Source organism: Oryx dammah, unplaced genomic scaffold, assembly GCF_014754425.2.
Source record: "Oryx dammah isolate SB20612 unplaced genomic scaffold, SCBI_Odam_1.1 HiC_scaffold_1, whole genome shotgun sequence".
NCBI classification, from domain to species: domain Eukaryota; kingdom Metazoa; phylum Chordata; class Mammalia; order Artiodactyla; family Bovidae; genus Oryx; species Oryx dammah.
This window is the reverse complement of record NW_024070185.1, coordinates 75,616,548-75,721,321: the sequence shown is the minus strand read 5'-3', so window position 1 is coordinate 75,721,321 and position 104,774 is coordinate 75,616,548. Positions and strand designations below refer to the sequence as shown.

At 37.1% G+C, this 104,774-nt stretch overlaps 1 protein-coding gene and 1 non-coding gene across 6 annotated transcripts; both read left to right on the top strand.

Annotated features, from left to right (window-relative positions):
• The first annotated feature begins 5,499 nt into the window (after positions 1–5,499).
• On the top strand, positions 5,500–97,008 carry KIF27 (kinesin family member 27). 5 transcript variants are annotated; one of them, XM_040244513.1, is made up of 18 exons: positions 5,500–5,635; positions 12,223–12,607; positions 21,263–21,463; positions 24,851–25,794; positions 29,236–29,379; positions 38,295–38,501; positions 45,984–46,153; positions 46,617–46,720; positions 47,982–48,137; positions 51,431–51,636; positions 55,911–56,108; positions 64,653–64,763; positions 67,514–67,690; positions 74,234–74,449; positions 77,404–77,610; positions 79,210–79,408; positions 82,922–83,086; positions 94,806–97,008. In XM_040244513.1, the coding sequence occupies exons 2-18, from the start codon at positions 12,310–12,312 to the stop codon at positions 95,288–95,290; spliced, it is 4,188 nt and encodes a 1,395-aa protein (XP_040100447.1). In that variant the 5' UTR covers positions 5,500–5,635; positions 12,223–12,309; the 3' UTR covers positions 95,291–97,008. The 5 variants fall into 5 exon arrangements, with proteins under 5 accessions (XP_040100447.1, XP_040100457.1, XP_040100466.1 ...); XM_040244523.1 differs by having other exon boundaries at positions 5,519–5,639; XM_040244532.1 differs by lacking the exon at positions 5,500–5,635 and adding an exon at positions 5,841–6,145.
• TRNAS-GGA lies at positions 94,251–94,322 on the top strand. The gene has a single exon. It is a non-coding gene; the product is annotated as a tRNA-Ser (tRNA).
• Positions 97,009–104,774: the final 7,766 nt, after the last annotated feature.

Below are 104,774 nucleotides of genomic sequence, written 5' to 3'. Positions count from 1 at the left end.
TCAAATTCAGACTTAAATTGAAGAAAGTAGGGAAAACTTCTAGACCATTCAGGTATGACCCAAATCAAATCCCTTATGATTATACAGTGGAAGTGAGAAATAGATGTAAGGGCCTAGATCTGATAGATAGAGTCCCTGATGAACTATGGAATGAGGTTTGTGACATTGTACAGGAGATAGGGATCAAGACCATCCCCATGGAAAAGAAATGCAAAAAAGCAAAATGGCTGTCTGAGGAGGCCTTACAAATAGCTGTGAAAAGAAGAGAGGCGAAAAGCAAAGGAGAAAAGGAAAGATATAAGCATCTGAATGCAGAGTTCCAAAGAATAGCAAGAAGAGATAAGAAAGCCTTCTTCAGCGATCAGTGCAAAGAAATAGAGGAAAACAACAGAATGGGAAAGACTAGAGATCTCTTCAAGAAAATTAGAGATACCAAGGGAACATTTCATGCAAAGATGGGCTCGATCAAGGACAGAAATGGTATGGACCTAACAGAAGCAGAAGATATTAAGAAGAGGTGGCAAGAATACACGGAAGAACTGTACAAAAAAGATCTTCATGACCCAGATAATCATGATGATGTGATCACTCATCTAGAGCCAGATATCTTGGAATGTGAAGTCAAGTGGGCCTTAGAAAGGATCACTACGAACAAAGCTAGTGGAGGTGATGGAATTCCAGTTGAGCTGTTTCAAATCCTGAAAGATGATGCTGTGAAAGTGCTGCACTCAATATGCCAGCAAATTTGGAAAACTCAGCAGTGGCCACAGGACTGGAAAAGGTCCGTTTTCATTCCAATCCCAAAGAAAGGCAATGCCAAAGAATGCTCAAACTACTGCACAATTGCACTCATCTCACATGCTAGTAAAGTAATGCTCAAAATTCTCCAAGCCAGGCTTCAGCAATATGTGAACCGTGAACTCCCTGATGTTCAAGCTGGTTTTAGAAAAGGCAGAGGAACCAGAGATCAAATTGCCAACATCCGCTGGATCATGGAAAAAGCAAGAGAGTTCCAGAAAAACATCTATTTCTGCTTTATTGACTATGCCAAAGCCTTTGACTGTGTGGATCACAATAAACTGTGGAAAATTCTGAAAGAGATGGGAATACCAGACCACCTAACCTGCCTCTTGAGAAATCAGTATGCAGGTCAGGAAGCAACAGTTAGAACTGGACATGGAACAACAGACTGTTTCCAAATAGGAAAAGGAGTACGTCAAGGCTGTATATTGTCACCCTGCTTATTTAACTTCTATGCAGAGTACATCATGAGAAACGCTGGACTGGAAGAAACACAAGCTGGAATCAAGATTGCCAGGAGAAATCTCAATCACCTCAGATATGCAGATGACACCACCCTTACGGCAGAAAGTGAAGAGGAGCTAAAAAGCCTCTTGATGAAAGTGAAAGAGGAGAGCGAAAAAGTTGGCTTAAAGCTCAACATTCAGAAAACGAAGATCATGGCATCTGGTCCCATCACTTCATGGGAAATAAATGGGGAAACAGTAGAAACAGTGTCAGACTTTATTTTTTTGGGCTCCAAAATCACTGCAGATGGTGACTGCAGCCATGAAATTAAAAGACACTTACTCCTTGGAAGAAAAGTTATGACCAACCTAGAGAGCATATTCAAAAGCAGGGACATTATTTTGCCGACTAAGGTCCGTCTAGTCAAGGCTATGGTTTTTCCTGTGGTCATGTATGGATGTGAGAGTTGGACTGTGAAGAAAGCTGAGTGCTGAAGAATTGATGCTTTTGAACTGTGGTGTTGGAGAAGACTCTTGAGAGTCCCTTGTACTACAAGGAGATCCAACCAGTCCATTCTGAAGGAGATCAGCTCTGGGATTTCTTTGGAAGGAAAGATGCTAAAGCTGAAACTCCAGTACTTTGGCCTCGTCATGCGAAGAGTTGACTCATTGGAAAAGACTCTGATGCTGGGAGGGATTGGGGGCAGGAGGAGAAGGGGACAACAGAGGATGAGATGGCTGGATGGCATCACGGACTCGATGGCCTTGAGTCTGAGTGAACTCCGGGAGATGGTGATGGACAGGGAGGCCTGGCGTGCTGGGATTCATGGGGTCGCAAAGAGTCGGACATGACTGAGCAAATGAACTGAACTGAACTGATGCTTAACAATGATAAAATATAAATAAATGATAAAAATTAAAAAATAAATGACATAAAAATGAATGATATATAGTCTCTGCTGATGCTGGAGAATTAAAATGTGAGGCAAGAAATAGCAGGGGGACTTCCCTGGTGATCCAGTGGTTAAGAATCTACCTTCCAGTGAAAGAGATGCAGGTTTGATCCTTGATTGGGGAACTAAGATCGCACGTGCTGAGAAGGAAGTAAGTTTCTGTGCTGCAACTAGTGAAGCCTGAGTGCTGCAACAGGAGACCCAGTGCCACCAAAATTTTAAAAATAAAAATAAATAAGTTACTATATCTTCTTAAAAGAAATTTAGAAATAGCAGGGCATCTAGAAAGGTAAGAAAAAAAGTAGATTATGAAAGGCCTTGTATATCATGTCAAGAAGAGTGGACTTTATCATGAGAAGCATTTTATCTTTTCCATAAAGAGCCATTTATAAAAGTAAAGTTATAGGTTTTTAAATTTTATTTGCAATTCCGATTTAAAAAATCTCAATGGAACTTTCTTCTGGAAATTGTCAAACTGATTCAAAAGTTCTTCTGGAAGAGAAATGCTAAGAATAGTCAAAAAAAAGTTAGAATAATGAGGAACAGCTTACCCTATCAGTAAAGTATAGGGCAAAGCTATAGTAATTAAAGCAGTATGGTATTGATGCAGAAATAATAAATTAATGCCACAGAATAGAGGCCCTCATGAATATGTAAGAGTATGTTCTATTTTACCAATTCTAAGACTGATTTTTCATATTTCATTTCAAGTTATATGAACTGAAATATATTTTCTTAGTCAAAATATGACTTGGCATTGCCACTACTTGTGACATAAAGCATTTTAATGATACACTTTTCAATGAAGTCTTTTTTTTTTAATCTTAAGTATTCCAGAATTGGGTTTTGTTCATTGAATAAAGACCCTAGTTGATTAAGTTATAAAATGACCTTTAACTCAGTGTTAATGACGGTTATTTTGATGAACTTTGTTGAACATTTTAACTATTTCTTGCTTTTACATATATATATGTGTGTGTGTGTTTCTCCCCTGAATAAGTTTGAGAAAAATACCACCATCATTCTAGGTACCTAATAATTTTTGAGTCCTTGCTTTACAGTTAGTTCCACCTTTCAAACTACAACAACTCTATGAAGTAGGGATGACTTCTATTCCAATTCTTCAGATGAGAACACTAGATAGTATTTTATATGCTCAATTTGTAGGCATTTGCCTATACCAAATTCTTGTAAAATTGAATTTCAATATGTACATAACATTCTCTTTTATAAATGTACTATTGTTAATTTAGGGATACCTTTCATAGAACATACATGTAACTTCAAAGTTTTTGCTGTTACACATAATACCATAATGAATATCCTTCTACATGATTCTTTATTTATATTTTTATTTTCTTTGGAGAGATGACAAGAGGTGGGATTATGTATAAAAATCCATCTTGGGGACTTCCCTGGTGGTTCAGTAGTTAAGACTGGTCACTGCCAATCCAGGGGACATGGCTTTGATCCCTGGCGGGGAACTAAGATCACACATGTTGAGTGGGGCAGCCATGCGGCATCGTCAAAGGTTTAAAAAAAAGTCTGTCTCATTGAATGCTTGCCTGTTACATTATAAAAAGTTGTCACCAATTTTATAGGTAAAATGGTTTATTATTTTAATTTACATTGCTTTGGTTTATTAGTGAAGTAAAACATCATTGACATGTAAGCCAGATTTCAGCTTTCTTCTCTGCCTTCTAGGTTCATGTGGTTTTTGTCCAGCACCAGACTTGACTTAGAGGCTGGCAGATCTTCAAGTTGTTACAAACAATTTGTGTCACAAATACGTTGGTTAGTGATGTAGACTTTACTGAATATTTTGCCGGGGAGAGTGAGGAAGGGGTTATACAACCTAAAGATCGCCTTTAGCTAACATGTCTGTTCTCCCTGGAATTCCTTTATCAGCTAGCCTTTCCTTCCTCTCTGATTCATCCTCTCAGCCTCTTCCTGACACTTCAAGCTTCCTCTGTCTTTCTCATTCCTTCTCAAGAACAGTCAAATAATTCCTCTCTAGGTTCATATGAGCATCACCATCCTCTTCTCTGAAGCCTGAATACCTACCAAGTCACTCTCAGGAGGCTTAACTTCCACCTGGGTGTAGGCTAACAAAGCATCTTCTCAGCAAAATTGTGCCTCTTCATACATGGATTTCTCATTCCAGCTGCTAAGTAGTAATATTCTCCATAACATTGCAAAAACAGTATAGGCAAAAGGCAGATTTGTGGTCAGGTTTGTGTCCTGCATAGCAGATGTACAGGATGGATTTGTGAGGGCAAGATGGAAACCAGGAAAATCACAGGTTCTTACCCTAGCAGATGGTGGTAGTGTAGGCTGTTCCACTCCAGGGCCCTCCCTGTGCTGCCACTCAATTACTTTGTTTCAGGCTAGAGATACAGACAGCTTCCTCCTCCCCAACCAGAAGGCCGGTTTCCACTTGGTGCCATTTCCCTAGACTCTCTGGGTCACTCTTACAGCCTCTTGAGAGAGAAGGTCTTAAGAGGCCTCTTAAGACCTCACCTCTTATTGTGAGGTCTATACCTTAAAGAACTGAAAAAAAGACATTAAACAGATACCTGTATATCATGTTCATAGCAGAATCATTTATAGTATTCCTGAAGTGGAAATAAACCATGTCTCCATTAATTGATAAATGGATACATAAAATGTAGCATGTCCTCATGATGGGATATTATTCAGCCATAATAAGGAACTAAAGCCCTGTTTATTACAGGAGTAAATCTGGGAATTGTTTTTTTAGGAAGAAGAAAAAAAAAAAAAAAGCCAGCACAAGGCCACATATTGTATGATTCTATGACTATGAAATGCCCAAATCAGGTAAATCCTTAGAAGGGTAATTAGTGGTCTCCAGTGGCTGGGGGAGAGAAGAATAGGAGGAATGTTGCTAACCAGTATGGGGTTTTCCTTTTGGAATGATGAAAATGTTTTGGAAATAGAGGTGATGGTTGTACAATACTGTGAATGTCTAAAATGCCATTGAATTGTACACCTTAAAATTGTTCATTTTATGAACTTAATTAACTTCAATAAAAATGAATAGAATTGGTAGCTAAAATACTGAAAGCAATGTGAATCTTTCTCATAATCACTTTACAAACTCGTGGAGGGTTACTTCGGCTGAGCCCTATGAGAGCGTTCCCTGGGTTTTACTTTGGAGTGACTCTGGCGGCCGGTTCTTGGCTCCTCCCTCACGGGGCGGGTCCAGGAGCGGAGCTTGGCAGGCAGGGGTGGGGCCCGGGAGCCGCCGGACGCCCTGACGAGCGGGGGCACGTCAGCACGAGCTTCGCCGGTTGCCGGGAGAACCCATAACAACAAAAGGCGCGGGCGGCGGCGGTGGCTGCGGCGCGGCGGAGTGAAGTGAAGCCGAGAAGTCCTGCGCTGCGCTGGCCGCCTGAGACGGGCTTTCTCGAACCGGTCTGTGAGTGGCAGGCGGGCCGGCCGGGCCGGGCTGGAGGTCCGGGTCTGGTGCGGCGACAGCGCGTCCTCTGCGCCGGCGTCCTCGGCAGGCCGTTGGGAGGAGAGGGTGCGGGCCGGGGGACTGGGACCCGCCGAGCCTTGGCTGGCGGGGTGGGCGGTTGGGGCGTCAGCAGGATGGAGGAGGGCGCCCGAGGGGCCTGAGGTCGTTGCTGGGGTCCCCCGGCGAGTGGCCGGGAAGTTGGGTGCCCCGTGAGATAGAGGGGCTTGAGGAATAGGGACGCGCGGGAACCCCGGACCGAGCCGCACGAAGTCGGATCTTGTGTATCATCTTGTGTCCATACTTCCAGCTGTGGGATCTGAAGAGGGACGGGAAAGGCCCACCCTCCTTGGGGGTTTCGTTTTGTCCCAGGCCTCCTTTTTCCATTGCGGATGTTGGAACTTTGCTGCATTCTAAGCTCTGCAGAAGTCTGAAAGCCCTCTCCCTTACAGCAGGAGATAATTGAGAGAGTAAGGGTGCCCGAATTCTTTCTTTGAAACATTTTTTAAAATAAAACTTCGCCCCCTCCCAGTTTGAAAAGCTTCGTAGTTTCCCTATCTTTGCTTCCTGTCTTCTTCGTCTAGTTCTTTATGCATTTGGGGCTCACTACTCATTTGCCAGAAAGTTTCTTACGAAAATATTTATTACTTACGAACTACAATTTTTAGATAATCACTACTATTGAAAAGCCAGAGGCACAAGATGACTTCGGTTATTGGAACACTTTTCTAATCAGTAATGGCATCAGTAATCAAACATTTCTCCTTCCTTTGCTCAGATTTCAAACCTCCATTGAGTGGGCGTAAATATCACCAACCAAACATATTTTATTTTAAATTTACTTCAAATTTATTGGTGAGATAATATATATGCTTCTGATGGCTGTATTTGATCAGTATCTAAAGAAATATAAGTACTATGGATTAAAAAAAAAAAAAGAATAAATTCTTTTACACTGATTTTTTTTTTTGCCCTTATTGGTTTTTAGTGATTAGAGTAGGTGGATTTCTGTTGCCTTTGTATTCAGATTGTTTATTGATACTCCTATTTAAAAAATCAATAACGTGAAAACATCTCAATTACACTTGTACCTTTTGTTAGCAATTTTATTGGAAATAGATTTAGCTTAACATAGACTGTTTTGTTTTAATGTGATGGTATTAAAAAAACCTAATCTGTGTGATAGAAACTCCTAATATAGGTGTTCAGAGACGTTTGGAAGAACTAAATCATACTACATCCCTGTGGTTTCTTTGGAAAATTTCCAATACCAAATGTTGTATAGTCCTTTATTACCCAAGAAAAGATTCACCAAATTTATGAGTATTTGTTTTTTCAGTGCAGAATTTCACTAGAATGATTAAAACTGCCAAGGTTAAGTGCATCTCTTCGGCCATTAAAGATAGTTTGTTGACTCTGTTTTGGGATTTTACAGCCCAGGGGAGCTATTTTTTTAACTCTCACTGGGCTCTTAGTACAGTGACGTAAATGTTTTTTGTTACTGTGATCCTTTTCAGACTGTCCACTCCCCAAATTATAAATGCACAGTACTACTGCAGAGTTCTTTTTAAAGGCTAGTGAATACTAAATGTGTCTTAATTAACATTTTCATTGCATGTAGTGCTGAAAATATTATTTTAGTCCATTAGTCTGCTCGGTTACTAGAGAGCCCTTCTCCATAGGGCTCAGCCCCACCCCAAACTGATTACTTTTCATCTGCATTTACTTGTTACTGATTACTTGTTTGTTACTTCCTTTTTCTCTTAACTTTTATAGGAACAAGACTGTGAACATTCATTTACAACTTTTTATGTCAACATATATTTTTGTTTCTTTGGGAAATATACTTGAGAGTTGCATTGCTGGGTGAAGTGATAACTGTGTTTTTAACATTTTGAGGTACTGCCAGCCTGTTCCCAATGGAGGAGGGCATGGCAACTGGCTCCAGTATTCTTGCCTGGAGAATCTCATGGACAGAGGAGCCTGGCAGGCTACAGTCCATGGAGTCGAAAAGAGCCGAACACAACTGAAGCAACTTTGCACACACACACAGGCTGTTCCAAAGTGGCTGTATCATTGTATATTCCCATAAGGGTTCCATATTCTCTACCTTCTTGCCAACACTTACGTGATCTTTTTTATAGCTATGTCAGTGGGTATAAAGTAATATCTGATTGTGTTTATGTATATATAATTTTATATAAATAAAATTTATTTATTATGGGCTTCCCTGGTCACTGAGATGGTAAAGAATCTGCCCGCAAAACTGGAGACCCAGGTTTGATCCCTGGGTAGGGAAGATCCCCTGGAGAAGAAAACAGCAACCCACTCCGATATTCTTGCCAGGAAAACGCCATGGACGGAGGAGCCTGGTGGGCTACAGTCCTTGGGGTCACAAAGAGTCGGACACTACTGAGCAACTAACCACTACACTACATGATTTTATTTATTTATTATTTATTTTTTGCTTGGTCTTTGTTGATTTGCCCTGGCTTTTTCTAGTTGCAGTGAGCTGGGGCTGCTTACTCTTTGTTGTAGTGCAAGGGCTTCTCATTGCAGTGGCTTCTCTTGTTGTGGGCTCTAGGCCAAGGGCTCAGTAGTTGTGGCACACAGGCTTAGTTTCCCTGCAGCATGTGGGGTGTTCCTGGACCAGGGATTGAACCTGTGTACCTTGCATTCCAGGGCAGATTCTTAACCACTGGACCACCAGGGAAGCCCCCTGGGCATTTTTATATCATCGTTGAAACTCTATTTTCAGATCTTTGGCCCACTTAAAAAAATTTTTTTTTCCTTCTGAATTGTAATAGTTCTTTATGTATTCTAGACACAAATGGTTATTAGATATATGACTTGCAAGTATTTTCTCCTGTGGCTCAGCAGTATAGGATCTCCTGCCGATGCAGGAGATGCAGGTTCGACCCCTGGTTCAGGAAGATCCCTTGGATAAAGAAATGGCAACTCAATCCAGTATTCTTGCCTGGAGAATCCCAATTCATGGGGCCACAGAAGAGTCAGACATGACTGAGCGACTAAATAACAGTAGCATTCAGTGAATTGTCTTCTCACTTTTTTTCTGTTATCAATATTGTATTTTATTTTTTATATTCCTTTAAAAATTTTTTATTGGAGTATAGTTGATTTACAGTGTTACATTAATTTCTGCTATATAGCAAAGTGATTCAGATATATATATATATACACACACACACACACATTCTTTTCCATTATGATTTATCACAGGATATTGAATACGGTTCCAGTGCTATACAGTAGGACCTTGTTGTTTATCCATTCTATATATAATAGTTTGCATCTACTAACCCTAAACTCCCACTCTGTTCTTCCCTCATCCTTTCTCCACCTTGACAACTGCAGATCTGTTCTCTGTGTCTGTGAGTCTTTATCTGTTTTGTAGATGAGTTAATTTGTGTCATATTTTAGATTCCACATACAAGTGATACCATATGTACTTGTATTTGTCTAACTTCATTTTGTATGATAATCTCTATCTATGTTGCTGCAAATGGCATTATTTTCCTTTTTTATGGCTGAGTAGTATTCCATTGTCTATACATACCACATCTTCTTTATCCATTTATCTGTTGATGAACATTTGGGTTATTTCCATGTCTTGATTGTTGTGAATAGTGCCACTATCTTTTCATTTTCTTGGTAGTATCCTTTGCGGTACAAACTTTTAATTTGATGGAGTTCATTTTATCTACTTTTCCTTTTACTGCTTATTGCTTTTGCTTTTGGTGACATAAATGAGAAACCATTGCTAAATTCAATTCAACAATGAATTACCCTTGTGTTTTCCTTTAAGACTTTTGTAGTACATACTTGCTTTACAATGTTGTATTAGTTTCTGCTGTATAGCAAAATGAATCAGCTACTTTGTTGTTTAGTCGCTACATTGTGTCCAACCCTTTCCTGACCCAATGGACTGTAGCCTGCCAAACTCCTCTGCCTAAGGGATTTCCTAGGTGAGAATAGTGGAGTGGGTTGCCAATTCCTTCTCCAGGAGATCTTCTCAACTCAGGGATTGAACCCGCATCTCCTGCATTACAGGCAGATTTTTTTTTACCGCTGAGCCATTAAGGAAGCCATATATCCCCTCTTTTTTAGCTTTCCTTCCCATTTGGTCACCACAGATTATTGAGTAGCATTCCTTGTGCTGTACAGTAGGGTCTCATTAATTATCTATTTTATACATAGTTTCAGTAGTGTATATATGTCAATCACAATCTCAGTCTCCCAATTCATCCCACATACCCCTCTTCCCCCTGGTATCTATATGTTTGTTCTCTCTGTCTGTGTCTCTATTTCTGCTTTGTAAATAAGATTGTCTATACCAATTTTTTCAGATTCCACATATATGTATTAATATATGATATTTATTTTTCTGACTTGCTTCACTCTATAGGTCTCTAGGTCCATACATGTATAGAAATGTCCCAATTTTGTTCCTTTTTATGTCTGAGTAATATTCCATTGTATTTTGTATGTGCCATATCTTCTTTATCCATTCCTCTGTTGATGAACATTTAGATTGCTTCCATATCCTGGCTGTTGTAAATAGTGCTGCAATGAACATAGGGGTGCATATATCGTTTTGAATTATGGTTTTGTCCAAGTGTATGCCCAGGAGTGGGATTGCTGGATCACGTATGGTACTTCTGTTTTTAGTTTTTTAAGAAACCTCCATACTGTTCTCCATAGTGACCGTATCAATTTACATTCCCACCAACAGTGTAAGAGCATTCTCTTTTTCTTCACAGCCTCTCCAGCATTTATTGTTTGTAGATTTTTTGATGATGGCCATTTTGACAGTGTGAGGTGATACCTTGTTGTAGTTTTTGATTTGCACTTCCCTAATTAGTGATGTTTAGCATCCTTTATGTGTTTTTTAGCCATCTGTATATCTTCCTTGGAGAAATGTTTGTTTAGATCTTCTGCCCATTTTTTGGTTGGGTTGTGTGTTTTTTTTAAATTGAGCTGCAGAAACTGTTTGTATGCAGTTTTGGAGATTAATCCTTTGTCAGTTGCTTCACTTGCAGATACTTTCTCCCTTTCTGCGGGGTGTTTTTTTCTGTCTTGTTTATGGTTTCTTTTGCTGTGCAAAAGCTTTTAAGTTTAATTAGGTCTTATTTCTTTATTTTTGTTTTTATTTTCATTACTCTGGGAGGTGAGTCAGAAAAGATCTTATGTCATAGTGTTCTGCCTATGTTTTCCTTTAATAAGAGTTTCATTGTGTCCGACCTTACGTTTAGGTCTTTAATCCATTTTGAGTTTATTTTTGTGTATGGTGTTAGGGAGCGTTCTAATTTCATTCTTTTATATTAGATGTCCAGTTTTCCCCGCACCACTTATTGAAGAGTCTGTCTTTCTCCATTGTATGTTTTTGCCCTCTTTGTCATAGAAATTAGGTGACCATAGGTGGGTGAGTTTATCTCTGGGCAGTCTATCCAATTATTGATCTATATTTCTCTTTTTGTGCCTGTACCATACTGTCTTGATTACTGTTGCCTGGTTATGAAATTGGGGAAGTATATCCTCCAACTTTGTCCTTTTTCATTATTTTATTTGCTATTCTGTGTCCCTTGAATTTCCATGTGAATTTTAGAATCAGCTTTTCAATTTCTACAAAGAAGTCAACTGGGATTTTGATAGGCGTTCTGTTTAATCTTGAGAGCAGTTTGAGGAACATTGCCATTTTAAGCTTTCCAGTCCATGAACATGAGATGTTTTTCCATTTGTTTAGATCTTCTTTAGTTTCAACAATATTTTGTAGTTTTCAGAGTGTAAGTTTTACATGTCTTTTGTTAAATATATTCCTGAGCATTTGATTCTTTGTAATGTTATTGTAAATGGAATTGTTTTCTTATTTTTCAGGTTGTTCATTGTAAATATAGCTACCAATTTAGTGTATTAATCCCACCAGAGAATTTTTTTAAAAGTGCCACATAATTTATGAATGAAACCACTGTTTTTCTGTTAGTTTTGGTTATCTTTGAATAAAAAGTTTCATTTTAAATTTACATTGACTTATAGAAATCCTTTAAACTGTTTTCATGGATTAATTTCTAACATTTGTGACAAAGGGGAGATGTTATTTTTCAGTACATAGCTGTAAAGTCTAATATAAGGGTTTGCTTTGTACTACTTGTGTACATATGTACAATTACCAGTTATTTCCTTGCTGTATGTTTCTAACTCCCCAATTATTCAATATTTAAATAAATGAGCTGGGAAACATATTACTGTTATAGAAAGAATGGCATGATTGAATCCCATTCACTTATCACTTTGCTTTATCATTTACTAACTCATGGCTCCCACCCCCTAAATTATTTTGCTGCAAAGCTGGACATTGTATTGTTTCATCTATAAATTATATAGGTATACTTTTTCTAGACAGATTTACTCTTTGTAGCTATCTTATATTGGAATAAAGCCTGCTCTAATTGACTTCACTTTAGAAGATGGTTAGTTTATTAGGAAAGAAGAGTCAATAACTAAATTTTGTTTTTATTTTGATACACAGGGGTCCAGATCTTACATAAAATGGATGTGTCTCACACTAGATGATGGATATTAAGTAGAAAATCTATTTAGTAAAATCTAAGCTGCCATGGAAGAAATACCAGTTAAAGTTGCTATAAGAATTAGACCTCTGCTGTGCAAAGAAGTTCTTCATAATCATCAAGCTTGTGTGAGAGTTATTCCAAACACCCAACAAATTATCATTGGGAGAGATAGAATCTTTACTTTTGATTTTGTTTTTGGCAAAAATTCCACTCAAGATGAAGTTTATAATACCTGTATAAAGCCATTAGTGTTGTCACTCATTGAGGGCTATAATGCAACCGTTTTTGCCTATGGACAGACTGGATCTGGGAAGACATACACCATCGGAGGAGGCCATGTTGGTAAGATTCTCATACTCTGACTTTTATTTGAGATAATAGAAAGAAGTTGAAATACTACAGTGCCCGACACATAGTAGGTGCTTAGCATATTGATTGAATGAAATAATGAATAGGATAATTAGATGTGTTCATAAGATCATTTTTGAAAGATTTGTTTTTAAATATTGAAGTTTCATTAAACAGTTTAATTTATTATGATGTTTGCTTGAGAAAAGACCTTTAAGACAATATTCAGTGTTCAGCTCTTTGTCATTTTTTCACAGTTTGAGATATAATTGACTTGTAACATGGTGTTAGTCCCAAGTATATAGTGTAATGATTTGATATATCTATATATTGCAGAATGATATAGCTTAACGTTAGTCACCTCATGTAACTACATGTTTTTCTTGTGATGAGAACATTTAAATTCTACTGTCTTAACAGTTTTCAAATATACAATACATATTGTTAAGTATAGTCACCATGCTGTACATTACATCCCCAGAACTTAATTATCTCATAGCTGAAAGTTTTTACCTTTTGAGCACCTTCACCCATTTCGCCACCTCCCAACCCTGGCCTCTGGCAACACTTTCTCATTTTGAACAGAACTTAAAATAAGAGAGAAATGAGTTAACATGATCAGATTTTGCATCTTTTAGTATTATAAATGTTGAGAGCCCTGCAACTAAGACATAGAGGCAGTAGCAGAAACATATTATGTAAAGTGTTTTTAAACATTTTCTAGCCAGATTTCTATTTTATTTTTCTAGCTCTAATGAGGTGTAATTGACAAATACAGTTGTAAAATATTTAAAGTGTACAAGACTTAGAGGCAGTAGGAGAAAAGTATTATGTAAAGTGTTTTCTAAACATTTTCTAGCCAGATTTCTATTTTATTTTTCTAGCTTTATTGAGGTATAATTGACAAATACATTTGTAAAATATTTAAAGTGTATAGTGTCATTATTAGATAAACGTATACAGTATGAAAGGATTCCTCCCATCCAGTTAACATATCCATCACCTCATGTATAAGCAAATTTTTACTTTTAGAACTGAATATTTTTGGATAGAAATTCTCTTGTTTGTAATTCTAGTTGAGAAAGGCGGGATCATAGGATTTTCTTTAGAGGTGGAAGGAACCTTGAAAATAGTTTCTCTTCCTTTCTTTGGCTCTAGCCAAAGAGCAATGAAGGGCTTGTTCACTTAGGTGGCTTGTGATGGAGCTGAGATTGAGAGCTAGGTTCTCTGCTGAGATCGTTTACTGTATTGGGTTTTTTTTTTCCCCCACTAAAAACAAACTTTGAATGTTGTGCATATGTATCATGGTCTAAAATTATTGTTAATATTCTGTCTATGTGTAATGATTCTCAGTGTGTTTGCTTTGATGCTTCTCAAACGCTAAATACGTGACTCTCAGGAACATCTCTTTTTATAAGCAGGGATTGGTAGGGAGAGTTAGAGGGCAGCTGTGTTGTCTGATGAAGCTCTCATTCCAAGATTAACAAGTGCCCAATATCTCCTACCCCTTCCCGTTTTTTAGAATCACAGTGATACACAATTAAGAGATTAAAGATACTAGATTATTTTAGGGTCTCATGATAAATAGTTCAGTTTTTTTCTACTACAAGTTGTGGGTTTTCTTGAGCACTTAGCTTTGTTTTTTTGATTGGCAAATGTTTTATGTTCTTTAAGACTCAGTATATGCCTTATACTAATAAGAGTTATAAAATTTTCACAGCTTGGTGACATACAGCTAAATTGTTTTTTAAAAGGCCATGAATCCAATCTTAATTCCTTAAGGGAAAAAGTTATTAAAGTTATCTATTGTCCTAAAACATTTTAATTAGTCTAAAATTCTTTATTCCAAAAGAAATATCGCCATTAGGAACAATTTTTGATTCCTCCCTACCCAGTTAAAAAAATTAATGTGAATTGTAAAAAGAATTGCATATGATGCTTAAGAAATCGAATTGAACAAATGAAAGCATTTTTCATTCCTAGGAAATAACAGCTTGCTGTGTACATTACTGTCTAGAGTCCTCTAGACATTTTCTAGGCTTACTACAAGTATTGACACGTGTAGTTTTTGTTTTTTTGTTGTTATTTGTCTATTTAATGAGGTATTTTATACCTGTAATTCCGTAACTTTTTTTTTTATTTAACAGTATAAAATATCATTTCATTTCTTCCCATTTAGGTCATAGGATTTCACCTTTTTTTTTTTGACTGCACATATAATATTCCATAGTTTAAATGGATCATAGTTCATCCATTCCAGCATTAAGGGACAGTGTTAATGATTAGGTTTGATTTTTACTGTTATAAAAAGTTGCAAGGAGTTTCCTGGTGGTCTAGTGGTTATGATTTGGTGTTTTCACCACCATGGCCTAGGTTCAGTCCCTGATCAGGGAACTTGGATCCCACAAGCTTCGGAGTGCCCCCCAAAAAAGTTGCAGCGTGTATCTTGGTACATTTAACTTTGGATCCATGTGCTAGTATTTCTGTAAAATAGATTCCTAAAAGTAAATTTGTTGAGTAATGGGTGCATGCTAATTTGCTTCAGTCGTGTCCAATTCTGTGCGACCCTGTGGACTGCATACTGCCAGGCTCCTCTGTCCATGGGATTTTCCAGGCAGGAATACTAGAGTGGGTTGCCATGCCCTCTTCCAGGGGATCTTCCCAACCCAGGGATCGAACCTACCTCTCTTATGTCTCCTGCACTGGCAGGCTGATTCTTTACCACTAGTGCTACGTGTGTGCACATTTAAAATGTGAATAGATAGTGACAAATTATCCTCCAAAAACGGTGTACCTGTGTATATTTCCACTACCAATATATGAAAGCCAATTATTTGCTCTTATCCTTGCCAGTCACAGGAACTCATAAATTCAAAATATTTCTCTCACCATCTGGTAGGTGAAAAATTACACTTTGTTTGAAGTTGCATTTCTTGATGTATTTGTGAAAATAGCATTTTCAATTTCCCAGGCTACCTATAGAGCACCAATTCTAGGTCAGCCATCTACTGTTTGATTATTGACCATGCAAATAATGTATTTTTTCTCCAGTAAATGATTGCATTTGCAGTGGCTAGGGCTTCCCTGGTGGCTCAGATGGTATAGAATCCGCTTGCAATGTGGGACACCTGGATTCAGTCCCTGGGTTGGGAAGGTCCCCTGGAGGAGGGGATGGCAACCCACTCCAGTATTCTTGTCTGGAGAATCCCCATGGACAGAGGAGCCTGGAGGGCTATATAGTCCATGGGGTAGCAAAGAGTCAGACAAGACAAAGAGACTAAGCACAGCACAGGGTACCATGTTAGGCACTGGGGTAAAATGAAAAAAATTTTTTTTCAGTGTAATACTTATTGAAAGTCACACTCATTTTCCTGCTTTTCAGAACCTTGAATTTACCAACTTTTCCAAGCATAATGTCTAAAAACTTTCATTTGCATACTCTTTAAATAATGTATAAAAGCTAAATGATGGCTGTTGAAGTATAAAACTTTATAGTTTCTTTCTGAAATAGTCTGTTTCAGGAATATAAGTGTGACATTGAACATATGATCTGTTGGTTACCAGAATACATTTTGAAGCTTTAATTATAAATATTATTTGAAATTCAGCTTTTTGTTACATCTTTTGAATTGCTGTGCTTTGTTATCTGTTGAAATGGGAAATGAATGAGCTATTTCTGATCAGCCTCATATTCGGACTAAGCTAGAATGCATATATAATGCTGGAGTTTATAAACAGTGCTGTTGGCTAGTTCCTGGAAGCTCTCTAGAAGGAATTTTCACTTTGTTGTACTGGGAAAACCTGCAGCTTCCTTCACTTGCCACACGATGGTGATCTTGCATCTTTTTTGGGTTTTTTTGGTGGTGCCCTGGGCAGTGAAAGCGCAGTCCTAACCACTGAACCACCAGGGAGTTCCCCTGTCTTGCATCTTGAATTAAATGAATGACTGTCCAGGTTAATAAGGCTCAGGTTTTCAGAATGTCTGTTGCCTAAAATTTGAACATTGATAATCTTCAACTTGAAAGCAAGTTGTTTTTAAGGTTCATTTGTAAGCCATTTTTTTGTAGCTTGGAATGTATTTTCCATGAAAGTGAAGGTGTTAGTTCCTCAGTTGTGTCCAACTCTTTGCGACCCCATGGACTATAGCATGCCAGGTTCCTCTGTCCATGGAATTCTCCAGGCAAGAATACTGGAGTCGGTTGCCATTTTCCTGCTCCAGGGGATCTTCCCTACCCAGGGATCGAAGCCAGGTCTCCTGCATTGCAGGTGGATTCTGAACCACCAGGGGAAAAAAGCTCAAGCTTTTTTCAAAATGTGCTTTTTGGCTAGGTGTCAAGAAATATGACACCAATATATTTTTTTAAGGGTTCTTGCTAACATAAATGAGTTGCATTCCATTGATTTGGAATACAATAATAAATAGTCTACCTGCATTTTAATAAATAGCCTAAAAGATATTTTAGTGCATAGGACTGTGAGATAAGTTGACCTAACCTGGGCTCAGTTTGTGCTACCTCTGTCTGTTTTGAACTTCATTGGTACCAGTTATGCCTGTTGCATTCCTGGGGCTTTTAGTGTTTCTTTATAAATCTTTTATTTTTGCCTTAAACTGTTACATAAATATCATTTAGGTTTTTGTTGTTGTTGTCTTGTCATTTGATTGTCAGCATTTTTGTTTTGTGCTTTTTCCAATTCTATACAGCATATTTAGTTTATTTTTGTAATCTATATTTAAAACTTTTAGGCTATATATGTATTTCTATATATGTATTTCTGAAGGTAAAAATTCAAGTATTAGGACTATGAAAGTTTTCCTTTCTTTTCTCTCCCTGTCCTAACTCCCCAGAGGTAACCGTTTTTTGGTGAATTTTCAGAAGTACCCTTCACATAGATACATATGTATGTTTTCTTTTACCCAAGTGAGATTTGCTCTGCAGTTTCTTTTTTTACTTTATGGATCTTAGACATCTCTTTAAAAATAGATGCATGATATACCATTGTTAACCATTCTCCTACTAATGGATTTGTTAGTGTTTGGAATTTTTTCTCAATTACAAGACATCGTCCAGTTCAGTTCAGTTGCTCAGTTGTGTCCGACCTTTGTGACCCCATGAACTGCAGGCCTCCCTGTCCATCACCAACTCCCAGAGTTTACCCAAACTCATGTCCATTGAGTTGGTGATGCCATCCAACCATCTCATCCTCTGTCGTCCCCTTCTCCTCCTGCCCTCAGTCTTTCCCAGCATCAGGGTCTTTTCAGATGAGTCAGCTCTTTGCATCAGGTGGCCAAAGTATTGGAGTTACAGCTTCAACATCAATCCTTCCAATGAACACCCAGGACTGATCTCCTTTAGGATGGACTCTGTGGATCTCCTTGCAGTCCAAGGGACTCTCAAGAGTCTTCTCCAACACCACAGTTCAAAAGCATCCGTTCTTTGGCGCTCAGCTTTCTTTATAGTCCAACTCTCACATCCATACGTGACTACTGGAAAAACCATAGCCTTGACCAGATGGACCTTTGTTGGCAAAGTAATGTCTCTGCTTTTTAATATGCTCTCTGCTGCTGCTGCTGCTAAGTCGCTTCAGTCATGTCCGACTCAGTGCGACCCCATAGACGGCAGCCCACCAGGCTCCCCCGTCCCTGGGATTCTCCAGGCAAGAACACTGGAGTGGGTTACCATTTCCTCCAATGCATGAAAGTGAAAAGTGAAAGTGAAGTCGCTTAGTTGTGTATGACTCGTAGCGACCCCATGAACTGCAGCCTTCCAGGCTCCTTTGTCCCTGGGATTTGCCAGGCAAGAGTACTGGAGTGGGTTGCTATTGCCTTCTCCGAATATGCTGTCTAGGTTGGTCATAACTTTCCTTCCAAGGAATGTCTTTTAATTTCATGGCTGCAGTCACCATCTGCAGTGATTTTGGAGCCCCCCAAAATAAAGTCTGACACTGTTTCCACTGTTTCTCCATCTATTTCCCATGAAGTGATGGGACCGGATGACATGATCTTAGTTTTCTGAATGTTGGGCTTTAAGCCAACTTTTTCACTCTCCTCTTTCACTTTCATCAAGAGGCTTTTTAGTTCCTCTTCACTTTCTGCCATAAGGGTGGTGTCATCTGCATATCTGAGGTTATTGATATTTCTCCCGGCAGTCTTGATTCCAGCTTGTGTTTCTTCCAGTCCAGCGTTTCTCATGATGTACTCTGCATAGAAGTTAAATAAGCAGGGTGACAATATACAGCCTTGACGTACTCCTTTACCTATTTGGAACCAGTCTATTGTTCCATGTCCAGTTCTAACTGTTGCTTCCTGACCTGCATATAGGTTTCTCAAGAGGCAGGTCAGGTGGTCTGGTATTCCCATCTCTTTCAGAATTTTCCACAGTTTATTGTCATCCCTACATTCAAAGGCTTTGGCATAGTCAATAAAGCAGAAACAAGAAATCTTTGCTGATGCTTATATAACACATTTGGTTGTATGTGCATGTATTTCCGTAGAACTGTCTCTGAGTCAGAGAGTGATTATGGTTTCAGCTTTTGATACTATTGAAACTAATAGTTCTCCAAAAAAGCTGTCCGAGTTTACATTCTCATTGTGTTTTAGAGGACCAATTTGCTCACCTTGAGGAAATGGGACATAATCAATTTTAAAAATCTTTGCTCACATGGTATTTTAAACAGTGAATAATCATAGTGATCAGATCATTGTGAACACAGTCTTTAATCAGTTACAACAGTGTGATTTTAATAGTATTTTAGTGTTAATAATTGAGAGAATGCTGGTTAATTCAGTCTTTACTGTATCTTAAATAATTAATAGCATTGCCCACTTCCCCTCTTCTCTACCCACTCCACATGCCATCCACCATGCCACGTCTCTGCTCCTCTTTGTAGCAGAACTTTGAAAGTGTCATTCATCTGTGACTCATGGTGTCAGTTCTCTCCATCTGACACGGCAGTTGTCAAGATATCACAGACGACCTTTACTTTATTAAATTCGTTGGTCATTCCAGTCAAACTGGCCTTTCAGCAAACTTGGTACATGCTCTTCACTTGGATTTCAGGTCACCATATTCACAGTTTTCCTCCTACTCTCTTGCTAGTGGTTCCTCTTAAGTGAACCCACAAATGGTTAAATGCCCAGAGCTCACTCTTTGGTGCTCTTCTCTTCTGACTCTCAGCTTTTCCTCTTGATCTCATCCAGCCCCATGATATTAAATACCATCTGTATGTAGCTACCTGACTTCCAGTTTTTAACCTCCAGTCCAGACTACTGTCTTGAACTCTGATCTCGTATATCCAACCGCACCCTTCTTAGTTGTATCCTTAGTCGATATCTCACACTTAAGAAATCAAAAAATGAACTTCTGCCATTTTCTCCTCAAACTAACTCAACACACACTCTTCCCCTTCTCAGTTGATGACAGCTCCACTTGCTGAAGACAAAACCTTGGAGTTGTCGTTTTTCTCATCACTTTCCCTCACATTCTGCATCCAGTCTGTCAGGGCATCTTAATGGCTCTCCCTTCAATATAAATCTAGAATCTGATCACTTGTCATCTTTCTCTGCTGCCAACTTTGTGTCACCATTGTGTCCTCCTCTCCCTTGAACTCTCTAGATTCCTGGGTTGGTGCACTGGTCTCCTAAGTGGTCTCCCACTTCTACCCCTGCCCTTCTATGATCGATGTAAAACCCAAAAAATAGAGTCGTCTCTTTTAAATTCCAGCTTACTGCTCTGCTCCAGTGAGACTCAGGTCACTCAGAATATGACCTAAAGCCTACCGTGGTCTGCAGGCACCTGCTTGCTCTGATTTCTGTCGCCTCTCTGACCTTGCTCCCTCTGCTCCAGCTACACTGGCTTCCTTTGTTTCTGGATCACACTACTTTAGCACATTTGCCCTTGCTGTTCTGTCTGGGACACTCAGATATATACATGGCTCCTCTGCCACCTCATTCAAGTTTCTCCTCAAATGTCAGCTTTTCTGTGATGCCCACATTATGACTTTCCAATTTAAAGTTGCAATCGCCTTCCACCCAAATACCCTTACACTTGCAGTCCCCCTTACCTTGCCGTATTTTTTTCTCCAGGCATACCTAATGCCTTTTAATCTATGATATAATTCACTTATTCTGCTTTTGCTGTTGTCTGTCCCTCCTAGTACAGTTCTATAAGGGCAGGGATCTTTTCCCTGATTTGTTCACTGATGGTTCCTGGGGTCCTAGAATACTGCCTGGCACATAGTAGGTACTATATAAATATTTAATGAATGCATGAATGAAGTTTGAGTAAGCGCACGCATGTGAAAACTTTTGCTCCTGAATTTTATAGTTACGGTTTTTAAAAATTTATAATAGAAATTTGAGAAAGTAAATTTATTGATGGTAATTTTTTTTAATCTTTAAAAATTTATTTTGAATGGGAGGATAATTGCTTTACAGTGTTGTGTTGGTTTCTGCCATACAGCAGTGTGAATCAGCCATAAGTATTCATATGTCCCTTCCCTCTTGAATTTCCCTCCCACTCTCCCCACCCTATTCCCACCCCTCTAGGTTGTCACAGAGCTCTAGATTGAGCTCTCTGGTTGTAAATTTATTGCTTGTAGCTTTTCTTATATCTTAAGTTTCAGATGGGCTTTCCTTTTCTAAATTTTCAGCTTCAGTTGTGGAGGGTCAAAAAGGTATCATTCCTCGTGCTATCCAAGAAATATTTCAAAACATCTCTGGAAAGTCTAGCATTGACTTTAATATAAAAGTGTCTTATATAGAAGTATACAAGGAAGACCTAAGAGATCTTCTAGAATTGGAGACATCAGTAAAAGATCTTCACATCCGAGAAGATGAAAAGGGAAACACAGGTGAAGTAGCCTACTTAATTAATAGCCTTCATTAGCAAATGAATATGATCTAGTTCAGTTTCTGGACATTTTCCAAGGATTCTTTAAAAATAGACATAGAAACAAAATGAATTTGTTTTTACTTTTAAATGGAGTAACTTACTGATTACCAGTAGCAGCTAATTCACCTAGGTAAAAAGTAGAATTTCAGACCACTTGGTATGATGAAGTTATTAAGTTGTAATTCAAAATATAGCTGACCCTTGAACAATGTGGAGGGGGTTGGCAGTTAGGGGTGTTGACCTCCAATGCGGTCAGAAATCCAAGCATAACTTACAGTCGGCTTCTGTATCCATGGTACTGCATCAGTGGATTCAACCAATCTCAGATCGTGTAGTACTGTAGTATGTTACTATTGAAAAAAAAAAAAAAAAGCCATGTATAAGTAGACCTGCACAGTTCAAACCCATGTTGCTCAAGGATCAACTGTATTTATTTCCAATAATCTGCCCCCTTCCTGGTCTGACCTAGGCTAAATTAGTTTTGCATTCTTTTTTTTCTCGCAGAGTTACCCTGACATTGGGGATGGCTTCTCCCTTTTGTGTTCATCCAAGTTGATCCAGAACTGTCCTTTGTGCCTTTCTGATTTGGTCCCAGCACACCTGTTGCTTCCTCTTTTTTAAAAAAAAATTAATTTAGAGTTTTTGTGTTTGCTCCTTCATACCGACATTTAATATCTGTCCTTTGTTGTGCTTCTCAAGGTCTGACTTTCTGTACTGTCAACTTGTTATATCATTAAATGTCTGTTTTGAAATAGGAGAAGGTGAGAATGGGAAGGTCAAAGTACAAGTATTTTAAAGAATAACACTTTCCACTTTTTTGTTTGAAAAGGTAATGTGTTCAACATAAAACATTTAGAAAACATAGTAAAGTATAAGGAAGAAAGTTAAAGTTCAGAACTCAATTTTTTTCGTGTTTTCTTCCAGATTTCTTTCTCTATTTCTTTCTCTGATTTTAAAAAATTAGACTTGCAACTCCACATATCATATTATATCTTATATTTTTACTTAATATTTATATTGTAAGAATTTCTACATCATTAAATATTTTTCAAATTTATGACTTTATGTGGTAATTTTATCTTCTGAATATATAATCTATTTGACTAACAGTCCGTTGTTGGACCTTACATTTAGGTTTTGGATTTTCCCGATTATTAGTAACAGTGACTGTTATTGCATGTCTTCTGCTAGAAAACACATTTAGTAGAATCTTGCTGGAGATAAAGGATCCTGCCAGAGGAATGATCATGCCTGAGGCATTTCCTAGCGGTTAGGAAAATAAGATTGTTAGCTCCTTCATTGGCCTGCAGGGGGCAGTAAAGCTTGTCTCCTTGTAGGCCCTGTCTTTGCAGCCCTAGCATTCCTGAGTATTTGAAGGAATTGGGTTTTGGTTTTTTTTTTTTTAGAAAGAAAACATACATGGTACTCTGTGGCCTTATTAGATAATTTTGTATAGTTTATCTTTTCTAGACAAAATTCAGACTGATGTTTTGAGCTTCTGTATCTTATAAAATGTAATTATTGAATGTTTTCATCTTTTATTAAAAGTTACAAAAATAATACATTTGTTATAAAATAGAAAGTACAGGAGTGTACACTGTCACTCCTGATAAGCTTAATGATCAAAATACTTCATAACTGATAGCAATCCTGCAAAAATTTTAGTAGAATGTAAGTCTTAAGACAAATTGCTGCTTACCTTATCAAATGTCCCACTCACAGCCCACATGCGTTTGTTTGACACATGTATTGAGTTTCTCTGTGTCAAGTGGTAGCTGGTATCCAGCCTGGATGCTACACAATTAGCATCACCTTGGAAGTTTTCTTTTTTTTTAAGCATTTTTATTTTTTTGGACTGTGCTGGATCTTCGTTGCAGCATGCAATCTTCTCTAGTCATGGTACAAGGGTGACATGTGGGATCTAGTTCCCTGCCCAGGGATTGAACCCGGACCCCTTGCATTGGGAATGCAGTTTTAGCCACTAGACCACTAGGGAAGTCCCACCTTGGAAGTTTTTTAAGAAATATTGATTTCTGTGCCCCACTTTTCATAAATTCTGATGAAGGATAGGGCATGGGTGTTGGTACTTTCCCTTTTATAAAGGTCCCAGGTGATTTTCAGCTGGGTTTGAGGACCATAGTTAGTGCCAAGCTATAGCCTAGCATTAGAAAACTTTTTAAAAGTCATGCTATGATTGATGTTTACATTGTCATATTTTATAATCACCATAGTTTAGCACTCCCTGTTGTAGTACAGGTACTTTAGAAATTTAAATGAACTGGGCTGTTAAGAAGAGTTGTCATGTTGAAAACAAGGCAAAAAAGTGAATATTGTTTCAAGAAAGAGTGACATGTTAGGATATGATTAAAGAGGAAGCATGATGCTGTAACTTGAGCACAGATTTATTGCTGTGATTCAAATCCCAAATCTACCTACTCCTTTTTGAAATATTTTTGGATATAAACAGATAATGCATGTAGTAAGCTTCAGTTTTTTTGGGTTCTGTTCTGCCATTGAAATAGAAGCTTTTTTGCTTTTTTTGAGTTGCCTTGCACTCTGATGTTACATAGGGGAAACCTGTTTTTTGGAATGAATAACCAGCTTTATTTATACTGAAATATTCATTTATCACTGGGTATGTGGTAAAAAAAAACCTTATTAGGATGGCTTGAATGTTAAAGAAACTAAAGAGACTAATTTCTTTCAATTAATTTACTACTTATTAATTCTTTTGAGTTATATAGATAATTAATCTATAATCTTTTAATCAGTATGTTAGGCTCTACAAATCAAAATACTGGAATCAAGAATTTTTCTTTTATCAGCCATCTTAAAGAATTGAATGTGATTCCAAAAAACAAAAAAAACCCCAAATTGTTTAAAACATATCTGCATATATTACATCTTTTAGAATTTAAGCATCAAAATGAATGCCATCTATTGAAATAATCCTGTTAGAAGGTTATCTAAAATTATTTAATGATGTTGCTGATGTTACTTTTTTCTTTTAATGCTATTGATAGAAAAGCTCTGTATTGGAGTATAACTGATTAATAAACAATGTTGTGGTAGTTTTAGGTGAACAAGAAAGGAACTCAGCCATACACATACATGTATCTGTTCTCTCCCCTGGATCCCATCCAGGCTGCCATATAAATTGATCAGAGTTCCATCTGCTACAGTAGGTCCTTGTTGGTTATCCATTTTAAATACAGATACTGATTTTTTTTTCAGAGGGCCTGTCTTAGCTGGGCGGCTTAGCAAATGAAAATTGTTGTGTGGTTAACTTAACTCTACTGTATTTTGATTAAAACTTGTTTTACAAACTTGCTGTTGCTATTTTAAGTGATTGTTGGGGCCAAGGAATGCCAGGTGGAGAGTGCAGATGAAGTGATGAGTCTCCTGGAGATGGGGAATGCAGCCAGGCATACGGGTACGACCCAAATGAATGAGCACTCCAGTAGATCACACGCAATTTTCACCATCAGCCTTTGTCAAGTGGACAAAAATAGAAAGGCAGCTGAAGATGGATCATGGCATTCCCATCGGCATATTGTCTCAAAGTTCCACTTTGTGGATTTGGCTGGATCAGAAAGAGTAACCAAAACGGGGAATACTGGTGAACGTTTCAAAGAATCCATTCAGATCAACAGTGGGTTGCTGGCTTTAGGAAATGTAATAAGTGCTCTTGGAGACCCACGCAAGAAGAGTTCACATATTCCATACAGGGATGCTAAAATTACCCGGCTTCTGAAAGACTCCCTGGGAGGCAGTGCCAAGACCGTCATGATCACTTGTGTCAGCCCATCCTCCTCAGATTTTGACGAGTCCTTAAATTCTCTCAAATATGCCAACAGAGCACGCAACATTAGAAACAAACCCACCTTAAACTTTAGCCCTGAGTCAGACCGTATGGACGAAATGGAATTTGAGATTAAGTTGCTTCGAGAAGCTTTGCAAAGCCAGCAGGCTAGTAGCAGCCAAACTAGTCAGATCCATCAGGAGGGGACTCCTGATAAAAATAAGATCCATTCTCTTGAGGAGCAAGTCACTCAGCTACAAGGAGAATGTCTGGGTTACCAAAACTGTTTAGAGGAAGCCTTTACCTTCCTGGTGGATTTAAAAGATTCTGTGAGACTAAACGAAAAGCAGCAACACAAACTGCAGGAATGGTTTAACATGACCCAGGAGGTCACCTTGTTCAGAGGACACTGGGGCGTTGGAAACCTGGAAGAAGGACCACAGCATATTACAGTTCTCCAGCTGAAGCGAGAGCTTAAGAAATGCCAGGTACTTAGACACCACCTTAGTAGGTAACTTGTTTAAAGACTAAATTTATTTGGGCAAGTAAGAGTCATTTTGGGGTTTCAGAAGTTTTGGTCTTTTTTTTTTTAAAGAGTTATATGTAAAATCTCATTTGCCTTTACTCTGTTTTTTTCTCCCTTTTCTTTTCCTGTTACCCTGTTTTTTCTGTTTTCTTCTCCTCGTTTTCTTAGCTCCTCCTCTTTTCTCCTGATATTTTAATTTGTTGTATTTATTAAGTAGACTCTTGTGAACCTGGTTATTAATTTAGAGAATGAAAAGAAACAGTTTCAGAAACAATATTAAGTTAAACTTTATTGTTTTTATTCCCTCTTTAGGTCAGTGCTTTTTGAAAGAAAAATACTTCATCTCTTGAGTTTGGAGTTTTGATTCTTTAGAGAAATCATCATGTTTGATAATATTTAAGGAATGTAGCTATATACATGTATACATATTATATATATGTTAAACTAAGAATTACATTTCTCTACTTGTCATTCATAAAGACATTTATTATTTAAAGATCATGTGTCATTGGGGAAATAATGGAGAACACACATACCTATTTATGCTTATGTGGCATTTGCGTTCTGGTAGGCAAATGGATCGGAGAAGGCAATGGCACCCCACTCCAGTACTCTTGCCTGGAAAATCCCATGGACAGGAGTCTGGAAGGCTGCAGTCCACGGGGTCGCTGAGGGTTGGACACGACTGAGCGATTTCACGTTTCACTTTCATGCATTGGAGAAGGAAATGGCAACCCACTCCAGTGTTCTTGCCTGGAGAATCCCAGGAACGGGGGAGCCTGGTGGGCTGCCGTCAATGGGGTCGCACAGAGTAGGACACGACTGAAGCGACTTAGCAGCAGCAGCAGCAGGCAAATGGATATTCCACCATTTTTTTTAAACATAGGAAAACATATAGGTAATAAGATAGCTTTCTAGTTAGAAATCTTTCTTCAGTACCTTTTTAAATGTGTATTAGAAAGAAACCTCTATTACAGCAATTCTCAAACTTTTTTCTCACAAGGCTACTTTCTTCAAATTGAGGTCCCCTAAAGATCTTTTGTTGATGTAGTTTGTATCTATTCATATTTACAGTGTTAGAATTAAAACAGAAAATGTAAACTACTAGTTCACTCAGAACTAACAATAATAACCCGATTAATGTTAACATAAGGAGCATTTTTTCATGAAAAATAACTATTTTCCAAAACAAAAAATTTAGTAAGAGTGGAATTGTTTTATATTTTTGCGAATCTTTTCATGTCTGACTTAATAGAAGACAGGTAGATTCTCATATCTCTCAGCATTCAATTTGTTGCAATATATTTAGTTGAAGTATGTGAAGAAAATCCAGACTCATCTAGATTTGTAGTTGGAGGGAAAGAATATATTAGTAATTTTTTCAGGTAATTGTGAATATTCTTCGATATTACATCAAAACTCAATAAGTAGAAATTTCCTGAAGGTTACTTGTTGTGTGGGATTTGAAACCATTTTGTTACATTACAGTTTACTGATTTTTATCTTACATTTTGAATGGATCTTTTATCCACACGTGATTTTTGAGTCAGCATGCATTGGACACTTGAGAAATATTTGTTTACTAAGTTATGAAGATTTTTCAGTGTTAACATATTCACAATATAATCACATTTATTAATATCACCTCTGATCTCACCTCCTGCAAAATCTTTAAGTATTAGGAGCTGTCAAGTTTATAGTAGCAGAAATGTTTTCCAAAATTGTGATTTTTGTATGAAACTTGAATTTTATCATTTGCAGTAAATACTGTTAGTTGTTTTTCTTGAAATGATGTCACACACCCAAATGTGAATAGCTTATCTGTTGTTCTTTAGAGTAAAAATAGCACCCTATGAAAAATGTGGCTACTTTAGCTTGTAACTCAACAATTGCACAAGATTTTTTGCACCAGGTAACTCTCATCCTTCAGTATACAGAAGAACTACTTTATGCCTGCTCATTTTGACACATAGAATACTAAAAAAAAATTCTCATGTGCTGAGATTTAATAAAATCATTTTTATTGCTTCATCAGGATATTCTTAAGTGGTTCTCCATCCTCTCATAAATACCTCTTAAGGGACTTTGTTGCTTTTTTCCTCCATGATTTGAACACAGGAGCAGTATGTGAACATGAATATACTCTACAGATAAACACTTTTTAAAAGCACTTTTAAATAAAAAATAATAAAGCTGTAGTTTATAAAGTACATGTAACAGCACCATTTGCAGCACTGGGAGAACAATTACGTTGTAAGCTCTCAGACTGACAGTTAATTGCCCAGTGCAGAGGATATGGGCTAATGAATATTTTATTTTAAAAAGAGATAAGTCATAAAGGTCACGTAAACAGGGTTATAAGGACCATCAGGGTCATGCATCCTGTCCTATTTGGTCATTCAACATCCCAAGCAGAAAAAAGAAGGAACTCTCCCAAAGCCCCAAGGGAAGGCTGTGGCAAAATCAAGGCTGGCCTCAGTCCATGGGTTCCCAGTGGAGAGGCTTGTCCATCTCCATGCCACCACCTGAGGAGTCATGTGCATGCTGTGTTTTTGAGAATGCAATTTTGTTTGCAAATCAGCTACTCATTCTTCTCTTTTCCCGTGTCTTAGTGGAAAGAGCACAGGCTTTGCATCCAGACAGGCCGTGAGATTGACTGTCAGGAGTTTGGTTTATCCACTGTGTTGTCCTGGAATGGTGTGCACTCACTAAACTTTAGTTTCTTCATGAAAATGTTTAATTTCTTCAATGAGATGTTTTTAAAATCCCAAGTTACAATCTAGTATAAAGTAAGCCCTTGACCAATGTTGATTTTCTATTTATTTAGTTCAAAATTTAAAAGTATTATTTGCATATTCCAAGTTTATTTGGTTACAGGAATAATTCACCAGGAACTAAGAAAACTATATGTTTAACCATATTTCCAAACATCTTCAAAATATATCTCTTTGTAGTGAAAGGGTGCAAAGTTAGCAAATGTTCTTTTAAAATCCATTATAAATATAGAGCATTCTTATACTATATAGGTCAGTTGGGGAAATGTGACCTTTTTGATTTCTGAAGACCCACATTAAAAAACTCATGGCAGTTCTAGAAAACTTGTAAACACCTTATTGAATGTACTATAGACTTTGAATAACTGGCTTCAGTCTTAAAATACAAGAAATAAAAATAAGAACTGTCTTCCTATCTCTTTGGTAACTAATTCTTACATTATACCAGTGATAGGTCCTCTCAGCTGTTTCTGCCTTCCTTATAATAGAGAAACAAGAAAAAAAGGGTAAGAAGATTTTAAGAGTCATTGTCAGGCTGTCATTAAACCACAGTTTTTGTGGTATTAGGTGATTTCTCTTGAATATTTTCCATGGTGACTCTCTCTTGTGCTTTCTTTCCCCGCTCCCAGTGTGCTCTTGCTGCTGATGAAGTAGTATTTAATCAGAAGGACTTGGAGGTGAAGGAGCTAAAGAATCAAGTGCAAATGATGCTGCAGGAAAACAAAGGACATGTTGTTTCTTTGAAAGAAGCACAAAAAGTGAATAGATTACAGGTAGAGTTAATGTACCTTGCTCTGTGTGTTTCACTGGAACAGTACCTGACTAAATAGCATTCTAAATGATAAGTAGGAATGTTTGCAGAAATCAGTTTCAGTTGGAGGGTTCTGAACACAAGCACCTGAAAGAGTTATTACAGTTTTCCCCTAAATTGGTGTGAAGGGAAAACATTTTTATTGTTAGCTTGACTTATATTTCACAAATATAGAGCCTAATACCCAGGGATTTAATTTGCAAGTCATGTTGTAGTTATCCTTTCTTTATACTTTCCCTTCTGTTGTTTGCCAGAGTAACAGGCAATGGGATATTGTTAAGTGTTGGAAGGTAAACACATCATTTAAAATTTTGATTTGTTAGATTACTGTTTTATACTCCATCAATGATTTGCTCATTTGGTTTGGCCAAATCTTTCAAATTCTATATCTTAGGTTTTCTGTATTAACATGGATATGCCTTCAGTGTAACATGGTATATCCCTAAGTATTGGGTTGGCTAGAAATTTAGTTTGGATTTTTCCATAATATATTTTGAGCCAACCCAATATTATACACCCTGGCTGTGAACCCTCCCGTCTCCCATACAGTTCATTTCATTTAAAGCCTTTAGCTTCCTATCAGGGAGTAACTACTGTCCTGAATAATTATTTGATCCAGGAAAAATTAGACTTTGATTTTGACATTACTTTCTTTTTTTTTTTTTTTAACCATTCTATCTCTGTATTAATTTAAAAACATACCAAAAGGTAGTGTTAGTCATTCAGTTGTGTCTAACTGCAACCCATGTACTGGAGGCTGCCAGGCTCCTCTGTCCATGGGATTCTCCAGGTAAGGATACTGAAGTGGGTTGCCATTCACTTCTCCAGGGGATCTTCCCAACCCAGGGATCAAACCCAAGTGTCCTGCATTGAAGGCGGATTCTTTACTGTCTGAAAACATATATAAACTAAAATGTGTTGTTCAGTGAATTATCACAAAGAGAACTTCTACGTAACCACCACCAGCTCAAGAAACAGCTAACTGCTAGCCCCAGAAGCCCTTAGTCTCTCCTCGGAGAGAGCTGCTCTCCTAACTTTGATAGTGATAATTGCCTTGCTTTACTTTGTGGTTTTACTGTGTATCCTTGAACTCTGCAATTTAAGTTTTGGAATTTTTATAAATTTAATCATTCAATATACATTCTTTAGTATCTGGTTGCTTTTACTGAACATTTTGTCTATTCTGCTTCATCCATGTTTTTGTGTGAAGCTGTAGCTTGGTTAGTTTATAGCTGTATAGGATATCATTGTATGACTATTTCACAATTTATTTTTCTTTCTACTGTTCATAGATTTTTTTTTTTTCCTCTGAATTTTCTCATACATGTCCCCTGGTGCACACACACACATTTCTTTTGCATTTGTGCCTAGAAGTTGAATTGCTAGGTCATGCATAGGATAGGCAAATCTTCAACTTTAGTAAATAATACCAAACTTGTTTTCCAGTTTAAACTTGTACCAGCACTGTATGAGCATTCCTGCTATTCCACTTGCTTGCCAGCATTTGTTACTGTGAATTTTTTATATCTTAGGCAATCTGGTAGGTATGTAATGTTATTTTATTGTGTTTTAAAAAATGTATTTCTTGATTTAAAATTTTTATTTATTTATGTATGGCTGGGCTGGGTCTTTTTTGCTCTGTGCAGGCTTCTCTAGTTGTGGAGAATGGGGGCTACTCTCTAGTTGCAGTGTGTGGCCTTCTCATTTGCAGTAGCTTCTCTTTTTGCAGAGCCTGGGCTCTCGGGTGTGTGGGCTCACTAGTTGTGTATCGCAGGTATGTAATGTTATTTTATTGTGGTTTTAGTTTTCGTTTCCCTGATAGCTGGTGAAGTTGAGCACTTTTTCATGTTTTTTCTTTTTTTGGTCTTTGGGTACCTTCTTTTAAAATTATTTTTGGCCACACTGGGTCTTCGTTGCTGCACCTGGGCTTTCTCTAGTTGCGGCAGGAGCTACTCTTCATTGCAGTGAGGGCTTTTCTTTGTTGCAGTGAGCAGCCTTCTCGTTGCAGTGGCTTCCCTTGTTGCAGAGCATGGGCTCTAGGCACTTGGGCTTAGTAGTTATGGCACACGTTCTTAGTGTGAGATGTGGGATCTTCCCAGACCAGGGATCGAACCTGTATCCCCTGCATTATAAGGTGGATTCTTAAGCACTGGACCACCAGGGAAGTCCTTTGGTTCCTTCTTTTGTGAAATGCTCTTTCAAGTCTCCTGCTTGTTTTCCTATTGGACTAAGTCTTCGATTATTATGTTTGCCTTTCACATTTAAGCTCTGTAGTCCTGAAATTGATTTTTGTATGTGGGATAAAGTAAAGGTCAAATTTCAGTTTTTTTCCAGGTAGATATCCATTTGTTCCAGCATTATTTATTGAAAAGGCCATCTTTTCACCACTATTCTGAGTGCTGTTTGTCATAAATCAGGGTTCATTCATGTATGAATGTATTGTATATTTCTGGGACTTCTGTTGTACCTCATTGGCTTGCCTGTTTTTGGACCAGTGTCACATTTCTTATTTATTGTAGGTTTCTGATAAGTCTAGGTATATCACTAACCCATGAACTTGGTATATTCCTCCATTTACTCACATTTTCTTTGGTTTTTCTCAGTAATGACTTTTTTGGGTTTATGTTTATGTATTGAACATCTTTTGTTAGATTCATTCCCAGGTGTTTTATTTTTTTATGTGACTATGAATGGAATCTCTTCAGATTTCCATTTTCTTGTTTGTTGGTATGTGTAACTGTATGGGTTTGTGAATATTGATAGCTTATACCAAGCAACTTAATAAGATTCCTTTTTAAATTCTGATATTTTATGTAAATTCTTTTGGGTTTCGTTTATGATTGTGTTATCTGCAAATGATGACATTTTTATTCCTTCGTGATCTTTATGCCTTCTTTTTTTAAAAATCTTTCTTCATTGACTTTGATCTTCAATACAGTATTGAATACAAGTGGTGATAGGAAATGTTCTTGTCTTGTTTCCAACTATAAAGGAAAAGCTTTCACTGTTTCACTATTAAGTATCATGTTTGCTGTAGGTATTTTTTTATTTATTCTTTATCAAACCAAGGAAACATTCTTTGCTGAGAATTTTTTTATGAATGGATATTACATTTTATCAAATGATTTTTCTTTATCATTTTCCCACTTTATTCTATTAATGTGATGAATTGTACTGATTTTTCCAATTTTTACACCAATCTTATATTCCTGAAATAAACTTTTTTTTTTGGTCATGATGTATTGTTATGGTGGGGGGTCCCCTCAGGTTGGATGCTGTACCTGGAGGACTCAGCATACATTTGTACTCATCAGTTCAGTTCAGTCACTCAGTTGTGTCCAACTCTTTGTGACCCCATGAACTGCAGCACGCCAGGCCTCCCTGTCCATCACCAACTCCTGGAGTCCACCCAAACCCATGTCCATCGAGTCGGTGATGCCATCCAACCATCTCATCCTCTGTCGTCCCCTTCTTCTCCTGCCCCCAATCCCTCCCAGCATCAGGGTCTTTTCCAATGAATCAACTCTTTGCATGAGGTGGCCAAAGTATTGGAGTTACAGCTTCAGCATCAGTCCTTCCAATGAACACCCAGGACTGATCTTCTTTAGGATGGACTGGGTGGATCTCCTTGCAGTCCAAGGGACTCCCAAGAGTCTTCTCCAACACCACAGTTCAAAAGCATCAATTCTTCGGTGCTCAGCTTTCTTTATAGTCCAACTCTCACATCCATACATGACCACTGGAAAAACCATAGCCTTGACTAGACTTATTAGACATGGACCTAATAAAAGAAAGCAAAGGGAACAGGGACATAGAGTGAAGTCCAGAAGAAATCAGGCACAGGCTTCCAAGAACTGTTTCCCAGTGGAGTCACCCACATGTACTTAACTCCCCCAGCAAAGATTATGACAACTCACGTGAAGTGTTGTCTACCGAGGAGACTCAGGTTTTATTGAGAACTGGCCATGAAGACATTCTCTGACTACCATCTACCAGAATTCCAGACTAGCAGAAGGAAAGGAAAGCAGGTGTTCAACATAAACCACCTTGTCTGCACAAACACTTTGAGCACAGTGAGCCACTCTTAATTGACAGGGTATTGGGAACCCTCTTAGGATCCGAGTTCCCAGACACCAGCCAATGAACAACCTCGTATGCAGGTCCTTCAAAGGATAGCAGTCAAGTCTTCTGTCTTAATTTACTGTTTTCTACAAGTGTCCTTGATTTGGTTTGTAATTATTTTGTTTAGGATTTTAGCATGTCTATTCATGTGTATATTTTTCTTTTCTCAAAAGATTCTTGTCAGATACTGTAACAAATTAGGTTAACCTAATAATATAGTTTAGGTAACATTCCTTCTTTTTCTATACTTGGGAAGAGTGTATAAAGAATTGGTGTTATTTCTTCCTTAAATATTTGGTTGAATTCACTTGAAAAATATTTGGGCCTGGAAAATTTCTTTGTGGAATGTTTAATTATGAATTCAGTCACATTTGGTAAGGTCTGTTTTTCTAAGAATGTAACAGCTGTTTCATATTTCAATAAATATGTTGAAATGTTTATAATAGTCTCACCTCTTTAATGTTTTCAGACATGTAATGGTATCCCATTTTTCATTCCTGGTTTATCTGTACCTTCTCTCTCTCTTTTTTTTTCCCTTGATCAACTTCACCAGAGGTTTATCAATTTTTTTTAAGTCTCTTCAGAGACTAAATTCTTTTTTAAAAATTGTAATTTTATTTATTTACTTATTTGTGGCTGTGCTGGGTCTTTGTTGCTTTGCTCCAGCGTTTCAACCTAGTTGTGGCAAGTGGGGGTTGCTCTCTAGTGCACAGGCCTCTTGTTGCAGGGCTGCTTTTGTTTTCGAGCACAGAGACCACGTGGGCTTCAGTAGTTGCAGCACCTGGACTTAGTAGTTGCAGTTGCCGGGTCCTAGAGCACAGGCTCAGTAGTTACACTGCATGTGCTTAGTTGCTCCCCAGCATGTGGGATCTTCCCAGATCAGGGATCAAAGCTGTATCTCCTGCATTGGCTGGCAGATTCGTTACCATGGAGCTGCTGGGGAAGCCCACAGAGAGCCATTCTTGACTTTGATGATCTTCTCTGGTATATGTTTATTATTTAATTAATTTCTACCCATATCTTTATTATTTAATTTTTTTCTGCTTTTTTTAGGGGCATAGAATCCTATGCTATCTTTCTAAATTGTTTAGATGGGTGCTCAGTTCATTGATTTTTAGCCTTTCTATATATTTTTAACCATCTATAATATATGCATTTAAAATTATATGTTTCCTCCTAAGCTTATCTTTGTCTGCATTCCTCATTTGGCTCAAATTTTTCCTGATTTTTATTGTGAGTTTTTTCTTTGACCTGTTGGTTATATAGTTAGTTATTTTATTTCCAACACATGAAGGATTTCTTTTTATTAATTTTTAGCTTAATTGCATTGTTGTCCATATGACTTCAGTTCTTTGTGTTGAGACTTGCTTCATGGCTCAGCATAAGGCCAGTTTTTGTAGATATTACAGATATGCTTGAAAAGAATTTGTATTCTGTAATCATTGAGTTCTCCTAATTCTGTTAGTCCTCTTATTCAAATCTGTATTTTTACTCACTTTTTTGGTCTTTTTTTTTTTTTCGTCCTATCAGTATTTTAGAGGGATGTTAAGATCTCTTACTGGGAGAAAGCAATGGCACCCCACTCCAGTACTCTTGCCGGGAAAATCCCATGGATGGAGGAGCCTGGTGGGCTGCAGTCCGTGGGGTCACTAAGAGTCAGACACCACTGAGCGACTTCACTTTCACTTTTCACTTTGATGCATTGGAGGAGGAAATGGCAACCCACTCCAGTGTTCTTGCCTGGAGAATCCCAGGGACGGGCCCGGTGGGCTTCTGTTTATGGGGTCGCACAGAGTCGGACATGACTGAAGCGACTTAGCAGCAGCAGCAAGATCTCATACTATAATTTTTGGATTTGTATTGCAAATACAATTTTTGCATTTTATATATATTGAAGCTGGGTTATTAAGTACATAAAAATGTAGAATTGTTACAGCATCCTGGTGAATTGACCTTTTTGTTTAAAAATCTTTTTTAAACTTCATTTTATCTCCCAACAGTTCTTGCATTTAAGTCTATTTTATATTAACATAGCTATACCAGCTTTCTTTTGATTAATATTTACATGGTATCTCTTTTTCCATCTTCCCTTTAATCTTTCTTTATTGATTTTAGTTATGTTTCTTGCAATTAGCAGGTTAGATAATTTTATAGTTCTTTCTGGTAGTCTTTATCCTTTAATTGGATTGCAAATTCATTTCTGAATTTAATATAATTATTATTATATTCTGGTTATAATCCCACCATTGTGGTTTTTACTTATCCTCTCTGCTCTATATTCATTTTTCTCTCCTTCTTACGTTTTTTTGGATTTAATTGCTTTAAAAGTTGTACTTTCCCTGTTTTTAGTGGTTATACTAGAGAGTATATACCATGCACTCTTGACTTAAAACAGTCTAATATTAACTGGTATTTTTACCCTTTCCCTGGAGAATAAAAGGACTCCACTTAGTATCCCCCTTCAACTTATATGCTGTTGTTTTATATTTTAATTATCTGAATATGTAGTTTTTAAAATGAAGTTACATTTTATAGTTCAGCATTAACACAGTGAAACTTTAGGGTTTGCTTTTTTTCCCCCTATCTAAACATTATCAGTTCAGTTCAGTTGCTCAGTCGTGTCTGACTCTTTGCAACCCCATGAGTCACAGCACACCAGGCCTGCCTGTTCATCACCATCTCCTGGAGTTCACTCAGACTCATGTCCATCGAGTCCGTGATGCCATCCAGCCATCTCATCCTCAGTCGTCCCTTTCTCCTCCTGCCCCCAATCCCTCCCAGCATCAGAGTCTTTTCCAGTGAGTCAACTCTTCTCATGAGGTGGCCAAAATACTGGAGTTTCAGCTTCAGCATCATTCCTTCCAAAGAAATCCCAGGGTTGATCTCCTTCAGAATGGACTGGTTGGATCTCCTTGCAGTCCAAGGGACTCTCAAGAGTCTTCTCCAACACCACAATTCAAAAGCATCAATTCTTCAGCGCTCAGCCTTCTTCACAGTCCAACTCTCACATCCATACATGACTACTGGAAAAACCATAGCCTTGACTAGACGGACCTTAGTCGGCAAAGTAATGTCTCTGCTTTTGAATATGCTATCTAGGTTGGTCATAACTTTCCTTCCAAGGAGTAAGCGTCTTTTAATCTCATGGCTGCAGTCACCATCTGCAGTGATTTTGGAGCCCCCCAAAATAAAGTCTGACACTGTTGCCACTGTTTCCCCGTCTTTCCCATGAAGTGATGGGACCGGATGCCATGATCTTCGTTTTCTGAATGTTGAGCTTTAAGCCAACTTTTTCGCTGTCCTCTTTCACTGTCATCAAGAGGCTTTTTATCTCCTCTTCACTTTCTGCCATAAGGGTGGTGTCATCTGCATATCTGAGGTTATTGATATTTCTCCCTGCAGTCTTGATTCCAGCTTGTGCTTCCTCCAACCCAGCGTTTCTCATGATGTACTCTGCATAGAAGTTAAATAAGAAGGGGGACAATATAAAGCCTTGATGTACTCCTTTTCCTATTTGGAAACAGTCTGTTGTTCCATGTCCAGTTCTAACCGTTGCTTCCTCATCTGCATACAGATTTCTCAAGAGGCAGGTTAGGTGGTCTGGTATTCCCATCTCTTTCAGAATTCCCCACAGTTTATTGTGATCCACACAGTCAAAGGCTTTGGCATAGTCAATAAAGCAGAAATAGATGTTTTTCTGGAATTCTCTTGCTTTTTCCATGATCCAGCAGATGTTGGCAATTTGATCTCTGGTTCCTCTGCCTTTTCTAAAACCAGCTTGAACATCAGGGAGTTCACGGTTCATGTATTGCTGAAGCCTGGCTTGGAGAATTTTGAGCATTACTTTACTAGCATGTGAGATGAGTGCAATTGTGTGGTAGTTTCAGCAACATTATAGTACATGTGAAGTGTTTAAGATGAATGACCTTTCTTTTTTATATAATTTTGTGCTTATAAAACAAAGCTTATGTACTTCAGATTTTTTCTTTAGAGGATACACAAAAAGCTAAACCACACAGTGTCTCTCTCTCTCCCCCAAGCACCCATAAACAACACATTCTGCCTTTGATTTCCAAGTTCGTTCTCCCACTACTCTCAATTGCTTGTCTTCTTTCTCTGTTTGTGGCTTTCTTTTTCACTGAGTAAAGGCTTTCACTTCCCTGCACCTGTTACCACTTTCTGTCTCCTTTGCTGTCATCTTAGCTGTTTGCCGTTTTCTGTACTTTTCAACTTTCTAGTCTTTTGTTACTTCTTGGATTTCACTCTGAAAGTTCAGACTTTTATAAAGATCAGCTAATCATAGTGCTTCAGGTGGGCAAGCTAACCAATCACAGTGTATGGGGCAGTGTCTTGTACTAACTCATTAGCTGTATTTGTTCCTGCTTACTATTCAAAAGTTTTTAACACTCAGGACAATCCTAAATTCTTGTGAACAGCAGAAGGCTGGTCTTTGGGGTTTTTTTTTTGTTTGTTTGTTTGGTTTTTAGAGTTTTTTTTTTTTTTTGGCTGTACCTTACAGCATGTGGGATCTTAGTTTACCGACCGGGGATTGAACCCATGCCCTCTGCAGTGGAATTGTGGAATCTTAGCCACTGGACCACCAGGGAAGTCCCAGAAGGCTAGTCTCTGGATAAGTTAGGTTTTATTGTTTTGTTAAGGTAGTTGTGATTTTGTGATCAATGTACAATTTATTTTTAATCATTAACCCATACTGAGTCTCTCCATTTTTTAAATTCTTTTCTTTCTTCTATAAAGAATGAAAAAATAATAGAACAACAACTTCTTGTGGATCAACTGAGTGAAGAACTAACAAAACTTAACCTGTCAATGACTTCTTCAGTAAAGGAAACTTGTGGAGATGGGCCAGATACCAGGATACTTGAAAAGAGACCGTACACTGTACCATTTGATACTCGTTTGGGGCATTATATTTATAGTCCAGCAAGATTGGATTCCAGGAAGGTAAAGTCTAAGCATTAGTTTTTTTCTTTTGAGGTTGTATACAATATAATATCACAGTGTATTTATATAGTCTTAGCAGGCTTTTTTTTTTTTTCTGTTTGGTTTCATAGACTTTTGTGTATACTCTTTTTCTGTTATGTATACCCTCTTTAAAATCATGCTTCTTTTCAATAAAATTAATGATTAAGAGAACGTATAGTTGTATTTGAAAGGAAGAGTTGAAGATAATGCTTAGATTTATCAAGGAGAGAAAAAGCTACTCTTTGCCATCATATTAATATTTTCAGATATGACTAAGTCTGATATCTTCATAATTTTTTTTCTTTCTTTAATCACACCAAGTTGATGAGGTTGGAGGTATTTATTTTGACTTATTTGGTCTATTTTCAAAATGATATCCATGTGTTAGTCAATCTTGTCTGATATAATTGCTGCTGCTGCTGCTAAGTCGCTTCAGTTGTGTCCGACTCTATGCGACTCCATAGACGGCAGCCCACCAGGCTCCTCTGTCCCTGGGACTCTCCAGGCAAGAATACTGAAGTGGGTTGCCATTTCCTTCTCCCTCTGACAATTAATTAAGACTGTATAAAAATCAGTATGAAGTTTCATTTAATTTTTAAATTTTACTTTATAAATATTATTTATAAAATGTGTATATATATATGTGGATGCACAGATTTCTCTTGAAAAATCAAAATCAAGGAATCTCCACCATGGAAAAGACTAATTAACAGACTCATGAATTTTGGTTTCTATTTATTAATTTTAGGAAAGGAAATGATTTATTTGAGATATGTTGGATACAATCCAAGGGATAAGAAATGTGAGAGGTGTCATAGACTTTGCAGTCAGGCAAGCTTGGGTGTGAACACCAGCTCTATGATATAGGCCTGGAGGGATGACTAAACCTGTGTGAACCCCAGGCTCCTTATCTGTCACGGGGGGACCTGTGAGGGGTATAGGGAGGACTTACATGAGATGGTGACTCCAAAAGTGCCTGGCACACTGCGTCCTATAACATACATGTTTATGGGGTACCTCTCCTGTGTCCCAGGCTCTGTGCCTCAGAGTGAGTAAGACAGATGTTACTATTACTGTATAGTTTTCAGTTTTGACTGATTGGATTTAAAATTTAAACTTTTGCTGCTATTAATTTCAGTTGAACTTTCTAGAGTTATTGATATTTTCTTTTGGTTGAATGTATGGTAAATTTTCATACAACATTTAAGAAGAAAGATAAGTTCTTTATAGAATTGAAATTAGATATCTATTAATTCTACTTAATTTTTTTACTCTTGGTTAGTAATGTGAATTTCCGGTTTCTGTGCATTCTCTTATTTTATAAAAATAACATTTTTTCTGATTATAAAAGTTAGACATTTATTATCTCTTTCACTGTCTGTTTCTTTCTCTTTTTTACTAGACTTTCACACACACACACTCGCATACGCATTCTTTGAGGAGACAGCTCCACGGGGTATTGAGAAGGAGCTAGGCCCCTCTGTTCTTATCTCTAGTTGTTTGATTAGACCTGAAACAGCCATGATTGGAATAAAGATTTCCACAGTTATTGTTTCAAATTAACAAATTCTTTTTTTTAAATTTTAATTAATTTTATTACCCCTGTTCACTTTCAAGGTTTCTAGTTTGGAAAACATATTGTGTGATTACCATAGCTTAGAAGAGGGCAGATACACTATAAGACTTGTAGCACCTCTGTGGTTACAGGTGATCTCCAAGTTTGCTTGTGACCAAGTGGAATTAAAATGTAACAGGAAGAAAGAACCAATGAATTTTCCAAAAGATTGCTATCTCCTGACCAGAGATAGCCCCTTATGTTGACAAAGAGAAACACTTATTCCCAGTGCTGTTTCCTTCACTGTGGATGGACATATGTATTCAAATGAGCAAATTCTTAGTTTTGTTTTCAAAATTTAGTGGCTTCCAGCCATTAAAAGAAGGGGAAAAGGGAGAAAATGCAAAGGTAATATAACCAGCAGTTTTGAGAGTTCTCTTTCTCCTGTTGTGTGTCCAGGACTCTTGGCCCCTCTCTTGCTTAGACTGCTGCAGCAGACACAAAGGCTTGTATGGGAAGATGCAAAGCACACCAAGCCTTGTTCAAGTCTTGTTTCCTGTTACATTGTTCTAGAATGAGAGGAGGATTTCATATTAAATACCAAAACTAGCTAAATTAAGCCAAAGAAGACATCTGAAATACCATTTCAGTTTTTTCCCCCAGATTTCTGTCTCCTTGGTAGAAGTTGGGCTAATATTTTCCAGCTCTAATATTTTCTTTTGAAATTCAGCTCTAATATTTTCTTGAAGTAAAAACAATCTGACAAGGGAAATATTTCCTCAACTTAAAATTCTCTCAAAGAAAAAGGGGGACAATGGCTTAATCAGTTTTTAAAAAATATTTGGTTTTGGTTGTATTGGGTCTTCATTGTTGTACTTGCTGCTGCTGCTGCTGCTGCTGCTAAGTCGCTTTCTCTAATTGCGGTGAGCAGGGCTTCTCTTACTGCAGAGCATAGGTTCTTGGCACATGGTCTTCAATAGTTGCAGTGTGCAGGCTCAGTAGCTGTGGCTCGTGGGCTCCAGAGTGTGGGCTCAGTGGTTATAGTGCACAGGCTTAGTTGCTCCCTGGCATGTGGAATCTTCCCAGACCAGGGATTAAACCTATGTCCCCTGCATTAGCAGGTGGATTCTTATCCACTGTACCACCAGGGAAGTCCTTGAATAAGTTTTTAAATTGATTACAAAAAGAGTTTGATTTTATTTCCTATGGTTTAGTCCCTAAATTGCGTCCAACTCTTGGATCTCATGGACTGTAGCCCTCCAGGCTCTCCTGTGCATGGGATTCTCCAGGCAAGAATACTGGAGTGGGTTGCCATTTCCTTCTCCAGGGGATCTTTTCGACCCAGGAATCGAACCTGGGTCTACTGTGTTGCAGGGAGATTCTTTTCCAACTGAGCTGTGCTGTGCTGTGCTTAGGTGCTCAGTTGTGTCTGACTCTTTGCGACCCCATGGGATGTAGTTCGTCAGGCTCCTCTGTCCATGGGGATTCTCCAGGCAAGAATACTGGAGTGGATTACCATGCCTTCCTCCAGGGGATCTTCCCAACCCAGGGATCAAACCCAGTCTCCCTCGTTGGAGACAGATTCTTTACTGTCTAAGCTACCAGGGAAGCCTACCGACTGAGCTACAAGAGATATATTGGAGGGAAACAGTGAAAGGATCTTATTTATTTTAAAAGCATATTATTGAGACTTCCTTGTTGTTCCAGTGGCTAAGATTCTGAGCTCCCAATGCAGGGGGCCTGGGTTCTATCCCTGGTCATGGAACTAGATCCCACATGCAAATCTAAGACCCAATGCAACCAAATAAATAAATATTTCTTTAAAAAACATATTACTTATGTGTGTATGTATACATATATATGTACTTTTTACATTTATTTTTAATTGGAGGAAAATTGCTTTACAATGTTGTGTTGATTTCTGCCGTTCAACAATGCAAATCAGCCATAACTATACATATATCACCTCCTTCTTGAACCTCCCTCCACTCCCCTGATCCCACCCCTCTTAGGTCATCACAGAGCAACAAGCTGGGCTCTCTGTGTTACGTGGTAATTTCTCACCAGCTATCTATTTTACACATGGCAGTGTATATATGTTAATGCTATTATATATACATATATATACACACACACACACACACACACACGCACACATACATACACACACATTTTTTGTTTGTTAATACTAAATTGCTATTTAGATTCAGCTACTTCGGACACGTTTTAAAATTTATTTTTTAATTGAAGGATAATTGAATATATACTTTTATAGCTAGCTTTTCTTATCTAATGTATCACGAACACTTGACAATCATTAAATATTCTGGAATATATCATGATTTTGATGGGTAATAACATTCTAAGTGAATGTCATTTTGTACTTTTTCCTGTTGTCACACATTTGTTTTCAACTATCTCTTAATCTAAAAGGTTTAACACCAAAATTGAATTTTTAGATTTATCTACTTAAGTAGAAATCCTAAAGAAATTGCCCCTCACAACTAAATATAATAATATAACTTATCAATAGAAAAAAAGAGTAAGGGGCTCATTTGTTTTAACAGATACTGGAAACTCATCTAATGAAATGTAAAATTGACCTAGATTTAAACTTAAGGCAAAAATGTAACAGAGGTTTCTGTTTTCTTAATGTGATTAATATGATATAATTAAAGCCAAATGCCACTGTTATACACACCAAAATGGTACTTTGGAAGGAAAAAATTATGAAGCTGGTACCAGTCATTACGTAACTTTAAAATAATACCACATATGCTGATGATGCTACCATTTTTCATTGATAATAAGCCTCACATTTTTTTTCACATTTTATCAACTATGATGGTAGGATATGTTTTACAGTTGATGGTATTTCATAGATGATAGCTTTTCTTCTTTCTTGATGATATAAAGAAAGGGATGTGTCTTAGTTGATGACACTTTAGATTTAATAAAATATGGCATTATGAAAAGGAAATAAAAGCAGTAGGTAAATAATATCACTTTCAGTACTTGACATTATTGTATAGTAAGAAAACCAACTGGAATGTTCTTAAGGGATATATTTTTTAAACCTTATGGAATCTTCAAATTCACAAAAGTGGTAATACCTGTATAATCTTTTCTTTTTCTTGAATGAATTACATTTTTATTGAGTCACAAAATTCTTGTGCATTAAATCCCTTACACTGAAGTCAGCTGCCTTTTTAGTTTTCACTAAGATTTTATCTTTCACACAATGGCCATTTCCTCCCCCCCAAATAATTAATTTTGCTTTTTAATCACTTTTTTGCATACATGGTTGCTCATGATGAAGCAGAGCTTTGTGAGATGTGTCTGCAGAGGTTCTCTTGGAAGGTTCCCTTGCCAACCAAACACTCATTCCAGCAAAACACACCAATTTCAGAGTAGCAAAATGACAAATTGCATCTCATGAACCTTTGTGGAACTTTCAAATTCAACTACAAAATTAAATATGCGAAAGCCACAATATATGGTAAATGAGTTGCAGCACATCTAATGAAACAAAATCAAATGCATCACTAGTGAGAAGAGATTATCTTAACGTATGATGATCGAGAATATTACGTTCAAGTCTGGGTATAACACCTTAAGTCAAATTAGATTATTTTTGGAAAGCAACCAAGTTATTATAGAACCTTGGGGAAAATCTTGAAGTAGCTCTAGATTTAGTCTGAATTATAGGGGACATAATGACTGTGTTTAGGTATTTGAAGGCTTATCATTATTGTTAGACTTTGTCTCTAGAACTAGGATCAGTGAGAAGCAGTGCTAAGGGAATATAAAGGGATTTATTAGTGAAAACTCTCAAAATAATATTAGAGGTCTCAGGGCTTAATAGGGTCCCCACAGTGAATTTGTTTAAGCAAAGGCTAAATGATAATTTGCAGTATTACAGAGAAGAGTTAAACCTGGGATGAGTTGAACTCTAATCTTTAAAGTTTTGTCCGGTCCTGTTGCTATGTAATTCTCAGAAAACACAATTAGAATAAAAAAATTGTTTTCTAGTTGGATACACCTCAATTATCTGAATTATTACCCAGCTTATTGAGTACTTACATTATGACCAGTATTATTTAGGATATGGTTGAAAATGCAAGCATATTCTCTGGGGAGCAGGGAATGCAGAAGCAACTAAAGAAAGCAGGACCCAACACTTAAGGTAGCAAGGGGACAGATTATAGAAGGCTTTATGAGCCAGAAGAGGTTAAAAGCCATTCTTTTGTGTGGAATGACTGCTAAGGAATTAATTTTCTGAATGTTTACTCATTGTGGCAAAACCTGTTTTATTATTAAGCTGGGTCATTTGATTTTCTTTGTAAAAAGAACATTTGAAAGCAAGTTGAAATCCTGGAGAACAAAACTTGATTCTAAACAAAAAGTTTTATTTGCTCCTGAAATAAACCCCTCCTTAGCCCCCTACCCACACCGCCAGCAAAGAGAAACCTTGAATTCTATTGGTTATAATGCAAATGGCCATGCTTGGTACAATGTGCTTGTTAGATAAATACTTCTTGAGTTGGTTCTTCTGTAAATAAACTCCCTTGCCCTTCCCCATATTCCAGAATTGGGAGGCCACCTAGAAAACTTTACCCCTATTCATCATGGTGCTGATATGACACATGGCCTTATTAGGTGACCAACAGTGGAGGCACAAAAATCAGGTATTGAGAAATATCCAGTATCAGATAGGCTTTTCTGGGAGGGGATGTGAAGAAACCTACATCAGTTGAATCTTGAACACCATATGGTATATACATTTTCACTATATGTTGTAATTTAGTAGCTTATAATAATTTATATTAATAAATTGAATGCCTCCCCTGAGATCTTATTGTTTACGCTTTTGGGTAAATTTACCTTGAGGTTTGGTTATAGAGACAGATAGGTGGCTCAGATGGTAAAGAACCTGCCTGCAATGCAGGAGACCTGGGTTTGATCCCTGGGTCAGGAAGATCCCTCGAGAAGGGAATGGCAAACCCATTCGAGTATTCTTGCCTGGAGAATTCCATGGACAGGAGAGCCTGGTGGGCTACAGTACATGGTGTCACAAAGAGTCAGACATGACTGAATGACTAACACTTTCACTTATAGAGACATGGCTAGAAAGGAAACATTTGGTAATAGAAATGAAAATAAAGGCAATTTCTAATTCATTGTTGTTTTCCAAGGTGAATTTTTGAGAACGTAAGGCCAATAGAAGCATGTTATAATATAGAAAGTTTGCAGGCAGTCCATGAAAATCTCCTTATCCCATGATACATATTAAGTATGTTACTAGGGCATTAATCAACTATCCCTGACTACCACAGGTGAAGCCTGAGTCTATACTTTTGAATTTCCAAATCAGGAATATCTTACCCTGGCAGAGCGAGTGGCAGTGGTTCTGGATTTCTTCATGTGGTGGGATTTTGATTAGGGGAAAATTACAGATCCTTAACAACACTGCAATTCTCCAAGTATTTAGAACTGGGAAGGCTGGGGGCAGGGCAACAGTTGTGCCCTATTACACTATGTATGGGCTTCACATTGGTTGGGGAGTGCCTGAGCTATGTTCAAGAGCTGTGATGTTTTCACTCATGATTCTTTTTGAGTGCTGTTTTTCTCTGAAGCTATAACTGAAACCAGAAGAGCTTTCTAGAAGACGGAGAACTGTGTAGATTCTGAAGTGTATATCCATGAGACACAACAGTATTGTGAAATCAGTTTTGACTTTTTTGTAGGCAGTGTGGGGAGGGAAATGTGTTTTTAGTGATTGGCTCCTTTAAGAGTACCTGTCTAATAACCTCTTAGAAAACACATTTTGAGCAATATGATAAAAATAGACCCTTTAAAAAATCACTTTTTTTTTGTTGTTGTTGGGTGGGGGAATCACTTGTAAGGTCCACACAAGTCCTTCTGTATACTCTCTGGATCGACTAGTTGCGGGATTTCGAACACAAAGTCAGATGCTGCTGGGTCACTTAGAAGAACAGGATGAAGTCCTCCAGTGCCAATTTTCTGATAACAGTGATGATGAAGAGTCAGAAGGCCAAGAGAAATCTGAAATTAGGTATGTTATATATATATTAATATTGACTGATTTAATAAGCATAATTACATGATACAGTAAATATATACAGAAATAGGGTTATTTTTACATTAAAAAATTTTAGTAGAAGAGTTGAGGTTTTTGCTACATGTAGTATCAACTAATGTGTTACGAAACCAGTATTTGAACACGTCAGTCTAACAACTGTAAAATAATTGTGTTTTTAGAATGTTTATGGTGATTGGAGTTTAATTTTCAGAGAAAAAGATTTTGGATTTCCTAATTCTGCTGCCACAGTGGCAAAAAACATGATGAATTTTCAGCTGGGGGGGAATATCTCTTTACTTGCTGAAATATTAATAAATTCCATTTATTTTATGTAAGCCATAATTTAAAGAGTAATTTGGGGGAAAACTAATTTGAGGGCAGATTAAAAATGACTAACAGACAAGTTACCTTTGGTCCTGGCCTTTTCCTTTTTTAGATGTAGAAGTTGCTCATGGATTCAGAAGCCAGGCTCTGTTTGTTCACTTGTTGAATTGAATGATATTCAGGATCAAACACAAAAGTCAGGATTGGAGAATGAAGGTACACAGACTCTCTCAAGTACTTTAGATCTAATATTTATAAGATACTTCTTTTTTTCTTCAAGCAATAATTTAAGAAGTATCTAGGGATTCTCAGAGACAGAAACTTGGTTTGGAGTGCTTTCCTGGCTTTTCCTTTATGTCCTCTGCTCTGTGCTCTGATTTCTTGTTCTTTTTTACTCCTTAGTAAAGCTTTTTCACCAGTCAATTCTAGATAGAGTTATAGGCTAAATCTCTCAGAATGGGTATTTTATATTCAAACTTGAGTTTGACTTCCCACTCTTGCCTTCTTTAAAATCCATCTTAAGTAATTTACTGGGTGTTTCTTCACTGCTTCACAGGCACCCGTGCCTACCATTAGTGATGTATTTGACATTAGAGCCAACTTAGTCTAGCAGATGCTTGTAATGTTCACAACTGATGAGAATTTTATGCATCAAAAAATGGCATAAAAGATGTTTATATTGCAAAAACTGTATGAGGAGATTTTAGCTCATTTCTCTTGGCTTATGAGTGGTGAAAACACAGAGTACAGAGAATATAAATAACATGATAAATAAGTCCTACACTGTGAAAATAGCATCTTTTTTAAGAGCCTATGCATGTAATATTAAAACATGAAATGAAAATAGATTTTAAAAGTGTATAATAGTATAGATAAGTGCTACAGTCACCATCCTTGAACCGTTTGTTACTGGTCTACAACCAGGTAAGAAACTTTTGTCAGAATGTGGATCATCAGTGCACCAATTCCTTCATTGAGGAAGTCTCACTATGAAAAATGTCTCAGGTGAACTAAAACAGTGAGGTAATTGATTTATATTCTGGTACAAGACAGTAACAAACAGTATGGGGCCATGTTCTGATTAGTCTGGGATAGAATGCATTCTCTGATTACAGTAAAACTACAAGTTAGTAGGAAAAAAATGAAAACCTCTACCCATCTGGAGATTTAATAGCTTTTTAAAGTATCTCAGATTAGAGAAAAAGTCAAATTGCAGAATATCTAAGAGCAATGAGAAACTGTGTCAGAACCTGCAGGATATGACTAGAGCATATACATGTTTTAAGGAAAGGAAAACTCACTGTAAGCTGGAAAACTAAAATCACAATTGCCATTTTTTTCCTTCTCTGTTTGTCCCTTCCTCTGGTACTTCTAGACTGCTTCTGTGTCTGTTTTTTTTTATTTTTAAACTCTACTTCTGTTAAATGTTTCTGAGCAGATAGTTTTATTTCTCAGCTTTGTTTCTTTTATTTTGAAGATTTAAAGATTGACTGTCTCCAGGAGAGTCAAGAGTTGAATTTGCAAAAATTAAGAAATTCAGAACTCATACTTACTGAAGCTAAACAAAAAATGAGAGAACTTACTATTAACATCAAGATGAAGGAAGATCTGATTAAAGAATTAATTAAAACAGGTAATAGTATCTTGTGAACCAGCTTATAGGAGAAAGAAAAGGTTCTAAAGGTGCTTCTGATGTTGTAACATTTACTTTAATTTCTGATGCTCAGGATTATCCACATCAGTCTGGAATTTGGTATAGCAAGGTGTGCTCTAAAGCCAATACATGGAGGTTAATTATCAAAAGGACTTTATTATGTTCGCTTTTATCTATGAATTGTCCTAACCAACCTCTGTGGTCCTTAATGGTTTCTGTCACTTTTTAAAGAAACATTATACTTGGCATCTGGAAATAAGATGTCCAAGATGTTTTCCTAACTCATTTTAGTAAATACCTATTTTAAATTATTGGTCTTTACTTTCTTGAATAATTTCTTTTTAACATTAATTACAAGCTTTGTATTTTAACTGTAGATAACTTTTGTTTTTCTGAAGATGTAAGGATTTGTCTTTGAGAGCTGTCCTCTTGAGTGAGCCAGGCTTTCAGCTCCTCCCCTTAGTCTCAAATTCTACCAGGTTGGGTGTATATACCACCACCTCTCCTCACCATCCAGCTCCATTAGGCTTGCTCTAAAATGCACGCCTCAAGTTTTTTGGTTCCCCCAACTAATATACTCAAAGTATAAGCCTTGACTACTATGAAATTCAGTAAAGAATTGAAGGAATAAGACCACTAACATTTCTTTTCCCCAGTTCCAATTCAGAACAACTCTCTGGTCTCTTGGGGGAACTGAAGGAAATACTACTAATACCTTCCTCTTCTTCAAGCCCAGGACTATAATCAGACTCAGACTACGCAATTGTGGGTACCAGATCTTCTGCCAGCAAGGAGAAAGTTGCCTTCCCTCTCCCACCTCTTTCTTGCAGTCTAGCTTTCTAGCTGTCAGTCTTCCTTTCTCAACTTCCTTTCCCCTACAGTCAGACACGACTGAGCACACACACACACACACACACACACACACACAGATGCTGTCCAAAGCATTTTCGTTTCTCATTCCTGGCAGTGCATCCTTCTAGCTCCGGTTATTCCATGTGTTTGATTTGATTGTGCTCCTTCCTCGTAGGCAGGATCGATGCCAATAAACCTCCCTTAGGTGAATCTAGGAAACAGTTTAGGGGTTTAAATAGCTTCTGCATTCCCATGATTTCAGGGTAGTGTGCATAGAACTTGAGGATATTTACTGCTCTAAAATAAATGATTTTCTTTCAGATAGGTTATCCCACCATGGGATATCTAGCAAGCACACTTTTGTAGCTTGGTATACCCATCCTGGTTGCCTTAAAATAGAGGATAAGGTGAGGTGAAGTCGCTCAGTCGTGTCCAACTCTTTGCGACCCCGTGGACTGTAACCTTCTCTGTCCATGGGATTCTCCAGGCAAGAATACTGGAGTGGATTGCCATTTCCTTCTCCAGGGGGTCTTCCCGACCCAGGGATCGAACCCGGGTCTCCCGCATTGGAGGCAGATGCTTTAACCTCTGAGCCACCAGGGAAGCCCAAAATAGAGGATATCTGCACTTAAACTGAGCAGGTTCTCTTCTTGCTCATTAGAATGGAGGGCAATTTGGAGCTTACTGAAGACCCTTAGAGATGGTGTTTAGCAGAAGGGTCAATGTATAGTTCCTTTTCAAAGCCCTTTCACTGAAGACTTCCCAAACAGTGGCTACTTCAGCCAAAATGAATAACAATGACAGTTATACTGTATTTCATCAATTTTAATATATACTTTTTTCACATTTTAATATCTCTGAAATCAGAATGTATCTTAAAAATCAGTGGCATTTTAGCATTTTATCATGGTGTAATTGGTACTGTAGTTTTTCTTAGTGGTTCATAAAATATTGGTGTGTTAAACAATTTTGGGATCTTAAAGTCACTAAAACATTGTCATATATATTTTAAAGTTAGTCAGAATCAGAATTGTAGAGCCAGAAGACAACTTACATGTACTAATTTATAATTAATTAATTAATTGAGATTTTTAAATTAAAAGATTTTTATTAAAATTTTATACTTTAAAAACAAATTACTAAAAAATTAAAAGATTTTATTAAAAAGTTAAAGAATTTGAAATTCAGAGATTTATTTTTAAATTAAGAGATTTTAATTTATTAAAATTAATAAACTTTTATTAAAAATTAAGAGACTTTCAGTATACCAGTATAACAACTGGAGCCTATGATTTTTCCTCCTATGAGCTTTAGACTCTTACTTCCCACTGCCGTGGATTTGCTAGTCCAGGAATAGCTGATATTCAGAATAAATCAGAACCAAGTTTTCAGGGTCAGTAGCTGGGCTTAGAATGAAAAGAGATACAGAAACAATATTTATATTCTGTTTTTCTCTATGTTCTAAATGTTCATAAGAAAAGCATTTCAAAAAAATTTATCTTTAACAAAGTTCAAATGAGGTGAAAAAGGAGAGGGAACCAGCTCTACATTAAAGGATTCTTAAGAAACATGACAATAAGATGTATTATGACCTTGTTTGGATTGTGATTAAAATAGACTAACTGAAAAAAAATAGGCTAATTGTAAGACATTTTGAGACCATTGGGAAAGTCTGAATAGGGACTGGTAGATATTAACATTGTTCTGGAGAATCCCAGGGTCAGCAGAGCCTGGTGGGCTGCCGTCTACAGGGTCGCACAGTCGGACACGACTGAAGCGACTTAGCAGCAGCAGCAGGTATGATAATGACTTTTTGGTTATTTCCATATTCTGTATAAATGCTTATTAAAGTATTAATATACATAGGTAATGTTATGACGTGGAATTGTTTTAAAGTTTTTAAGTAAATAAAAGAAGAAAAAAGGCATAGATGAAAAAGCAGTGGCAAAATCTTGGTAACTCTTGAATATGGGTGATGGAGATTCATTATAAGGATTATTTCCCTACTTTTGGTATGTTGAAAATTTTTCATAATAGTGAAAAAAAGAGAATTCAGAGATAGATTATGGGTAGTAGGAAGACAGATTATAGTAAGCCAGGGGCCAGAGAGTCACCCCACATACCTTTCCAACTGGAGTTTGATGCCTGCAAAGGTAAACTGCAAATTCAGAACAAAAGATGAACCAGAAAGAAGATTGAATGACACCAGATGGGGACAGTCATTAAGGATCTAATTCTCTAGAGGCCAGATGACAAGTTGTGTTTGACTGGGATGTGAAGGGACAGCTGGATTTTTAATGCTATGCCTTAAATAGTTACATGGCCAGCATTTTAAGTTTAGGGCAATTTTATGTTTTGGTGTTTTACTTAGTTTTTAAACATAATTTATAATTGTTATTACTATTATTATTATTATGAAGGTAATGATGCCAAGTCAGTAAGCAAGCAGTATTCTCTGAAAGTAACAAAACTTGAACATGAAGCAGAACAGGCAAAAGTGGAATTAACTGAAACAGAAAAGCAACTACAGGAACTGGAAAACAAAGATCTTTCTGATGTTGCTTTGAAGGTAAAATTACAGAAGGAATTCCGTAGGAAGATGGATGCTGCTAAGCTAAGAATCCAGGTAATTTAAAAAATGTAATTGAGAAAACTTATATAAGGCTTCCTGCTTTTGAGGATTCTTATACCTAGTTAGGAAAGAAGTAGGATTCAGTTTTTACTAGAAGAACTGGAAGGCAAGTTTTCTTTTCCAGTATGCTGGTGGGTTTGCATGGTTTTAGTCTGTGTAGTATATTTCTTCATTCAAGAAGTGTATTTTAACCTTTTTATCAAAACCACATGATGATTATAAATGAAGATAACCACAGAAATAGTGTTATTTTCTGAAGGATAAAAGAGTAACTAATGATTAAACAATCATATATAAAACATCTGGTATGTATATAGCACTTTCTTGACATTCAACAATGATAACTTTCAGATAGTTTTCTGAAATTATAACTGATTGGTTTAAGAAAGGTTAGTAACTGAGCACTACTGCATCTTATTCTTAATTCCCTAATGCTGGACTTTGCTATAACCCCAAATATAGCTAGAGTTAAAAACTTAGATTCTATGAGAAATACTCCATTACAGAGAGTTACTGTATATGAAGTTACTCCCAAATGCTTTTGGTATGGTCAGAGTGCTTTGTTAGTCTGCTTATAGTGAATTTGCTAAAATGCCTTTTCCATTTCTTTTGATTCATAATCTTTTGCTTTCATATTGTTTCCGTTGTAGGTGGAATGAAATTGTAGCTAACCTAGTCAGCGCATTAGTTGTCTGTTTTTTAACTATGCCACAGTTATTTTCTTTAAACAAGATAAGTGTTCATTGCACACCTCCTGTGTACCAGATTCTATTCTAGATGGGGATGCAAAAGTGAATAGAGCAAGAATCCCGCCTTCTAGAGTTTTTAATGCTACCTCAAATATATGGATGTCACCATTAAAGGTTCTTTTTACTTAAGTAGCCCTCAAGTCAACACCAAGTTAAAATAACATGACTTGACACTTTGCACTTTCCTTCTGAATACATATTTTCCCTTAGCAATTCACCTCAGAGAGTCTTGGGATCAATTCTTTTTTATTTCTCAACCATTTAAATTAAGGCTATGATATCTAACAAAGTACTCATTTTAACAAAACAGTAGAACAAAACAATTAAGAATTTTCCTTTGTGATTATTATGAAATTAATAATTTCATAGGTTTATATCCTACTTTTAGTACTGATAGTAATTCTTATACTCAAAATCAACAAGAACCAGTCTCGTGGTAATCAGTCTATTCAGATTCTGTTTCTTCATGATTCAGTCCTGGAAGATTGTAGGTATGAAGGAATTTATCCATTTCTTCTAGGCTATCCAATTTTTTGGTTTATAATTATTGATCATAGTCTGTTATGATCCTTTGTATTTCTGTGGTTCAGATCAGTTCAGTTGCTCAGTCGTATCCGACTCTTTGCGACCCCATGGACTGCAGCACGCCATGCCTCCCTGTCCATCACCAACTACTGGCGTTTACTCAGACTCATGTTCATTGAGTCGGTGATGCCATCCAACCATCTCATCTATTGTCCCCTTCTCCTCCAACCTTCAGTCTTTCCCAGCATCAGGGTCTTTTCCAATGAGTCAGTTCTTTGCATCAGGTAGGCACAGTATTGGAGTTTCAGCTTCAGCATCAGGCCTTCCAATGCATATTCAGGACTGATTGCCTTTAGGATGAACTGCTTGGCTCTCCTTGCTGTCCAAGCGACTCTGAAGACTCTTCACATCACAGCATTGCTGTGGCATCAAAGTACAAATTCAGAAACAAATTCTCTTTCATTTCTGATTTTATTTTATCTCTTTTTTTCTTGATGAGCCTGGCTAACTGGTCAATTTTATTTATCTTTTCAAAGAACCAGCTCTTAGTATTGATCTTTTCTGTTGTTTTCTTTTAGTCTCTATTCTATTTATTTCTACTGTGATCTTTGTTGTTTTCTTTCTTCTACTAACTCTGGGCTTTGATTGCTCTTCTTTTCCTAGTTTCTTTAGGTGTAATATTAGAATAGTGTTTATTTGAGATTTTCTTGTTTCTTGATGTAAGCCTGTATCGCTATCCACTTTCCTCTTATAACTGCTTTTGCTGTGTCCCATAGATTTTGGACAGTTGTGTTTCCATTTTCATTTGTCTCAAGGTATTTTTGATTCTTTTCTTTGTGAAGCCATTGGTTGCTTAGTAGCACATTGTTTAGTTTTCATGTGTTTGTGTTTTTTCCCAATTTTCTTGAGATAGCCAAAATTATTATTTTTCTAAGTAGGTTATAGCCAAAATTATTATTTTTCTATGGAGGTTATTATGTTTGCCATATAAATCTATACCTTAAGCCTTATTTGTGGATTTAGCAAAGATTATTTTTATGATTGAGATTAAAAGATTACATGAAAGATTATTTATAGTGTTTGTGAATTATCATGTCCTTTTTTGTTTTCCATGTTTCTTGCTGTGTAACTTTTTCTGCTGAAAGTACTGATAAGGAAAGGAAAGAACTTACTTAAGTTCAAAAGAAATTCTGATAGGCCAAGGAGTGAAATAAGTTTCCCTTGTAGTTTTAGAAATTTCTGTACCTTTGCCATATACATGCATAGCTGGGGATGCAGCTATACATGCTCAAGATGACAAGGATGGTAGTAGGGAGAAGAAGGAGGGTGATAGTTAAGTGTCTACAAAGTGCTCTATACACACGAGATGTTTTATATGTATTATTTAATCATTATTTAATCCTTTAAAGTGTGTATTTTTACATGCTTACAAATTAGGAAACAGGTTTATGAAAGTAAAATAACTTACTCATAGTCATATAATTGTGATGATAAAAGTGGTTTTTGGTACATTAAGTTCATACCATTTAAAAATATTGAAATACTAGTTGTTTTATTGGTAAAATGAAGTTATTTTAGTTTTTAAAACTTAAATTTGTTTTAATTGAAAAATCTGAAATCTTTATTCTTTGCCTTTAGATATATATATATAGCATTATATGTTGTATTAATATTTTAATACTATAAGATTATCAGTACTTACACTGATGTTTTCAATATCATGTGGAAAAGACACTACAGTACTAATATTAACATTTTTGCTCCAATATTGCAATTACTGTCAAAAATAAGTGACAAAACCAGGGTCCAAATTCAGGCTTGGGAAACTGCAGAGTCCTGTGGCATCCAAGCTGGTAGTACTCAAAGTAGTCCACTGCAGATTGTTCATTATTGGTCTGCAGCGGGATAAAGGTAAATAGGAGCACAGCTTCCCTCATCAAAAAAAGTCTTGCATAGAAACACCATCAGCTGAGTCTAATAATGTCCTTCATGGTACAGGCTGACAGCAGTCTGTGACTGGTACTGGTCCACAGACCATCCTTTGAATAGCCCTGCTCCTAAGCTACAATGCATCTGTGAATACTTAATTAAAACAAAAATTTTTTTCCCCAGCAGCTTATTGCCAAGATAAAGGAAATAATTAATTGTAGTTTGCATAACTTACAAATAACCTCACCTTAACTTTATTTCATGTGAGATATACTTAGTGTAATGCTAAAGTACGTAATACAAATCTGTGTTTGTTTGATCAAGATTAAATTGAAACACTGGTATTTTATATTAGTACAGTAAGCGCTTCACAGATGTTCACAGATTTTTAGTGCTGTCTATGGATAACTTTTGCTAGAGAGGAAAAGCTTTATTTATGATAATTAAAATAATTATAATGGTTACTGTCTGGGAAAATGGTATCATTTCTGATCATTTTAACTCAGGGATTAATGATTTAGGCTATAGCTGGATTTTAAATATGAGTACAATAGAATACTATACAGTCACATAGAAAGAACAAGATAAATTATATAGAAAAAAAGGAGGTGGAGAAAAGTCTACCTAGAATATATATACATAAAGTTATTTATATGCATATAAATTATTTCTGAAAGAATACTGTTTCAGGAAGCAGGACAGGTAGATTAGCCATCTGAGATAAGAGTCTTTTAAAATATAAGTTCAGTTTTGTGTTGTTTTAATTTTTATTATGTACATAAAGTATTTTTAAATTAAAATACACAAAAAAAGAAGCAGCAATGTTGGTTTTGTTCTATTTGGCTGCCAGCACCAGGAAGGTTCATCATTCTTTACATCTTGTGAAAATTATGATAGTTGACCGATTGTAAAAGTAGAAATATAGAAAACAATTGTGAAACTGTCAAGAATAAATTAAAATCTAGGAAGAAATGCCAACATGCGTAATTAAATGAAAAGTTTTAAGTTCACTGGAAGGATATGAGAAATGCAGTTTTTCATTTTTAAATATTCCATGTGATCCAGGTCTTACAGAGAAAGCATCAAAATAGTAAGAAGTTGGCATCACTGTCAATCCAAAATGAGAAACGTGCTAATGAACTAGAGCAGAATGTAGATCACATGAAATATCAAAAGGTACAGCTGCAAAAAAGACTTCGAGAAGAAAACGAAAAAAGGAAGCAACTGGATGCAGAAATTAAGCGGGATCAACAAAAAATCAAAGTAATATTGTCATACTTTCCTGCTAAGCATAATATGAAATGTTCAATGGCTCAGAGCTAATGAAACCAAGGTCTTGATTCAGTTGGCTTGTGAGGTATCTAACCTTGGCCTGTCCTTGGCTGCTGTTCCCATTCACCTTAAAACTTTGTTGATCTACATAGTAAAAGCTATTTATTGAATTCTGAGTACTGTCTTGAAGGCTTTGACTTCACAAAAGAAACTGCAATGATAATTTCTCTAACTAGGACCTTAACTTCAATTGAGGCTGTCAAAAACATAAATTTATGAAGCTGACTTTCTAAAAAATATCTAACATTTGACTAGAATTTCCCATTTTCAAAGTGCTTTGACATGCCTTGCCCAGGTATCAGCATAGGAAAAAGTACAAGGTAAAAATGATGGTACCATTTCATTCCTAGTGTGCAGAAAAGTGATCAGACCTCTGTGGCCTAGCAGTTGTAGGCTGGGAGGAACTAGTGGTATCAGCCCAGGCTCTGGAGCTTGGCTAGTGTGTGTTCAAATCCCAACTCTCTCATTCTTGGCTGGACCATTTATTGGGAAAATCACTTACCCTCTCTGTGTCTGTTAATTCTTAAATATCCTTATCATACTGGCCTCAATAGGGCTCTTCTGAAGAAAAGGAGGCTGATAATAATCATAATAACAATAACGAACACTTATCTAGCACTGTGTACCAGGCTCGGTTCTATTGAAATGTTAAGCCGAACCCAAGGTTTGGGACATAATTGGAGGTTTCCTAGATTTTCAACTTAGGAAAGTAACATATTCTCAGACCTTAGAAAAAAGAATGACAGAATTTAGACATGGAAGGGAACTTAAAGAGCATTTAAGCCAAGTTACTGATTCTTTATTTTTTTTTAAACACTTTTATTGAGATATACTTCACATATCATACAGTTTACCAATGTAAAGTGTGTATATAGTTCAGTGAGTTTTGGTATATTACATCATTGATTTTTATAAACTGTGGTAAAATATAATATGAAATTGAACATTTTTACCTTGTTTAAGCATATAATTCAATGGCATTAATTACATTCACAGTGTTGTGCAACCATCGTCTCTATCTTTTTTTAAACTTTTTCATCACCCTCAGCAACCATTAAGCAGTGAGTCCTTTTCCCCCTCTTTCCCCCAGCGCCTGGTAATCTTAATCTACTTCTATATTTATGAATTGTCCTATTCTCAACATTTTATAAAAGTGAAATCATGCAATATCTGTCCTGTGTCTGGCTTATTTCATTTAGCATAAAGTTTTCAAGGTTCAGCCATGTTGTAGTATATATCAGAACTTCATTCCTTTTTATGACTGGGTAATATTCCATTACATGCATACACAACATTTTTTTTCTACATTTATCTGATAGACACTTGGGTTGTTTCCACCTTTTGGCTGTTGAATAGTGCTGTGATAAACATTGGCATAGAAGTAACTGTTTGTGTCCCTGCTTTCAATTTGGACTTGAAATACCTTGATGTGGAATCCCTGGGTCATATGCTAATTCTATGCTTAGCTTTTTCAGGAACCACCAACTGTTTGTGATAGTGACAGCACCATTTTACATTCTCACCAACAATGTTTGAGGGGTCTGATTTCTCATCTTCATCAACACTTGTTATTTTCTGTTTCTTTTTTGTTATAGTCACCCAAGTACATGTGAAGTGGAATGTCATTATGATTTTGATTTGTATTTCCATATTGACTAATGATATTGAGCATCTTTTCATGTGCTTATTGGCCATTTGTGTATCTTGTTTGGAGAAAAGTCTTTTGAAGTTGTCTTTTTAAATTGGATTGTCTTTTGTAACTGGGTTGAGGGAATTCACTCTGTTCTGGACATTAAACTTTGATACATGACTTCCAAATATGTTTTTTCCATTCTGTAGATTATCTTTGCATTTTCTTGATAATATTCTTTGATGTGCCAAAGGTTTACATTTTTATGATGTTCCAGTTTATCTATGTTTCCTTTTTTTCACTTGTGCTTTTAGTGTCATATCTAAGAATTAATTTCCAGATCCAAGGTCATAAGGACTTAACCACCCCTGTGTTGTCTTCTGGAGTTTTATGGTTTTAGCTCTTGTGTTTAGGTCCTTAGGCCATTTTGAGTTAATTTTTGTATGTGGTGTGAGGTAGGGGACCACCTTCATTCTTTTGCATGTGGAATTCCAGCACCATCTATTGAAAGACAGTTATTTTTCTGTTGAATGGACTTGGTACCCTTGTCAAAAATCAGTTGACTATAGATCTATGAATTTGTTTCTGTGTCTGTCCTTGTGCCAGTACACACTGTTTTGATTACAGTAGCTTTGCAGTAGATTTTGAAATTGGGGATTAAGTCCTCCAACTTTGTACTTTTCCAGCATTGTTTTGGCTATTCAAGGACCTTTGCAATTCCATATGAATTTAAGGGTCAGCTTTTCCATTTTGGCAAAAAGGTCACTGGAATTTTTATACAGATTGTGTTGACTGTGTAGGTCTCAGAGTAGTATTGGCATCGTGGCAATATTAAGTTTTCTTATCCAGGAGCATGGGGTGTCTTTTTTTATTTTTAATATTTTCTCCATTTTATTTATTTATTTATTTCATTTTCTGGCTATGCTGAGTCTTAATTGGTCTGGAATTTTTTCTGTAGTTGTGGTAAGTGAAGGGCTACTCGTCATTGCAGTGAGCAGGTGTCTCATTGCAGTGGTTTCTCTTATTGGGGAGCACAGACTCTTGGCACAAGGGCTTATTAGTCGCAACATGTGGGCTCAGTTGTTGTAGTTTCTGGGATCTAGAACAAGGGCTCAGTAGTTGTATTGCAGGGGCTTCATTGCTCCACAGTAAGTCAGATCTTCCTGGATCAGGGATTGAACCGGTGTCTACTGCATTGGCAGGTGGACTCTACCACCTAGTCATGGAAGAATCCCTGGGGTGGTCTTTTCATTTCTTCTTTAATTTCTTTCATAGTATTTTAAAATTTTTAGTGTGCTAGTCTTTTACCTTCTTGGCTAAATTTATTCCCAGATATTTTATTCTTTTAGATGTTACTGTAAATGGAATTGCTTTCTTAATATTCTTGAGTTACTCATTCTTAATATTGTGATAATTATTATTATAGAAAATAAATAACATTTATTATTTATCTTCATTCAATACTGTGCTAAGCACTTAGTGCTTTATCTCATTTATGTCTTTTTCTGTTCCTGTATTTCCAGCTTTTCTTTTTCTGCTAGATTCTTTCTTTAAATAGCTTAGATTTTTCTCGTCCAAAAATTATTCTTCGTCAACTTTATACTTCTGTCTCTCTCTTCTTCCCTTTATAACCAAACTGCTTGGAAAAGTTTATTATATTTGATTCCGTTCCTTTTCGTTTCATTTGTTCTCTTGTCTTCTCCAGTCTGATTTCTGGGTCTTAGCTGTGCCATTCACTTCAAGCTCTTGAGAAGTACATCAATGCTCTCTCTGTGGCTGAAGTCCTTAACACTGCATTCAGCATAGTTAACCACTTCCTCCATCTTGAGATATTTTCCCCTTTGCATTTGTAAAGTTATATTTACCTTGTTTTTTTCTTCTCTGATTGCTTGTTCTTTGTCTTTGCTAGCTTATCCTACACTATTGTTTCTTTACTTACAGGAATTACTCTAGACTCTAGCCTATGTCCTCTTTATCTTCCATACTTTGGCCTGGGTGACATCTCATCTCTTTTCCCATGACTGCAGTTTAACTCTGAAAACTCCCAGGTTTAATCCTTAATACCAGATTTGCCATTAGAGCTATGGATTCACACATCCAACCATTGGCATCTTTATTGGGTTGTCTTATAGGTGATCCACACAGTCAAAGGCTTTGGCATAGTCAATAAAGCAGAAATAGATGTTTCTCTGGAATTCTCTTGCTTTTTTGATGATCCAGTGGATGTTGGCAATTTGATCTCTGGTTCCTCTGCCTTTTCTAAATCCAGCTTGAACATCTGGAAGTTCACCGTTCACGTACTGTTGAAACCTGGCCTGGAGAATTTTGAGCATTACTTTGCTAGTATGTGAGATGAGTGTAATTGTGCAGTAGTTTGAGCATTCTTTGGCATTGCCTTTGTTTAGGATTGGAATGAAAACTGACCTTTTCCAGTCCTATGGCCACTGCTGAGTTTTCCACATTTGCTGGCATATTGAGTGCAGCACTTTCACAGCATCATCTTTTAGGATTTGAAATAGTTCAGCTGGAATTCCATCACCTCCACTAGCTTTGTTCATAGTGATGCTTCGTAAGGTCCACTTGACTTTGCATTCCAGGATGTCTGGCTCTAGGTGAGTGATCATACCACTGGGATTATCTGGGTCATGAAGATATTTTTTGTATAGTTCTTATGTGTATTCTTCCACCTCTTCTTAATATCTTAATACCAAAGCCTTTGACTGTATGGATCACAACACACTGTGGAAAATTCTTCAAGAGATGGGAATACCAGACCACCTGACCTGCCTCTTGAGAAATCTGTATGCAGGTCAAGAAGCAAGTTACAACTGCACATGGAACAACAGACTTTCCATATTTGGAAAGGAGTATGTCAAGGGTGTATATTATCACCCTGCTTATTTAACTTATATGCAGAGTACATCTTGAGAAATGCTGGACTGGATGAAGCACAAACTGGAATCAAGATTGCCAGGAGAAATGTCAATAATCTCACATATGTAGATGACACCACCCTTATGGCAGAAAGCAAAGAAGAACTAAAGAGCCCCTTGATAAAAGTGAAAGAGGAGAGTGAAAAAATTGACTTAAAACTCAACATTCAGAAAACTAAGATCATGGCATGTGGTCCCATCACTTCATGGCAAATAGATGGGGAAACAGTGGAAAGAGTGTCAGACTTTATTTTTTGGGGCTCCAAAATCACTGCAGATGGTGATTGCAGCCATGAAATTAAAAGACTCTTACTCCTGGAAGGAAAGTTATGACCAACCTGGACAGCATATTAAAAGGGAGAGACATTACTTTGCCAACAAAGGTCTGTCTAGTCAAAGTCATGGTTTTTCCAGTGGTCATGTATGGATGTGAGAGTTGGACTACAAAGAAAGCTGAGCACCAAAGAACTGATGCTTTTGAACTGTGGTATTGGAGAGGACTCTTGAGAGTCCCTTGGACAGCAAGGAGATCCATCCAGTCCATCCTAAAGGAAATCTGTCCTAAATATTTGTTGGAAGGACCGGTGCTGACACTGAAACTCCAATACTTTGGCCACCTGATGTGAAGAACTGACTCATTGGGAAAGACCCTGATGCTGGGAAAGATTGAAGATGGGAGGAGAAGGGGACGACAGAGGATGAGATGGTTGGATGGTGTCACCAACTCAATGGACGTGAGTTTGAGTAAACTCCGGGTGTTGGTGATAGACAGGGAGGCCTGGTGTGCTGCAGTCTATGGGGTCGCAAAGAGTTGGACACGATGGAGTGACTGAGCTGACTGACTTATAGGTGAATTCAGGATCTTTCTTACTTATCTTCTCACTACTCTTCCTCCCTGCTCCCTTAATGGGGGAGAAAGTAAAGTTTTCCAGTGTACTTTACATGACGTTTCAGTGCATTCAGTTGAGTTAACTAGAAATTTATCAATCACTCTTGACTGTGTCCTCTTCCTCCTTACCCGTATCCAGTGAACCAAAAAGTTCTCCAGGCTGAATCTTCTGATGGTCAGTTCTTATTCATTGCCAACAGCCTGGTCTGTGTGTTGCAGTCCTTACTCCAATCTGAGGAGCAGGCCTGCCTCTCAGTCCTGTGGTCTTTGGGTCTCAGCTTCTCATCTCTCGCGAATCCTGGCTTAAACCAACAAGACTTAGCACTCTCTAAATCTTTGTTTAGGGAAAAGAAAGAAGCTTTTGAGTAGAACACATAGTCTGCTGAAATGCAACTCTTCTGGTAACTAAAACTTAGCACTTTCTTATCTAGGGTAATTTTGTTCCTTCTAGCCATATCTCTCAGTATTCCAGGAAAAGGAACAGTCTGCCCTGAAGATATATTGAAATTTCTATTATTTCATGCAAAAACAGCATCTGCTCAGAGTCCTAAGGGACATCTTGTTCAGAACTAGCTTTCTAACATTTCATTTTTCACGTGACTAAACCATTTCCAGTGAATACTAGGACTTTTGCATAGGTTCTTCTTAGAGCAGCAGTTCTTAACTGAAATAGTAAAGAGGTATGGGAACCCCTGAAATTGTGGATCAATGTGTGATATGGGACTTTTACTTCTCTAAGTACCAATTTCCTCATCTGTAAAATGGGATTTATAATGGTATCTGTTTCATAGGATTATTGTGAGGATTAAATGGGATAATTAAATAGATGTAAAAAGCATAGCATAGTACCTGGTAGACAGCTATTTTAATATTATGTTAGAGATTACAATATGTGGTAAAGGTAATAATGTCTAGAGCAACATACAGAAGAGGGGATTAGATCAGCTGTTACATACTTTCAAAGCATGTGTAGAAAAACGAATAGTAGAGAGTCAGCCCTGGTATAAGGTGCCTTTATTTCAGCATCCTAAAGTCACTATAACTGTGACAGGAGCTGAATTACAACTGTGAACAAGCAATAGGGAAGCATGAAAAATTAATGGTTAGTAAATATAAGAGGGTCTAAATTCACCCATAATTCAACTCAAGTGGGCATAGAAAAATTTCTTTATTGAATCTATAATAGCCTTGTGTTCTTTATGACACTCCTCCCAACCTGCCCAGCCCAATCCATGTCATAATAATTGCTGGAAATATCATAGGAACTAACCAAATATCCAGTCTGTTCAAACCGTATTCTGATAGTTTAGACATTTCCTTCAAATAATTCTCAGTTCTCTTGAACAAGAATATTCAATTTCTTCCTCTCCATGCTTCTCAAAGATAGGCTCTGGTGTATGTGGTGTTCCATTGTGCAGCTTTGTTGCATCACATGGCGTTGAGGAGGAGGGACTTTCTGAGTTTCAGTCGGTTCTTGCATGTGACTGGCTGGAATCTGCTCTCCCTTTACACCTTTCCCTCCTGGCCCCTGGTGTGAAGCCAGTATAGTCTATAGACTGGTCTCACTTTCAGTGTAGAGTGTAGAGGAGCTTTGGCTTCATCTCTTTTCCCTATTTGTCCTCACCTCGTCATCCTCATTCTCCAAGTGCAAGGAGTCCAATTAGTTGCTGTTCCCTGATCGTAGTTCTGTTCTTTCAGCAAGACTGCATGGACTTATGTGGGTGTGAAACCTCTGCACTGCAGTCCCTATTCTCTCTGCCCTCAGTGACACCTTTACTTATTATCCCCTTCCTAGGTCAAAACTCAAGAGGAAAACTGGGACACACATATTTCTTACTCTCTTTTTCCTCCTTTCTGCCATTTCCAGACCTGGAAAATGGTAGACTTCCCTTTTACTTCCTTTTTTTCAGTACTTCCAAAATTCTCTATGGAAAATGTACAATTTGGGGGTCTTCCCTGGTAACTCAGATGGTAAAGAATCTGCCTGCAATGCAGGAGAATCGGATTTGATCGCTGGGTGGGGAAGATCCCTTGGAGAAGGGAATGGCAACCCACTCCAGTATTCTTGCCTGGGAAATTCCATGGACAGAGAAGCCTGGTGGGCTATAGTCCATGGGGTTGCAAAGAGTTGGACACAACTGAGCAACTAACACACACACACACAAGGTAAAATTTTCATTTTATTATGAATTTGTCAGAGCCCAATACCTTTGTAAAATGACAACTAGTAGAAAAATGAAATAAAAAGTAAAATATACAATAAGTCTATCTTTTAATTATTAGATTCAATAGACATAAAATTATTCTGTTGAATTGTTGTAAAAGGTTCTAAACACTTACTTTTAATTTCTGTACTTATCCATCATGGACCAGTAAGAAATAGCAGTACGGACCAGCCCACTTTGAGTTCATGGCCTCCTTCCAGATTCCTGCTAAGCTTTGGTGGTGGACAGTAACATCGTCTCTAAACCCCAGTAGAACACATGGGCCCTCTTGACTTGACTCTTAAGATGTGAATGGAAACTGAAGGAATTTGGAAAATACTCTTCAGAGGACCATGATCAGTCTTGAAAGACTATTCTCATGCTGCAAAATCTGAGTTCTGAATGCTGGAACCTGAGTATTACTTTTCTTTTTACATTTCTCCTGTGATAAATTCTAATATCCCTGTTGCAGATGGGTACCTTGGGTGGACTCACTGAAGGTAATGAACTCAGAAAGGCAAGAGAAAAGTGGATTTATAATTTTCATACCCTTACTCCTGTTACTATAATTTGTAACACAGGCGAAAAATGAAAAAAATACCTAGCTTTCCTAGTAAATGCTGATTTTTGCTGTGAGATTTTATTGCTTGAATGAAGGGCTAACATTATTTTCTTCCTTAATAGCCCCAAGCTTCATCTACTTGTTTTCTTTCTCTTTGCAAGTAGGAAAGTAAATACTAAAATGATTATCTGCATAAATACTTAATAATGGCCATGTAGTAAAAGCAATAAGATGATTTAAATTCCTGTTTTCTATAGGAACTACAGTTAAAAACAGAACAGAAAGATCTAAAACTGAAAGCTGAGGACCTTGATGCATTTAAGATGAAAAGGAGAAAAGGTTCGTTTGGAAGTATAGACCAACTCCAGGTTTGTCGATTTTATTTAGTGTTTCCTGGTTTCTTTTCGATTTGATGATTGTCTAAGAAGAGGTAAAAAGAGGTGGATTCTAAATGAAATCTTTAAACACTAGACTTTGCCACTGGAGTACAAAATTTCTAATATTTCTCCTGAAACTTTTCTGTTATTAAAAATTAATTTCTCATCCAGAAATTTGCTGTACTTTTCTTTTGTTTTGAATTTGTTTATTTTAAATTGAAAGATAATTGCTTTACCGTATTGCGTTGGTTTCTACCAAATATCAACATGAATGCTGTATTCTTACTTCAGTAGAAATGAGTTTATTTGAATGTTGTGAAATGTAAACATGAAAACTAGATTGTGTTTATCCTTATGTCAAGACTGGTTTATTCCCCTGGAAACAGATATATTTCTAACAAAAAGAGCTCTCTACTCAAACACAACCAAATTGTATATGCACCATATATCATATATTAAAAAGCTATTGTCTTAATGCCACATTTAAAAAATGAAATTCATAAATTAATATCAAAGTTCAAAGAAACAAAATTTTATGTAAATTAGGAATCGCAGTACTAAAAGTCTTAAAAATTACTGTACTTAAAACTATAATTACCCTCAAATGCAAATGCATCAACCTAATTCTGAAAAAATTATTTTCTCTTCTTAAATCTTATATGTTAATATTTTAACAGTAAGATTTAGGACATGCATGTGTTCTCAGTTATTTTACTAGTGCTTTTTAGAAATTAGTTAAAGAGCTTTCTCTCTGACATGTCTGGTAATATTTCTGGGTGGAAGGATATGTGGAGGAGTAGAAGAGGTAGGAAAGCATAGAATAGTTAGCGCCGCTTTACAAAATGTTAAGAATCTAAATTTAAATGAATACAATAATAGGTTCTAACAGCCTGCATTGACTTTATTGGGTTAAAATAATAACAAACAAACAAAAAAAACCTTCCTGCTTTTTAGTGTTCTAAAACAACATTTTCCAGAATTTGACTCTAAAGAAGATTATAAATTAATCAATATGACTATCCAAAAAGCTTACCTTGTTTTGATATGAAACTCTTTTATAAGAAGAAAGTATTTAAAATTAGCACTGTGTGGTAGGACTATTTACTGTAAGAGAGAATAGACAAAGTAAGAAATTTTCAGAAAACTTACTAAGATACTGTGAATTGCACAGATCATAACTTTATTATTTCCAGTGCAGGAAAATTCATTCATTTATTATTGTTTCTCTAAAACACCTATTATGTTAGCAGACTGCTACCCAATCCTCAAGGGCTTCCCTGGACCTGGCGGGCTACAGTCCATGGGGACACAGAGTGTCCGACTCGACTGAGTGACTAAGCACAGCACACACCCAGTCCTCAAAGCACAGCTAAAGTATTGCCTACTCTGAGGCAGGCATTGATGTTACTTCCATTTCTCAGACAGAACCGATCCCACCCTCCATTTTGGCATACATATACCTAGGAGTTAGCTGTATACAGCATTTATTATCAACAATCCTCATTTTTTCGTTTCTCTTTTATTGGAATGGAGCTTACAGAAGATCTCTTACTTAACTTTCAAACCCCACTCAGTCAAGAAATGTTTGAAGAATATGTTTTAGTTGCTAGTCTTCATAGTGTCTCATGTGTGGCGTTTCTAAGATAGAGCTGGATATAACAAAACTAAAGTATTTCTGTCTTTGTTCTGGGATATCCTTACTGTTCTAGTAATTGTAGAGCTGCTATTTTAGGGTTTAGTATTATTCACACGTGCTGTTGCTTATAGGACCATACTATCTAGGTCTGGATGAAAAACTACAGAGCTCTGGACTCTGGATCTCTCTTAGCCTTGGCCACTTTGCTCATTTTTTCTCGTGCATATTCACTGTCTTATTGTCTTAGTATAGATTTCTTGGAACAGGTTTTTTTTTTTTTAATCAAGTTTGAGAAGAACTGGAAAATAATACTATATTGATTTGTTTTCTTGTTATTTAGGAAGCATTGCTTCATTACTCTGTCCCAGTGCAGATGGGCACTTGGTAGAGTCCATCTTGGACAGTTATTCCGCTCACATTTTTGTTTGGACTTATTTCTAGGTACCCTTAGCTCAAGATAATACTGAGATGCTTGTTTTGGAAATCTTTACAGTGCAATTTATTTTGTAATTATTTGATGTTGACAGGTTACAATGCAGAGTAGATTTTCATGCCTTATCACCTATGTCTTTCCACTATGGCTATTCATTTATTCACCTCCTTGGTTAATTGAATCAGAAATTCATTCAGTCATTCATATAACATTTTACTGAAAGTCAATCATGGGCAAGGCAGTATAGCAGACACTGGGGCTAGAGAGGCAAAAATCTTTGTCCCTGCAGTCAGGCAAGGAGCTCATTCATTAGTGCTGAGATGGAGGTAAGCACCTCTGGAACAGATAAGATTTCCAGCATGTTCTCAGAACTGACTCTCAGTATATATAAAGAAAATTGTCAGCCTTAAAAATCCCAGACTCAAGCATTTTCAAGGAATAAATTTTAACTCCTTATAAAACAACACAGGAAGATGTTAACTTAGAACCACTTACTTCTTGACAATTTTGGACAGACACTGTTTTGTTATTCTCACTGTTCATTTAAGGTGTTCCAGATAGCTTTTAAATGTTCATTTAAGGTGTTTAGTTAGTCTGAAGTTATATTATTACCATATAAATTTTATGGTGAAGAAAAACAAATTGTAACATTTCTTTGGACTTTTAATGTAGAAATTGGATAAACAAAAGAAATGGTTAGATGAAGAAGTAGAGAAAGTTCTGAACCAACGCCAAGAATTAGAGGAGCTGGAAGAAGACTTAAAGAAACGGGAGGCCATAGTTTCAAAGAAGGAGGCCCTGTTACAGGAGAAGAGCCACCTGGAAAGTAAGAAGTTGCGATCTAGTCAGGTATTCTATTTAATATGCTCTTTGACTCTGGTTGTAAGCCATATAAATTGAGATTTATTTTTCTATAAAGTAAATCAAACCACTGTGAAGTTAGAAACCAAAAGAAAACTTTCTGGTTTTCAGTGTATTTGGCTTATTAGTGCTTATTTAATGACCATCAGTAAAATCTATTGCAGTTTTGAAGTAAAATGTTCAGTGTTCTACCAAGTATGAGTTATCTATTATTAACTTTTGGTGATATTTTAAAAATTGTAGTGTGTTATACATAACATAAAATTTACCATTTTGACCATTTTAAAGTGTACAGTTCATCAGCATTAATTATATTCAGCGTTTACAACATCACTATTATCTATTTCCAAACTTTTTATTATCCCAAACAGAAACTATGAAACCATTTAGAATAACTTGCTTGCCATTTCCTATGGAAGCCTCTATTATTAGCCTTAGTGGATATTTTAAAAATAATCTGTACCATTAGAGAGTGAACATTGGGTGAAGGTTGAGTGAACATTGGTAATCTGGAAGAACAGACTTGAAAATGATCCAACTATACTACTACTCCTTGGAAGAAAAGTTATGAGCAACCTAGATATTATATTCAAAAGCAGAGACATTACTTTGCCAACTAAGGCCCGTCTAGTCAAGGCTATGGTTTTTCCAGTAGTCATGTGTGGATGTGAGAGTTGGACTGTGAAGAAGGCTGAGCACCGAAGAATTGATGCGTTTGAACTGTGGTGTTGGAGAAGACTCTTGAGAGTCCCTTGGACTGCAAGGAGATCCAACCAATCCATTCTGAAGGAGATCAACCCTGGGATATCTTTGGAAGGAATGATGCTAAAGCTGAAACTCCAGTATTTTGGCCACCTCATGTGAAGAGTTGACTCATTGGAAAAGACTTTGATGCTGGGAGGGATTGGGGGCAGGAGGAGAAGGGGGATGACCGAGGATGAGATGGCTGGATGACATCACGGACTCTTTGGATGTGAGTCTGAGTGAACTCCGGGAGTTGGTGATGGACAGGGAGGCCTGGCATGCTGCGATTCATGGGGTCACAAAGAGTCGGACACGACTGAGTGACTGAACTGAACTGATACTACTACTTACAATTCCTACAAAAGAAAGAAGACTTTGTATAATACAGATTTGTTTATTTTTCTACTTATAAAAATTTGAGTATCTTTACAAAAATTTTTGTTGTAGGACTTGGGTTTTATGAGCCATTCAGATAAGTGGTTTTATGAAGGACTTTGCCTCAGTTTCAGGTTTTGAAAAATGACTGTAGAAGTATTATAAGGACCAGGAGAAGTTTTTTTTAATAATAGCAGTAGCAACAATAGCATCTGAAAATAAAGCTGATTTGCCCTAGACTTTAAGAAAACTTTCTCCACAAAGAGAAAGACAAATCCCATATGATATCACTTGTATGTGGGATCTAAAATATGGCACAAATGAACCTGTTTATAAAACAGAAACAGACTCATAGACTTGTGTTTGCCAAGGGAGAGTGGGGGAGGGATGGACTTGGAATTTGGGGTTGGTAGATCCCAGCTATTACATTAGAATGGATAAAAACAAGATCCTAATGTATAGCCCAGGGAACTATATTCAATGTCCTGTGATAAACCATTATGGAATATATAAAAAATAATGTATATATGTATATAACTGAGTCACTTTGCTGTACAGCAGAGATTGGCACAACATTGTAAATCAATTATACTTCAATTTTTAAAAATTGTAAAAAAAGACTTTCTGCACAAACTTTTGCCTCCAGCTGACCTTGAGTCTGGGGTCAGTCATGGAATCATGGAATAAGCTCTGCCTCTTTATTAAAAAACCTACCTTTCATCCAGCATAGATGTACCACTAGGTCTGGGGTGATTTTTTGACATGTTCTTAACTTCTCCACCTTAGTGTAACATGTGAACAAGATCTGCACTTAACCTCTCCTCTGTCTTCTGTTTCCCAAACATGTCAAGATAGCTTTTAGCAGCAGGCTGTTGGACACTGGGGTAGGGGTAGCCCTTCTAACCAGCCTAATTGCTGGTGCTCCATCCAGGTAACTTGTCCACACTGGCTGTCAGGGTCAGGTTTTAGAAGCTGCCCGCCTCCCCGCAAAAAAGAAGCATGTAATGACAGCAAAGAGGATTTACAAATCAATGTATCAAGTGAATAAATAGAAGAAAATACCTGGGACCTTTATGATACGTTCTGTATCAAAAACGAAAAAAAGAGAAAAAGAAAGGAGTGAGAAGGAAACTCTTATTCCTGAAATACATTTACTTTATGATGCAGGAAGAACAAAGAAAAGAAAATAGGTGTTTTCTAGTTTCAACGAGATGTAATATTTAGGAAGTAAGAACATACTGAGGTAAGCATAGAGTGCAAATAAATGAAACCCACAGTGAAGTGAAGTGAAGTTGCTCAGTCGTGTCCGACTCTTTGCGACCCCGTGGACTGTAGCCCACCAGGCTCCTCCGTCTGTGGGATTCTCCAGGCAAGAGTACTGGCGTGGGTTGCCATTTCCTTCTCCAGGGGATCTTCCCAACCCAGGGATTGAACCCAGGTCTCCTGCATCGTAGGCAGATGCTTTAACCTCTGAACCACCAGGGAAGCCAGTAGATCATAGCAAAATTGATTCTTTGAAGATAGTTTTAATTAAACAGAAGAGAAACTTGAGACATATTTCAGGATTCTTTTTGAACAAAGGATATTACAAATGATAAAATAAAGCATATTACATACTTTTTCAGTATTTAAGAAATACTATAAGATATGATCGTATGCATTTCAGACAAAAAAAAAAACAGTATAAAAAAGCCTATATTAAGGCTTCCCTGGTGGCTGATTGGTAAAGAATCCACCTGCCAGTGCAGTAGACACAGGTTCGATCCCTGGTCCAGGAAGATCCTACATGCCATGGAGCAACTAAGCCTGTGTGCCACAACTATTGAACCTGTACCCCATAGCCCATGAACTTCAACTTCTGCAGCCCACATGCTAAGGCCCATGCTCCACAACAAGAGAAGCCACTGCAATGAGAAACCCTCACTCCACAGCTAGAGTGGCCCGCTCTCACTACAACTAGAGGAAAGTCCATTCAGCAATAAAGACCCAGCACAGCCAAAAGTAAATTTTAAAAAAATTTATCTTAAAAAGTCTAAATTCATACCATAAACAAATAAAATGAATCAAAGACCTAAATATAAGTGCTAAAACTATAAACATCTTAGAAACATAAGTATAACTTTTTGTGACCTTAGGTTAAGCAGTGGTTTATTGAATATTACACGTAAAACACAAACAACAGGAAAAATTAGATAAATTGGACTTCATCAATATTAAAAGCATTTGTAATGTAAAGAACACCATCCAGAAACTGAAAAGATAACCCATAGAATGGGAGAAGGTGTTTGTACATCATTAAGTCTGTATTTAGAACAGATGTAGAACTCTTTAAAAGCTCAGTAATAAAAAGGCAACCCAGTTTAAAAATGGGCAAAGGATTCAGATAGAAATGTCTGCAAAGATTTGCAAATGGCCAGTAAGCATGTTGAAAGATGCTCAACATCATAGCCATCCGGTAAATGCAAATCAAAATTTAAATGAGATACTGCTTCATACCTACTAGGATGATTAAAATCAGAAAAATAATTTTAGTGAGGATGTGAAGGAATTGGAACTCTTCCACATTGCTGGTGGGATTGTAAAATGGTGCAGTTACTTTGGATAACATGTTGAACATAGAATTACCAAATGACCTAGCATCCACTCCTAGGTGTACATTCAAATCAAGTGAAGACATAAGTGCACACAAAAACTTGTACATGAATATTCAAAACAGTATTATTCATAATAGTAAAAAAATGAAAGCAACCCAGTATCCTTCAACTGATAATGTATCAACAAAATGTGGTACACACACACACACAAAAAAAGAAATGTGGTACACATTCATATAACGGAATATTATTCAACAGTAGAAAAGAATGAAGCACTGATACATGCTACAACATGGTTGAACTCTGAAAACATTATGTTAAATGAAAGAAGTCAGTAATAGTAGACAGTTTCATAGAGACAGAAAGTAGAATACTGGTTACCTAGAACTGGATCAGGGCTTGGCGAGGAAGTAGAATGAGTGCTAGTGGGCATAGGGTTTCTTCTGAGAGATGATGAAAATGTTATAAGATTGATTATGGTGATGGTTGCACAAGTTTGCAAATATATTTAAAACCATCGAATTATACACTTTAAATCGATGTATATGAACTATATTTTAGTAAAGCTATTACTGAAAAAAACCTGTAAACACTTAAAGGGAAAAAATAGTAGGGGAGATGACAGAAGACAAAAGGTTACCCAAAAAATGTAAGCTGGAAAGGAGATAGATAAGTGGTTACTGGCTTAGCAGAACAGAAAAAGCTGAAATCCAAGTGCCTAGATGAGGGATACCAGTGAGAGTCAAGCCTTTATCTTTATCTTTCTTAGTAACAGCTTCATAAGCTATAATTCACATAAACATGAAAAAAAAAAAACTCAGAAATGAAGGGACCATGAATTTTAGAAGGAAGGAGTGAGGCTTGAGAATGAAAACAGGGCATGGTTGGGAAACCATCCTTTTCTAATTCTGGACTAGATGATTTATTTTCTGAAGATTGAGCCAAGTACAGCAGAGGGCTGGGGTAAGTCAAGATGAACAGGGAATGAATGAAAGTCTGAATCCTGAGATATCTATTTCCTAACCCCTTCATATATCCCTAAATGCAGGCAGCCAGACTTATACTTCCCAGCAGAAGATTGGTAGATTTTTCTGAAACAGTCCCAGGAAAAAATACCCTAAAAATTTACATGTGGGAGCCCCCAACTAAGTGTCCAGGTTCCAGGTATATCCTACTGTCATAAATCTTAACCCACCACAGTATCAGCATTTTAATACCTGACTCTTAAGTATGATGGAGATCTCAGGAATGCTACTAACATTAAAGATGGAGGCCAAAACAAAAGAAAAAAAAAAAAAGAAGGTGATGAGAAAAATTAGAGATAGAACAAGGAGCTGAAAAAACTTTAAAAATCCTACTATGCTCAAGGTGGTAAAAGCTGATACTCCCATCCATAAAGCAAGAACTGCAGGCTGTAAAAAACATGAAAGAACTTTTAGAAATTAAAAGCTCTGAAGGATAATGTTAAGAAACATCTCAGAAAGTAAATAGAAAATAAATAGAAAATAAGAGGAATAAAATTTAATTGACAGATAAACCCACAAAGTCCATCATCCAAGTAACAGGAATTCCAGAAAGATAAAACAGAGGAAACAGGAGAAGAGATTATCAAAGACATAATACAAAAAATTGCCAACTGAAGATATGAAACTCTGGGTTGAAATAGTTTATCAAGGGCATAGCAATGACTGCCAAAAGCATATCATTGTATAAATCTTGAGAGTCAGAATGGCACTAGAGTTCTCAACCTTCTTCATTAGAAGACATGAAGCAGTCTTAAAACTCATAAGGAAAATGGTATCCAAACAAAGATTCTCTTTTTAGACTAATATAAATTAAATGGGAAGGCAGAATACAGACATTTTCAGGTGAAAAAAATTATCTATAATCCAGCCTGTCTCATGAAACTCCTAGAGGATGTGCTTCTTAAAATAAGGACACAAGCTATGGAAAAGAAAGACTTGGGACCCAGAAAATGTGCTCTAACTGGAAATTTTCAATAGTACCAAAGGAAGTCCAGGAACAACTCTAGTCTAGTTCGGAGCAGGAGGATGGAGACTCTAGGCAAAATGTTTCCAGAAGAGAAGAGAATGAAAATATTCCCTGATGAAGTTTTGATCAACTGAAAAAATAATGTTGAGAGGAATTTTATAGTTCTATTGGAAAAGAATTAGTTATAAGGTAACCAAAAAAAAATTGTTCCAGATGGAAATATGATAATTTTGTCCTAGATAGTTCAGTTATGGTTAATATTCACAAAGTCATGTAAACTATTGATTTAAATAAAAACTGTAATACAACTTAAGTTGGGAGAATATAAGGAGGGAAAATATAGACAAGGAGACATAAGAGTGCTAAATCTTATCTTTCATAATAGACAACCAGTAGACAGTATCTAAAATTGGTAATGTTATTTAGAAACATGGACATAAACCAGAAGAAATACCTTGAAAGGTTAAAGGAGCAGGAATCAGAGAAAGGGTGGCGTAGGAGACTACTTTTTTAAAAAAATTATAAACCTTATGGTGGTATATACATGTAATTATTTTGATGAAATACCAAGACCAGGCACAGCCAAATAAATAATAAAAACATTTTTTTTAAAATCTCCACTTAAAAAAGACATTCCACTTAAGATTTAGAAAATGAAGCCCGCCCCCCCCCCCACCAAAAAAAAATCCATGGGAGAAAATAATAATGTAAGAGCTAAAAATATGTCCACATAGTAGTTTTCTCTCTGTTTTTCCCTAATTTATTTAGGAAAAAGTCTGTATTTCTAATAACTGACCTTAGGGTGTCTGGTTGATTATCTTTGTAGGCTTTGAACACAGACAGTTTAAAAATATCAACTCGCCTGAGCTTGTTGGACCAAGAGTTGTCTGAAAAGAATGTGCAGCTCCAGAGCAGCACAGCTGAGGAGAAAATAAAGATTTCAGAACAAGTACAAGCCCTCCAGAGAGAAAAGGATCAGCTGCAGAGACAAAGAAACAGCGTGGATGAGAAACTTAAAAATGGTACCGTGTTGTCACCTGAAGTAAGTCAGTATGCTTTGGAACTGGAAGTACTGTATGACGGATCACTTGGATGATTTCCTTCACCTTTGCTACCCAAACATAAAAATGATAAACCTGATCAACTTTGTTTCCTTGAGACTTTGTCAGATGTACTGAGTTTCCTTGTCACCTGTTTGGTGCCATAAGCCAGGCTTGACTAGAGACTGTGATGTCCTCTTATGGAGGTCCATGAATGTGGCCCCTTCCTAGCATTGCCAGGGATAGGGAGACTCACACTTGCCTTGAGTATGGCCTTTCTCAGCTGAGGTTTTCAAAGAACACAGAAAATGATTTGAGGGACTCTTTTTCTCATTTCTTCTAAAGAAGGTACCTTTTCTTTATGCATCTTTCTTGGGTGATACTTGGTAATTCATCATCTATAACAAAGGCCTAGAGCATTAAGGGTTAATTGTTTTAGAAAGTACGGGAGCATTGTTCCACACTAAGTCCTAGCCAAGTAGATATGCAAAATTTAGCCCCCAATAGAAATACCTTTTAGGAGTTTTCATTTAGGGGACCATGTGGCTTCTCTTCATCATTATTTTTTAAACTATGTAAACAATGTTGCATTTATTGGCTACCAAATTGTCCCAGATTTTGTTTTTTTTTTCCAAAATTTTATTTCAGTTGGCAGTGGTAACCATAACTTATTATTTTATCAGACAGAGATGAACTTTTGAGCCTGGATTTTCTCTGCAAATATTATGGTCAATGTCCAAAGTAAGGGAAAGTTACTAACAAAAAGTAAGTGGCTGGGAATCACCTTGCTGTATCTTGTAGTGTTTTAGATTTGAGCAAGTATGAGAAGTTGAAGGGCTGGTTAAGAAGGAACAGGGGAGAGGATTTAATGACATTATTGTTCATTGAGTTGATAAAAGAAATCAAAGACAAACTTGACTGGAGGTTATGTGACATTATGAGCTTCTACTGCCCTATTTTATAACTTAATTTGGGTAGCTTTGCCAAGGACCACAGAATGAGGTTTTCCCCTCAAGGCTGTCAAAGTCAACCCCCAGCCCTGCAGATCTAAAGGTCTGAGAGGCTAAAATTCAGCAAAACGTTTGAGCATTTAAGGAATTCTTGAGTGCCCAGGACAGTTCCTGGGCCCTATGGAGGAAACAAAAAAGTGGAAAACATTTTGCTTCTCTTGAGGAATTCTACTCCATCTAAGGAGAAGAGACAGAGAGATGAGAAAACTCTAAATCTTGATGAATATAAAAATCAAGTTATAGATAATGTAATAAAGCTATTTTGTTGTTGTTGTTTAGTTACTAAGTCATGCCCGAATCTTTTGCAACCCCATAGCCTGTGGCCCGCCAGACTCCTCTGTCCGTGGAATTTCCCAGGCAAGAATACTGCAGTGGGTTGCCACTTCCTTCTCCAGGGAGTCTTCCTCACCCAGGGATCAAACCCACGTCTCCTCATTGGCAGGCAGATTCTTTATCACTGAGCCACCAGGGAAACCTAATAAAGCTATACTTAATACATTATTTATCCAAAGCAATGCAGTGATCATTTGGTGGAAGATTGAATTAAGGCAGCATTGGTGAATCAGGATCTTGAGCTGGATTATGAAAAACATGGTATGTATTGATAGATATAAGAAAGAAGGTCATTTTAGATAGAACACTGTAATACAATTTTTAAAGGTACAGTTACTATAAAATATTGGCTATATTCCCTGTGTAGTATAATATATCCTTGTAGCCTGTCTTACTCCCAGTTGATTGTACCTCCCACTCCCCAACCCCTATTATGTGCCCTGCCACTGGTAACCACTATGTTGTTCTCTGTATCTGTGAGTCTGCTTCTTTTTTTGCTGTTATATTCACTAGTTTGTTGTAAGTTTTAGATTCTACGTATAAGTGATACAGCATTTGTCTTTCTCTGTCTGACTCACTTACTATAGGGCCCTCCAGGTCCATTCTTGTTGCTGCTGCAAATGGCAAAATTTTGTTTTTATGACCAAGTAGTATTCTGGCACCTAACTCCAGTACTCTTGCCTGGAGAATCCCATGGATGGAGGAGCCTGGTAGGCTGAAGTCCATGGGGTCGCTAAGAGTTGGATATGACTGAGCGGCTTCCCTTTCACTTTTCACTTTCATGCACTGGAGAAGGAAATGGCAACCCACTCCAGTGTTCTTGCCTGGAGAATCCCACGGACGGGGGAGCCTGGTAGGCTGCTGTCTGTGGGGTCTCACAGAGTCGGACACAACTGAAGCGACTTAGCAGCAGCAGTATTTCTTTGTGTATATATACCACATCTTTATCCATTCATCTATTGATGGACACTTAGGTCGCTTCCATACCTTGGCAGTTGTAAATAAAGCTGCTATGAACATTGAGGTGCATGTATCTTTGCAAATTAGTTTTTCTTCCCAGATATGTACCCAGGAGTAGAATTTCTGGGTCATATAGTAGTTCTTTTTCAGTGTTTTGAGAACCCTCCATACTGTTTTCTACAGTGGCTATAACCAAATTACATTCCCACCAACCGTGTATGAGAAATTACTTTTCTTCATATCCTCACCAACATTTGTTATTTGATGATTGCCATTCTGACAGGTGTGTATCACACTGTGGTTTTTTATTTGCATTTCCCTGATGATTAGCGATGTTGAATATCTTTATTCTCATATACCTGTTGGCCATATGCAGTTCTAGAGGGTCAGTTCTTATCTTCAAGAAACATTTGAGTTTCTATTTTATGAGGAATTCTGTAACTAAAAACGCTGTAATGTTTTGTGAAACATTTGGTGAAAATACAGCACAATGCATGATACTTATTTGGCAGCCACCATGGATTGGTTTGAGGGAAAGGTAGAAGAATGGTAATGCCCATTAGACCCAAGATCTAGTAAGATCTTAGAATATGACGAAGTCCAAGTTATACTATTTCATTTAAAATGAGTGATTTCTATTGTATTATATCTAGGAAGAACATGTTCTTTTCCAACTTGAAGAAGGGATTGAAGCTTTGGAAGCCGCAATTGAATACAAGAATGAAAGTATCCAGAGTCGCCAGAACTTGCTCAGAGCTTCATTTCAAAACCTCTCTCATAGTGAAGCAAATGTCTTAGAAAGACTAATTTGCCTGAGTCCTGTTGAGATTAGAGCTGTTCTTTTCAGATATTTCAATAAGGTTTGTTTTTCAGGGACAGAGGGTTTTCTTATAAATAGGGATCAAGATGGGTATACAGCTCACATATATGTAGACTTTACAGTACTGAATGTTGTCATCTGAAATCTTTGTGCTTATCCAAGTATTGTAGGCCTTAATTTTAGTGAGGTTCTTAAAATTGAAGGGTTGCTTGAAAGGAGTATGCTTTTTGAAATAGTTTTAAAATCCAAAGAATTTAATCCCTATATTCTTCAGGCACTATTAGTTGGATATTTTCTAGATTTGGTTGTTCCTACTTAGCATTCATGAAAAATCAAGGGACCCTCCAGGTTTGGATTCCCTTTCCTTCATTGCTGGGTAGGGGTACCTATACTTTCTCATCATACTCTATGAACTGAAATAGAGATGAAATGGTACATCAGTGACAAAAAGATAGTGATCGATTTTAGCATTAACCTGGGTGTGCTTAATATAAATTAAGATATTTTATACAGATTTGACAGTTTACTGATAGAGATTTCATAACATTGAAAATTCATAACATTGAAAATTATATCCATCTTTTCTCCAATGTCTTCTCATAATATATATATTATGAAATGTTAAGCAAGTAGATTACTTTTTTCTCTGAAAAATATATTCAGTTTAAGATAATATACAATTAATGAAAAATAAAACACTGAAGTTTTAAAATAAAGTTCTAATTCTGTGAGACAAGTAAAATAAAGATGAAGAAATTAATAGAAGTGTTATACACAGCCCTCCTCTTGGATAATGATTATCAGAATGATTACACTTCTATCATTGATGTGAGCGCATCCCATCACTGGGTGTTTGGAGGGCAGAAATAATGGTACATATTGTCTGAGGCTTTGATACAGATAACTCTTTTGTGGTGGTCTTAGTGCAAGGGCCAAGGTCAGTGGATTTTTCTGATCTTAAGAACCCTTGATAGAAATTAGTATTTTTCTAGAGAGAAGGTCTTTACATTATTAAGAAGTACTGTGACACAGATATTGTCTGAAGTGTTTTTACTTTATATCAGTGCAGAGAGGAACCCACTGGACTAAAAGTACAGTCTCAGGCCAAACTCTATTTATAGGTGAAAAAATTCTGTCACTTATTTATAACATTCACTTTGGAGTTAAAAATGAGAATAATCTAGATGTTACAAGAGTCTTTAGAATTCTTGATATTTTTTTAGACTGGGAAAATAGTTATAGGATTACAAAGGTAAACTACAAAGATTATGTCTAAGAAATGATGGAGGGGTGATGGTTAGACCAACATTATATTTATTTATTTATTTATTGGGGGAATTTATTTATTTATTTATTTTAAAAATTGGAGGTTAATTACTTTATACTATTGTATTGGTTTTGCTATACATCAACATGAATCCGCCACAGGTATATATTTAAAATGAAGTTGTTACCAGTTCAGAATCCCAACAAATTAAAAAGGCTGTTAGGTTATTTTGTGGGTTTGTTACAAAGCATTTGCCTAGTTATACCATGGTGATTAAGGGCGTTCATCTTTATGAAGTCTAAGGAAAAGTAAATTAATCTATTATATTAGGTTGTCTAAGACAGTTAAAAGGTCAAAAAATGTCTTTGCTAGGTGGTTAATTTGCGAGAAGTTGAACGGAAACTAAAGTTACAGAATGAAGAAATTAAAATGAAAGTTCTGGAACGGGATAATGTGGTTCGTGAGTTAGAATCTGCACTGGAACATCTGAAATTTCAGTGTGACCGGAGACTGATCCTCCAGCAAAAGGAACATGAGCAAAAAATGCAGCTTCTGTTACATCATTTCAAAGGTAACTGCCTCTTCTCATCAGCTGTGTGAAGATGATGTAGAAGAGGAGGGGGATCAGGAAAGGAATTGGGTCAGTTAAAGCCTAACATGCATAAATAATTACTGCTAACACATGTTTTGTGCTTTGTGTGTTTGGGTCCACATGCTGGGATACCCCTATGGATGTAAGGCACTTCATGCTTGAAGTGCCATCTCCTCTGCCTGTCTCCAGTGACACACAGAGAACTGCTGCAACCCTGTTAGTTATTGGTCTAGTTACTATGTAGGAATGTGGGATGACATCTGGCTTGGTGATATATAGCTGAAAAGTTCCCCATTTCTAGCATATAGAACCTTGATATTTAAATCACTTTACCTTTATAAAATTAAAGTAATAGGTTCTATAAGATTTCTGGTTATAGTTCTCCTTTTAGTTATATCAGTTGTAAATTTTATGCATTAAAGATTATAGCTTAGGTCAAAATTAGTCTACCATTGATGGGCACATACTGTTTCTTAGCATATAGTAGTTTAGTTCAGCTGTCAACTGTGGTGTGGAAAGACTTGTCATAGCAGTTGGTTCACAATACCTGGGCTTATGACTGGTACACACACAGTTCTTATGGCAACAAAATCACTGCCTGGCGATACTTCAGTGCCTGGAATACTTCAGTTCAGGCAGCTTAGCTGTTGAGTCTTCATTCTCGTGAATCTAGAGCTGGAAATGTGGTAAAAGAGATCCGGAAGAAGCAACCCAAGTAAGCAGAAAATTGGAAAATCTGTGCATTGGAGTGTTGAGGCAGTCTGCCTGTAAGTTAAATTTTATAACCAATTAATTAGCAACTAGTTGCCTGATGACAGGACTTCCTTGACTGGATTCCATACGTTATTTCATTCAAACACGTTCTCTTTACATCGTGTTATTCTGTCTTACGTCTCTAAAAGTGATCTTTTAATAGAATTTTTAATATGTTTTTTCAAGTGATTGGCATTCTACAAAAATGCTCATGCTATAGCCAAATGAGAACATTTTAAAAATCATTCATTACTATAGCTGGGACAAGTTTTTCATAACTAAGTTGTAACTGAAAATATTTATGTAGGAAACATTCTGTGCAAAATTCTTAAAGAGATGGGAATACCAGGCCACATTACCGGTCTCCTGAGAAACCTATATGCAGGTCAAGAAGCAACAGTTAGAAGTGGACATGGAACAACAGACTGGTTTGGGAAAGGAGTACGTCAAGGCTGTATATTGTCACCCTGCTTATTTAACTTATATGCAGAGTACATCATGCAAAATTCTGGGTTGGTTGAAGCACAAGCTGGAATCAAGATTGCTGGGAGAAATAACAACCTCAGATATGCAGATGATACCACTCTAATGGCAGAAAGTGAAGAGGAACTAAAGAGCCTCTGGATGAGGATGAAAGAGGAGAGTGAAAAAGCTGGCTTAAAATGCAACATTCGGAAAACTAAGATCATGGCATCTGGTCCATCACTTCATGGCAAATAGGTGGGGAAACAATGGAAACAATGACAGACTTTATTTTCTTGGGCTGCAAAATCACTGTGGATGGTGACTGCAGTCACGAAATTAAAAGATGCTCCTTGGAAGATAAGCTATGACAAACCTAAACAGCGTATTGAAAAGCGGAGATAATTGCTTTGCTGATAAAGGGGTGGGTCTGTATAATCAAAGCTATGATTTTTCCAGTAGTCACATATGGATGTGTGAGTTGGACCATAAAGAGGGCCGAGTGCCAAAGAATTGATCCTTTTGAATTGTGGTGCTGGCGAAGACTCTCAAGAGTCCCTTGGACAGCAAGGAGATCAGTCCTAAAGGAAATCAACCCTGAATATTCATTGTAAGAAATGATGCTGAAGCTGAAGCTCCAATACTTTGGCCACCTGATGCAGAGCTGACTCATTGGAAAAGACCCTGACACTGGGAAAGACTGAAGGCAAAAAAAATAAGGGGGTAACAGAGGATGAGGTGGTTTGATGGCATCATTGATTTAACAGACATAACTTTGAGCAAACTCTAGGAGATAATAAAGGACAGGAAGCCTGCATGCTATAGTTTATAGTGTCACAAAGAGTCAGACACAACTGGGCAACTGAGCCCAGGACCATTTTCTAGATTTACCAGCAGGAGAGAGTAGGTCTGAAAGTGTATTTCTGAAGATGAGTAAACTGAATTTTACTGGTTATAGAACATAAAGGGGACTGTTGTCTAAATATTAGAAGTTTTAAGTTATATTGTGGCATAAACTAGAGGTTTACTTATAGCTTTTTCCCCTCTTCTCTTTTCCTGGTGGTTTTTCCTTTGTAATTTAATTTTTCAGCCTCTTCTGACAGGTTTCTGGTTTTTCTGGTTGTATATTTCTTTTTTATTTTCAAGTTTCTTGGCCACGCCACAAAGCATGTGGGATCTTAGTTCCCTGACCCGGAATGGAACCCACGCCCAGTCTTTTTTTCTTAAGCTGCTGCTGCTGCTAAGTCACTTCAGTCGTGTCCGACTCTGTGAGACCCCATAGACAGCAGCCCACCAGGCTCCCCCATCCCTAGGATTCTCCAGGCAAGAACACGGGAGTGGGCTGCCATTTCCTTCTCCGATGCATGAAAGTGAAAAGTGAAAGTGAAGTCGCTCAGTCGGGTCCGACCCTTAGTGACCCCATGGACTGCAGCCCACCAGGCTCTTCCGTGTATAGGATTTTCCAGGCAAGAGTACTGGAGTGGGGTGCCATTGCCTTCTCCATTTTTTTCTTAAAGCATTGCATTTATTTTTAAAATTAATCTATTTATTTATTTTGGGTTGCACTGGGTTTTTGTTGCTGCACAGGCTTTCTCTAGTTGCGGAGATTAGGGGCTACTCTTCACTGCGATGTGGCAGGCTTCTCATCATGATGGCTTCTGTTGTAGAGCACAGACTTTAGGCGCAGGGGCTTCAGTAGTTGCAGCACACCAGCTCAGCAGTAGCAGCTGACAGGCTCTAGAGCACGTGCTCAGAGGTTGTGGCGCATGGTGTTAGTTGCTTCTCGGCATGTGGAATCTTACTGGACCAAAGATCGAACCCATGTTCCCTGTATTGGCAGATGGATTCCTGTCTACTGTGCTACCAGGGAAGTTCCCTGGTTGTATATTTCTTGGGCCTATAAACCTTAGGCTTATGACTTTTATATATCCACAGTTCCTGATATAAACTTTAAGACACTGATGCAGCTGGACAGAGTTCCAAATGTAGACCTTACTACTGATGTTCTGAGGATAAATTTAGTTAGTAACTACTCAAAAAGTACTTATGAATTATGAAAAATACATAGTTTTAAGGGTTAGGATGGGGAAGGGCTCATCCTACTTTGAAAACATTTTACAGGCAGTAGAATCCATATTGTAGCTGAAAACAAATCCATTCAAGGAACAGATAAACATGTAACATACTTCTCATCCTTTAAATAGAGTGTGGGAGCTCTGTTAGGATTTTCAGTCATTTATTTTAAACTGATTTTAAATGTAAATTTCTGTTTTATAGAGCGAGATGGGGAAGGCATTGTGGACACTTTAAAAAATTATGAAGATAAAATCCAGCAGCTGGAAAGAGATCTATATTTCTATAAGAAAACCAGCAGAGATCTGAAGAAGAAACTCAAGGGACTGGTAGGGGAAGCAATTCGGCAGCAACTAGTACTATCAGAAAGTAAGAAATTTAGCATTACCTATTGCACCAACACCATAGCACGGTTTGCCATGAAGCCTCTCTCAACTGATTGGATTATTTAGAATTCTGTCTCTGTAACAAAAATGGTTGTCTAGTCTATGTTAAGACAGAGCCACTGGATAAAAGAATAAAAGAACAAATGTATATGTGTGTAGGAAATGATCATTTATTGGATTGTCTACCATGTACCAGGGATTCCTATATTTTCTAACTCACTAAAATTCTTAAAATAACCCTAAATATAGGATAGCTGCTGTTTTCCTGTTTTATAGGAAATGAAGCCTTCTGATTATCATAAAAAGTAAAATAAATAGAGAATAATAAAGGTAAAACAATATCATATGTATATCTAAGATCACTCAGGTTTTTCCATATTGTAATCTCTGGAAATTCAAAAATATAATAAAACCATTGTTGAGACTAGGATGTTTTCTTGCATAATTATATGTAGATATGTAGAAATACCACCTTCCTCAATGAAGTGATAAAACATGACAAAGAACTTTGCAAAAGCAAAAACTGCCATGAAGGTGATATATCTATGATTAAAACATATTGTCTTTAAGCCCACCAGTAGAGAGCAACCAATATCTCTAAAATAATATATTCTCTTTTTATAAAAAAATTAGCCTTCCTTTGGAGAAAGTATTCTTCTAATAAGTTAAGAATGGTTTTGAAAGTTGACTTTACAGTCTTTTTTAGAAACACAACTACTTTGTACCTGTAAAGAAAACTATTGGGTTGTTAAAAAAATTTATTCAGGTTTTTCTGTACCAGCTTATGAAAAAACCCAAACGAACTTTTTGCCCAACCCAGTACTTAAAGATGATTACAAGAGGTAAACAGTACACCTGAAACTAATATAATGTTACATATCAATTATATTTCAACTTAAAAGATAATTATAAAAATTGAACCAAGGATGAGATGGCTGGATGGCATCACGGACTCGATGGACGTGAGTCTGAGTGAGCTCCGGGAGATGGTGATAGACAGGGAGGCCTGGCGTGCTGCGATTCATGGGGTCCCAAAGAGCTGGACACGACTGAGCGACTGAACTGAACTGAACTGAAAAACTGAAACCATAAAAAATAGGGTCCAGTAGAGAATGATATATGTGTACAATGAAAAGATGTGTGCTGAATATATAATGTAAGCAGAATTAACATAGTTTTAAATCTTAAAACTCAGTAATATTTTATTTTTCTGTTGCTGTTATTTTGTTTTTTAATTAATTTATTTATTTTAATTGGAGGTTACTTACTTTATAATATTGTAGTGGTTTTTGCCATACACTGACATGAATCAGCCATGGGTGTACATGTGTTCCCTATCCTGAACCCACCTCCCACCTCCCTCCCCATCCCATCCAGTACACCAGCCCAGAGCACCTTGTCTCATGCATTGAACCTGGACTGGAGATCTATTTCACATATGATAATATACATGGTGCTGTATATTCAGTGGTGTTCTCTCAGATCATCTCACCCTCACCTTCTCCCACAGAGTCTAAAAGTCTGTTCTTTACATCTGTGTCTCTTATGCTGTCTTGCATATAGGGTCATCATTACCATCTTTCTAAATTCCATATATAATGCATTAATCTACTGGATTAGTGTTTTTCTTTCTGACTTACTTCACTCTGTATAATAGGCTCCAGTTTCATCCATCTCATTAGAACTGATTCAAATGCATTCTTTTTAACAGCTGAGTAATACTCCATTGTGTATATGTACCACAGCTTTCTTATCCATTCATCTGCCAGTGGACATCTAGGTTGCTCCCATGTCCTGGCTATTGTAAACAGTGCTGTGATGAACATTGGTGGACATGTGTCTCTCTCAGTTCTGGTTTCCTCGTTGTGTATGCCCAGCAGTGGGACTGCTGGGTTGTATGGCAATTCTATTTCCAGTTGTTTAAGGAATCTCCACACTGTTCTCCATAGTGGCTGCGCTAGTTTGCATTCCCACCAACAGTGTAAGAGGGTGCCCTTTTCTCCGCACCCTCTCCAGCATTTATTGTTTGTAGACTTTTTGATAGCAGCCATTCTGACCAGCGTGAGATGGTACCTCATTGTGGTTAAAACTCAGTAATATTTTAGAAAAGTAGTTCTAATGTTACTTTATATTTATTGTATATATCATTTGTAGGCATTTTCCCAAACAGTTCTATTTAGTCCTAAACTCGGTAAACCAGTATATGCTAACTCCATTTTTAGATGTGGGAATTAAAGCTTAGCGTGGCCCAGTGACTCAAAATCAGACCAGTAAATAGAACATGGTCTAAGGTCCCTGGTCTTCTAACTCCTGGTTCTGTGTTCTAGTAAAAAGTCATTTTAGGATAGAGATGTGATACAAACATACCAATTCTGCCAAAGAGACCAACTTTTATGATTTCAGCGTAGTAATACAGAGGTATTTACTCATATAAGCAAAACATTTACTTGAAATTCTTCCTGTGACATATAGCTGAACCTTTTACTTGAAATGCTATCTGCAAAAAACTAAAGTGTAAACAGGTATTAAGTAGGGAACAAAGCAATTAGCATAAAGCCATTTTTGCTTTAAAAATACACTTTCAAATTTGAGATATCTGAAATTAGCTGTTACTGTTTAAATGGCCCATTTTTATACTCCTGAGTCCACTAGACATCTCTTAAAATGACAGTGTGGTGTATGGTGGTAAAAAGGCTTAAAAAACCTAATTCTTCATCATGCTCTTTAATGAAACAAACACAAAAAGCTAAAAAAAAAAAAAAGTTAAATAATCTTGGAGATGTGTAAAGTGAGGATAACTCATATCTTACCAACTTACCTGGGAAGTCTAGTCTTTTTTTTTGACCTTGTAACTTGCAGGATCCTAGTTCCCTGACCAGGGATGAAACCCAGGCCCCTGGCATTGAAAACTCAAACTCCTAACCACTGGACTACCAGGGAATTCCTGGAGGTAGACGTCTTAATGATGTTGAAGATGTTATCTCAGCTAATTTGCTATTTCCCCTGCTGCTGCTGCCAAGTCACTTCAGTCGTGTCCGACTCTGTGTGCCCCCATAGACGGCAGCCCATCAGGCTCCCCTGTCCCTGGGATTCTCCAGGCAAGAACACTGGAGTGGGTTGCCACCTCCTTCTCCAATGCATGAAAGTGAAAAGTGAAAGTGAAGTCGCTCAGTCGTGTCCGACTCTTTTCGACCCCATGGACCGCAGCCTACCAGGCTCCTCTGTCCATGGGATTTTCCAGGCAACAGTACTGGAGTGGGGTGCCTAGAACCATCTTAAATATCTTTATTTTTAGCTATAAAAAGTAATATATAGTCATTATAGAAAACTTTGAAAATATAGAAAAAAAAATCAGAAAAAATCACCCACAATTCTACCCACAACTATTAATATTTCAGCATAATTCTTTTCAGTGATCTCCTTATGCTTTAAAAAAATTCATTTGGATTCATATTGGTGAAATAACTTGTACTATATCCTATTTCAAAATGCTGCTCTAATATAATGGAACCCTTCTCCACGTTCCAATATGCTAGAGGCTGTTCACTTTGGAGACCTGCTGCAGATATGGGAACAGCCTGCCGTGAGATTTTTTTAAATGAGACTGTTTGAATTATAAAATATAGCTGCTTAAGTATATCAAATTTTGAGTTCCCTAAGATATAGAGAGTTTTTTTTTAGCTCTTTTTTAAAAAATAAATATTTATTTTAATTGGAGGCTAATTACTTTACAATATTGTATTGGTTTTGCCATACATTGACATGAATCCACCACGGGTATACATATGTTCCCCATCCTGAACCCTCCACCTCCCTCCTCATCCCATGCCTCTGGGTCATCCCAGTGCACCAGCCCTGAGAATCCTGTATCATGCATCAAACCTGGACTGGCGATTCGTTTTACATATGATAATAAACATGTTTCAGTGACACTCTCCCAAATCATCCCACCCTCGCCCTCTCCCACAGAGTCCACAAGACTGTTCTATACATCTGTGTCTCTTTTGCTGTCTCGCATACATCTTTCTAAATTCCATATATGTGTGTTATTATACTGTTTTGGTATTTTTCTTTCTGGCTTACTTCACTCTGTATAATGGGCTCCAGTTTCATCCACCTCATTAGAACTGATCTAAATGTATTCTTTTTAATGGCTGAGTAATACTCCATTGTGTATTTGTATCACAGCTTTCTAAATTCCATATATATGTGTTATTATACTGTTTTGGTATTTTTCTTTCTGGCTTACTTCACTCTGTATAATAGGCTCCAGTTTCATCCACCTCATTAGAACTGATCTAAATGTATTCTTTTTAATGGCTGAGTAATACTCCATTGTGTATTTGTACCACAGCTTTCTTATCCATTCATCTGCTGATGGACATCTAGGTTGTTTCCATGTCCTGGCTATTATAAACAGTGCTGCGATGAACATTGGGGGACACATGTCTCTTTCAATTCTGGTTTCCTTGGTGTGTATGCCCAGCAATGGGTCATATGGCAGTTCTGTTTCCAGTTTTTTAAGGAATCTCCACACTGCTCTCCATAGTGGCTGTAGTAATTTGCATTCCCACCAACAGTGTAAGAGGGTTCCCTTTTCTCCACACCTTCTCCAGCATTTATTGCTTGTAGACTTTTGGATTGCAGCCATTCTGACTGGAGTGAAATGGTACCTCATTGTGGTTTTGATTTGCATTTCTCTGATAATGAGTGATGTTGAACATCTTTTCATGTGTTTGTTAGCCATCTGTATGTCTTCTTTGGAGAAACGTATGTTTAGTTCTTTGGCCCACTTTATGACTGGGTCGTTTATTTTTCTGGAATTGAGCTGCAGGTGTTGCTTGTATATTTTTGAGATTAGTTGTTTGTCAGTTGCTTCATTTGCTATTACTTTCTCCCATTCTGAAGGCTGTCTTTTCACATTGCTTATAGTATCCTTTGTTGTGCAGTTCCGTTCAGTTCAGTCACTCAGTCGTGTCTGACTCTTTGCGACCCCATGAATCGCAGCACGCCAGGCCTCCCTGTCCATCACCAACTCCCGGATTTCACTCAGACTCACATCCATCGAGTCGGTGATGCCATCCAGCCATCTCATCCTCGGTCGTCCCCTTCTCCTCCTGCCCCCAATCCCTCCCAGCATCAATCTTTTCCAATGAGTCAACTCTTCGCATGAGGTGGCCAAAGTACTGGAGTTTCAGCTTTAGCATCATTCCTTCCAAAGAAATCCCAGGCCAGATCTCCTTCAGAATGGACTGGTTGTATCTCCTTGCAGTACAAGGGACTCTCAAGAGTCTTCTCTCCAACACCACAGTTCAAAAGCATCAATTCTTCTGGTGCTCAGCTTTCTTCACAGTCCAACTCTCACATCCGTACATGACCACAGGAAAAACCATAGCCTTGACTAGACAGAACTTAGTCAGCAAAGTAATGTCTCTGCTTTTGAATATACTATCTAGGTTGGTCATAACTTTTCTTCCAAGGAGTAAGCGTCTTTTAATTTCATGGCTGCAGTCACCATCTGCAGTGATTTTGGAGCCCCCCAAAATAAAGTCTGACACTGTTTCCACTGTTTCCCCATCTATTTCCCATGAAGTGATGGGACCGGATGCCATGATCTTCGTTTTCTGAATGTTGAGCTTTAAGCCAACTTTTTCACTCTCCACTTTCACTTTCATCAAGAGGCTTTTTAGCTCCTCTTCACTTTCTGCCATAAGGGTGGTGTCATCTGCATATCTGAGGTTATTGATATTTCTCCCGGCAATCTTGATTCCAGCTTGTGTTTCTTCTAGTCCAGCGTTTCTCATGATATACTCTGCATAGAAGTTAAATAAGCAGAGTGACAATATACACGCTTGACATACTCCTTTTCCTCTTTGGAACCAGTCTGTTGTTCCATGTCCAGTTGTAACTGTTGCTTCCTGACCTGCATACAGATTTCTCAAGAGACAGGTCAGGTGGTCTGGTATTCCCATCTCTTTCAGAATTTTCCACAGTTGATTGTGATCCACACAGTCAAAGGCTTTGGCCTAGTCAATAAAGCAGAAATAGATGTTTTTCTGGAACTCTCTTGCTTTTTCCATGATCCAGTGGATGTTGGCAATTTGATCTCTGGTTCCTCTGCCTTTTCTAAAACCAGCTTGAACATCAGGGAGTTCACGGTTCACGTATTGCTGAAGCCTGGCTTGGAGAATTTTGAGCATTACTTTACTAGCATGTGAGATGAGTACAATTGTGCAGTAGTTTGAGCATGTTTTTGCATTTCCTTTCTTTGGAATTGGAGTGAAAACTGACCTTTTCCAGTCCTGTGGCCACTGCTGAGTTTTCCAAATTTGCTGGCATATTGAGTGCAGCACTTTCACAGCATCATCTTTCAGGATTTGAAACAGCTCAACTGGAATTCCATCACCTCCACTAGCTTTGTTCATAGTGATGCTTCCTAAGGCCCACTTGACTTCACATTCCAAGATGTCTGGCTCTAGATGAGTGATCACATCATCATGATTATCTGGGTCGTGAAGAACTTTTTTGTACAGTTGTTCTGTGTATTCTTGCCGCCTCTTCTTAATATCTTCTGCTTCTGTTAGGTCCATACCATTTCTGTCCTTGATCGAGCCCATCTTTGCATGAAATGTTCCCTTGGTATCTCTAATTTTCTTGAAGAGATCTCTGGTCTTTCCCATTCTGTTGTTTCCCTCTATTTCTTTGCATTGATCACTGAAGAAGGCTTTCTTATCTCTTCTTGCTATTCTTTGGAACTCTGCATTCAGATGCTTAAATCTTTCCTTTTCTCCTTTGCTTTTCGCCTCTCTTCTTTAATTAGGTCCCATTTGTTTAGTTTTGCTTTTATTTCCAATATTGTGGCAGGTGGGTCATAGAGGATCCTACTGTGATTTATGTCAGAAAGTGTTTTGCCTATGCGCTCCTCTAGGAGTTTTATAGTTTCTGGTCTTATGTTTAGACATTTAATCCATTTTGAGTTTATTTTTGTGTATGGTGTTAAAAAGTGTTCTAGTTTCATTCTTTTACAAGTGGTTGACCAGTTTTCCCAGCACCACTTGTATATTCTTGCCTCCTTTGTCAAGGATAAGGTGTCCATAGGTATGTAGATTTATCTCTGGGCTTTCTTTTTAGTTCCATTGATCTATATTTCTGTCTTTGTGCCAGTACCACACTGTCTTGATGACTATGGCTTTGTAATAATGCCTGAAGTCAGGCAGGTTGATTTCTCCAGTTCCATTCTTCTTTCTCAAGATTGCTTTGGGTATTTGATGTTTTTTGTATGAAATTATTTGTTCTAGCTCTGTGAAAAATACCATTGGTAGCTTGACAGGGATTACATTGAATCTATAGATCGCCTTGGGTAGTATACTCATTTTCACTATATTGATTCTTCCAATCCATGAACACGGTATATTTCTCCATCTATTAGTGTCCTCTTTGATTTCTTTCACCAGTGTTTTATAGTTTTCTATATATAGGTCTTTTGTTTCTTTAGGTAGATATATTTCTAAGTATTTTATTCTGTTCATTGCAATGGTGATTGGAATTGTTTCCTTAATTTCTCTTTCTGTTTTCTCATCATTAGTGTATAGGAATGCAAGGGATTTCTGTGTGTTGATTTTATATCCTACAACTTTACTATATTCATTGATTAGCTCTAGTAATTTTCTGGTGGAGTCTTTAGGGTTTTCTATGTAGAGGATTATGTCATTTGCAAACAGTGAGAGTTTTACTTCTTCTTTTCCAATTTGGATTCCTTTTATTTCTTTTTCTGCTCTGATTGCTGTGGCCAAAACTATGTTGACTAGTAGTGGTGAGAGTGGGCACCCTTGTCTTGTTCCTGACTTTAGGAGAAATGCTTTCAATTTTTTACCATTGAGGATAATGTTTGCTGTGGGTTTGTCATGTATAGCTTTTATTATGTTGAGGTATGTTCCTTCTATTCCTGCTTTCTGGAGGGTTTTTATCATAAATGGATGTTGAATTTTGTCAAAGGTTTTCTCTGCATCTATTGAGATACTCATATGGCTTTTATTTTTCAATTTGTTAATGTGGTGTATTACATTGATTGATTTGCAGATATTGAAGAGTCCTTGCATCCCTCTGATAAAGCCCACTTGGTCATGATATATGATCTTTTTAATGTGTTGTTGGATTTTGATTGCTAGAATTTTGTTAAGGATTTTTGCATCTATGTTCATCAGTGATATTGGCCTGTAGTTTTCTTTTTTTGTGGCATTTTTGTCAGGTTTTGGTATCACAGAAGAAATCAAAGTATGGATAGAAATGAATGAAATGAAAACACAACAACCCAAAATATGTGGGACACTGTAAAAGCAGTGCTAAGGGGAAGGTTCATAGCAATTCAGGCATACCTCAAGAAACAAGAAAAAAGTCAAATAAATAACCTAACTCTATGCCTAAAACAGCTAGAAAAGGAAGAAATGAAGAACCACAGGGTTAGTAGAAGGAAAGAAATCTTAAAAATTAGGGCAGAAATAAATGCAAAAGAAACAAAAGAGACCATAGCAAAAATCAACAAAGCCAAAAGTTGGTTCTCTGAGAGGATAAATAAAATTGACAAACCATTAGCCAGACTCATCCAGAAACAAAGGGAGAAAAATCAAATCAATAAAATTAGAAATGAAAATGGAGAGATCACAACAGACAACACAGAAATACAAAGGATCATAAGAGACTACTATCAGCAATTATATGCCAATAACTTGCAAAAAATGGACAAATTCTTAGAAAAGTACAGCTTTCCAAAACTGAACCAGAAAGAAATAGAAAATCTTAACAGACCCATCACAAGCACAGAAATTGAAACTATGATCAGAAATCTTCCAGCAAACAAAAGCCCAGGTCCAGATGGCTTCACAGCTGAATTCTACCAAAAATAAACTCTTCCAGAAAAATTGCAGAGGAAGGTAAACTTCCAAACTCATTCTGTGAGGCCACCATCACCCTAATAATTCCAAAACCTGACAAAGATGCCACAAAAAAGAGAGTTTTATATATATAACTCTCTTTATATATATAAACTATATGAATGAAGTATTACATGCTTAATAATCAGTATCCTAGTTAACACATAACAGTTTTAGTATTCAGTTGATTGGGTTTCAGTAGTCCTCTTTTCATTGCCTGCCTGCCAGACTTTATATGCTTTGAATATTTTTAGTATTTCCAAGTAGCAAAGAATTACTCTTTTGACTAAAATATCTTGGTCACTTCTTGTTCATGCTTCCAAGCCCAGTGCATCTGTTTTCTAACATTTTGTGAGGATAAAATCAGTTAATATGGACATGCAATCCATGTACTTGTTTAACTATTTAAAACTATCCTTGTATCAATTAATTTATTTAAATGTCACCCATTAATTAAAAATCTAATAGGCTTAGCTATGAGTGATGGAGGACCTAAAGCTGAATGGAACTCAGGTCCTTGTCAGGGAGCTGATAGTCTCATGGTGGGTTCAGTTGTAAACCAGAGCAGAGCCAGTAAATGATCTATCAGAAGTTAAAATCTAAGGACCATAGTCTTCCTCAGTGGGCCTGAGGTGGGCTTCATGGAAGAGATGGCCACCCCTGGTGCAACTGATATTGACAGAGTATCCTCATATCAATTTAAGTCACTTATAAAACTATGTGTTAGGATATTAGAGTCAGCAGATCTGGTTGGGATCCTAATTTCTTTTACTGCCTGTGTAATTACAGATGAATTAAATCTTTGTTTAGTCTGTTCAATTAGTGGTGAAATTCTGGAAAAGGGAAACTGTATTATGAGGAATCTAAGTGGGCTTGGGAGTGAACCTTTCCATTGAGCCCATCCCTGCCCTTTCTCTTATGATCTTTAAAAACTAAGATGCCTGGCTTCCTCCCCCAGACACTATGACCTCGGTATCAGGATTTCTTTTTTCATTGAAATATAGTTGATTTACAATATTGTGTTAGTTTCAGGTGTACAGTAAAGTGATCCAAATACACACACACACACAGAGATACATACATACACACACGCTTCCCTGATAGCTCAGTTGGTAAAGAATCCATCTGTAATGCAGGAGACCCCAGTTTGATTCCTGGGTCAGGGCGATCTGCTGGAGAAGGAATAGGCTACCCACTCCAGTATTCTGGCCTGGAGAATTCCATGGACTGTATAGTCCATGGGGTCACAAAGAGACACAACTGAGTGACTTTCACTTATCACTTATATACACACACACTCTGTTTCATATTCCTTCCCATTATAGGTTATTAGGCATCAGGAGTTTTAAAAGTTTCCAGGTGACACTAATGTGCAGCAAACTTTGGAAGCCACTGTGATCAACTTTGTACCTGCTAATTCCATTTTGAGGATCTATGTCATTTGCCAGTTCAGGTTTTTTGTTTGTGAGAATTTTAAAAACTAGAAAATCAATCCTTTTTTTTTTTTTATTGAGGTAGAGTTGATGTATGATGTTATGTAAGTTTCAGGTGTACAACAGAGTTATTCTCAATTTTTAAACGTTATATAGAAAATCAATTAAATTTAAACCAGGTTCACAAACTAAAATGGCTGCAGGAGCCAGGAAGCCAGAGTGAGCAGTGGGGCTACAACAGCCATCCACACTGGCAGGGGCAGCTCTTTTCTGGCTGCTGTTGCCAGGCAGAAATTGTTAATTTCTCTCCTTTTTCTATAAAATCCGGAAATCTGTATTTTTATGTGAAACTTTTCACTTTTTAAATTTTGCATATTATTTTATAGGCTAAGTAAAACAAATCTGTGGGCCAGATTTGGCTTTGGAGCTGCCAGTGTGCACCTTCTGTTTTAAAACTTGATATACGCAGGACCAGAAGTGTACTAATTGCCTCATCAACGTTAAAGTTGGCATTTTTCTCTGCATTAGGTCTAGTACCTATATGGACTTTCTTTAAGTTTTGTCTTTGATATTAGATGATTCTATAATTTGACGGCCTCAAGCTTTGCTGTCTTAACTCACTCCTATCAGTCATTCCAGCCGAATGGTTCCCTCTGAGGGGTATGCTGTCATTTCCATTTTGATGGTGGGAGCTGTGGTATTTATCCCAGAGTACGCTCAGATGGAAGAACCCTGCTCTCTTGCTTGGAGTCCCACCCAAGACTAGATTTTCACACACATGGCTTCCCTGGTGGCTCAAAGGTTAAAGCGTCTGCCTGGAATGCAGGAGACCTGGGTTCGATCCCTGGGTAGGGAAGATCCCCTGGAGAAGGAAATGGCAACCCACTCGAGTACTCTTGCCTGGAGAATCCCATGGAGGGAGGAGCCTGGTAGGTAGGCTACAGTCCATGGGGTCACAAAGAGTTGGACATGACTGAGTGACTTCACTCACTCATGCTAAGTCAGAAGATTCCCTGGAAATATGACCAAGATTTGGGCTGTAATTCACCAGTGGCAAGCCCAGCAGAGGCAGGTGTGGAAGAGCTCCACAGAGGCCAAAAGGACTCCTGTGTTTCTATGGGTGCCAAAATCGCTAGAAAACTTTCAATTTTGTTCCATTAATAAAGAATTCTGAGTTATTCACATGCAAATGCCTCTGAGTGAAATAATTCATTTTTACACTTAAGTCACTTAACAACACAAGCTGGAAGACATAATTTATATTGCACGATACTATGATTAAAATACCTGTTTTTAAGGAAACCTCTAATTATTTTTCTGCTTTTTTGATTACTTTTAGATCATGATGCTGGAGATGGAGTTCAGAACCCAGAAAAAGCCGGCCTGGCTTCAGAAGAATTAAAATGGGCATCCAGAACTGAAAGTATGAAATTAAGTGGAAGGGAAAGACAATTAGACAGTTCCACAAGCAGTGTAAGAACACAGCCAAATCCTCAGAAGCTCTGGGAAGATGGCCCAGAATTACCTCCAATGTATAGCTCTGTAGCACCCACTAGTGAGCATTTGTTAAGCAATGAGGACAAAACCGAAGTAGATGAAAATCAGTTTACAAAATCTAACAGTCGACCATCATCCCAAATTCAGCCAGTCAGAAATGTGGGACAGCTGCATGGTGTCACACCTGTAAAGTTGTGTCGCAAAGAGTTACGCCAGATTTCTGCCTTGGAACTATCATTACGACGTTCCAATCTTGGAGCTGGGGTTGGATCTATGACTGCTGATTCCCTTGAAGTAGCAAGGAAAGTGAGTGACTTAAAAACTTAGGCATTTAATAAGGAAAACTTTAATTTAGAAGATGTGTAAGATTCCTTTTTCTAACCTATTAAAAATTAAATTTTAAGTTCACTAGCTCTTCCCTCAGGATAAAGAAGAAGGGGAGGAAAGAATCCTTTTGTATACTGTGAATGTGTGTTTTCTTGCAAGAGTTTTTTGCTCTAATTATTATATAAACTTCAGTTTGGAATTAAGAACTAAATACTGATTTGCCCATCAAATACAACTTGTACATTTTCATATTTTTCAATCACAGAAAATATCCCATTTTACTATTTTGTTACTTATGTTATTTTTGTTAGTTTTCCAAACTTTCACTTGTAAAATAAAACTTTTTCTTAAACTAATTAATGTTTGAGTGGAACAGCAGCAAAACCACCCTGATTTATGGAAATCTGGTCCGTTAGAGTAACCCACTTTCTTACTGACTCCAGTTTTTCGTATCTGATGCTGCTAATGTTTTCTTTTGTTCTTTCTTCTGTTGCTATTGACCCTGACTATCTTACCTGGCACCCAAACTGTTGCCCTGTGTTCAAAGACTTCTAATTTCTAGCCCCTAGGGAGTAGGATTCCTTGGTCCCACTGGTAAAAACCAGTTCCTATAGGAAAAGAAAATCAAACCAAAACTAACTTCTAAATTAGTGAATAGTTTTTATCTCTCTAAAGTATGGTATTAAAAATAATTTAAATTATGAATTAAATAGACTTCTGTGGACTTACCTGGGAATGGAACCATAATATATAATGTTGGCCAATTAGAAACTGCTTCATCCAGCAAATTTACAAACAAAGTTAGAAATTTTATTTGTAACAGAGCCGATTTGAAGCCAGACTGGTTTTAAGCCAGGTTTTGTGTTTTTTTTTTTTTTTTGTCTTTGGTTTGTATGGTATATACTTAATATATACCATATATAATGTGTGATATATGTGTATTGTTTTGCAAAGTCATGTCCAACTCTTTTGTGACCCCATGGACTGTAGCCCACCAGGTTCCTTTGTCCATGAGATTTCCAGGCAAGAATACTGGAGAGATTGCCATTTCCTTCTCCAGGGGATCTTCCTGCCCCAGGGACTGAACCCACATCTCCTGCACTGGCAGGCAGACTCTTCACCACTGAGCCACAGGGAAGACTGATATGTGTATAAAATGGCACAAGGCCAGTGTCTTAAAGCATATCAATCATATATTTAATAATAAGTACAGGTTTATTAATGAAGGTCCTAATTTTAAATTCCTTATAAGATTAAGTAATATTTAGAAATAATTCATATAAGAATTTTTTTTAACTTTGGAATTCTGCTGCCTGCTCAAGAAATTGACACATACTTGTTTTACCTGTGGAAATATAAATGCATTTTCTAAAAGCCAGCTCACTAACAAAACAATAAAATTTATATTAAACCAACAATGAGTAGATTTAATAATGCAAATATGAACTGACTTCTAAATAACAAATATATAATTTTTCCCCTTTTTGGTTAAACATATATCCTTTGTGCTATGATGGATTTCATGTACATACTCAAACACACATGTTAAGAATGCCCTGAATAATATATTCTAGGAATGAAATATATTATAGGAATGAAACTTTTGTCTTTCTGTTTAGTCAGTGCACTTACAAAGGAAACAAAATTTTAAGGCACCTCCCCAAAAACAAGTACAATTTTTCTTACATATACCACTAATAAATTTTGCTCTCATTTCACATGCTGTCCTTAAGTCTGAACATTTTGTCATTGTGTTTGCCTTTTTGCATATGTATGAAATATGTGGGGGGTTTTTTGTTCATTATATTAAGGGTAAAGCGCCTGCCCACAATGTGGGAGACCTGGGTTCGATCCCTGGGTCAGGAAGTTCCGCTGGAGAAGGAAATGGCAACCCACTCCAGTATTCTTGCCTGGAGAATCCTATGAATGGAAGAGCCTGGTGGGCTACGGTCCATGGGGTCGCAAAGAGTCGGACACGACTGAGCGAGCTCACTTCACTTCATACTTTTTCTACCTATAACAGCGTTTGGAAAGAAACATATTTTCCTCCGTAAAGTACTAGTTCATTCCCTAACTCCAGAGTGTTGTAGATAACGGAGTTGGAGAACTCTGTGAATATGGGAACCGTGAGTAGCAAGAACATCAGTGAAGGTGCGTTTGTGCTTTAATGTTTGTTTTCTTTTGCTAATGTTTTTTCCCCCTCAGTTCTTCATATCTTCATGAAGTCAGGGTCCAAGAAGTCAGCAAAAAAATATATATATATGATCTTCGATAATGTGGACTTGATTGCCATTAGCTTGTTTGTAACAACCCAGGTCAATAAAGTGATAAATGCTAATTTAAGGATGGGCGTCTTATATTTTAAAACAAAGGGTCTTATACAGAGTCTTAGAATGAATTGCTAAGGAGTCAAGTCCTTAATGGGATTTTGGTTCTGTAGGCACAAATTCTTACACATTAAATGACATGACATATGTCATTAAAGTATGACATGTTTTGCTCTTTCATTTATTTCCTTAGGCACATACTTAAGATTTTTTAAAACACTAGAGTATTAATAATTAAAGTTCATTGCCCACTCATGTACATAATTCCTCTCTCAACTTCACTGGAATCTTTTAAAGTACTCATGTGTATTTTACATTTAAAGATATAGCCGGCTCCCTTGACCAATACTGATAAAACATTTATATTTTCAAAAATTGAGAGTGAAGCTGAGTGAGATCCTTCCATGATAAATACCTCAAATGCATTGGGTATGCAGTATTTTGAGCTCATCTGGGCAGTAGTGTTCAAAGAGTGTGTATGGGAGCATCGGTCTAATGGGAGAAGTATTTTATCACTGTCATTGTTTCCCTGATGCTGATAATAAAAAAGTACACTGACTTTTCATAAGTTTTATTGGTTTTAAATTCTCTCCAAATAATGCACCCCTCAGAGCTTGCAGCAGGGGTGCCTACTTCCATTCCTTGCTTTGGAATACAGAGCATGCATGACACCACATACTGGAGTAGTGTTTGATTTTTATAATGCTATTTTCATTTTGACCCCAACAATACCAATGTGGCAGTAATTAGAATGAGAAATTATAAAAAGAAAGCTCGGGAAAACTTGATGTTTAGTATTGGCTTTGGATATTTTACATAGTTCTTGTTTGTCCCTTTTTAATCGCTCTTTTCCTAGAAATTTCCACAATGCATCAACAGAATAGCCACTATTTGAAATGCTAGTGGTGTAATTTAATTGAACCCAAATATATTGACTTAGATTTAGGTATTAGTTTCTGTTGGTAAAATATTATACAACACACTGCTACTGAGTTACCTCTGTACCTGAAGAGAAAAATACAGCAATCTCACACTTGGTTATAACAAGCGAGATCCTTATATGCCCAAGGAACAAAACCATTCCCAACAAAAGACTAGAAAACTAAACATTTAAAAATACTTGTGATTAAAGCAGAACAAAAGCAATATATCAATGAAGTAAAATAATATTTTCACACTGTATTGTGTTTTCAAGCTTATTACAGTATATGTTGTTTAGTCACTAAGTCATGTCCCACTCTTGTGATCCTATGGACTACAGACTTCCAGGCTCCTCTGTCCATGGGATTTCCCAGGCAAAAATACTGGAGTGGATTGCCATTTCTTTCTCCAGCAGATCTTCCCAACCCAAGGATAGAACTTGCATCTCCTGCATTGCAGGCAGATTCTTTTGCCACTGAGCCACCAGGGAAAGCAAAATAGATTTTTCAAGTCCAGAGTGGTAAATATTGTTTGAAATTATTTGATCTGAGAGATATCTTAAAAGAAATACTTCTTGGGAATTCCCTGGCAGTCCAATGATTGGGACTCCATGCTCTCACTGCCAAGGACCTGGATTTGATCCCTGGTCAAGGAACTAAGATCTCACAAGCCTTTCAATATAGCCAAAAAAACCCACCACTTTTTGAACCTTGCCCCAAGTAACAACAACAAAATATAGGTAAATTATAGCTTACTTACCCCTCACTCCCCAGAGTTCCAGGATTCAAAAAGCTCTGATAAAAACAGGAGAAAAAAGAGCTTTATTTTAAAGCATTCCATAGGCCAGCAAGGAATTTTCAAAAATATTTTGAGAGAATATATTTTATCTCTCTTGCAACCACACAAACTTAACTTCAATCATGGGCTATCTCTAAACCCTGAAGAATACCCAAGTTGGTACTGAATTTTCCATTTGAAAATAGACACATCCTGGTTTTTACACCAATTCTTCTTATGAATATTGTTTATTCAGGATTATGTGAAAAGACACTCTAGACAGAATCTGAATGGAAATTGTGGAACCATTCAGTAGAGAATTATAAGAAACTATTTTGGATAAATTTTGTTAGCCATAACAAACTGAAGAATAAAACTTAGATGGTTACCACCAAAGAACCACAAATAGTATCCCAAAGCAAGCACTGTAGGCAGAATTTATAGAATTTATCTTCGTAAAACAATACTTAACTATTTTGCTTAATTTTTCTCTACAAAATATCCCTAAGTTTTTCTACTGAAAAAAGTCTTCCATTCATGATTACAAACCATCAGCTATTAGCCTTCCTTGAGAGGCTGAACTTACTTTTCTTTGTGGCCTGCAGTGGAGTATCACTGTCCACCAAGAAAAGGAGTGAGGAGTTAATCTGAACTCAACTGACTGATAATTTTGGTAATTTATAAGTATTAAAATTGTCAGATGAGGCAGCATTTGAATTGTTCCATTAGAACCCTGGGACTAAGTCTGTTTTACAGGAATTTCCCAGCCATCACTGGGAGTCCTTTGGCTGTAAGATGACCAGAACATGATCAGAGTGATCCAGGTTATAATCTTATTAATGGAGTACATTAAATAATTATATTTTCTAAAGCACCAAATAGACTTTTTTTTTTTAGAAAAAGCAATTTTTGAGTCACTCCTTATATTTAAAATCAAAATCTTATTTTTCAAATGCAACTCTATTTAATAAATGGGGAGCAAAACTACTATTTTTACTATATGTAAATAGCCTGTTTATCAATTAAATATATAAAAGCACTTTGAAGACTAAAGCATCATATATGTTTATGGTAGAATTATTAGGTTTTCCATAGAGCTGACTGTCAAAATGGAATAACTTTAGGACAAATGTGGTTGCTTAATTTATATTAAACATTTTAAACTCTCAGAGGTTTAATTATATATATTAGCAATAGCAGAAATAACTATTCTGTGGAAAATTTCATGTGAATTCTATTCTCACAAGAAAATATTTGGCTGTCTATTTTTATAGGCCTAAGAAGTAGTTCTTACGGGCTTGCCTGGTAGCTGAGACAGTAAAGAATCCACCTGCAATGTGGGAGACGTGGGTTCAATCCCTGAATTGAGAAGATCCCCTGGAGGAGGGCATGGCAACCCACTCCGGTATTCTTGCCTGGAGAATCCCCATGGACAGAGGATCCTGACAGGCTACAGTTCATGGGGTCGCAAAGAATCGGACACAACTGAGCGACTAAGCACAGCACAAGAAGTAGTTCATGACTATTTCTTTGATTTATGAACAAAAAATATGTTTTCCTCTGGGTTTTTAGCCACCAGTTTTGGGCTATTTGTTACTTATTTTTTTAGTAACAATTACATTTTTGAGTTATTGATGATTCCTCTGGCTAGAAAATAACTTCCTTAAACTGAAAAGTCTGCCTTCCATTTGGTAAATATTTTAAGCTTAATTTTTTACTCTGGGAAAAGGAAGAAGTTAATTTTTTGGTATGTGAATAAGTATGTGATCAAATTAACAGCAAAGTCAGGCTTTTGAGGGATTGATACTCTTAGCTACTATATACGAAAAGTATATTAAAATTAAATCTGACATTACCAATGGTGAACTTCTCTGTTAATATCCTGAGGAAAGTTCATTTCCCTTAGTTTGCAAGTATCTGCCAATGTTAAGGAATATTTTGTCTCTAATTTGATCAAAGCACCCATAACCTGTACAGCCAAGTAGTCAAAGAGAAGGCCAAGACTTTAAGAGTAATGCAACATACAATCAGAAGTATTCCAGTGAACAAATAAATCAGAGGGGAAGAATACTAACATATGCTTTTCCTGAAAGAGTTACCTTTAGTGGGTACTGAGGTCCTCTTCAGTTCAGTTTAGTTCAGTCACTCAGTCGTGTCCGACTCTATGCGACCCCATGAATTGCAGCACACCAGGCCTCCCGGTCCATCACCAACTCCCAGAGTTCACCCAAACTCATGTCCATCGAGTCCGTGATGCCATCCAGCCATCTCATCCTCTGTCGTCCCCTTCTCCTCCTGCCCCCAATCCCTCCCAGCATCAGGGTCTTTTCCAATGAGTCAACTCTTCGCATGAGGTGGCCAAAGTACTGGAGTTTCAGCTTTAGCATCATTCCTTCCAAAGAACACCCAGGACTGATCTCCTTTAGAATGGACTGGTTGGATCTCCTTGCAGTCCGAGGGACTCTCAAGAGTCTTCTCCAACACCACAGTTCAAAAGCATCAATTCTTCGGCACTCAGCTTTCTTCACAGTCCAACTCTCACATCCATACATGACCACTGGAAAAGCCATAAGCCTTGACTAGACAGACCTTTGTTGGCAAAGTAATGTCTCTGCTTTTCAATATGCTATCTAGGTTGGTCATAAATTTCCTTCAAAGAAATAAGCATCTTTTAATTTCATGGCTGCAATCACCATCTGCAGTAATTTTGGAGCCCCCCAAAATAAAGTCTGACACTGTTTCCACTGTTTACCCATCTATTTCCCATGAAGTGATGGGACCGGATGCCATGATCTTCGTTTTCTGAATGTTGGGCTTTATGCCAACTTTTTCACTCTCCTCTTTCACTTTCATCAAGAGGCTTTTGAGTTCCTCTTCACTTTCTGCCATAAGGGTGGTGTCATCTGCATATCTGAGGTTATTGATATTTCTCCTGGCAGTCTTGATTCCAGCTTGTGCTTCTTCCAGTCCAGCGTTTCTTATGATGTACTCTGCATATGTTAAATAAGCAGGGTGACAATATACAGCCTTGACGTACTCCTTTTCCTATTTGGCACCAGTCTGTTGTTCCATGTCCAGTTCTAACTGTTGCTTCCTGACCTGCACATAGGTTTCTCAAGAGGCAGGTCAGGTAGTCTGGTATTCCCATCTCTCAGTAAGGTTTATCACAAAGTTCACTATCTCACTAGTCACGGAGAAGGGAAACTAGATGTAAGGACCTGAATATGTGAGTTTAATTGGCCAGAATTGTGCTTAGTCGGTCAGTTGAGTCCTACTCTCTTGCTCCAGGCTACACAAACCAAAAGACCCTTCAGAACCAGGCCAGTACCCCAGGGTTTAGTTCTCTTGTTGGGGAAGAATCTATTCCTATCTCAAAGGGTGGGTGAGCTGATAAAGTGACTCATATTCTGAAAACATCACAAAAGCATCTATAGACAACAGAGGGAAATTTTCTATAGATATTTAATTTATAAGCATTTTCCCTGCTATATGTTTTCTATTAACCTTTTATTATTGAGGATAGAACTGGAAACTAAAAGCTCTATCACTCAACGTAGTTACATTCTGGTGATAACATTCTGTGGAGGAATAATGCAGAGTAAGGGAACAGATTATCAAGAATGATTTTTTTTAAATATGGAAATTGTTTCTGAGTTAGGCAAACACACACAAAGTTGTGAAAACTAGATGTAAGCTCACTGACTTAAAGGTTGCTTTTCAATTGACCTAATTCGTGCATGCTCAAAAGGGGCAGATATCATAAACTGCATCTGAACAAAAATCACATCTAGCCAGTTTTTGTGGGAGGGGAAGAGCACTGACTAATTTTTCTGAGCCATTTTGTCCTTTCATAAACAAGAACTGTTCTAGATCTATTTCTTTGATCTCTACAATTGCTTAGGACTTATTTCAAATTTAGGATCACATTTCACTTACAAATTTTAAAATAGAGATGTAATTTATGTAACATAGAACTTAATATCTTAAAGTGCAGGATCACATTTCACTTAAAAATTTAAAAACATGTAATTTATGTAACATAAAATTTACTATCTTAAAGTACATAATTAAATAATTTTTAGTATATTCACTATGTTGTGCATCCTTATTAATTCCAGAACATTTTCATCATGCCCAAAAGAAAGTGTCTCTGTTAGCAATCAGCTCTAATCTCCGTTTTTCCCCACCCTGATGGGGGAAAGATTGAGGGCAGGAGAAGGGGGTGACAGAGGATGAGGTGGTTGGATGGCATCACTGACTAAATGGACATGAGTTTGAGCAAACTCAGGGAGACAGTGAAGAATAGGGAAGCTTGATGTGCTGCAGTCCATGGGTCGCAGAGAGTCAGACGAATGAGCGACTGAACCACCACCATCCCCTGGCAACCACTAACCTCTTTCTCTCTGTGGAATTGCCTATTTTTGACATTTCATGTATTCTTTAGCATATGACTTCTTTCCTTAGGTTGTTTTCAAGATTCATTCATGTAGCCTAAAACAGTATTTCATTCTTTTTTGTGACTGAGTAATAATCCATCATGTGGATATATCACAACTATGTTTAGCCATTCATGTGTCGATGGACATTTGTAATGTTTCTTTTTGCTGTTATGAATAACTATGCTATGGAATGCTATAAACATCTGTGTACAAGTTTTTATGTGAGTATGTTTTCAGTTCTCTTGGTTATATGCTTAAGAATGGAATTTCTGATTCAGGTGGTAATTCTATGTTTACCTTTTGAAGAGACTAAAAAACCATTTTCCACAGCCACTGCACCATTTTACATTCCCACCAGCAGTTACAGTGGGTTCCAGTTATTTCCATTTCCAACAACACTTGTTATATTATCTGTTTTCTTATTTTCTTCACATTTCTAGTGAATGTGAAGTGGTATCTCATTTTTCTAATGAATGATGATTTTTTTATGTGTCTATTGGACATTTATTTATGTTCTTTGGAGAAATGTCTATTCAAACCCTTTGCCCATTTAAAATTGAGCTGTGTTTTCAGTGTTGTAAGAGCTCTTTATATATTCCAGATATAAGTCCCTTATCACATATATGACTTGAAAATATTTTCTCCAGTTCTGTGTTGCCTTTTTACTTCCTTGATGGTGTCCTTTGCATTGCTGAAGTTTTTTCTTTTGATGAAATTCTATTTTCTTCTTTTGGTGGTTTGTGCTTTAGCTATCATATTTAAGAAACCACTGCCTAATTCAATATCACACAGATTTACACCCATCTTTCCTTCTAAGAGTTTCATTGTTTTAGTTATTACCTTTATGTCTTGGGTCCATTTTACATTAATTTTTGTGTATGGTGTGAGGTACAGGTCCAACTTCATTCTTTTGCATGTGGATATCAAGTTATCTCAGCACCATTTATTGAAAAAAACTATCTTTAATTTATTGAGTTATCTTAACACTCTTGTTAAAAACCAGTTGACCATAGATGTTTG

Excerpts from the sequence above, each read along its gene's own strand:
- KIF27 (XM_040244513.1), top strand. The coding sequence starts at position 12,310 with ATGGAAGAAATACCAGTTAAAGTTGCTATAAGAATTAGACCTCTGCTG. Across the intron at positions 51,637-55,910 it reads CTGCTAAGCTAAGAATCCAG|GTCTTACAGAGAAAGCATCA; the intron begins GTAATTTAAAAA and ends CATGTGATCCAG. Across the intron at positions 79,409-82,921 it reads TCTGTTACATCATTTCAAAG|AGCGAGATGGGGAAGGCATT; the intron begins GTAACTGCCTCT and ends TCTGTTTTATAG.